The sequence below is a fragment of the Erinaceus europaeus genome, chromosome 13 (genome assembly GCF_950295315.1).
Source record: "Erinaceus europaeus chromosome 13, mEriEur2.1, whole genome shotgun sequence".
Lineage (NCBI taxonomy): Eukaryota > Metazoa > Chordata > Mammalia > Eulipotyphla > Erinaceidae > Erinaceus > Erinaceus europaeus.
This window is the reverse complement of record NC_080174.1, coordinates 67,130,040-67,272,496: the sequence shown is the minus strand read 5'-3', so window position 1 is coordinate 67,272,496 and position 142,457 is coordinate 67,130,040. Positions and strand designations below refer to the sequence as shown.

General features: G+C 46.1%; 3 protein-coding genes and 1 pseudogene across 11 annotated transcripts; all 4 read right to left on the bottom strand.

Moving 5' to 3' along the window:
- Nucleotides 1-13,764: 13,764 nt before the first annotated feature.
- On the bottom strand, nucleotides 13,765-16,418 carry LOC132542897 (small ribosomal subunit protein uS14-like; annotated as a pseudogene).
- Nucleotides 16,419-16,544: 126 nt separating this feature from the next.
- On the bottom strand, nucleotides 16,545-37,488 carry HEYL (hes related family bHLH transcription factor with YRPW motif like). Of its 7 annotated transcripts, none has more exons than XM_060206150.1 (5): nucleotides 37,466-37,488; nucleotides 26,510-26,576; nucleotides 25,437-25,520; nucleotides 20,935-21,016; nucleotides 16,545-19,880 (listed from the first exon to the last, which is right to left on the bottom strand). In XM_060206150.1, the coding sequence occupies exons 2-5, from the start codon at nucleotides 26,570-26,572 to the stop codon at nucleotides 19,210-19,212; spliced, it is 900 nt and encodes a 299-aa protein (XP_060062133.1). In that variant the 5' UTR covers nucleotides 26,573-26,576; nucleotides 37,466-37,488; the 3' UTR covers nucleotides 16,545-19,209. The 7 variants fall into 7 exon arrangements, with proteins under 7 accessions (XP_060062133.1, XP_016045489.1, XP_007527154.1 ...); XM_016190003.2 differs by lacking the exon at nucleotides 37,466-37,488 and adding an exon at nucleotides 36,896-37,289; XM_007527092.3 differs by lacking the exon at nucleotides 37,466-37,488 and adding an exon at nucleotides 36,602-36,845.
- Nucleotides 37,489-61,164: 23,676 nt separating this feature from the next.
- NT5C1A (5'-nucleotidase, cytosolic IA) lies at nucleotides 61,165-85,671 on the bottom strand. 2 transcript variants are annotated; one of them, XM_007527091.3, is made up of 6 exons: nucleotides 85,426-85,671; nucleotides 71,139-71,306; nucleotides 70,256-70,385; nucleotides 67,256-67,378; nucleotides 65,851-66,035; nucleotides 61,165-63,871 (listed from the first exon to the last, which is right to left on the bottom strand). In XM_007527091.3, the coding sequence occupies exons 1-6, from the start codon at nucleotides 85,549-85,551 to the stop codon at nucleotides 63,509-63,511; spliced, it is 1,095 nt and encodes a 364-aa protein (XP_007527153.1). In that variant the 5' UTR covers nucleotides 85,552-85,671; the 3' UTR covers nucleotides 61,165-63,508. The 2 variants fall into 2 exon arrangements, with proteins under 2 accessions (XP_007527153.1, XP_060062146.1); XM_060206163.1 differs by lacking the exon at nucleotides 85,426-85,671 and adding an exon at nucleotides 84,983-85,148.
- Nucleotides 85,672-94,267: 8,596 nt separating this feature from the next.
- On the bottom strand, nucleotides 94,268-108,844 carry HPCAL4 (hippocalcin like 4). Of its 2 annotated transcripts, XM_060206174.1 has the most exons (5): nucleotides 108,710-108,844; nucleotides 108,520-108,607; nucleotides 101,371-101,540; nucleotides 100,992-101,207; nucleotides 94,268-98,332 (listed from the first exon to the last, which is right to left on the bottom strand). In XM_060206174.1, exons 3-5 carry the CDS (start codon nucleotides 101,530-101,532, stop codon nucleotides 98,135-98,137), a joined length of 576 nt encoding a protein of 191 aa, XP_060062157.1. In that variant the 5' UTR covers nucleotides 101,533-101,540; nucleotides 108,520-108,607; nucleotides 108,710-108,844; the 3' UTR covers nucleotides 94,268-98,134. The 2 variants fall into 2 exon arrangements, with proteins under 2 accessions (XP_060062157.1, XP_007527151.1); XM_007527089.3 differs by lacking the exon at nucleotides 108,520-108,607 and having other exon boundaries at nucleotides 108,710-108,827.
- Between the last annotated feature and the right edge of the window lie 33,613 nt (nucleotides 108,845-142,457).

Here is a 142,457-nt window from a genome sequence, read left to right as displayed (position 1 = left end):
CACAGGCAGTGAAGCAGGTCTGCAGGTGTCTATCTTTCTCTCCCCCTCTCTGTCTTCCCCTCCTCTCTCTATTTCTCTCTGTCCTATCCAACAACAACAACAACCTCAATAACAACAACAATAATAACTACAACAATAAAACAAGGGCAACAAAAGGGAATAAATATTTTTTTAAAAAGCTAAAAAAAAAGAGACCCAGTGGTCTGAGAGTTGGTGCAATGGATGAAATATGTGCATTATTTGTGCCAGAGTGAAGCTCTGACTTCTCTCTCAAGTTAGTTATCACTTGTGGAATAAATGATTTTAAAAGAATGATCCTTGGGCTTAGGGAAGCACAAGTTCAGTTTCTGAGACTCGTGGGCTTGAATGGCAGTGCTACTTTCCACCCCACTCCTATGTGAAGCAAAAGATTGCATCCAGAGAGCCAGATGTAAGACTTAAGAGATCTAATACAGGGCACCCTTTCACCTGCCACTATAAAATAATTAATGGGGGCCCTAGTAGCCTTGTTCACAAAATGAGATTCTGACAGCAGAACCTTCAAGCCTGTAAGACCTGGCCTTACACCAGAACCTGGGCTGTATGTGTTCCAGGCAGTCAGTCAAACAAGTCTTGGCAGATCTCAAACTGGGGAGTCAGTGCCTCCTCCCCAGGTAGGGGCTGGCATGGTGGAAGGAGAGCCTCATGCGTGGCCCCACATTGCTCCAGGTGACAATGATTTCAGCTGGCCTGGGGCCAACGGCCATTGCAGAGCTGCAAATCCTGCTTATCTGATGCTATGTTTTCTGAAGGGGTTTTCTTAGGAGGCCCCAAAGCAGAGGAGACTCACTGGGAGGTATCTAGTCTACCCCTGGGTGCCTCCCTCAATCTTTTTATTCTTTCTTTTCTTTTAAAAATATTATTTATCAATAGAGAGAGGGGGGAGAGAGTGAGAATGAGAGAAAGAACAAGAGTGAAAAAGAGTGACTGTTAGTGAAAGATAGCACATGAGATGCTAGGGCTTGAACTCTAGACCTCACGTGTGAGAGTTCAGTGCTTTATCCACTGCACCTCCTACCAGCCTACATATCATTTATTGTAGTGAGAGGGAGGAAGAGATGAGAAGAGAGAGGAGAAACAGGCAGAGAGGAAGGGGAGAGAGGCAAAGACATTTCAACACTGCCTTGTGGAACTCTGCTAGTGCCTTCCATAATGCTCTAATGGTGCCAGGACCCTGGGCGTTGTTAAGGCATGTCCTCTGTGTTCCCTCAGCAGACTCCTTCCTCCACTTTCATAAAACCAGACACCTAGGTCCTCCTCATCTCCAGCTCAACTACTCCTGGCCTGGCACAGAGTAGACCTCTATGAATGTTTGGGTTTATTTGGAGCCTCGCCGAGAGAGAACAATGCCTGCTGGCAGGGATGGCCTGCCTGCTATTAGCTGTCAGTGTGCCCTGGACTGAACACACTAGTACTTTTCTTTGGCTTGAGGCTCCACGTCCTTTGCCAGAACTTCCTGTTCTTTACTCCTGCTGTTCACTTTGCTTTCCAGTCTTGATGCCCTCAAAGCCAACCAGGAGGGGGTTTATCCCTAGAAGAGCCTGTGCCATCCAGCCGCATGAAACTGACAGCTTCCTCACTTCCACACATATTTACTGAACACTCATAATGTGCAGGCGCTGTGCTTAGCACTGGATGCAGGGTGCGAGCAACCTGGGTAACCCTTGGCTTTTCTGGTTATAGAGCTTCATAGAGCTCAGAATGCAGGGAGGAAAGAGGAGGCTGCCAGCAAGTCAACACACAAATGGAGGTGTCCGAGGTATTCCCTTATGGAGGGAAAGAAGAGGGCACTTTGAATTGACAGATGATTGGCTGAAGCAGGTGTAGGATATATACTCCAAGCAATACTAGTCTACAATCAAACAAGATGATACTGTCTTCTTTCGGGAAAAAATTGATGGGACTGGAAGTAATTATGCTTAGTGAAATAAGTAAAAAGATGAAAGACAACTACCAGATGGATGGTTTCCATTCATTTGTGGAAACTAGAAACTGATAATACATGCATTTGCAAAATCAAACACAAAACAAAACAGAAGCTGTTTCTTTCTTTCTTCTTTTTTTTTTTTAATTTAAGAAAGGATAATTTAACAAAACCATAGGGTAGGAGGGGTACAACTCCACACAATTCCCACCACCCATTCTCCATATCCCACCCCCTCCCATGATAGCTTTCCCCTTCTCTATCCCTCTGGGAGCATGGACCCAGGGTCATTGTGGGTTGCAGAAGGTGGAAGGTCTGGCTTTTGTAATTGCTTCCCCGCTGAACACGGGCGTTGACTGGTCGGTCCATACTCCCAGTCTGCCTCTCTCTTTCCCTATTAGGGTGGGTCTCTGGGGAAGCGGAGCTCCAGGACACATTGGTGGGGTCTTCAGTCCAGGGAAGCCTGGCTGGCATCCTGATGGCATCTGGAACCTGGTGACTGAGTAATGAAGCTGAAGGGTTGTCATTCTACACCTGAAGTCTCTGGACACAGTCTGAGGTGAAGCATGTTGAGGTGGCAATTGTTGTGTTGATTAGGTTGCGATCGGCAGATGCAATATTATTTGATATGGATTGGGAGAGGCATACGGGAAAGTGGGCCCTATCCTAAGGTTCCAGGACTGTTGTTAAAATTTCGGGAAGGCTCTGGCTGGCCGGGCTAGCTTCACGGGCGGGTAACAGAGACGACCAGACACACGGCTGGGCAGGGAAGCTGTATTTCTTTATTCAGGAACAACGATTCATAAACTAAATCAAACTAATCACCAAACAGAACTCTGCTGTCTCTTTTCGGCGGCGCAAGCACTCTCTCTTACTCTGCAACTCAGGAACCCCTCTCACAAGCACTCTCTCTAACTCTCGAACTCTCGCACTCTCGAACTCCGGAACTCAGGAACTCTGTCACTGGGGAACTCAGGAACTCTCTTTTCTCTCGAACTCAGGAACTCTCGGACTCCGGAACCCTCTCCCAGGGTCCCTTGGGGCGGGGCCAAGCAGGCCCGCGAAATTAACAGGACTCATCCAATTCTCTTGGAGGGGGAGGGCTAGAACAAGCCAATGTAAAGCACACGACAATTCCCCCTTTTCTTTTTAACTAAATGACTATAGTATCAAGGGTGTGGGGTGAACAGAAACATATATAACCAAAACCAGCATGTTGCCAAGGGAAGGCCTGAGGGGGCCATATCTGAAAAAAAAAACATTTCTTGCCTCTGGGGGGCTACTTGCCTCGACGGGCATTTGCATGGGGGCGGGGAACGGCCTAGGGTCCCAAAGGCAGCTGGCTGCAACTTACTTACTATGAAACAAAACTTGTTATTAGCATATCTACTGCACGATCTAACATTTCTAATAGAGAAGGAATTTGAGACTTTTACATATCAACAACGTCTTTTAACCTTTTGTTACACCCATTCAAGATGGAGACACACCCTAGGTGTGGGCCGGAGAGGAAACCTCAGGCATGAGAATAATTAGCATAGCCATTGTGCGATCTACCATTTCTAATAGAGAAGGTAGTGTTTTACATATCAACAAGTCTATTTAACCTTTTGTTTAGACCAACTTAGTTGAAATATATTGATTGTTAACTAATTTTTACCTCAGACTTTAAATGTAAGTTAATTTTTATCTTTATGAGAATTACGTTGAAAACCTTTTTCATTTATCTTTGACTAGTAAGAATTTAGCCTTAAAGCTACTGTTTACCAAACTTTAAACATACACATAAACATAGTCATTAATACACGAGGAGAGAAACCTTTGTTACGAAGACATGTCATTTTAAACACGAATTTAAATCTATATTGTCTTAGTTGTTGGGGGGGGGGTTCACCATCCGGAGGTGGCTTCCCGCGCAGCTCCACTTCTAGGAATTGCAGGTTGCGATCTCTGCACAAATCTCTGCGTACTCCAGCTTGTCTGTCTTCAGACCGGACCGGCGGCTGGAGATCTTGTGTGCCCAGTTTTGGCAGGGAGCCCGGGAGTCCGGGAGGCCCGGGATGGTTCCAGAATTCATAGAAAGAGGGCAGGCAGGCCATCTTTGTAGAAGGCGTGAGCCTAGGTGCCCAGGGGTGGCGGCCATGATAGAACGCCGCGGCCCTGCCCCATGGCCCTGCCATGTCTGCTGCCCTGTTCGCAGTGGCCGAGCAGCGTGGAGGGATCAAGCGTCCAGTGCTCTGCACCACGCGGTGGAGAGCCGGCTCCTGTGGGCTGGCCTCAGGCTCCAGCATGTTGGCCTCAGGCTCCAGCATGTTGGCACCGGGCTCCAGCATGTTGGCCTCAGGCTCCAGCATGTTGGCATCGGGCTCCAGCATGTTGGCATCGGGCTCTAGCGTGCTGGCATCGGGCTCTTGCATGGTGGCGTAGGCCTCCTGCGGGCTGCGGGGCTGCGGGGCTGCGGGCGCAGTGCGCGGGGTTGTCTGGGCGCAGCCGGCTGGCTGGCTGTTCCACCAGGTGGAAACAGCAGCTCTGCGCCTCGCCTCCCGCCCGCTGGCTATTCCCGCTGGCTGTTCTGAGTTCGCCCGAGCGAGTGGAAACCACAGAGTGGTCCAGACATAAATGTTCCAGAAACAGCAAAACAGTCTAGTGAAGAAAGAGCAGAGGCCTTTGGAGATCTCTCCACAAGCAGAAGAGAAGGCCATAGTGCATAGGTAGCCAAATTGTCTTTACTTATCTGAGAGATGCGCAGGTCAGGTCCACGTGGGCGCCATTTGTTGTTAAAATTCGGAAGGCTCTGGTCGGGCTGGCTTGCTTCACGGCGGGTAACAGAGACGCGGAGACAACGGCTGGGCAGGGAAGCTGTATTTCTTTATTCAGGAGGAACTATTCATAAACTAAGACAAACTAATCACCAAACAGAACTCTGCTGTCTCTTTGCGGCGGCGCAAGCACTCTCTCTTACTCTGCAACTCAGGAACCCCTCTCACAAGCACTCTCTCTAACTCTCGAACTCTCGCACTCTCGAACTCCGGAACTCAGGAACTCTGTCACTGGGGAACTCAGGAACTCTCTTTTCTCTCGAACTCAGGAACTCTCGGACTCCGGAACCCTCTCCCAGGGTCCCTTGGGGCGGGGCCAAGCAGGCCCGCGAAATTAACAGGACTCATCCAATTCTCTTGGAGGGGGAGGGCTAGAACAAGCCAATGTAAAGCATACGACACAGGACTGGGGGAAGTAGAGGCTCTATAGTGGGGATGTGAGGTTCCTGCTGTCTTAGGGTTCAAAAAGACAATGGATACTTAATGTTATCATCACATTATTTGGTAATTGGGTTAACTTTGAAAAGTCCTTTTGTTAGGGTTTGCTGTACAGTACCCAGTATCTTGTATATAGCTGTGCCACTGGTTGCTTCTGATCTACTTGGTCTAGGCTTTTGAGAGAGTCCACATATCAAATACACAGCCTATATATTAAAAAGACTCAGTCTGTGTTTTAAAAACTTTGAGACATACAATTAATTTTCCCCCTCATATTAATTAACTAGTGATTGATATGACTACATTTTATTAGGAGTGTACATAAACACCATTCCCACCACCAAAAGACTGTGACCCATCCCTCCCACCCATTGCCACCCCCCACTGGCCCAGGAAGCTGCATGTCTACCTCTCACCACAGGGTTTTTACTTTGGTGCCCTACTTACAATTTGGTCAGGTCCTGCTTTTAGTTTCCCTTTCAGATCTTCTTACTTAACTTCTGTTGATGAGTGGGGTCATCCCATACTCATCTTTATCTTTCTGACTTAGCTCACTTAACATAATTCCTTCTAGCTCTGTCCAAGATGGGTCAGAGAAGGTGGGTTCATTGTTCTTGATAGCTGCATAGTATTCCATTGTGTATATATACCACAGCTTTCTCAGCCACTCATCTGTTGTTGGGCACCTGGGTTGCTTCCAGGTTTTAGCTATTATGAATTGTGCTGCTATGAACATAGGAGTACACACCTCTTTTTGGTTGGGTGTTATGGAGTCCTTGGGGTATAATCCCAGGAGAGGAATTACTGGATCATATGGAAGGTCCATGTCTAGCCTTGTGAGAGTTTTCCAGACTGCTCTCCACAGAGGCTGGACCAATTTACATTCCCACCAGCAATGCAAAAGGCTTCCTCTGTCCCCACAGCCTCTCCAGCATTTGTTGCTGCTGTCCTTTTTGATGTATGCCATTCTTACAGGAGTGAGGTGGTATCTTAGTGTTGTCTTAATTTGCATTTCTCTGACAATCAGTGACCTAGAGCAGTTTTTCATATGTTTGTTAGCCTTTTGGATCTCCTCTGAGGTGAATGTTTTGTTCATATCCTCTGCCCATTTTTGGATGGGGTCATTTGCTTTTTTGGTGCTAAGTTTGCTGAGCTCTTTATATATTTTGGTGATTAGTTTCTTGTCTGATGTATGGCATGTGAAGATCTTCTCCCATTCTGTGAGGGGTCTCTTTGTTTGTTTAATAGTTTCTTTGGATGTGCAGAAGCTTTTCAATTTGATGTAGTCCCATTGGTTTGTTTCTGCTTTAGTCTTCCTTGCAATTGGGTTTGATTCATCAAAGATGTCCTTGAGGTGTAGGTGAGAAACTGTTTTACCAATGTTTTCCTCTAAGTATTTGTTTCTGGTCTGACATCCAGTTCTTTAATCCATTTGGAGTTGATTTTTGTTTCTGGTGAGATAAAGTGGTTCAATTTCATTCTTCTGCATGTTACAACCCAGTTTTCCCAGCACCATTTATTGAAGAGAGCCTCCTTCTTCCATTTAATCCTTTGGGCCCCCTTATCAAAGATTAGATGTCCATAGGTGTGGGGAGCTAACTGTTTGTAAGACTTTGTGAGAGAGGGGCTGGGGGGTGGAGCACCTGGTAGAGCACACACGTTACCTTCCTCATAGACCCTGTTCAAGCCCCTGGTCCCTACCTGTAGGGGGGAAGTGTCAGTGGTGAAGCAGGACTGCAGGTCTCTCTCTTTACCTTCTCTTTTAATCTTCCCCTTTCTCTCTCTAGCTCCCCCTTCTCTCTCAATGTCTCTATTCCCACCCCCTAGAAATAAAAGAAGAAAAAAGACTTTGTGAGAACTGTGGTGGTTATCCTTGAGAGGTTGGGGACACAGAACTTTGGTGGTGGGTACAGTGTGGAACTATACACTGTATTCTTGTGATGTTGTAACCCACTGTTGATCACAAATGAAAAGAAAAGGGGGTCAGGCAGTAGTGCACTGGGTTAAGCACACATAATGTGAAGTGCAAAGGTCTGGTTTGAGCCCCTGGCTCTCCACTTGCAGGAAAGTCTCTGCACATGTGGTGAAGCAGGTCTGCAGGTGTCTTTTTTTTTTTTTTTTCTTTTTCCCACTCTCTATCCCTCTGGGAGTATGGACGCAGGGTCATTGAGGGTTGCAGAAGGTAGAAGGTCTGGCTTCTGTAATTGCTTCCTCGCTGAACATGGGCGTTGACTGGTCGGTCCATACTCCCAGTCTGCCTCTCTCTTTCCCTAGTAGGATGGGTCTCTGGGGAAGCTGAGCTCCAGGACACATTGGTGGTGTCTTCAATCCAGGGAAGTCTGGCCGGCATCCTGATGACACCTGGAACCTGGTGACTGAAAAGAGAGTTAACATACAAAGCCAAACAAATTGTTGAGCAATCATGGACCCAAAGCTTGGAAAAGTGGAGAGGAAGTATTAGGGAGGTACTCACTGCTAACTCTAGTATACTTCTGCTTTCTTACTTTGGTGCCATACTCCAAACTCAGTCAATTTCTGCTTTGCGTTTCTACTTCTTTTTTTTTTTTTTTTTACATGCATAACATTCCCCAGATTCCCATTTAGCAATACAACCCCCACTATTTCATTCATCATTTTTCATGGAACTGTATTCTCCCCACCCACCCACCCACCCCAGAGTCTTTTACTTTGGTGTAATACTCCAATTCCATTTCAGGTTCGACTTGTGTTTTCTTTTCTAATCTTGTTTTTCAACTTCGGCCTGAGAGTGAGATCATCCCATATTCATCCTTCTGTTTCTGACTTATTTCACTCAACATGATTTTTTCAAGGTCCATCCAAGATCGGCTGAAAATGGTGAAGTCACCATTTTTTACAGCTGAGTAGTATTCCATTGTGTATATATACCACAACTTGCTCAGCAACTCATCTGCTGTTGGACACCTGGGTTGCTTCCAGGTTTTGGCTATTACAAATTGTGCTGCCAAGAACATATGTGTACACAGATCTTTTTGGATGGATGTGTTGGGTTCCTTAGGATATATCCCCAGGAGGGGAATTGCAGGGTCATAGGGTAGGTCCATTTCTAGCCTTCTGAGAGTTCTCCAGACTGTTCTCCACAGAGGTTGGACCAATTGACATTCCCACCAGCAGTGCAGGAGGGTTCCTTTGACCCCACATCCTCTCCAGCATTTGCTGCTGTTACCTTTTCTGATGTGTGACATTCTCACAGGAGTGAAGTGATATCTCATTGTTGTCTTGATTTGCATTTCTCTGACAATCAGAGACTTGGAGCATTTTTTCATGTGTTTCTTGGCCTTTTGGATCTCTTCTGTGGTGAATATTCTGTCCAATTCCTCCCCCCATTTTTGGATGGGGTTATTTGTTGTCTTGTTGTTGAGTCTGGTAAGCTCTTTATATATGTTGGTTATTAAACTCTTATCTGATGTATGGCATGTAAAGATCTTCTCCCATTCTGTGAGGGGTCTCTTGATTTGGGTAGTGGTTTCTTTTGCTGTGAAGAAGCTTTTTAATTTGATGTAGTCCCATAGGTTTATACTTGCCTTAGTCTTCCTTGTAATTGGATTCGTTTCATTGAAAATGTCTTTAAAATTTATGCGGAAAAAAGTTCTTCCAATATTTTCCTCTAAGTATCTGATAGTTTCTGGTCTAACACCCAAGTCCTTGATCCACTTGGAATTTACTTTTGTATTTGGTGAAATACAGTGATTCAGCTTCATTCTTCTGCATGTTTCAACCCATTGTTTCCAACACCATTTGTTGAAGAGACTCTGCTTTCCCCATGTAATAGTCTGGGCCCCTTTGTCAAAGATTAGATGTCCATAGGTGTGGGGCCTCATTTCTGGGCTCTCAATTCTATTCCACTGGTCAGTGTGTCTGTTCATGTTCCAGTACCAAGCAGTTTTTATGACAATGGCCCTATAATATAGTTTGAGATCTGGCAGTGTGATGCCTCCGGTTCTGTTCTTTTTTCTCAAGATTGTTTTGGCAATTCTAGGTCTTTTCTGGTTCCAGATAAACATTTGTAGCATTTGTTCTATTCTCCTAAAAAATGTGCTTGGGATCTTGATGGGGATAGCATTAAATTTGTAGATGGCTCTGGGTAATATATTCATTTTGATGATGTTAATTCTTCCAACCCATGAGCATGGAATATCTTTCCACTTCTTTGTGTCTTTTTCAATTTCTTTGAGTAGTGACTCATAATTTTCAGTATACAAGTCTTTCACTTCTTTGGTTAGGTTTATTCCTAGATATTTTATTGTTTTTTTTTTTTTTTTTTTTTTAATTTTTTTTTTATTAAAGAAAGGATTAATTAACAAAACCATAGGGTAGGAGGGGTACAACTCCACACAATTCCCACCGCCCAATCTCCATATCCCACCCCCTCCCCCGATAGCTTTCCCATTCTCTATCCCTCTGGGAGCATGGACCCAGGGTCATTGAGGGTTGCAGAAGGTAGAAGGTCTGGCTTCTGTAATTGCTTCCTCGCTGAACATGGGCGTTGACTGGTCGGTCCATACTCCCAGTCTGCCTCTCTCTTTCCCTAGTAGGATGGGTCTCTGGGGAAGCTGAGCTCCAGGACACATTGGTGGTGTCTTCAATCCAGGGTATTGTTTTTGTTGCTATAGAAAAAGGAACTGATTTCTGGATTTCAATTTCTTCTAACTTAGTGTTTGCATAGAGGAATGCCACTGACTTTTGAATGTTAATTTTATAGCCTGACACATTACTGTATTGCCTGATGATTTCCAAAAGCTTCTTGCTAGATTCTTTAGGTTTTTCCATGTATACTATCATGTCATCTGCAAATAAGGAGAGTTTGACTTCTTCTCTTCCAATCTGTATTCCTTTAATTCCTTGCTCCTGCCTGATTGCTATGGCAAGAACTTCCAACACTATGTTGAATAGTAATGGTGATAGTGGGCAGCCCTGTCTAGTACCTGATCTGAGGGGAAATGCTTCCAGTTTTTCACTGTTGAGTATGATGTTGGCTGTAGGTTTGCTATATATAGACTCCACTATCTTCAGGAATTTTCCATATATTCCTATTTTTTGTAGTGTTTTGATCATAAAGGGATGTTGTATTTTGTCAAAGGCTTTCTCTGCATCTATTGATATGACCATGTGGTTTTTGGTTTGCTTTTGTTGATGTGGTGGATCACATTGATTGATTTACGTATATTAAACCAACCTTGCATGCCTGGGATAAACCCCACTTGGTCATGATGAACAATCTTTTTGATATACTGCTGTATCCAATTGGCTAGAATTTTGTTCAATATTTTCGCATCTATGTTCATCAGAGATATTGGTCTGTAGTTTTCTTTTTTGGTTGTGTCCCTGTCTGCTTTTGGTATCAGGGTGATGTTGGCTTCATAGAAGCTGGCAGGGAGTATTCCAGTGTCTTCAATCTTCTGGAAGCCTTTTAAAAGTAGAGGTATTAGTTCTTCTTTGAAAGTTTTGTAGAATTCATTTGTAAAACCATCTGGTCCGGGACTTTTATTTTTGGGAAGATTTTTGATAACTGTTTCAATTTCATTAGCTGTGATGGGCCTGTTCATGTTATCCACTTCCTCTTTACTTAGTTTTGGAAGTTGGTAGGTATCTAGGAAATCATTCATTTCTTCCAGGTTCTCTAGCTTGGTGGCATGTAGTTGTTCATAGAAGCCTCGCATGATATGTTGAATTTCTGCAGTGTCTGTTGTGATATCTCCTCTTTCATTTACTATCCGATTTATTTGGGTCTTCTCCCTTTTTTGTTTTGTGAGTCTGGCTAAAGGTTTGTCAATTTTGTTTACTCTTTCGAAGAACCAACATTTACTTTCATTGATCTTTTGTATGGTTTTCCTATTCTCAATGTTATTTATTTCTGCCCTAACTTTAGTAATTTCTGTCCTTCTGGTTGCTTTAGGGTTCCTTTGTTGTTCTTCTTCTAGGTCTTTAAGATGTGCAATCAGGCTGTTTATTTGTGCCTTTTCTTGTTTCCTAATGTGTGCTTGTATAGCTATGAACTTCCCTCTTAGGACTGCTTTAGCTGTGTCCCAAATATTTTGATAGCTTGTGTCTTCATTTTCATTGAACTCTCGAAACATTTTGATTTCTTCCTTGATTTCCTCTTTGACCCAGAAGTTGTTAAGAAGTGTACTGTTTAGCTTCCACATTTTGGCACTGTTACTAATCTTTTGTTGATTGTTAAGTGTTAGTTTAATTCCACTGTGGTCTGAGAAGATGCTTGGGATGATTTCAGTGCTCTTGAATAAGCTGATGCTGTCTTTGTGGCCTAACATATGGTCTATCCTTGAGAATGATCCATGTGGATTTGAGTAAAATGTGTATTCCAGTTTCTTGGGATGAATGACTCTGAAAATGTCCAATAGTTCTAGTTTATCTATCTCCTCATTTAGCTCCCTTATGTCTTTACTGATTTTCTTCCTGGATGATCTGTCAAGTTGAGATAGTGGGGTGTTGAAGTCCCCTACTATGATTGTGTTACTGTTAATATATTGCTGTAGCTCTTTCAGTAGAAGTTTGATGTATTTAGATGGCTTCTCATTGGGTGCATAGATATTAATAATTGTTAAGTCCTCTTGATTGACTGATCCTCTGAGCATTAAGTAGTGTCCATTCCTATCTTTTTTAATCTTATGTATTTTAAAGTCTATCATGTCAGATATGAGAATAGCTGTTCCTGCCCTTTTTTGTGGGCCATTGGCTTGTATGATAGTTTTCCATCCTTTCACTTTAAGTCTGTGTTTGTCTTGTTGCGTTAGGTGAGTTTCCTGTAGACAACATATTGTTGGGTTGTGTTTTCTGATCCATCTTCCTACTCTGTGTCTTTTAATAGGTGAATTCAGGCCATTCACATTTATTGATATCAAAGATTGAAGATATTTTAACGCCATTCTTGTAGCGTTTTAGAGTGTTTTGATATATGTTCTATTTGTGGTGGTCTGGTTGTTTATAGGAAACCTTTCAGAACTTCTTTCAAGGCAGGCTTGGTGATGGTTGCTTCCTTCAACTGTTGCTTGTCTGAGAAGGTTTTGATGCTTCCATGTAGTCTGAATGACAATCTAGCAGGATATAGTATTCTTGGCTGAAAGCCTTTCTCATTGAGCACTCGATAGATATCTTGCCATTCTCTTCTGGCCTGTAGTGTTTGTATGGAGAAGTCTGCTGCTAATCTTATGGGTTTTCCTTTGTAGGTGACTCTTTGTTTTTCTCTTGCAGCCTTGAGGATCCTTTCTTTATCCTTATTCCTTTCCAATCTAAGTATGACATGTCTTGGTGTCTTTAGGTCTGGGTTAATTCTATTTGGGACCCTCTGGGCTTCTTGAATCTTTATGTCTTTGGTGTTGTCTAGACTAGAGAAATTTTCAGCTATTATGGCCTGGAGAACGCTTTCTTCCTCCCCTTCTCTTTCTTCCTCTGGTAAGCCAATAATGCGTATATTGTTTCTTTTGAAGTCATCCCATAGAACTCTGTTGTTGTTTTCAGCATCTCTTAATCTCTTTTTGAGGTCTCTTACTTCTTCTTTAGTTGTCTCTAATACATCCTCAATCTTGCTAATTCTGTCTTCAGCCTCATTGATTCTATTCTCTCTGCCCTCTACTGCTTTCTGGAGTTCATCTATTTTGTTGCCCTGCTCTGATACTGTTTTAGCTTGTTCAGCTAGTTGCCTTCTTAGCTCAGCGATTTCAGCTTTCAGCTCTCTAATAACCATCAGATTATTAGAATTTTCTTCCATATTCTCATTTGTTGTTCCTGCAGTTCTGATTACAATTTTTTCAAATTCTTTACTCACTCCTGTTATTATTTCCTTAGCTAATGTTTGGATGTTGAACTCGTTGTTTTGTGCTTCGCCCTCTGGAGGACTTTTAGCTGGACTCTTATCCTGGTTCGAGTCTCCATTATTTTTTCTTGTTGTTTTAACCATTTTATATAAGTTAACAGTTTTTTCAATCCCTGAGTTGGAGTTCAGTGGTGTAAAAGCCTTTTTTTTTTTTTTCCCCCTGTAGGCTATGGTAGCCTGAGGGCTTTTAAGCTATCAATAGGCTTCTTGGCTTAATCAATGACTCCTGACCAAGAGACAATGCAGGGTGTGGCAGAGATAATCCAGTGGTTATGCAAAGAGACTTTCACAGCCCTTCAGCTATGCCACCGAGGTATTGGTCTTCTCCTGAGTTTCCCGGTTAGATCTCTATGTCCTCCCTGTTGCTGCTCCAGATTCTGAGGGTAGTAGCAATGGAGACTCAGAGTTGTACTTGGTGAGTCTCTGGGGAGTCCTTTCCTCCCTTCAGCTGTCCCCTTGTTGGTGGAGCAGACTGGAGGTGGTGTCTCCACTGACAAACTGTCGAACTGTTAGCAGTCACTTAATCTCTCCTTAGGCCCCTCTCTCCTCTCTGTCATCAGCCACGCGTGTTTGTACTCACGGGTGATTTACTGGGTTTCTGTGGTCATTCTAGTCCTGTCGTGTTTCGGTCCGGGTGGTCTCCTTTGGTATTCCTAGTTGATCCCTTTTTTTTAATTTTTAAAAATTCCCTTTTGTTGCTCTTGTTTTATTGTTGTTGTTATTGATGCCATTGTTGTTGGATAGGACAGAAAGAAATGGAGAGAGGAGGGGAAGACAGAGGGGGAGAGAAAGATAGACACCTGTAGACCTACTTCACCGCTTGTGAAGTGACTCCCCTGCAGGTGGGGAGCCGGGGGCTTGATCCAGGATCCTTACACCGGTCCTTGCACTTCGTGCAATGTGCGCTTAACCTGCTGTGCTACTGCCCAACTCCCCCAAACAACTATTTAAAAAATTTTTGTCTTGTATTTAATATTATTATTTTTAACTGAATATCTTTTTATTTTATGTACAGAGATGTCATTTCTACTGTAAATGTCTTGAATGGCCAATTCTAGGAAGTACACTCAGTCCAACTTAATGAATCCAATGTCCTTCGTACTGGAGCAAACACTGCCGGCACATGTTGAGGCTGTATTTCCAGATGAGACCGTGCCAGTTTGAGCAGACTCAGCAAAAGTGAAAACCCTTTCAAATTTTCTCGGGTGGCTCCAGTAGAGCTGCTGATGACCCATCTTGCTTTGTCGAGCGCAACAGGGCGGAAGGACTAATATCAGTTTTTAATTTAATTTATTATTGGATAGAGTCAGAGAGAAATTGAGAAGAGCAGGGGGAGATAGAGAGGGAAAGAGACAGAGAGACACCTGCAGCCCTGCTTCACTTGTGAAGTTTTCCCCATATAGGTTGGGACCTGGGGTGTGAACTTGGGTCCTTGTGTACTGTAGTGTGTGTGCTTAACCAGGTGTGCCACCGCCTGGCCCCAACAAGTAAATCTTTAAACAAATGAATAGGTGGACTTCTGGAGGTGTATCTGTGGAGTAGCAATAGCTGCGTTTTGCTCTCCCTGGTCAACTAGGAATAGCAAAGAGGATCACCTGAGAGCACTAGATAGGACTAGGATCACTTCTGGAACCCACTAAGCCATGGGAGCATCTTTTTTTTAAAAAAAATATGTATGTATTAATTTGTTTTTTTTTCCTCTTTCTTTCTTTTTTTTTTTTTTTTGCCTCTAGGGTTATCACGGGGCTCAGTGCCTGCACTATGAATCCACTGTGCCTGGAGGCCATTTTTTCTCATTTTTGTTGCCCTTCTTGTTGTTATTATTGTTAGACAGGACAGAGAGAAATGGAGAGAGGAGGGGGAAGGCAGAGAGGGGTAGAGAAAGATAGACACCTGCAGACCTGCTTCAACACCTGTGAAGCGACTCCCCTGCAGGTGGGAAGCCAGGGGCTCGAAGTGGGATCGTTACTGCTTTGCGCCATGTGCACTTAACCAGCTGCACTACAGCTAGTTCCCTATATTAATGCTTTTTTATAAAGAATTTATTTATTAATGAGAAAGATAGGAGAGAAAAAGAACCAGACATCACTTTCGTACATGTGCTGCTGGGGATTGAACTCCGGACCTCATGCTTAGGAATCCAATGCTTTATCCACTGTGCCAACTCCTAGATCACCCCCCCCCCCCATATTCACTTGTTATCTTTATCTGATAGAAACAGCCAGAAATCAACAGGGAAAGGGGAGATAAAGAGAGACAGAGAAACAGAGGGACACCTACAGCCTGGCTTCACCAACTCATGAAGCTTTCCCCCTGCAGGTGGGAACCAAAGGCTTGAACCTCGGTCCTTGCTTATTATAATGTGTGCACTTCACCAGCTGCACCACCGCCTCAGTCACGGGAACTTCCATCAAGATATTACAAAGTGAGATTTCTGAAATATCTTTTTTCTTATAAATTTATGAAAGCTTATCTCACTTGAAATATTGAAAAACATTTGTCTAGAGCAATGCTCTTGAAAGTCTTTCAAAAGTCTCTTTTCTCACTAAAAAGAATTTGAGCAAACACTATGTGTATGTATTTTTAACAAATTATGTTCGATCTTGTTTGTATATAAGCATTTGTAAAATAGAAAACAAAAAGATTAAAAACCAGAGAATGGTTAAATATCCCCCCCCTCAAAAAAACACCTCAAATAAAATAAACAAAAAAAGAGAAAAGGTCTGAAAACAGAGTTCTTCTGATACATTGTAAAGCTCTCTGGTTGCTGTGACACTGACTGAAAGGGGCAGGTGGTGACGTACCTGGTAAAGTGTACACACTACAGTGCACAAAGATGCAGGTTCAAGCCCCTGGTCCCCATCTGCAGGGGGAATGCTTCATGAGTGGTGAAGTAGAGCTGCAGGTATCTCTCTGTCTCTCTCCCTCTCTATATCCCCCTTCTCTCTCAATTTCTTTCTGTCTTTATCCAAATATATATATATACTGGTAGACAAAGATAGATGGGACCCTAAGGAGAACTATTGTAGATGAAAGCAGTGAGATGGAGAGAGGCAGTGGCTGTGGGCTTAGAGGCAAGCGGACCGATTTCAGAGTTACTTAAGAAATAGAATTACAGGAGTCCGGCAGTAGCGAAGCGGGTTAAGCGCAGGTCGTGCAAAGCGCAAGGACTAGTGTAAGGATCCCTGTTGGAGCCCTCAGATCCCCGTTGAGCTGATCCCCGTTGAGCTCCTGGCTCCCCACCTGCAGGGAAGTCGCTTCACAAGTCTATCTTTCTCTCCCCCTCTCTGTCTTCCCCTCCTTTCCCCTTTTCTCTCTGTCCTATCCAACAACCACCGACGACAACAATGGTAACTACAACAATAAAACAACAAGGGCAACAAAAGGGAATAAGTAAATATAAATATTTTTTAAAAAAGAAATAGAATTACTTGAAGGTTTCCACAAGAGCTAGAAAAACCAAATTTTTATTGGCTGTCTGAGACAACCCCAGCAATAGTGTGGGAGCAGGGGGCACCAGAAAGGCTTAGGGGTATAAACAAATGCTTTTCAGTCATGAAAACAAACACAAACAGTACCTTTCCCTAAACATCTCTCAGGGAGGATAAACCCAAGATCATGGAGGAGCCTAAAGGCTCCGGGCCAATTTCCTCTTCATTCAGTGGTGTCAACAGGCCATTTTGGAACTGGGTACTTGAAGCACAGACAAGTGCCCCCTATCCCACTATGAGCCAGCGCAGGATTTTCTGGCTAGTCACGTTACTGCAGCATTGACTTGGCATCCTGGGAATGGTGAGTCACCAGTTTTGAGTGACCAGGGGATGAAGGGGGGAGAAGGGACAGGAAGAATGAGGAGAGGAAGAGGAGATGGAGAACTTCTTGTTCTATGTGAGAAAAATAAGGCTGGGGACTGGGAAGATAGCATAATGGTTATGTAAAAAGATTTTCATGTCCAAGGCACCAAAGGTTCAAAGCCCTACACTACCAGAAGCCACAGCTGAGCAGTGCTCTGGAAGGAGGAGGAGGAGGAGTTGGGCTTAGCCTTCTGCTACATCCCTTGTCTCCTTTCCCTACACCCTGGGAGCCTACTGACTGCTCTGACCAGCCACCCTTTTTTGTCTCCCTCAGGGGCACTCTCAGCCAATGTCCCAGTCCATGAAATGAGATTCTGTCAGCCAATGTCCCAGTCCATGAAATGAGATTCTTTCTTTCTCTTCTCGTCACCAACAACTTAAGATGGTCGAGAGGAAAACCTGATAGTTAACCTGATGCCAGAATTGCTTGAATGTTTTATGCCTCCTTGAGGAGTCTGCCTTTTTGAAAGAGCTTTCTGGGTTATGTAGACACCATCTCATCCACCTCTCTGTCTTCATTTCAACCTCTAGGGAGGGTCATTCCATCGAAGGGCGGAAGGTGGGAGAAACTTCCCATAGGTGACATTAGAAATATCTAATAACAGGTGTGGAGGGCAGGCAAAATAGCTGACTTGGATAGTGTGCTGCTTGGCTCTGTGCATGATCCAGGTTCGAGTCCAGTCCCCACTGCACTGAAGGAAGCCTAGGTACTGTGGTACCTTCACTCTCTGCCTGAACACTAGATCTGTTGTCTAGAACAGTTAGTCTGAGTGGTGAAGCTTTGGAGATGAAGGGAAAAAAAAAACTGGTGTGTAGTAAGCACCATTACACTGATAGCTGGGGAGGCCCAGGTGGCCTGGGGTCTGCTGGGAATTATCAGATCACTAGGGAGGTGGGAGGCTGAGGGGTGGGTACTGTGTGTGTTTGTGTAGGCATTCAGAAGAGGCAGATGTTTACCAATAAGCATAGAAGTGTTTCTACATTGTTAACAACTGATTTGGTAACACCAGTCCAGCTGTATGTCTGTCCCAGACAGCCCCTTTTGTCCAATCTCTTCTGTGCCATTGGGAACAGTCACTGGGTCATTTGTTCCTTCTTTTAAGGCAAAATTGGTCTGGGATGGAACTGGGTGATGAAATAGTCTCTGAGTTGAGCCAGCTGTCTGGAATCCCGGGTGAACAGGATCTCAGGCCCTTAACCTACTGTGTGACCTTGAAGGGCCGAGCTGCCTCTGACCGGTCTTCCTCTCGCCCCTCCTCGCAGTTATTTTTGTCCAGCCTGACAGCCCTTGGCTGTCCCAGCAGTCTGGGCTCTGAGAGCCGGATGCAGACCAGGCAGCAAAACGTCTGGTGCTGAATCCCAAGAGGGATCCCTCTCTGGGCTCCATCACATGGGAACAGGGCGCTGCACGTTGTGCACCCAGTGGGGCCTCTGGCCTAGGGGGCAAGGACAGCGCTAAAAGCAGGAGCTGGGTTCTCTGGCACACAATTCTGGCTGCTGGCTGAGACTTCTTGGCGAGGGTATCCCATCATGGAGCCTCACTGCTGCCTGGAAGCCACCCAGCTCTGTGCAGGGAACTGTCAGTCAGCTGGGGGGTGGGTGTCTGCAACTGGGAAGGAAACAGGAGCAGGACCTGCTGAACCACCAGGCACCATACCGTGGCCCTGGTGGATTGTGGTCCTGTGCTGTGATGGGGTGGGCTGAAGATGAGTGGGCAGGGCTCCAAACAGACCTCTTTGTGGCCTCTGCTCAGCCACCATCTCCAGGAAGCGGGGAGGCACTTTAAGGCCTGGGAATGGATCTCCTAGTTAGTCATTGCTACTTGCTGGGGTGACCTCTCTATGAAAGCAGCCTGTCTCAGGCTACCATGCCTTTCAGCTTAAAGCTTTGTTTCCAGACCTGTGATTTATGCCTGTTCCCCCTTGTCAACCGGGACTGGACAGGACTGGACAGGACAGGGGTCTGGGCGTGACTCTTAGTGGCTCTCCTTGGATTTGTCTGTCCAGATAAGAAGGACACCAAACCTTTACCATGAGAACAGATCCAGGAGGGCTGGGTGGATAAACTGGGGTGAGCAGGAAGGAGGGGTGATGGGCTGAAGGCGGAGGGGGTCTCTGATGGGGGGAAACTTCGTCATCTAGGAGCCAGTCCAGCAAACAGAGCAGAAGAGGCAGTGCCATTTTTAGAGCTCCTGGAAAAAGAACTCTCCTTACTTCTGGAGTGGGTGTAAGGTAGGGGGGGAGGTGAGGGCGAGGGGCCAGCTCAGAACGCCCCAATTTCGGTGATTTCTGAGGCCCAGGCATGGCAGTGCACAGCTCCCACCGACCTCCCAGCTGGCCCTGGGGAAGAGGTCCTGGGAGCAGGAAAGGCATAAGCAGGAGACCTCACCACCCCAGAGGACAGGGGGGATGGGGATCGCAGGAGGGGTGTGACATGGCTGCTCCTGGCAGCTCTTCCACTGGAGGCCTCAGGCAGAGGGGCAGCTGGTCTCTCCATGGGCCGTGCCCTCCGGATAGAAGCTGCCCCTCGACCAGGTAGCAAATTCCTCCGGGTTGGCAAGATGGTGCCAGTGGCTCTGCGAAGGGGGGTGGTTCGGAAGGCCGGGATGGGGTACACAAGAGAGGAGGTGCTGGGGAGGATGGGGCCAGGCACTCTTCCGAGGATGGCGAGCTGGTTGCTTGGGGTTGACAGCCCAGGACAGCTAGGGAGGAAAGACCAGGGCCAGGCAGGGAAGGCCAGGGGGCTGGCATGTGTGGGTGAAGGCTCCATTTCTGCTGCATAGCTATTGAGGTGCGAGAGAAGGCGAATCCGGACAGGGTCTGCTCGGCTGCTGGGCCCTTCCAGGACCCCCAGGTATCTGATAACTTCAGTGAGGCACTCCCGAAAACCAATGCTCCTGAAGTCCACTGCCAGGGCTCGGGCATCAAAGAACCCTGCAAAGTCCAAGGTGAAATGAAGGCAGATGAGGCAGGGAGACACATGCCTAGACTGGAGTGAGGCTTGGAAGTCTGGGTAGGATTGCCTCCCTTCCCTAACTCCCTCCCTATGAAGGAAGGCATATGCTCTGGGCATGCTGCCTCACATTTCTGAGCCCCAATCTCCCCATCTGCAAAATGGAAATAGTTGGTGGGCAGGCGGTGGCAAACTCAGTTAAGTGCACACATTACCAAGTGCAAGGACTTGGGTTCAAGCCCCTGTTCTTCACCTATAAGGAAGATGCTTCATGGATGGTGAAGCAGGTCTGCAGATGTCTTTCTCACTCTCCCTCCCCTCTCAATTTCTCTTTGTCTTGTCAAATACAATAGAAAGAAAACAAAAACAAACAAACAAAAGGCAACTGGAAGCAGTGGACTCATAGTGCCCACACCAAACTCCAGTAATAACCCTGGTGACAACTGAAAAAAAAAATAGTGGGAATTGTCAGCTCTATCTAGGGGAGGGGAAAATGGACCACGGAGCTCCAGTGAGTTCATTAAATATGATGAAGCATTATAAACTGCTTTGTTTCCATCACTATAATTATATCCATGACTAAGTAAATGTAAACAAATCACCACCAGTGGTCTGGGAAGTAGTGCAGTGGATAAAATGTTAGACTCTCAGGCATGAGGTCCTCAGTTCAATCCTGGGCAGCACATGTACCAGAGTGATGTCTGGTTCTTTCTCTCTCTCTCCTCCTCTCTCACAAATAAATAAACAAACATAGAACAAATCACCACCAAAAAAAATATAAATAAATGCAGCTCTTGCCAGTGTGCAAAAGACTGTGCACATGGAGGTGTACCATATCCCTGCCAACTGAGGGGCCAGGGTGGGAGGCCCTTGGGAGAAGGTGCACAGTGTAGCAGTGAAGCTTCAGCTCCTCCACGGACACCGAGCTCTAAGGAGGCATGGACCACGTCTACTTTGCTCACCAGTTACCCCCCAGGGACCACTCCCCAAATACTTGTTGCCTGAATCATTTCCAGCAGAGGCAAGCACGAGTACCTGTCCCACCAGTGGCGTGGAGCATCTTCAAGTGATCTACCGTCATCTGCAGGACCTCAGCTTTCTCTAGCTTGGAGGAACCCTGTTGTGGAGAAGACACAAGAGTGAAGGCTGCAGCTCCCCTCTGCCTCTCACCTTCCAGCTCTGAGTCATCACTTCTCATTGTTTCAATTTTCTCATCTTCTCTCAGCTCCACTGTTGTGTGATCTGAAATCAGGTTCCTGCTTTGGACAATGTGTCCAGACCTAGTAGATGCTCATCAGTTCTCATTTAATTCAGTCATGCTTTGCATAGCTAGTCATCCTCCCTAAATCCTCCTCTTTTGACTTACAACTCACCCCCTCACTTTTTTTTTTTCTAGAGCGCTGGAACCTCAGGAATGAGAACCACATGTTATCTACCCCCCTCTCACCACTTAAAACTTTTTCCTTATTATCTTTATTTGAATTTTGGATAGAGACAACCAGAAATAGAGAGAGGAGGGGGGAGGTAGAGAGGGATAGAGACAGAGACACTTGCAACACTGCTTTACCACTTGCAAAGCTTTCTGCCTGCAGGTGGGGACCTGGGGTTTGAACCCAGATCCTTGCCCACTATAACGTGTGCACATAACCAGGTGCGCAACCTGGCCCCAGTTTACATTTTTTTTTTCCCTCCAGGGTTATCACTGAAGCTTGGTGCCTGCACTACAAATCCACTGCTCTTATAGGTTATTTCTTCCAATTTATTATTTTTTTAAGTAGGATAGGACACAGAGAAATTGAGAGTGGAGGAGAAGAGAAAGAGGGGGAGAGAGACACCTGTAGACTTGCTTCATTGTGAAGCGACTCTCCTGCAGGTGGAGAACTGGGGGGCTCAAACTGGGATCTTTGTGCGGGTCCTTATGCTTCATACTATGTGTGCTTAACCCCGTGTGCCACTGCCTGGCCCACTAAAAATTTTTTTAAATTTATTTCTTAATAAAAATGCCCTCACCTGCAGGGGAGAAATCCTCAGGACCAGAGAAACAAGTCATGCAGGTTTCTCTCTCCCACTTCTTCTTCTTCTTTTTTTTTAAGTTTTTATTTATAAAATGGAAACACAGACAAGAAGGGTATAATTCCACACAATTCCCGCCACCAGAACTCTCTATCCCATCCCCTCCCCTGACAGCTTCCCTATTCTTTAACCCTCTGGGAGCATGGACCCAGGATCGTTATGGGGTGCAGAAGGTGGAAGGTCTGGCTTCTGCAATTGCTTCCCCACTGAATATGGGCATTGGCAGGTCAATCCATACCCCCAGCCTGTCTCTCTCTTTCTCTAGATTCTCTAGGATCTGGGGAGGTGGGGCTTTAGGACACATGGTGGGGTCGTCTGCCCTGGGAAGTCCTCTCTCTCACTTCTATCTCAATTTCCCTCTGTCCTGTCAAATAAAAAATGAAAACAAAAATAAAATAAAGACACACACATGAGCTGGGGAGACCGCATAATGGTTATGCAAAGAGACTTTCATGCCTAAGGCTCCAAGGTCACAAGTTCAATCTTCCACACTACCATGAGCCAGAGGTGAACAGTGCTCTGATCTCTCCCCCTCTTTCTGTATCTCTTTCATTAAAATAAATAAATAAAATACTAGGGGGGTGGGAGGTGGCACAACTGGTTGAGCTCACATGTTACAATCCTCAAGGACCCTGGCTCAAGCCCCCAGTCCTCACCTGCAGGGGGAAAGCTTTGCAAGTGGTGAAGCAGTGCTTCAGGTGTCTGTCTCTCTCCCTCTTTATCACCCCATCCCCTTGATTTCTAGATGTCTAGCCAATAACTATAGTTAAAAAGTTTAAAAATAAATAAAATATGAAAAAAGAAACATACACAATTATTTTTAATGTCAGAAAGACACACAAAGAGAGCTACTAGAGCACTGATCAGCTCTGGTTTATGGTGGTGCTGGGGACTGAACCTGAGACTTTGGAGCCTCAGACATAATATATATATATGAATTTATTTTCCTTTTTGTTGCCCTTGTTTTTTTATTGTTGTAGTAGTTATTATTGTTGTTGTTATTGATGTCGTTGTTAGGACAGAGAGAAATGGAGAGAGGAGGGGAAGACAGAGAGGGGGAGAGAAAGATAGACGCCTGCAGACCTGCTTCACTGCCTGTGAAGCGACTCCCCTGCTGGGGAGCCAGGGGCTCAAACTGGGATCCTTACAAAGGTCCTTGCATTTTGTGCCACATACGCTTAACCCTTTGCACTACCGCCAGACTCCCTAGGCATTACCTTTATGCTGTCTCCTCAGCCCACCATTTTTTTTTTTTAAGTTCTCCTCACCTAACCTTTGAGCAATGTGAAGAAAAGCTCTACCTTTCTTAAAACTGGTGTTCCCCAGAGGATACTGGCCTACTTTTTTCTCCCCTGGAAGGCCTCGGCTACCTTCCTGGCTTCATGTGTCAACCACAGGAATTCTGTTCCTGCATCGACACCCAGTTCTGTTAACACAACATCAGACTGACCATGTCCAAGGTCTAGTCCATCATTTTAGCTTCAAAGCACTTGCTCTTCCTCTACTGTCTCTCTTTTAATTTCTTTTTTCCCATCAGAACAATGGTCTGCTCTGGCTTATGGTGATGCTGGGGATTGAACCTGGGACCTCAGAGCTTCAAGCATGAAGGTACCCTCTATCTATTGGCTCTCTTGGGAAATGGATCCTAAATGTCCAGCACCACCTGGTCTTCCAGGAGAAACCTGGAGGCCAGACTCTGTGTGAGTCTCTCGAGGGCAGATGCTAGACATCTTTCCTGGGAATATGTTAATGAGTATTTGTGGAGTGACTGACTTGTTCTCACCAATGTCAGGGGACATAATCTGTGGTCTCCACTTTGACGCAAAGGGTGAGTGTCTGAGGCTGTCTGGATAATTCAGCTGACTTTTCACTGTAGTCTTGGCATCCCGACATATTCAATGGCAGGATGCTTACCCCTTGTGAAGCCTGTTCAATTTTCATTTGAACACTGATTTTTAAAAAATATTTACTTCCCCAGAGACTTACCCTACTAGGGAAAGAGAGAGGCAGACTGGGAGTATGGATCGACCAGTGAACGCCCATGGTCAGCGGGGAAGCAATTACAGAGGCCAGACCTTCCACCTTCTGCAACCCACAATGACCCTGGGTCCATGCTCCCAGAGGGACAGAGAATGGGAAATCTATTGGGGAGGGGATGGGATATGGAGATTGGGTGGTGGGAATTGTGTGGAGTTGTATCCCCCTATCCTATGATTTTGCTAATGTCTCCTTTCTTAAGTAAAAAAATATTTAATTTATTTGCCTCCAGGGTTATCGCTGGGGCGTCGTGCCTGCACTATGAATCCACTGCTTCTGGAGGCCATTTTCCCCATTTTGTTGCCCTTGTTGTTGTTGGATAGGACAGAGAGAAATTGAAAGAGGAGGGGAAGACAGAGAGGGGGAGAGAAAGATAGACACCTGTACACCTGCTTCACCACCTGTGAAGTGATCCCCTGCAGGTGGGAAGCTGGGGGGCTTGAAACCAGATCTCTATGCCAATTCTTGTGCTTTGTGCCATGTACACTTAACCTACTGTGCTATCACGCAGCCCCCAATATTTAATTAATTAATTTATTATCAGTTATATATAAAGAAAAATTGAGAGGGGAGGAGGAGATAGGGAGAGAAACAAGGAGGCACCTGCAGCCCTGCCACTTGTGAAACTTCCTTTCTGCAGGTGGGGACCAGGGGCTTGAACTTGGGTCCTTGTGTACTGTAATGTGTGCACTTAACCAGATGTGCCACCACCTGGCCCCTGAACACTGATTTTAAAAAAGTATATATTATTATTGAGATAAAGATCAGAACACTACTCTACCATTTTCTGCAGTGCTGGGAATATACCCAGGACCTCACACAAGCAAGTCATGCATTCTACTGCTAAACCACCTCCCCAGTTCCTGCTCTACTTTTAAATAACATCAGTTGTACAGGGGAACAAGGGGTTTAGAATCACTCGACTGTGTGTTTTAATTTTTTTTTAAAGCTTAATTTATTTTGGGGAGACAGGGAAAGAGCACTGCTCAGCTCTGGCAGAAGGTGATGTGATGCTGGGGATTGAGCCTGTGGCTTCTGAGGTCTCAGGCATCCAAGTCTGTGCTCAGGCAGGGTATCTCCTGCCCCTGGGTTCTAATTCTGTTCTGTTATTTAGCAGCTTTGTGATCTGGCATAAGTCATTTTACCTCTCTGTGTTTCAGCATCCTTACTGGCAGCTGGGTATAATAACCCCTATCTCATAGGATGAGTTTGAGGACTCAGCTGAGTGGGACAGTGGCCATACAGCCATAATACCTGAGCTACTTCAGTAAATACACATTTCCATTCTCCTCCCCCAAGGCTGATAACGGGTAAAGGAGGCCACAGCACTTCAGGCAGCTCCTACCAATCTTGCAGCGATGCCATTAGAAACAGAACGAATATGTGTGGGTAGTATATGCTCTAGCCCCATCAGCAATGTCACAAACCTGCTTCTCAAAGGCAGTGGGGACCAAGCGCCGCAGTTCTGAAAGGCTGCTGTTGATACGGTCCCGGCGCCGCTTCTCTATGATCTGGAAGACAATGCAGATGGTCACTTCATCACGCTTTCCAGTGTGCCTTGAGGGGTACTGACTTCATGTCTGCTCTCACAGTATCTTTAATCTAGTTGTGTGGAGGAGGACACCAAAGCTCAGAGAAGGGCAGTAGTTGGCTTAGGGTCACCCAGCAAGTAAGTGTAAACTGGCAGCAGAACTCAGATCACTTGTCCTGGCCTATAGTACTGTTATTCAAAACACGGAGCCACTGGTACATTAGGGCGCCAACCAAACAGAACAGGGCCAGCAGTCAGAGCCTGCTAGCAGGGCCCAGCGGCCCCTGTTGGTTCGGGGTTACCCCTCAGTTGCAGTCATGAGGAGATCTAAGGAGTCCTGGGCATATCTCTCTCCAGCCGTGAGGACCTTTCCTTCACACCATCCCACTCCCACCTTACAGTAGCAGTGCTGGAATACCAAGAGCAGGGCAGAAACCATGATCTCCACTTTACAGATAAAGACAACGAGAGCTGATCACAGTGGACACTCATGGTTACTGAGTGTCAGACCCAGGTCTCTGAATTCCTGCTTCAGAAGCAAACTTGATCTTCAGACGAGAGCTGGGGCTGGATGAGATGGCCAACAGTAAGAGGTGGGAAGCCCTCTGTCCTGGCCTCTCCTTCCACCCTCCGCACCCTGAGAGGGAATGAAAGTTCTGAGTTCAAGTGGGAATGAATGGGTGGGATGGCTGGGCTAAATAACAAAAGCTAATTATACGTCAGGATTTGTTCTAGGTGTGTTATGCCCTCCATCTTCAAAAAGCCCTTTGAGGTAGGTATTATCAGTATTTAACTTACAGAGACAGGGAAAGAGAGGCTAAGTGGTTGACTTAAAGGCACCCTGCTAGCTACTTGGCACAGCAAGGACTCGAACCCAGGCAGTGTAGCTTTGGGGTGATGTTTCCCACCCGCCTTTCTGTCAGGCCCTGGAGACAACTTGGTTGAGCAATTCTGCTAAAACAGACTCACCCCTCGGCGTTTCTTCCTGGCTTGCATCTGGGAGGGGCTGGGGGTGGACAGCGGCCTGGCCATCTGGCTGGAGAGAAAAGAAAGACGGATTTTTCAGAGCTCGGGGGCCATATCCCTGGCGGGGGCTGACCTCTGGCGGTCAGTCTGCGGGCTGGCACAGCGCCCTCCAAGGCCAGGGAGAGACACACAGGGCAGGGAGGGGGAAGCTTTCTTCTCCCCCTCCACCTCCCACCCCCCGCCACCGGGTGGGGCGGGGGCATTTCCCCTTTGGGTAAGTCCTCCCTTGAACTCAGTTTCCTGCACTGGCAGCTGGGGGTGCGCTTGCTGGGCGGCTAGGGGTGGGGTGAGCCCTCCACCCGGACTTCCCTGGGCTTCCCTGCCCCTGGCCCTCGCTGCTGCGGTAGCTCCTTCTCCTGCAACCCGATCCCAGGTCCCCGGGCGGGCGGGGCGGGCGAGGGCAGGGGCTGCCGGCGGTGGGGCCGGGCCGGCGGGTTGGGTTTCAGAGAGAGCCGCTGGGAACAAGCGTGGAAAGAGCAGATGCCGCCGCTTCCCACGGGCCCGGCGCGCCGGCCGCCCGCCCTCCGCCCGCGCTGCAGCTGCCGCCTCCTCCCACGCAGCGCGGCCCGGGCCGAGGGGGCGGCGGCGTCTGGGTCACAGGACCCTTGGGGGCTCTGGCACCAGGCACCGCAGGTCTCCCGCCCCTCTGCGGCCTGCACCGCAGGAATTTCCACCAAGGGGAAGGGGCTCTTCACCCTTGGGCTCTTCTCCTGCCCAGACTTTGACCGAAATTATCCTCAGTGTAACTGCTGACCTTAACGGTTCCTGCGTTCAGGGGCTCTCAAAAGACAGAGCACTGAGCTGCACTGAGCAGCAACTTGGCCAACACTCAGAGGCCAATTCAGGCCCCGGGGTGGTCAGCCAAGCCCCAACTCCCTTGGGAGAAAACACTGCCGAGTAACTTCATACAAGAATACTACCTGCCACTTAAGCATGCAAAACACTGCCTCTGCCTCACATGCCCACCGCCCACCTGGGCTCCCCTTATCTTAGTTAAGGCACCCATCTCTCAGCTTTGCAAGGCAGGACACCTGATCGTTTTTTACCTATCGCGACAATATTTATTTATTTATTCAGCCTCCAGGGTTATTGCTGGGGATCGATGACTGCACTTCGAACCCACTGCTCCTGGAGGTTATTTTTCCCATTTTGTTGTTATTGTTATTATTGCTGTTGTTGGATAGGACAGAGAGGAATTGAGAGAGGAGAGTAAGACAGAAAGAGGGAGAGAGGGGGCTGGACAGTAGCACAGCAGGTTAATTGCACATAGCGCAAATTGCAAGGACTGGCCGAAGGATCCCGGTTCGAGCCCCCGGCTCCCCACCTGCAGCGGGGTCCCTTCACAGGCAGCGAAGTAGGTCTGCAGGTGTCTGTCTTTCTCTCCCCCTCTCTGTCTTCCCCCTCTCTCTTGATTTTTTCTGACCAATCCAACAACAACAGCACCAATAACAACAATAACAATAATAACAACAATAACAACAAGGGCAACAAAAATGGGAAAAATGACCTCCAGAAGCAGTGGATTTGTAGTGCAGGCACACAGCCCCAACGATAACCCTGGAGACAATAAATAAATAAAGAGGGAGAGAAAGATACTTCTTCACCGCTTGTGAAGCGACCCCCCTTGCAGGCGGGAGCCGGGGACTCGAACCCGGATCCTCGAACCCAGATCCTTGAGTTTTAAGCCATGTGCACTTAACCGGCTGCACTACTGCCCACCCCCCCTTTTTTTTTTTTATCAGATAGAACAGAGAGAAATTGAGAAGGAAGGGGGAGATAAGGAGAGAGAGAAAGCTAGACACCTGCAGATAGGCTTTACCGGTTGCGAAGTGTCCCAGCTGCAGGTGTGGAGCGGGAGTTCAAACTCTGGTCCTTGAGGGGGTCTTGAGCATGTTACTATGTGTGCTTAACTGGGTGTGCCACCGCCGGGCTCCCACAACAATATATATACATTATATATATATGTGTGTGTATATTCATATATATATATATCTTTATTTATTTATTGGATAGAGACAGCCAGAAATTGAGAGGGAAGGGGGTGGTAGAGATGGGAGAGAGACAGAGAGACACCTTCAACACTGCTTCACCACTTGCAAAGCTTTCCCCCTGCAGGTGGGGACTGGGGGCTTGAACCCGGGTCCTTCTGCATCGCAACATGTGCACTCAACCAGGTTTGTCACCACCCAGCCCAACAATATATATAATTTAAATTATTTGTTTATTTTCAACTAGATACACACACACACACACACACACACACACACACACACAGTACTGCCCTGGTTTATGGTGGTACTGAGGATTGAACTTCATGCCTCAGACATGAAAGTCTTTTGCATAACCATTATGCTATCTCCCCAGCCCAACTTTTTCTTTTAACTGAAAAAAACTGATGGTCTTTCTTTTAGGCACTGACAGGGATTGAACTCGTGGAATTACATATGCAAGCCATGCATTCTATATTCACACCTCCTTGGACCTGCCTGATCATCTTTGACTCCTTCTTTATCCTCACCCCACCTCATAAAACTCTAAGATCTACCACACATCTGTACTTTTCATCTCTATTGACATTTTCAGGACCAACCTTCTATCATCTTTCACCTGGCCCAGTATAAGAGTCTATTGCTCTGACCCTCTGCACCCTTTTTACTGCCACCAAGCTTGTCTTCACATGTGCAGGCAAAATGATCATTTAGATACAAATCTGACTGGGAACGGGTGGGTGATAGTGCACCTGGTTAAAAGCATATAGTATCATGCACAAGGACCTGGGTTCAAGCCCTTGCTTCCCACCTGCAGGGCGTCCGCTTCATGAAGCAAGTCTGCAGGTGTCTATCTTTCTTTCCCTCTTCTTAGCTCCCCTCCCTAATGCCAGCACCAAACCCCAGTGATAACCCTGGTAGCAATAAAAATTAAACAACAGTGATCCGGGAGGTGGAGCAATGATAAGGCTTTGGACTCTCAAGCATGAGGTCTGGAGTTCGATCCCCAGCAGCATATGTGCCAGAGTGATGTCTGGTTCTTTCTCTCTCCTCCTATCTTTCTCATTAATAAATAAATAAAATCTTTAAAAAAATTAAACAACAACCAACAACAACAACAAACAAATTTGATGCTGTCTTTCTCTTAAAACTTGGGGGCGGGGGAGAGACAGTATGATGATTATGCAAAGACTTTAATGCTTGAGGTTCCAAAGTCCCAGATTCAGTCCTCCACGCCACAATAAGCTAGAGTTGAGCAATGTTCTGGGAAAAACAAACAAACAACCCCCCCCCCATCAATACACCATTTTGTATATTGCACCAAAGTAAGGGACTCTAGGGTATAGGGAGGGTTTGGGCCCTGGAACATGATGGCAGAGGGGGGTTGAATTGTTATGTGGCAAACTGAGAAATGTTATACATGTACAAATGATTACATTTTACTGTTGACTGTAAACCATTAATCCCCCCAATAAAGAAAAAAAAAACAAACCCCAAAATAAACCACTGGGGAAAAAAAAGAACTTAAAGTAAATAAACAACAGAAACTCCTTAATGGCTTTTAGGATCAAGATCACCATCCTCTGTGTGGCTTAGCTTGTGCCCGACATCTCCTAGACTCAAATCTCTTTTCTGTGTGCTCCAGCCTGTGAATGCACTAGGTCCTTCCTTCCTGTGAGTGTACATAGAGTTCTGTCAGCCTACAGCTCTCTGGTCTACTTCGTTCTCCACCCCACACCTCAGCCCCACTTATTTAAGTCCTATTATGCTTCAGATTTCAACTCAAATGGCACCTTCCTGGGGGAGTCTCTTGTGATATCTCCCCTCTAACCAAGTAACTATCCCCTGCTCTACACTTTCCTAGTACCCTGCATTCACAGATTTATGCCTATTTTTGGTTTATATGTACATGATTATTTGATTAATGCCTATTTTTCTAGGTTCATAAGCTGCATGAAGTCCTGAAACACGTCTGTTTATTCACTCCTGTAGCCCCAGTTCTCAGAGCTCTAACCTCCTGCACTCATCTCTGGCATCACGGGGGTGGGAGAAGGTGGGGGCAGAGAGGAGAGCGCTGTAAAGTCTACATGTATGTGATGGGGGTATGTGTGTGTCTTTACCAGGAGGGTTTTCAGTCCATGTAACTTCTCCTCTTGGCATTCAAGGTTGGGGATCTTTTTATCAACTCCTCAAAGAAAGAAGGTTGTAAGGTGAGAACAGATTAATTCCTCCAGTTATGCCCAGCCACATCTGGAAAAAGCTCTCTCCCAACCTAACACCTGGACAAAAATGACTGGTCAGAGGCCTGTGAAAGCTTCTGGGAGGAATGGTTCAGCAAGCTGGGTCCAGGATTCAGATGGTTAGATATGGTGATCTGTAGGGCAGCTTGTTTACAAAGTTTCGCTCAGGACAAGCCCCAAGAGCCAAGGTATACTAAGAAACACATCCTTTGTCATCCCACCCCTCAGGCTGGATAAGGTCTCTCTAGGGGTATTGAGTTAGCATCGTGTACGTCACTGCCTCTCAGCTCAGTCCCTCCTCAGGGACCATTTGGTGCAGGCTGACAACACCCTATCCAGGGCAGGGCACTCTGCAATCCCCTTTTCCAGCCTCCTGCTCAGTTGTTCTCTGCAGTATGATCCAACTCCTGCACCTACTAGGCAAATCTTACTTCTGTGTTTTCTTGGCATCACTATGTCCATTTCCTTCCTGGAAACCTCAAAAGGCTTGGAGCCTCATCCCTGTTTTACAGATGGTGCTGCTGAGCCTTGGGGAGCTAGAGGGGCTTGTCCAACCTACACAGCTGCTGAGAAACAAAGCCAGCTTGGGAATCCATGTCTTCTGGCTCCACATTCAGCATTGTTTTCCTTACTAATTCCAATTTCCTGTCTGTCTGAATAGCCCTCCAGTCCCTTATCCTTAAAGCTCCTATGAGCTCAGCCAGAGTTTGCGTCCAGGCTGTGATCTGGCCCTGACAGTGAGAGGAAGTATAGGAGCTTCTTGTCTGAGTCTGAAAACTGGGCATATTTGCGTGGGCACAGAGAGATACGCTGATCGCCAAGACCTGCTGCAGCAGTCAGGGGGGTGGCGCAGTGGATAAAGTGTTGGACTCTCAAACATGAGGCACCAAGTTTGGTCCCTGAAAAAAAAAAAGTACCAGAGTGATACCTGGTTCTCTTTTTCTCTCTCCTTTTTTTTTTAAATTTAATATTTTTGGGGAGCCAGGCGGTGGCGCAGTGGGTTAAGCGCACATGGCGCGAAGCACAAGGGCTGGTGTAAAGATCTTGGTTCAAGCCCCTCGGCTCCCCACCTGCATGGGAGTCGCTTCACAGGCAGTGAAGCAGGTGTCTATCTTTCTCTTCCCCTCTGTCTTCCCCTCCTCTCTCCATTTCTCTCTGTCCTATCCAACAACAATGACAGCAATAACAATAATAACTACTACAATGACGAGATAAACAAGGGCAACAAAAGGGGAAAAATAAATATAAATTAAAAAATTTAAATATTTATTTATTTATTTATTTATTTATGAGACGGATAGGAGGAGAGAAAGAACAAGATATCACTTTGGTACATGTGCTGCCGGGAATTGATCTCAAGACCTCATGCTTGAGAGTCCAACACTTTATTCACTGCGCCACCTCCCAGGCCACTTTCTCTCTCCTCTTATCTCTCTTGTTAATAAATAAAATTTAAGATAAATAAATAAAATCTTTTAAAAATATTTATTTTATTTATTTATTCCCTTTTGTTGCCCTTGTTGTTTTATTGTTGTGTAGTTATTATTGTTGCTGTGATTGATGTCGTCATTTTTAGATAGGACAGAGAGAAATGGAGAGAGGAGGGGAAGACAGAGAGGGGGCAAGAATGACATCTGCAGACCTGCTTCACTGCCTGTGAAGTTACTCCCCTGCAGGTGGGGAGCCGGGGGCTTGAACCGGGATCCTTATGCTGGTCCTTGCTCTTCGCACCATGTGCGCTTAACCGGCTGTGCTACCACCCAACTCCCAAATAAATAAAATCTTAAAAAAAAAAAAAAAAACAACCAAAACCTGTTCCATGGGCCTAGATGGTCTCTAGTGGAGAGGGAACTTTCTCAATGGCCTATCCTCAAAGCTCCCCCTTAGTTACCCCTTAACAACTTCTCCCTGGGGCCCTTGCAGATGACCCCATTCATTCTCCATCAACCAAAGGCAGAATGTCCCCAGTGAAGGAATCCCAGAGAACACTGAGCTTACTTGTAAAATGAGTAAATTTAGAGAGGGGAAGATATCTTCTCCAAGACACATAATAAATTAGAGGCAATCCCAGAACTTTAATCAAAACCACTGGATTTTAATCCAATGTTTTTTTTTTTTTTCAGAGTATGTCAGATATTCATCATTCCTTTATGTGTATCTCAGAGCCTATACTTTTTGTTATAGAGAAATTAACCACATTTACTTTCTCATTTATCGCACAATAGCGCTGTGGTTTAAGCATTATTGGGGCTAGTTCATATTTAGGGTGCTAGTTGTTGGATAGAAGCAATACAGGTATACAGGAGTTAAAAATTATGCCCAATAAGTCCAGTCCTCAAACTCCCAGTCTTGAATTCCTCTCCTCTCCTTTTCTTTTCTTCTTTATATATACTTTAATGCTACCAGGGTTATTACTGGGTCTTGGTACCTACCTGACTCCAACATTTGCCTGTGACCACTTTTCTTTCTTTCTTTTTCTCTTTCTTCTTCTTAAAAAATTTTTTATTATCTTTATTTATTTATCAGATAGAGATAGCCAGAAATTGAGAGGGAAGGGGGTTGTTGGGAAAGAGAGAGAGAGAGAGAGAGAGAGAGAGAGAGAGAGAGACCAGCATCACTGCTTCATCTTTTGTGAAGCTTTCCTCCTGCAAGTGGGGGCCAGGGGCTTGAACCTGGGTCCTTGAGCACTGTAATGTGTGTGCTAAACTAGGTGTGCCACTACCCAGCACCCTCTTTCTTCTTTTTCTTTTCTTTTTTTTGATAGAGGGTAAGAGACAGAGATAGAGAGAGAAAAGGAGAGAGATTGCAGCACTGCTTCACCACTCCTGAAGCTTCACCCCTGCAGGCGGGGAGCAGGGCCTTGAAGCTGGGTCTTCATGTATGGTAAAGTGTGCACTCTACAGGGTGTGCCACCACTGGGCCCCTCAGACTTCCAGCCTTTTTATTGGACCATGCTGTCTCATAAACATGCCACCACCACTCCTATCACCACCCCACCCCCAACTGAATGGTGACCCCTTAGGGAACAGAGTTAATTGGAAGTTACCTTGTGTCAAAGCAGGTTACTATGTGCTCTAGGTAGATTACCTCATGAAAACCTCACCCTGTGAGGTAAGTACTTACATTCCCATTTTGTACAGGCAGGTGAAAACTGTGGTTCAGAAACAGGTAGAGTCACTTGCCCAAGTTAATGGTGGTGAGAGTTAAACAGAGAGCTATCTGACTTCAAAGGCTACCATATGCCTTAAATCATGGAGGAATGACCCACAGACCCTAATCCAGTAAGTGACAGGGACAGATGCTCATTAAGTATGAGAGAGAGAGAGAGAGAGAGAGAGAGAGAGACAGACAGACAGACAGAAGAGGCTATATTTTCAATCTGGATCCAGCATGTGTCAGAGGGCTGGGTTTAGATAGGAGCTCTGTGGGTGATTTGCCTTGCACAGTGCAGGCTACCACCAGCAGGCAGAGGTCTGCAAAGACAATAGCACACACTCTGTTCTTTATCCTCATATCTGAGTGTGGGGGCTTTGCACCCTGCCACTGACCCTGGGGCGGGCATTGGTGGCTGACTGCCCCAGTCCCATGCCCCTTGTCACTGTTTATCTGGCTTTCTTTGTACAAGAAGCTCTTCTTCTCTGAGAGTTCCCTAAGGGCACAGGCTGAGCAGGATACATCTGGGCCCCCCATGCCCAGCCTGGAGTCTGGGCCACAGCAGGCAATGCTCAGTGGTCCCTGAATTGAAGCATTGATGCCTGTCTGGGGGAGGGCTTTTTGGTGAAGGCTACAAAGAGGGGTCTATAAGTCAGCTTCTGCCAGATGTCCAACTGCTTTCTTTCCTCTGAGGGAGACTGCTCAATCTAGATAGAATCTAGATAGTCTCTCAAAATGGGTGCTGTCTGAAAGGGAAAAATGCTGCATAGGAAAAACTGTCCATTGATTCTGTATGTCATAACGTGTTGCCACCACCTTCAGGAAGCCTCCTTTGCTTCCTGGTTGAGCGACCTCTCCCTGCTAGGGTACCCCCACAGCCTGCAGTCTGTCTTTTCTTCCACTTTCCCTTCTGTCTGTGTTCTTTGTGTGACCTGGAAGGTCACTGACCAGGCTGCAGGTTCTTGGAGGTCAGAAGCCAGCTCTGGTCAGCCTAGCTCACTGGCATCAGCTCTATGTCGCTGATTCATGAAGACTTAATGACACTGAATTTGAGACTACCCTCCACCCATCTTCTACCATATGGTTCTGAGACTTCCCTTGCTACTAGCAGGTACACACTCAGAGAACTGCTTCTTTATCTAGAAATTTCTGCTAAACAATAATAACAATAATAAAACTCATAATAAGTTGTGTGAGAAGTTTTATTATACACTCTATGACCTAGTATACAGGAGGACCTAAGGGAAATTATTTATTGCATTGTTACCTCCTACTACAAGCTATAAATAATTGGAAGCTGGTGGCATTTTTGTGGATTACAACTGAGGTTTTGTGATTGGGAAATGATTCCCTGGTCTCAGAAAACTGGGGATGACCAAAATTATGAAATATCCTCAAAAGCATCCTAAGAATGAACTACTCCCCGCCCCCCCCCCCGGGGTCTCATGGCTCCCTTCCAAATCTATTCTAGAGGAGGCAGATTTGGATGAACCAGAGAAGTCAACTAGCTCTTCCTTTCCCACTCCCTGCCCTTTCTCCTACTGGAGAGGAAACAGGCTGAGAAAGGGAAAACAATGATCCAAGATCTCATGGTGAGTTAGTGCCAGATTTTGGGGCACAGAGTTCTAGGCCTGCAGATTCCTACTCATTCCCTGCTATTCTTCAGGGTTCTGAATATTGCATGTTTTGGTATCTGATACTAAGCATTTATGATGCTTAGGCTCTGTACTAAAGTCAGACATATATCACCTCCTTTAATTTTCCCAGTAATCTTATCAGATTGGTTCTATCACTTACATCTATTTTATAGATGAGGAAGCTGAAGCTTATGCTGCTCACAGTATCGGGAAGCAGCAAAACTATACAAGTACAGTTTGTTCTACAGGCTTAAAGGAAGGAAGGCTATTTGTGAAGAATGAAAGAGCAGCAGGGTGGTGTAGACAAGAGCACTGGAATTAGAGTCTAGACCTTTGCACCGGCCACAGGCAAGCCAGTCGTTATTTTGACATCAAAACTCTAATTTCAAAGTCCAGTGTGCTCAAGGAAGAGGAGTTTTTTTTTCTTGGAAGCTTTTCATGCACTAATATGAACAGTGCACCCAAACAAGAGTAAAATTGGGAAAGTATGGTTATTCTGCATAGTCAGCAGATTCAGGACAGGGGGTGTGGTACCAGCAGACTGATGGTTTCTTCATATAGTCAGAGAAAACTTACAGAATCTCATCAGGGAACTTAGACACAGGAGACCACCAGCTGGACATCAGACCCCCAACCAGAACTCTACCTCTTCCCCAACCCAGCACTTGTTTGCTTTTGTTGTTGGCAGCGCTTAATTGCTTCGACCGCCCATTTCAAATAGAAAGAGACAGAGAAAAAGGAAAGAAACCACAGGACCGAAATTTACTGCAGTGCCACAGAGCCTAGGCTCAAACCCGGGCCACACACCTGACAAAGCAGCGCACTCTCCAGCTGAGCTGTCTCGCCAGCCCCCTCTCAACAGGTTGCGCCCCAAAGAACCGAGAATGCACAGGACCCCAGGCGGTGCAGCGGCACCCCCAGCACACGCCCCCACCCCACCCTAGTTCTGTGGGTCGTCTAAGCTTGCGCCCCCCCACCCCGCCTGGGCTTGCTCAGTCCCCGCATCGCGTCCCTTACCTCAGCTCACCCTCTCTGCCCACGTCGATGGGTCCGTCGGACTCGCTGTCCGAGCCACTGGGCTCCCTGGGTCGCTTCATGACCAGCGTGGGCTCCCGGGTCGCAGCGTCCGCGGGCTCCCAGCTGGGGCTCCAGGCCCCGCCCCTGCCTGCCGCCCCGCCCCGGGAGCGCCGCCGCCGCCCTTTCCCAGGGCCCTTTCCTGCGCCGCAGCCCCCGGCGCCCCGGCGCCCCCTCGCCCCCGCGGTGACGCGCAGGCCGAGTCGTGGGAAGGCCCCGGGCGGTCGCCGCCCCCACCGTAGCCTGGGAGGTCGCCTCTGCTCCGCCTCCTCCGCCGGGCGCTCTGGGTGGCCTTGGGCAGGTGCCTTGGAAGCTCCGGGGGTGGGGGGTGGAAAGAAGCCGAGGGTCGCCGTCTGCCCCAGATGCAGGGCAGCGCCTGTCTGTGCAGGAGCCGCTCTGTTCTGCGGACCCCGCCAGCGCCTGCCGTCTGGGTGCTGGGTGCTGGGTGCTGGGTGCAGGGCGCTGCACACGGGTCCTGTTTGGTGGGGGTGGCTGTGTCCTACTCCTCCCCACGCGGCTCAGCACCTTCCCCTGCAGGGTGTCCAGAGCAAGTGGAATCTGTGTGTGGGAGACCCAGACCTGGGAGTTGCGGCCGTCGTTCCCCCAAGGGACACCCGAACAGGACCGGCTGTGGGGTGCTGGGGATGGGGTGTGTGTCCCCGGGAATCAGTTCCTAGTTCACTAGAGGCAGATCTGTCCTGGGTGGGTGGGGGGGGGGGGTCAAGAGCACTAGGGCAAGCCTCCTTCCAGAAGCAATGTCAGCTCCTGGAATATGGGGAGGGCAGGCACCCTCCAGCCAATACTCACAACAGGCTTAACTGTTCAGTCCCTGGGGGCTCGAGCTGAGGAGAAAATTCTTGGAGCTTCCCAGACCATCTTCATGGCTCGTACCTCAAAGAAGTGCCCATGACTGAAAAGGAAGTGGAATGAGAATATACAGGCAGGTGCATTTCCTGGACAGAGGGGAGGAGGGGAATGGAGGCTTTTTTTTTTTTTTTTTTTTTTTTTTTTTAAACAGAGCACACTGCACAGCTCTTCTTTATGTGGCGGTGCTGGAAATTGAAATTTAACCCGAGGCCTCAGAGCCTCAGGTATGTACACCTTCTGGCTCTACCTAACCCAGGATGGAGGTCTTGATGTGGTGGGTCAGACACCAGAGAAATCCTTCCTGATGACTGAACTCACCAGGATACAGAGGAAGGAAAGCCACTCCTTGGCTTGGGTGAGTGGGGCTGGTCATCTGAGAACAACTGCACTTTCACTCCCACAGGTAGACCTGCTTGGGGACAGTTGATTATAGAGGTGAGAAAGAACACACAGATCCAGAGACATGGATGTCTGACCAAGTGCACAAATGCATGTATACAGGCACAGACTGACACACAGTCGGCCTGAGCAATCAGTCCTGCATCCTGTGCTTTATTTATTTATTTATTTATTTTCCCTTTTGTTGCCCTTGTTTTTCATTGTTGTAGTTATTATTGCTGTTGTTATTGATGTCGTCGTTGTTAGATAAGACAGAGAGGAGGGGAAGACAGAGAGGGGGAGAGAAAGATAGACACCTGCAGACCTGCTTCACAGCTTGTGAAGCGACTAACCTGCAGGTGGGGAGCCGGGGGCTTGATCCAGGATCCTTACGCGGGTACTTGCGCTTCGGGCCACCTGTGGACTCCCTTTTTAAAAAATTATTTAAAATTTACTATTATTATTTATTTTCCCTTTTGTTGCCCTTGTTGTTTTGTTGTTGTTGTTATTGTTGCCGATGTCATCGTTGTTGGTTAGGACAGAGAGAAATCGAGAGAGGAGGGGAAGACAGTGACGGGGAGAGAAAGAGAGACACCTGCAGCGACTCCCCTGCAGGTGGGGATCCAGGACTTGAACCGGGATTTTCTTGCTGGTCCTTGCGCTTCGTGCCATGTGCGATTAACTACTCTACCACCCAACCCCCCACCTCCCCATCCTGTGCTTTTTCAGGAGGTAGTCACCCCATTTGCACCCAGGCTGCACAGCAGAGAGGTCTGGAGCTCCGAAAAGAGGCCTGAGTTGGATATTGTTAGGAAGCTAATTTGGCAGTCATTAGGCAATAGATGATATTTATGTATAAGTGCCAATTGCGCCACTGGAGCTCCAATAGATGATATTTAAAGCTACAGGAGTAGGTGAATTACCCAATGAGTGTGGATGGATGGAGTCCTGGCCCCACTAAATAGTTAACATTTGGTAAGCACTTTTTATTACATCTGAAAGTACTTTTTAAAATGTAGTTATTTTAAAATATTTATTTATTCCCTTTTGTTGCCCTTGTTGCTTTATTGTTGTTGTTGGATAGGACGAGAGAAATGGAGAGAGGAGGGGAAGACAGAGAGGGGGAGAGAAAGATAGACACCTGCAGACCTGCTTCACCGCCTGTGAAGCGACTTCCCTGCAGGTGGGGAGTCCGGGGCTCGAACCTGGATCCTTATGCGGGTCCTTGCGCTTTACACCACATGCGCTTAACCCGCTGCACTACCACCCAACTCCCAAATGTAGTTATTTTTATTTGTATTGTTATTGTTCCTATCCTTTTAGGTAGATTCAGAGAAGGTAGAGAGAGAGAGAGAGAGAGAGAGAGAGAGAGAGAGAGAGGAGAGACTGAAAGGGTCCATCCACAGCGCCAAAGCTTCCTTCCATACTGTGGGGGCCAGGCTCTAACCTGGGCAAAGCAGCACACTATCCAAGTGAAACTGTTTTGTAGATTTAACTCATTTAATCCCTGACCACTCTATAAAATGTTGTTGTTATTGTTATTGCTACCAAGGTTGTCATTGGGGCTTACTATGTGCACAGCTCTACCTCTTTCAGTGGCCTTTTCCTGCTATAGACATAGGCAAGAGACAGAGATAGAGGGAGAGAGGGGTGGAGAGAGGAGAGACACCAAAGCATGGCTCTACTGCTCATGAAACGTCCCCCCTGCAGCTGCTTCTGTGTGGGTGACTTAAGACTCAAACATGGGTCCTTGCACATGGCAGCATGTGTGCTCTACTGGGGGAGCCACTTGCCAGGCCCCCAAATATTAACATTCCACTTGACAAATAAAAAAGGGGACAGGAAGTGGGATGACTGTACTTAAGATGAACAGATAGTAAATGGAAAGACTGAATTTCAACAATGTAATTTGGTTTCAGAGCCAAATTGTTAGGCTTTATTAGCTAATATTGTTCTTAAATATTAGGTAGTATTATCTAGTGCTGACCCTAGATCTCTGCTGGAGGCACAAAACTCACATAGCTTCTAAGCACCTGAAATGTGGCTGTGCTGAGTTACTCTGTGTAGTAAGTGTGAAATGCACAATAGAACACAAAGAAATAAACTAAAAGTATCTCATTCGTATTTTAATATTGACAGTGTGTTGAAATGATATTTAATACATATTGAATCAAATAAAATATACTATTAAATTTATTTGTTTTCTTTTTATTTATTATTTATTTTAATTGACTAATTTTTTTTTGCCTCCAGGGTTATTGGTGGGGCTTGGTGCCTGCACTATAAATCCACTGCTCCTGGTGGCCATCTTTCTTCCCTTGTTGTATTTGTTGCTGTTATTGTTGGATAGGACAGAGAGAAACAGAGAGAGGAGGAGAAGACAGAGTAGGGGGAGAGAAGGGTAGACACCTGCAGACCTACTTCACTGCCTGCGTGGTGACACCCTGCAGGTGGGGAGCCAGGGGCTCAAGCTGGCATCCTTACCCTGTCCCTGCGCTTTGCCCCATGTAAGCTTAACTAGCTGTGCTACCACCCGGCCCCCTCCCCCTAAATATTTTTAAAGATAGAGACAAGCAGAGAGAAAGGGAGAAAGAGACAGAGAGACCAGAGCACTGATCAGCTCTGGTTTGGAGTGGTGTGGGGAATTGAACTTAGGGTTTTAGAGCCTTAGGCAGGAAATTTATTTTGCATAGCTATTAAGCTATCTCCCCCTCCCTAGTTTTCATTTTAGGTTTATTAAATGTGGCTACTAGAAATCTTTTTTTAAAAAAATTTTTTAAAAATATTTATTTATTTTCCCTTTTGTTGCCCTTGTTGTTTTTCATTGTTGTAGTAGTTATTATTGTTGTTATTGCTGTCATCGTTGTTGGATAGGACAGAGAGAAATGGAAAGAGGAGGGGAAGACAGAGAGGGGGAGAGAAAGATAGACACCTGCAGACCTGCTTCACCACTTGTGAAGTGACTCCTCTGCAGGTGGGGAGCCAGGGGCTTGGACCTGCATCCTTCTGCCGTTCCTTGCGGGCTACTAGAAATCTTTTCATTGTGTATATGCAGCTTACATAATATTTCATCTGGAAGTGCTCACCTAGTTTAGAGTTTCTTAATCTCATCACGATTGACATTTTGAACTGGAAAATTCTTCATTGGGTGGAGGTTTTTTGTACATTGTCAGATGTTTAGCAGAATCCCTGGCCTCTTCCCACTAAATGCCAGTAATACACGCCCCAGTTGTGATGATTAGAAATGCTTCCGGACAGTATTGATTATCCCTGATGGAGAAAATGTCCCCCAGTTTAAAGTCACTGATCTAGAGAAATTCTTTGAGAAGAGAAAGAACCATCATAGGAAAATAAAAAGGAACAGGCAGAGAAGAAGAAGACCAAGATGTGTGTGTGGGGGGTGGGTGGATGGGAGATTATATGAGTCAAGTGATTCAAGTACTTGGGTCATCATCCTTTAAAATGTCAAAGGGGGGTGGTGGCAGGCAGTGGCAGGCTATGATACCCTGTTTAAGCGCACGTATTGCCATGAGCAAGGACCAGGTTGGAGCTCCTACTCTCCACCTGCAGGGGGGACGCTTCACGAGCAGTAAAGCTGGCCTGCAGGTGTCTGCCTTTCTCTCTCCCTCTCTAACTTCCCCTCTCCATTCAGTTTCTCTCTGTCCTGTCAAATAAAAATGGAAAAACAACAACATGGAAAAAACAATGGCCACTGGGAGTGGTGTATTCGTAGTGCTGACACTGAGTCCCAGAGATAACCCTGGTGGCATTTAAAAAAAATGTCAATCAGATCATGTTACTTCCTTGTCCAAGTTCATATATGGATATATTCCTGCCAAACTGAGAATATAATGTAAACTGCTTATCATGGGTATGATAGGGTGACTATATAATTGAGCATCTAAACCTAGACTTTCTTTGAAAGTGAAGGAGACAGTACTAATCATGGCAGGCCAGTTCAGGACATCTGGAAATATGGTCACCCTCAGCCCTGGTCCCTGCCCATCTCTCCAACTTCATCCTTAACTGCCTTCTGCCTTGGTGACTCACTAGAACCTTCTGGCCATTCCTTCAACATTCCTGCTGTGCCTGCCACAGGCATTATGCAGCTAGTTCTTTCTACCTGGAACCCTCTTCCCCCAGATCTTCTCCGCTAACAGCCATTCAGGTCTTTGTTCGAACCAATAACTCCATTCCACCCCCCAATCTATCTTCCATTAGCACATGTATTAAAATCACTGGTGTTATGCTATGTATGCTCATGCAGTTGTTTATTCTCTGTGTCCTAAACCGCAAACTCATTTTCAACTCATGACTGACCCTTAACACCTATCTCAGTGCCTGGCTGTATCAGTTATATGGTAAATAATTTTTTTATGGTGGTGCAGTCATAGACCTGGGACTTTAGAGTCTCAGGCAAGGAAGTCTTAGCATAACCATTATACTAACTCTCCCACCCTGTGGCAAATACTTGCTGGCAGAGTAAAGGTATTTGTGAAACCCATGATGGGGAACTCAGGGTTGTTTCTGCTTTTGTTCTAATATGAGAAAGAGTAGACTTATCAAGCAGCAGGAAGCTGTCACTCCAAGGAACTTTATTATTTTTAATTTTTTAATATTTATTTATTTTCCCTTTATTTGTTGCCCTTGTTTTTTTTTATTGTTGTTGTAGTTATTATTGTCGTCGTTAGATAGGACAGAGAGAAATGGAGAGAGAAAAGGGAGACAGAGCGGGAAAGAGAAAGATAGACACCTGCAGACCTGCTTCACCACCTGTGAAGCGACTCCCCTTCAGGTGGGGAGCCAGGGACTGGAACCAGGATCCTTCCTCCCGTTCTTGCGCTTTGTGTCACCTGCGCTTAACCCGCTGTGCTACTGCCTGACTCCCTCCAAGAAACTTTTATGAAAAGGTTTATATCATACCCATACTTTGACTATGAAGCTCTTGGGAGCAGGTATCATTTTTGTTGTTTATTATCATGTCTCTTAGTGTTCATTATAATATCTAACACCTACTTAGTATGCCTTGAAATTTTTTGTGAAGCTGGAGAGGTGGCTGAGTGGTAGAGCACATGCCTTTCATGCACAAAGCCCTTGGTTTGAATCTCAGCACCCCAGTATTCTCTCTCTTAATAAAGAAAAAAACAATTGGGGGTAGGGAGATGGCAAAAACAGTTTATACATTTCTCAGAACAAGTACTAGTGCTAAGGAAGCCCAGAGATTTCTTAAAGTAATAAAGGCAACCAAGTTAGGAAACCACAGTGATAAGATAGAAATGTATGTGTGATGGGGGGTTGGGCGGTAATGCAGTGGGTTAAGCACACATAGCACCAAGCAAAAGGACCGGCATAAGGATCCCAGTTCTAGCCCCCGGCTCCCCACCTGCAGGGGAAGCAAGTCTACATATGTCTATCTTTCCCCATCTGTCTTCCCCTCCTCTCTCTGTCCTATCCAACAACGATGACACCAATAACAACCAATAACTACAACAACAATAAGACAAGGGCAACAAAAGGGAAAATAATTTTAAAAAGAAAGAAATGTATGTGTGATGAAGGAAATGGCACAAGACTGAACTATCAGAAAAAGAAAAATAACTACCCAGCTTGTGAGGTCTTTGTATAGTACCAAATAAATATCTTCTCTTATGACTTCCACATAGTATTAATAGCTGCTATCAATTAGTTCAGACAACCACATTTGAACAACTAATCACGTGATACAATTTCATAAAAAAATACAATAGCGGGGGCAGACGGTAGCATGCTGGGTTAAGTGCTCATAGTAGAAAACACAAGGACCCACACAAGGATCCTGGTTGGTGCCTCTGTTTCCTCACCTGTAGGGGCATCACTTCGAAAGTGGTGAAGGTCTGCAGGTGTCTTATCTTTCTCTCCCCTTCTGTCTCCCCCTCCTCTCTCAATTTCTCTCTGTTCTATCCAACAATAGCAATGGAAAAGATGGCCTCCAGGAGCAGTGGATTCCTGGTGAAGGCACCAAGCCCCAGCAATAACCCTGGAGTCAATAAATAAATAAATAAATAAGAAAAATACTGTAGTCTCTCAATCTACACTCAGTGAAGCTAAGGTTCCAGCTAAATTATCAGAATCTCTTAGTTAACTAATAACTGAGTCAAACCCTAAAAACTGGTCTTGCCTGATGCTAACACTTGAACTTCTGGTCACTAAACTTCATATTATTGTGAGAGCAAGTCTTCCTGGAATTGTGGGTCCAGTATAAAGCAGTCTGCCTTGAATTTAACACACTTTTGAAATTTTCAGCTTTATTACCCAAGTTTCTGTGAATGCTGCTTTTACTCAAAGAGGCAACATCAATTAAAAACAAACAGGGAGTTGGGCGGTAGCGCAGCAGGTTAAGCGCAGGTGGTGCCAAGCACAAGGACCGGAGTAAGGATCCTGGTTCGAGCTCCCGGCTCCCCACCTGCAGGGGAGTCGATTCACAGACGGTGAAGTAGGTCTGCAGGTGTCTGTCTTTCTCTCCCCCTCCCTGTCTTCCCTATCTCTCTCCATTTCTCTCTGTCCTATCTAACAATGACAACAACAATAATAACTACAACAACAATAATACAACAAGGGCAACAAAAGGGAAAATAAATAAATAATTAAAAAACAACAGCAAGCAAACGGGCCAGGTTGTGGCACACCTGGTTGAGTGCACATGTTATAATGCATAAGGACCCAGGTTCGAGCCCTTGGTCCCCACATGCTTTGTGAGTGTTGAAGTAGTGTTGCAGGTCTCTCTCTCTCTCTTCCTCTCTATCACCCTTTCCCTCTTGATTTCTGGCTGTCTCTATCTAGTAAATAAAATAAAGATAATTAAACAAATAAAAACAAATTGTGAACATGTTATTTAAAAAAACGGTTTATACAACAAACTTTCGACTTGGAGGTTTCAGTTTCAATCCTTGGCACCACCATATACCAGAGCTCAGCAGTGCTCTGGTAAATTAAAAGACAATAAGAAAACATAAAAGAAAGTCCTTATGGAATATATAAGGAACAACAGTATAATAATGAAATGTTATTGCACTTATGTATCAAGTATTGTATTATTCTGACACACATGGAGTCCTTTAAAACCTCACAATAACCCTATAGTAAAACTACTATTTTTATCAATTATAATTCCATTGTGTTGAGACATAAATCATTCAATTACTTCCCCAAGATCACACAGCTACTTGGGTAGATTCTAACCCTGCAGGCCAGACAGGACTCAGGAAGCTGGTGACCACTGTGTGTGCATCCAAGTGAGGGAGGATCTATCAGGAGGGTCCTGCAATAGGCCAGGCAGTAGGGACTGGCTTAGAGGGGAAGGAAAAAGGAAGAGACCCAAGTGACGCTGGTTTCATTTCTGGGTGACTGAGTGGGTGAAAGTGACAGGCATCAAAATGGAACCTAGGGAAAAGGGAGGGGTCCAGTGTGGCCCTGCTGTTTTTAAGGCTGTGGGACACTCAGAAGAACCTGGAGAGAGGTCTGGGCAGGAGTAGAGACTTGAACCAGATAGCTGAAGCTTCAGGGTATGGGGCCATCTGAGGGAGTTTGTGTAGGGAACAGCAGGAAGGAATCTTAGGATAGAATGCTGGGTTTCATCAACCAGAGGAGCACTGGGAGGGGAGAGGAGACATGGGGCAATGGCCAGAGAGGGCAGAGCAGCGGCTCAGTCACCAGTCTAGTGGGGCTAAGAGGAAGAAGAACTATGAGAGGAGACTGGGAGGGTTGGGGAGGGTGCGCCCAGTAGAAAGCACACATTCCCATGCACAAGGACCAGGGTTCAAGCACCTGGTCCCACCTGCAAGGGAAAAACTTCACAAGAGGTGAAGCAGTTCTGCAGGTGTCTCTTTCTCACACTCTATTTTCCCCTTCTCTCTCTCTCTTTTTTTGAATCATTTTTTCTTGCCTGCAGTCTTTTTTTATTAAAATTTTTTTCTTTATTATATTTATTTATTTATTTATTTCCCCTTTTGTTGCCCTTGTTTTTATTGTTGCTGTTGTTATTGATGGATAGGACAGAGAGAAATGGAGAGAGGAGGGGAAGACAGAGGGGGAGAGAAAGACAGACACCTGCAGACCTGCTTCACTGCCTGTGAAGCGACTCCCCTGCGGGTGGGGAGCTGGTGGCTTGAACCGGGATCCTTACCTGGTCCTTGCGCTTCACGCCACGTGCGCTTAACCACTGTGCTACCGCCCAACTCCCACCTACAGTCTTTTAAAAAAATATTTATTTATTGGATAGAGACAGCCAGAAATCAAGAAGGAAGGAGGTGATAGAGAGGGAGAAAAAATACAAAGAGACACCAGCAACACTGCTTTATCACTTGCAAAGCTTTCTCCCTGCAGGTGGGGACCAGGGACTTGAACCTGGGTCCTTGTACATTGTACCATATGCAGTCAATGGGTATGCTACTACCCAGTCCCTCTCTCAATTTCATTATCTCTATTAAGAAAGAAAGATAAAAGGAAAAGAAATGAAAGAAAGGTAAGGCAAGGGGAAACAATGGCTTCCTTGTGTGGCACTGAGCTCTGTCAATAACCCTTGTGGCTGGCTCTAGGAATCCTAGGAATAGCAGAGAGCCCTGTCCAAAGGGAGGGACTGCCCTGTCCCCTGCTTGGAGCTAGACCAGCAAGAAGAGACTTTCTGGTTTCAGCTCCAGTCATCCTTTCTCAGTCCCTGACCCCATACTCAGTCAGCACCTGTCTTCTCTCAGGACTGGTATTCTGATTACTAAGCTGACATAGTCCAGGCTCTGAATGGTTGGGCTGCATATGGGCCAGATGCTGGGACAGGGTTCCAGAAAGCTCTGTTGGCTCTGAACTGAGCCACTAGCTGCTGGGTGGTGGAATTGACCTAGGAGATCCAGAGGAGAGAGTGGTTGGCACAGAGATGCTCAGGGTGCAGATGGGTGTGATGATTCATGACAGAAAGAAAGAACCAGGTTGAATTTCTCACCGGCGCCCCCCTGTGCCTAATAGTGCCTGACATGTGGCAAATGCTTGGTAAATCCCATAGGGAGGGAGCTGGAGACCTCCTGAAGGTTTCGGCCTTTTCTGTGGAGGGGGTAGTTTGTAGCCACTGGGGAAAGAACAGTTCTTCGGGCCAACATCCTGACCCTGGGTCTGGGAGAGTTGGCAGGAGGTGTGTTGGGGCACCTGGACATCTGTCAGCCCTCTCTCTGCATGATATTGTCCCTCCTTTTGTGTCTGGGGACACTAAGACCCAAAGAGGGGCAGACACATCCCCAGGACCACATAATGGAGCAGGATGAGAGACCTTTCTGTGCCTCAGTATTCTCCTCTGTGAAGTGGGGTGAACAAAGCAACCCCTCCATGGGCTTGTTGTGAGGATTGAATGAAATCAGACCCATAGAATTATGTCTGGGGTTTTGATTGAGCTCTTGGTAATGTTGGCCTCTATCTTCTTGGATTTTCTCTCTAGATGATTCATATACACTCATGGTGCTACATTCTCTAAGTCCCAGATAAAAAAAAAAACACCTTTTTACATTTTTATTTTTATTAGTGATTTGACAGTATTTTACAAAATTACAAGATTTCAGGAGTATAATATCATACTCACACATGGTATATGTATAAGTCACAGGACCTTCCAGCAAAGTTCTGTTAATCCTCCTCCCCCAACACCATAGTTATCACAAAGTGCAAGAAACGGTTTGGCTACCATTAATTTTTTTTCCTTACCTCTGTATCTTCATCATTCTGGACCTTCACCGCCCCCCCTCCCCCCAGATCACTAGAGATGAAGAGGGAGAGCAGGGGGTGGGGTGGGGAGAGGGAATGAAGGGAGGGGAATGAGAGGGAGGGGACAGAGCACTGATGCTTCCTCCAGTGTGGTAGGGGCTGAGCTCAAATCTGGATTGTGCATAAGACAGAGAAGGTACACTATCCAAGTGAGCAAATGCTTTTCATATGAGACAGAAAGAGAGTTGATAAAAGAGAGAGAGAGAGAGAGAGAGAGAGAGAGAGAAATTGAGATCTTCAACATGCTTCATGGCTTGTGAAGCTTCTCCCTTGCAGTTGGAGACTGGGGACTTGAACCAAGGTCCTTCTGTATGGTAACTCATGTACTTTACTGATTGAGCTTCCACCTGACCCTTGATTCCAGACATTTATCTATAGTGCAGACCTTTTTTTTAATTTTTATTTTCAGACACATGCCTTCATCTTCCCAGAGTCTTCTGCTGACACTCATGCTGGTCTGTCTGTGCTCTGAGACTTAGCTGGGTCTGCTCTGCTCCCCCATGTCTCTCTGTGCCAAAGCCCACAGCCACAGATGCTCAGCTTCCCTATCATTTTCCTGTTCTGCCTTCCATCCTGAGAACAATCTGAATCTTCTAGCCTTACCCCCTTCCTGACCCCTGCTCTTCCCAGGCCCTTCCTGTCCTCCTCTCACCCTCCTCCCAGGCTCCCCTGGGACCCATCAGGACTCACTCTCCACCTCCACAGCTGCTGCCACAGCTGGTCGCTGATGGAATGTGCAGCTGCCCATAGCCACATGTGGGGAACAGGCGGTGTGCAGCCACCCCTGGGGCTGACAGGGGTGTGGAGGGGACCATCTGTCTGTGTCTGTTTGTCTGTCTATTACACACCCACCCCACACACTCCTGAGCTCCTCCAGGGAAGGTGGTAAGTGCTTTGCTTTCCTTCTCCATCCCTGGGCTGCAGAGTTCTTGAGGGTCGTGCTCTATTTGTTGGGGTTCAGAGGCCCAACTTGGGGTCCCTGAGAGCTGATGACCAGGCTGCCTAGCTGTCTTTATTCCTCCACACTCTATTCTTGGGTCCAAGTAGCACAAAGCCACCAAAGAGGCTGTCCAGGGCAGGACCAGCAGGCTGGTTGCAGAGTCTCCTTGGCTTTCTCAGGCCCTGGGGGTGGGGAGAGGGGGGTGACTTGCTGTGGGGGGAGCCAGAGGCCTCAGACACATTCCAGGCCTCCCTTGGCAGAGCCCAGAGGCTCTGAGGGAGTCTCAGCCCTGGGGCAGTGTCAGCAGCATCTGTGCTGGTTCCCACACTCTGGCCTCTCTGGAATCTCCACAGATTCTCCTCCATGTGTACATGATGTCAGCAGGACAAGAACACAGGGCATGGAGGGGGAGGAACCGAGGGAACCTTGCTCCCTGAAGTCAGATGACTGTGGGGGGAGGGCCTGGTTCTGGCCATTGCCCACCTCAAAATGAGAAAGGGGATTGCCCTGTGGCCCCAGCTGACCAGGTCCTGGCATCACACAGTATATTCCCATCAGAGCACTTCTCTATGGCTTGCTTGGTAGGCTCCACTTGCTTATCTGAGAATTGAACACAAGACCAACATCCTCCTCTTCAGTGCAATTGAGAAGGCTGTACTTCTTGGTCTCTACTGGAGACCCTTCACGGTCTGGGCACTTCTCACTCTCATCTTTTTCTTGACCTCTGTCTCAGCCACATATGTAATATAGACTCATGCTAACCTCCCCCAAGACTGATTTATTGTGGCCTGGGAGGTGACAAAGTAGATAAAATACTGAACTTCAGATCTGAGGTCCCGAGTTCAGTCTCCAGAACTGTGAGCACCAGACAGATTTATCCTCTGGCTTCTCTCTCTTTCCCACTTTCTTTGTTTCTCCCTCACTTGTAAACTTCTCCTTCCTTCCTTCCTTCCTTCCTTCCTTCCTTCCTTCCTTCCTTCCTTCCTTCCTTTCTCCTCCTCCTCCTTATTCCCAGAGCACTAGTGAGCTCTGACTTATGGTGGTGCTGGGGAATGAACTTGGGACTTTGGAGCCTCAGGCATGAGTCTTTTTGCATAACCACTATGCTATCTCCCCAGCAACCCCCTCTTATTTAAGAGAGTGAGATAGACCAAAAAAGAGCATAGAGCTCCACCATCCATGATGTTCTGCTTGCTTTTATCTTTGTTGCTGTTTTGTAATATTAGGGATTGGACTCGGGGCCTTAGGCATGCAAAGGCCCTTGCTCCACCCCACCCCCACCACAATGATGGATAATTTAATTTTTAATATTCAATTAAAATATCATTATTTGATAGAGACAGCCATAAGGGAAAGGGGGAGAGAAAGAGAGAGAGAAAGAGACACCTGCAGCACTACTTCTTGGCTCAAGAAGCTTCCCCCCTGCAGGCATGAACCCAGTTCCTTGTGCACTGTAACATGTGCATTCAACCAGGTGTATCAACACCCAGCCCCATAATGGAGAACTTTAAGACAACCAGGCATGAGCTATCCTAAAGGGCAGATGGGTGTGGCCTCTGTGACCCAGAGAACTGTCAATTCAGGTCTTCTAGGATACAGGTGCTGAAGCAAATTCGGGAGCAAGAACCAACTGCAAAGACAGATGCCTGCTCACTCTCCTTCACAAGTGTCAGACGTTCACCATGGTCAGAAGGCTCTTCTTTCTCCTATTCCCTTTTGTCTTTGCAGATAGCTCTCTCTCTCTCTCGTAAATCTATGTTTGTTTTTAAAATAAAGAGAACATGTCTCAGGCTTTGGATGAATTCTACCAGTTGGAAACAAGAGGTGTCCACAGTTTTTTTTACCCCATCTCTCCAAGCCACAGTCACATGACTACCATGTTGTGGAGTTTGTGCTCCTAGATCCTGTCCAAAATCACACTAGAATGCAGAGGATTTAGTTATGGCATTGGATGAGACTGTTCATCCAAGGTCTGGGAAGGAGAGGGTATTAGAGTGCTCCCCACCCCACACACACCTTAGACATGGCCCATTATCATTGTATAAATATCTCTAGACCACTGACCTTAAAGGCATTAGAAAAACTTCACAGTGAGACCAACATATGCTATAACACAAATTTTCTGTGGTCCAGGACGTGGTGCAGTGATAAAGCTTTGGGCTCTCAAGCATGAGGTCCCAAGTTCTATCCCTGGCAGCACATGTGCCAGAGTGATAGAACTTTCTCTCTTCTCCTATCTTTCTCATAAATAAATAAAATCTAAAACAGAACAAAACAAAATTTTCTTGATGTTCCCAAATAAATGACCTCAGGCCCACTGAAGGAATCTGCTGTGTAGAAGGAGTGAGGAAGCGGGGCCCTGTGGTAATGCACCCAGTTAAGTGCACATAGTATGAAGCACAAGGAACCACACAAGGACCCTGGTTCAAGTCCTGGCTCCCCACCTGCATGGGGGTTTGCTTCACAAGCAGTGAAGCAGGTCTGCAGATTTCTTTCTCTCCCCCTCTCTATCTCCCCCTCCTCTCTCAACTTCTCTCTGTCCTATCCAATAAAAAAAAAAAAAGGAAAAAGTGGTTTCTAGGAGCAGTGGATTCATAGTGCCAGCACCAAGTCCGAGTGATAACCCTGGAGGAAAAAAGAAAATGGTTTGAGGAAGGAGGTTGGCAAAGAATCACGGTTTTCCTTATTCCTATCAAAAGGTGGGGAGGTAGGGGCCTCAGGTTGAGGAATCAAGGGCTTAGTCTTGCTTCAAGACAGGGGAGTTGTTAATAAAGTTAGAGGTCCCTGGCTAACCAGGTCCATGGGATTATAAAAATATGTGGGAGCCAGCCTCCAATCTTTCCTTCCTGGTGTTCATGCTTTGTGTTGTGCCTTCCCTTACAGGGTCAGGTCAGTCTCTGTGATCAGTAAAATATGGTAGAAGTGATGCTATTTCACTGCTGAAGATAGATCATGATTTTCTTTTTGCGCCGGGACTCTGCACCTGGAATCCCACAATTACTGGTGGACTCTTTTTTCTTTTTTTCTAGACAGATGGTAAAAGACAGAGAGCGGGAGAGATACAGAGAGTGACAGACACCACAGCACTATTCCAGCACTTGTGAAGCTTCCTCCTGCGTATGGTGCTCCCATATGGTGCTGAGGGCTCCAACCTGGGTTCCTGTACATGGTGAAGTGTGCACTGTATTGGGTGAGATATTTGCCAGCCTCTCATTCATTTATTTATTTATTTTAAAGATGGTGCTGCTGAGGAGACAGAGTAATGGTTATGTAAAAAGATTTTCGTGCCTGAGGCTCCTCAGTATCAGGCTCAGTCCCCAGCACCATCAGAAGCCAGAGATGAGCAGAGCTCTGGAAAACAAAATGGTGCTAAGGAACAAACCCAGGGGCTTACACATGTGCAATACCACTGCTAAACACTCACCTTGGGCTAATTTTTAAAATACTTGAGGGGAGGGGGTCAGGCGGTAGCACAGCGGGTTAAGTGCAAGTGGCACAAAGTGCAAGGACCCATCTAAGAATCCTGGTTTGAGCCCCTGGTCCCCCACCTTCGGGGGGGTCACTTCACAAGCGGTGAAGCAGGTCTGCGGGTGTCTATCTTTCTCTCTCTGTCTCCCCTCCTCTCTCCACTTCTCTCTGTCCTGTCCAACAACAACAACAACAACATCAATGGCAACAATAGCAATAACGACAATAAGGGCAAGAACAAGGACAACAAAATGGGACAAATGGCCTCCGGGAGCAGTGGATTTGTGGTGCAGGCACTGAGCCCCAGCAACCCTGGAGGCAAAAAAGAAAAAAAAAAACAAAAGACTTGGGGGTGGGGGAGAGAAGAGAGAGATGGAAAGGCAGAAAAGGAGGGGGAAGGACACTGCAGCGCTGCTCTACCATCCAGGGAGCTCTCCCAGCGCCACCCATGAAATTTTCATGTGGTGCGGGAACTTGAGTCTAAGGCCTCTCCCTCATGGTATAAGGCAAGTCCTCTGCTGTGTGACCTGTCTCCTTATTCACTTTTAAAAGGACATTCTATTAAGAGTAAGTTTGCCTTGTTCTCTTTTGGAATTCTCTGGAGGCAGCCAGGAGCAATCAATGTCATGAGGTTGCCCAGGCAACCCTGAGGCAAGGAACTGTGGCTGCATGCTAACAGGCCCGCAAATATTATGCCCTTTAGAAACAGACCCTCCAACTCCAGTCAAGTCTTCAGATGACCTGAGCCCCACTGACAGCTTTACCCCAACCATACAAGCCAGAACTACTCAGCTAAGCAGCTCGATTCCCAGAGACCATGAGAAAATAAATGTTGTTTTAAGCTGCTAAATGTTTCGGGGTAGATAACTAATATTCACTGAGATTCCCATACCTTTGGCTTCTTACTCAAACACATCACTGGTGATAAGTTGTTCATTAAAAAAAATATCTTATTTATTATTGGATAGAGGCAGAGAGAAATTGAGAGGGGAGGGGGGAGACAGAGGAGAGAGACAGAGAGACATCTGCAGCCCTGCTTCACCACTCGTGAAGCTTTTCCCCGTAGGTGGGGACTAGGGCCTTAAACCCAGTTCCTTGTGTACTATAATGTGTGCACTTAACTAGGTGTGCCACTGCCTGGCCCCCATTGGTGATCTTTTAAGGAGAGAAATTAAAAGTATTTTATAACAAGTTCAGGAATAACACGGGCCACAAATAACTATCAGCCTTGAGTCCAGTCACTCAGTTACTGGGGTGTTTGTTAGCACCTAGTTAGGGCTGGGAGACACCAAAATGAACTTTTTGGCTATGTGAGAAAAAGCCAAGAACTTAAATCTTGTTTAAGGAAGTGATCTGGGGCCAGGCAGTGATGTAACTGATAGAGCACACAAGATACAGTGTGCGAGGACCCTAGTTGAAGCCCTCAGTCCCCACTTGCAGGGGGGAAGCTTCACCAACAGTGAAGCAGTGCTGCAGGTGTCTTTCTTTTTCTTTATTTCTGTTTTTCAAAAGTCCAGTCTTTAAAAAAATATTTATTTATCTATTTATTCCCTTTTACTGTCCTTGTTGTTTTATTGTTGTAGTTATTATTGTTGTTATTGATGTCATCGTTGTTGGGTAGGACAGAGAGAAATGGAGAGAGGAGGGGAAGACAGAGGGGGAGAGAAAGAGAGACACCTGCAGACCTGCTTCACCGCCTGTGAAGCGACTCCCCTGCAGGTAGGGAGATGGGGGCTCAAACTGGGATCCTTACGCTGGTCCTTGTGCTTTGCGCCATGTGTGCTTAACCCACTGCACTGTCGCCCGACTCCCTGGAGGTGTCTTTCTTTCTCTCTCCCTCTCTATCCTCCTCTTCCCTTCAATAAATAAGTAAAAGTAACAAGGAACAGTGGATTCATTGTGTAGCCATTTAGGCCCAGCAAAAACCCTGATGGTAATAAAAGCAAAACAAAACAAAATAGGAAGTGATCTGTTCTTCAGCATAGAGTCTTAATGGAGACTGGCTAAGCTGGTTGTGTTTGAGTTGAATAAGCTTTGGCAGAATCCCAGTGGGTAGAAGGGAAGGGGGTAGCAGGAGAAACAAGGGTACTAGACAGACTGATTTAGAGATACTAGACATAGGTTGGGAGTGCTGTGGGGGAGCTGAGATGCAGGAGGAAAGATTCTGTGAGGGCTGAGACTGGAATCTGCCCCTCCCTTCCTCCTCTATCTGATATCCTTTCTTTTTTAAAATTTTTTTAAAAAATATTTATTTATTCCCTTTTGTTGCCCTTGTTGTTTTATTGTTGTAGTTATTATTGATGTCATTGTTGTTGGATAGGATAGAGAGAAATGGAGAGAGGAGGGAAAGAGAGAGGGGGAGAGAAAGACAGACACCTGCAGACCTGCTTCACCACCTGTGAAGCGATTTCCTGCAGGTGGGGAGCCGGGGGCTCGAACTGGGATCCTTACACCAGTTCTTGTGCTTTGTGCCACCTGCACTTAACCCACTGCGCTGCCGCCTGACTCCCCTCATATCCTTTCTTATCTCTTCTTCTTCCCACTCCTCCCCCCATCCTTGGAGCTCTAATGTGAACACTGACTGAGTCCAGGCTAAGTGATGTTGGAGAAGCTAGTCTTCCCATAAGCCTAGTTTGGTGACTATCAGGAATCTGCAGAGTGGTCTTCATTTGAGTGTGATCTACGGAGGGAACTGACCACAGGCTTGTTCTTGCATGAATCCCCATGACCATTTCTAAAGGGACCATAAGCTGGTTTGTAAATACAGACGTGAAGAAAGAAGTCAAGACAACATGACACATGTTTACCTTTAAAAGTCCTCTATTTAAATGGCTTTTAATATGCAGAAGCTCATGTTGGAAAATGAGGGTCTAAGACAAGCAGGAATGAGAGGAATACACACTCACAAGTCTGTAACACCTCTTATCATGTGACTGAGTAAATGCTGCAGAGCCAGATAGAGCTGGGGGAGACTGGGGAGTGGTGATAACAGATCATGGAGGGGCAGAGCTGGGAGAAGAGGTGCAGATTGATCCCCCAGACAAGGAAAGTCACAGAGATGAAGAAATGTGTGCTCCAGACATTCAAGGAGGCACTTAGGAGGGTGACCATAAAAAAGCAAATCAGAGATGTTAGCCTTTACAGAAGACAGGGCTAACTCATGTTTGCAAGATACAGAAGTAGTGCTATCACAAAGCAAATGGTTTAAACCAGGGCTTCTGACAGGTAGACACGAACACAGTGTGTGTGTGTGCGCGCGCGCGCGGGAAGGGGAGGAGGTCATTGTAAATCTTGCTCTAATTTATGGGTACTGAGATGCTTTTACATAGAAACCAACAGTGCAGGATATGTGTGCTGTTAAATTAAAAGTCTCATGGACATACATATACTAGTATAAAACACACAAGAGGGAGTCGGGCAGTAGCGCAGCGGATTAAGTGCAGGTGGCGCAAAGCACAAGAACCAGCGGAAGGAACGCGGTTCGAGCCCCCGGCTCCCCACCTGCAGGTAAGTCGCTTCACAGGCGGTGAAGCAGGTCTGCAGGTGTCTGTCTTTCTCCCTCTCTGTCTCCCTCTCCTCTCTCCATTTCTCACTGTTCTATCCAACAACAAATGACATCAATAACAACAATAACTACAACAACAATGAAAAACAAGGGCAACAAAAGGGAAAATAAATAAATATTTAAAAACACACACACACAAGTGACATCTCTGATGTGTCCTTAAGAACCAAAACCCTGTGAGTCTGAGTATAAGGCCCTTGCATACTAAGTTACTCAGATCTGACTTTACTTTCATATGTGTGTGTGTGTGTATTATAGAGACAGGGAAATTGAGAGGAAATGAGAAGATAGATAGATAAATAGATAGAGATCTATAACACTGTTTTACCACCTCCAAAGCCCCCTGCAGGTAGGGACTGGGGGCTTGAACCCAGGTCCTTGTGCATTGTAACATGTTCACTCAATAATGTGCATCATTACTCAGCTTCATATGATCTTATTTTCTTTTTTTTAAAATATTTATTTTATTTATTTATTCCCTTTTGTTGCCCTTGTTGTTTTTTTTATTGTTGTAGTTATTATTGTTGTTGTCATTGTTGGATAGGACAGAGAGAAATGGAGAGAGGAGGGGAAGACAGAGAGGAGGAGAGAAAGATAGATACCTGCAGACCTGCTTCACCGCCTGTGAAGGGACTCCCCTGCAGGTGGGGAGCCGGGGTTCGAACCTGGATCCTTATGATGATCTTATTTTCTAAGTTACTCAGTTCTGGAAAACCCAGCTCTTAGGTCTAAGACAGAGGGTGCAAACTGGAGATTCAAGGGCTAAAGTTAACATACAAAGTGTATTTTATTTGGCTCTCACCGTGTTTTCTAAATTCAGAATAAATTGCCAACATTCAAAGGTCCAGTTTTCTCTAGGACAATGGGGTGGAATATCTGGCAACATCAGCTCATATTTCCACTTTCAGATAATACTCTGTGCTTTCTATTTTGCTAAAAACTCTACCTAGAACTGAGGAGTTGACTTAACTGTAAAGCACATGCATAGGCTTTCTGGGTTCAATCCCAAGCACTGCAAAAAGGGGAAAGGAAGAAAGAAAGATAGGAAAAGAAACGAAGAAAGAGACAAAGAAAAGAACCCTACCTAATTGTCTTGGCTCATTTATGCTTCCTGTCTGGCCCTAGCAGACATCTGAGTATGAATCTGTGACCTGGCCCCAGGCACCCAGTCTGTGGTGGCCTCATGACCTTTTTCTTGGTAGCAGCTATAAATCTAGTCTGAGAACTATAATTCATGGCAGTGCCATACTAACTGTTAGGCCATGAAGGCACATATGTCAGCAGAGTAGACGTGTGGGGTCTGCTGAGTTTTGGGCTTGCCCTACACAAGGATGTCTCATTTTGCAAAGATGAGTAACTGAAAAGTTGCCAGCCATATTTCCCTTTCATAAACTGAATCTCAAATGCCTCTGGCTTACTAGGGAGATATTTCTCTATCAAGGCCAAGGATAAGTCACTTGTGGGTCAGACTAGAACACACAAGCAGTGGAAAGAATCCCAGCCTAGGCTGGGCCAGGCCAGTAGGGCAGAGAAGAAGGCAGCCTTCTTTGTCAAGGCCATGAGATGACTAGGGCAGCTGTCTACAGTTGGCTGGTTCTGCAAGTGCTTGGTAGGAGTGTTACTCATGTTATTTTGTAAACAAGTTCCATTGGGATTTGTGCTGTAGACAGTCTTCCCACCTGTCCATCTGGGCTCTGGAGCTATGGGGGGGGGTAGAAAACACCAGAGTTGATGAGAAAACAGGTCTAACCAAAAAAGATGTCCTAACACAAACATTCCTACTTGGGGGGCAGGGGGTTAGGAACCATATATTATTGTTCAGAGATTAGAAGTTGGAAAGAAACATGGACCTGGCTTCAGCAAGGTCCATGATGCACAGATGCAAATATCCATGATCTGATGGGAATAGCCAGAAACAATCCCCAGCAGCAGGTGGCCATCAGTGTGCAGGGCCCAAATCTCTTGAGTGCCAGAGAAAGCTCTCTCTCTCTCTCTTTCTCTCTCTCTCACACACACACACCAGTACCAATGTGCAACCTACTATACACACCCACACAAACATTTTTATCCTGCTGCACACATTTGAGTTTGTCCATACACATGATCACAGTGGTTTCTGATAAGAGAAGTTATCTCATCATACAGGTGTTCAGCAAACATTTTCAGAGCACCTAAAGTCTTTTATGGCAAAACTACCTGCAGGAATCCATTACAGCATCAAGTAACATGGAAGGAGAGAAAAGTAAATCTGAATGAAGCCACTAACTAGAATCAGCAACTGAGCGCTAGCCTGCAGTGCCACCTACTGGCAGAAAGGGTATTTGTATTTTGATGGCAAGACTGGGCTCTCAGGTATCTACCTACCCCTTCCAGGGGAAGCTCCCATCAAAAGATGCTATTCTTTTATTTTCTGTTCGCTCAAGTGGGATACGACCCTGTATCCTCAGAGATGCACAGGGCATTAGAACACACACATTGGGGGGGGTAGGGTCCGGCGGTAGCGCAGCAGGTTAAGCGCACATGGCACAAAACGCAAGGACCTGCATAAGGACCCCGGTTCGAGCCCCTGGCTCCCCATCCACAAGGTGTTCGCTTCACAGGCGGTGAAGCAGGTCTGCAGGTGTCTATCTTTCTCGCCCCATCTCTGTCTTCCTTCATCTCCATTTCTCTCTGTCCTAATCAACAACAACAACAACAACAATCATAACAACAATAAAACAACAAGGGCAACAAAAGGGAAAAAAGAGCCTCGAGGAGCAGTGGATTCATGGTGCAGGCACCAAGCCCCAGCAATAGTCCTAGAGGCAAAAGAAAGAAAGAAAGAAAGGAAGGAAGAAAGAACACACATTAGAGAGTCATGGGACCCTGGAAAGCATTACCAAGAGTTTCACCTATTTACCAACTCCAGCCCGTGGACTGGTAAAGGCTTCCTGGAATTCTGGCTTGAGAAGGAGCCTGAGGCCAACACTGGGCTGAGTGGAGAAAGGAATCCTGATGAACAGCAATAGCAAATATGACTACTCCACATTGCCATTCTTGCAGTGGACCCTGAAACTTTGATACCCCCCTTAAATCTGCAACTCTCTCTCTCCACAGTTTCACTAGGTACGTGAGTTTGCTACACACACACACACACACACACACACACACACCACAAAACAAACTAATCAAAAAACCCTGCCACTACAACTTCCACTAGATCTCTCAGCAATTTCTGAATCAGCTAAGACCCTCCTGGGAACTCTGAGAAGAGCTCATTCTTGCTATAGAGCACATGGATGACAGGTTAGATATGAGCCCTTCAGTCAATTTTGGGCACTTAATTTTATCTAAGACTAATGTTTAGCTAAGGATCATTCATCGATTCAGAGGCCCCATGAGAACAATGATGAGCTGAGAATAGCAAACTATGCTGGGTAGTGCTGGTCAGCCAGCTGGGCTCAGCCTTAGCCAGGGGTCCGGCTTCTTGCCCTCTCACCATCTGCTTTGGAGGGTGAACTCAAATCAACTTTGAGCATCAAGAATATTTCAAATTACAACAGGCCATGGGTCACAAGAAAATAATCAAAACTTGACATCTCAGATGCCAAAGGTCTTTTGTGCTCAACATCAAGGTACATTAGCTAGTGCCTGCAATTATCAGCAACTTGAGATGCTTGCAGAGGGTCTTAGAGTCCACGGTGCCATCTCTTGGGCAGTGGAGCCACCTCTGCCTGCCCAGGTTTAGGTGGGTATGAGATGGTCTCTGTTCCTGACAAGGTGGCCAGGGACCCTATGTTCGTCCAGCAATCTGCAAACTCTGTAAAGAGTTATTTAAATGTTTTCAGCTCTTCTGCCATTTTTTTTTTTTTTTAAACAATTCAAGTCTCCTGTTACTGGGCCAAAGTAGTCATGGGCATATAAGGCAGTGGGTATTAGCATAATATAGGCATCTCCAAGCTAGGTTGCAGAGAACTTGGTGGTGGGCGGAGGGGGGATTTAGAGGTGCTTTAGGGACTCTGCAAGTGTTTGGCTTTAACTTAATCTCATGCTAATTACTGAAAAAGCTAGAGTCAAAAATGTAGCCACTCAAGTGTGTCATAGTATTTTAACATACAGGAGGTCAATATACTAACTTCCAATTGAACTCCTTTGATAGGAAGATGCTCTTGTCAATTCCAGGCCTATGCAGCAAAATGGTTAAGAGCCTGGGTGCCAGCATTGGGCCTGAGCTTGAGTTCTGTACTGCCACTTACTAGCTGTGATTCTACCTTTCTAAACCATGAGGCGAGGCACCACAACACAGTGATGGACACTTTGGATGATGGCCATCATCCTGGTGCAGCTTTCTGGAAGTCCCTTTTGCTGGATCAAAGGAAGAGAGCGCACACTTTACTGTAAGTACGCACCCTGGTTTGAGTCCCTGGCCATCATATTGGAGCATTATGAAAAGGAGACGTTTCACTGGTGGAATAGTGCTGTGTTGTCTCTTCTTCTCTTTGTGTCTTTCATCCTCTATCAGAAAAAAGAAAAAAGTCTGCCAGAAGTAGTAGACTCATGCAGTCATAAAATCCCCGGCAACAACCTGGCAGGGAAAAAAGAAAAAAAGAAGAAAGAAAAGAAAGAGGAAGATGGGAAGATGAAGGGCATAGAAAAAGCCATACGGGCCTTCAGCAGCTCAGGTCAAAGATTATGGAGGAATTTTAGTATTTCATTTATTTATTAAAAATTTAAAAATTATCTTTATTTGATAGAGGCAGCCAGAAATTTAGAGGAAGGGGGGCAGAGAGAGGAAGTGGGAGAGAGACAGAGAGACAGAGACACCTGCAGTACTGCTTCACCCCTGGTGAAACTTTCCCCTTGCAGGTGGGACCAGGGGCTTGAACTGTGGTCCTTGCGCATTCATTGTAACATGTGCGTTCAACCAGGTGCGCCATCACCCGACCCCCATCTTATTTATTTGGTCACCAAGGTTTTAGCTGTGACTTTGTGTTTGCATAATTCCACTATTCCTGGCAGACTCTTCTCACGCCCCATAACCTCTCACCTCCTGACAGACAATCAGAGACAGAGATATTTCTTCACTGCTTGTGAAGCTTCCCCTGTGCACAGTGCTCCTGAGTAGTGACTAGGGACTTGAACCCTGGTCTTTGTCATGGTAAAGTAAGCCATCTCCTGTCCTTGTTTTATTTTTTAGCCATCAGCTTGGCTGTTCTGCTACCAGCTGAATATTTCTGGAATGCTTGATTTAGCTTAGGTGTAGGCCTCTGGCTGACTTTGATTTCCTTGGCTGCTCTGTTGCATTCCCACCACCCAGACTGAACTCTCAGCAGGCGAGGAGATTGTTTTGTAACTATCTTAGCAGTCTCAGCCTAAGAACAGGGCTCCTGTTTTTCTGCTAAGTTTCAGTTTCCACTGGACCTGGACGTGGGGTTTTGTTGGTAAGCAGTTCCTGGGGTACATTCTGCAGGACTAGGGGAGCACTGCTTTTGGCTAGAGGGATACAGCATTTCCACCTGAACATGGGCCTTTGGTGCTCAGTTGTTCATTTTAGTGGTGAGACAATAAACAGTGTTACTCCCCCCAGGATTCCCCCTCACCACTTGAAGCAATCAGAAGATGTATCTGGCTATTGCCTGCAACCCCCTCCCCCAGGACGTCTGGTCTTTTCATTCCAGTCCTTGAAAGCTCTTTTCCAGACCCAATTAGCTTATTGATAGTCTGAATAATAGAATTTGAACACTCATGTTTCTGGCTGCCCAGGCCTGTCACTATCTCTTAGTGGTGACAACCAGTGAAATCCTTGGCTTTCCTGTACCTTGTCTACATCTTTCTGCTTCTGACATCATTTGTTTTCCTGCTTCCTGAGAGGCCTGGAAGCATGGGGGGAGGGGCTATCAGTAGACCCTGGAACAATAGGCAGAACAATGGGCAGTAGCTTTGGGATCCATCTTCAGTGACATCTTTCTTTCTGGGTCTGCTGTCAGTGTGTCTACACCACGCACAAGATGTGGCTCTTCTATGAGCTTGAGGCCCTTCTAGGGCCACTTGCTGGTTCACTCAAGGGGTGACTATGGGAAGATAGCATAATGATTATGCAAAAACTTTCATGCCTGTGACTCTGAAGTCCCAGGTTTCATCCCCCACACCACCATAAGTCAAAGCTAATCAGTGCTCTGGTTAAAGGAAAAAGCGTAGTGGTGGTTATGCGGTTCGGTGGGCAAAGAACTTCCTGTGGTTCACCAAGATCAAAGGTTACTGGGGTTGAGTGCCACCTTTCACTTTTTGTTTGTCTGTTTCCTTGAGGCCATGCTTAGGTCTTACAGTACGTCTGGCTGGGTGTGGGGCACTGGTAAAGGAAGCAGCTCAACACTGGGCTGCTGCCCTGAGCTGCCCTCTGCTGCCTTGACCGATCTCACTGGGGAAGAATCCCTACATGGAAATGAGCTTGTGCAAATACATCTTCATCACTGGCCCTTGCCCAGTGATTGCCTAACCATCTCTTTCTTCTCTTTCTTTTTTCCTTCCTGGATTATCTGTCCTATACCACCCAGAACCTGTGCCCATTCACATCCTGGGCTGAGTCCTCAAAAAGGCAAAGGTGGGGCCACAGGTTGTCCTCACCCCCTTTTCCTACTCCCACAAGCACCCCAGCTCTCCAATGCTATCTTCAGCTTCCTTCACAAAGTGCTTGCTAATAGTGAGACTCCCCTGGGGAGGGCAGGCAAGGGGGCCTATAAGCAGTGTCTGCTCACCCTTTCTGGGTCTTCCTGAGAGACCAGCCAAAGGGGATTTTATTCACCCTTTGTTGCCCTGGAAGGAGTCAGGGCTGCTCAGCACAGGAAGAGACTGACTGGGCTCCTACAAGGGCAGGAGATTGACAGTGTACTTGGGGGGTGGGGTGGGGTGGGATGGTCACCCCATCCTGGAGTCCCCTGTATAGTATCTCAGTGACAAAGAGCTCACTGCCTCTCTTTACAGGCTCATGGATGGAAAATCTTGTTAGTGGAGCTGTCGTCTCCTGCCTATAACCAGACCTCACATATTTCACACTTTCCCCCAGCTCAGCCTGGATGGCCTCCCACTGGAGCCACTGGGTATTTCCTGCTGCATATGGGATTATACCAGTGAAAACCAAGATTTTTTTCCTCATCCCTCCCCACACTTTGTCCATTTGACAAAGACCTCTGTGATGAGGAGTCAGTGGAGGTTGAGATCCAGCCTCTATCCTGCAAAACAAGCTGGACATCCCAGTATGGGTCTGGGCCAGTCCAGAGGGAAAGTGTCTTTTCATAATCCATTTGCCTAAAGACAGCACACTCTCATAACTTGCACAAAGTCTCCCTATAAACTGGCAGCAGGCCTGACAGAGAAGATTTTTTTCCAAGAGGACAATCTTACTGTTTTTCTTTGGCTAAGGGAGAGTTTGAAAATCACCTAAAAGATAGGAAAACTGGAGCATAAGGAGGAATAGGAACTAGACAAAGTTATGCAGTTACTGCCAGGATAGCTTTGAAGCTAGAGACCTTCTTTCTCAAATCAGTGTTCTTTTAGAGAGGATGAGCTAGCATCCTACCCAGCCCCTTTGAGGCATCCTGGTGCCTTCTTGTTCTCAGTCCCATCAACCTTTTTCTGAAAGGCAGTTTCTCTGCAGCCTTCCTATATTTTCCTATCCAGGATTACGGCACAATGTTTACCCAAAAAGGAAGGCTGGTGAGAAGGTCGCCACTGCCTGCACAGTATCTTATCGGTACCTCACTTGGGATGAGGGCAGACATGCAGAGGGGCAGAGCAGAGAGAAACTAGAAGGATCCACTAAACCACATGCATTAGGCCTGGAATAATGCAGGTGGTGAAGCTGGTGACTCAGTTACTATGCAGAGGGAGCCTGCTTCACTGATGTGATCTGTCGGGGGGTCTGGGACACGCCGTAAGGCACATGGGCAGCCACGGTGCCCATCTCCTGAGCCCCAGCCACATGGAACATCTGGTCATCAAAGAAGATGTGTGGGCGGATCTTCTCAAGAAGGGGGCCCTTAGGGGCTCCAGCCAGGAAGAGGGCCTCATCTGTCTCCAGGCCCCAGCTTCTCAGGGTCTTGAGAGCCCGGGCTCCAGAGCTGGCCGCACTGCGTGCTGTCACCAAGTAGGTGCGGATTGGACACTCCAGCCGAAGGCCCTTGGAGTAGAACTTCTTCTGCAGCCGACCCAGCACCTCCAGAAAGCCCTTCAGGGGGCCCTGTGGGAGGACACAGAGACACTGTGAACTCATCCCTCTAAACATATGCCTCCCATCCAACTGGGTTCCTTCCCAAAGCACCAGCTTCTTGCTGTTGGGGCAGAAAAAGTGCTCAGAGTCTCTCAGTCTCTCAGTTATGCTCTGCCCGCTTGGGCTTCTGTGTGCATCAGTGGAAATGTATTTATGTCAGTCTAGGTGTCCACACAGTGGTGACTGAGGGCTCAGTGCCAGCATAACATACCAGGGCATCTGTCTCTACTTACTCCATCCATGTGCCCCCTGCAGGTACATGCATGTGTGTCTATCCCGTAGTTCTCTAAGTGTGGCCTTCTGTGCTCCTCAGCAGGGAGCACAGTAACTATATCCACTAACCACAGCATGGAATCCTCCAATCAGAATGAATCCAGCTGGGACAGAGGGACCAGTCTAACTGCTGAGTAGCAATATTGACCATCGGACACATGGTGGGGGTTGCACACTGGCATGTCTAGTCAGGGAAAGGGCTTGCTCTCCAAAGTGCTCGTGACAGTGTAGACATAGATATAGACATAGCAGTGTCTAGTGAGGATATGGGAATAAAGAACCAGGTGGTGATGGAGAAGGAAACTGCAATAGCGGCTGGAAACAAGAGAAGGCAGGTTTCTAGTGCTGGAGATGCCTCACATGTGGGTGAGCTGGAGAAAACAGTGGTCCACTGGGCCTCCTTCTGTCACTTTGTCTCCTGCCCTGGATTCCCATGAGTCTCAGAGAAGGAAGTAATGAGAATTGAAGGGAAAGGAAAACTCAGGGGGCCACAACTGAAGTCTACTCTGCTCCTGAGAGGCCCTGGGAATACTGAGCACCCAGATTTTTTTTTTTTAAGAACACAAACAGGCATTTCCAGAAGATTAGAAATCCAAAAGGGTTTGATTTTAGGGAATTTCCACCAGATTCTAAGGTCCAGTCTGTTCTCAGTGAGACTCCAAACAGCCTAAGGGTGAATATAGTCTCCTGAGGCCCCTGGCAGGAAGTAGAAAGGGTTAGGGTAGCCCAAAAGCAGAGGCTGACCCAGGTCCCACATGTGGCTGGAGCTAGTCAGCTAGCTCTTTTCTTCCTCCAGAGAGAAAAACAGAGGCCATGTGTGGGGGTGGGGAGTGGAGTGGGACTTAATCAGAGTAAAGGGAAAGTCTCAGAGAAGGCACAAAAGTTCCAGAAAGAGGGTGAGGATATGTGTGTGTGTGTGTGTGTGTGTGTGTGTGTGTTGGGGGGGAGGTACAGTATTTAAAGAAGGGGCAGAGACCTCCAAAAAGAATGTGAAGGTGTATGTGTGTGTAGGGGTCGGGGGGAGCAGGTGGTGGTGCACTCAGTTGAGTTACAGTGCACAAGGACCATGGCTTAAGCCCCCAGTCCCCACCTGCAAGGGGGAAAGCTTCATAAGTGGTGAAGCAGGCCTGCAGGTGTCTTTCTCTGGCTCTCTTCCTCTCTATCTTCTCCTTCCCTCTCAACTTATCTCTATCCCTATCATTTTTTAAAAAAAAGAATAATAAAAGGAGCTTTGGAGGGGGTAGAGAGAATCGGAGCTTCAAAGGGGGGAATGAGATAGCCACAAGGGGAATAGGAACTTGATGAAGGGGCTAAGCTTCATCAAGGGGATGCATTGGATCGACCTTCTCGTGGTGCATCCCGTGAGTACCCATTCATTGGGGAAACTGATGATCTTTCCTAGCCGACTGAATCCACATGGATCCCAGTCACTTTCAAAGCCAGCAACAAGCAGCTCCCGACAGCTTTCAACCTGATGCTGTTGACTGGCTACGGAAGAAGGGCAAACGCTAGAAGAAGAAGAAGCTCCCTGAGGGGATCCAAGGGTCAGGTGAGGCTTGGGGTGGGGACTGGGCTCAGCTTGGGGTTTGGCTCCAGGCTGGGCATTCAAGTCAAGGGTACATGCAGGGAAGTCTTTCTCCACTAGGGGCTTCTGGGCAGTGTGTGTGCAGCAGCACCTGGGCTAAAGGTTTGTTCTCGTGGGTTTTTTCATGCTCGAAGAATCTGTCCAGCCCATGAGCCTTGACGATGCGCTCTGATTCATCTGAGAAAAGCACTGCATCCCCATCGAAGGCCACACGCAGCTGATTGTGGGATACAGCGACATCCCTGCTGGGGCTGAAGATGGTGGCAGCTGCGATCCCTGGACAGAGAGGCAATGCTATGTCTTCATCCTGACAGCATCTTTCGAAACCCCTAAGCCACACATCCCCCACCTCCACTCCAAAGTACCACAGTTGCCTGGGGCCAGGACAAGCCTACTTCAGGCTATTACTTCCCCACCCACCTTACCCAGGACTCAGAGAAAGGGAAATGAGGGCTAATCTTCAAAATATTTCTCAAGGGCAAGGGAGATTGTATAATGATTATGCAAAAGACTTTTATGCTTGGGGGTCAGGTGGAGGCACAGTAGCTTAAGTTCACATAGTGCTAAGCACAAGGACCCAAGCAAGGATTCCGGTTCGAGCCCCTGACTCCCCACCTGCGTGTATGGGGGGGGGGTCACTTTACAAATGGTGACGGTCTGCAGGTCTCTCTCTTTCTCTCTTTATCTATCTCTGTCACCCCCTCCTCTCTCAATTTATCTCTGTCCTATCCAATAAAATGGGAAAAATGGGTGCCAGGAGCAGTGGATTTATAATGCCAGTGCCAGTATAACCATGGAGGCACATACGCACACAACAAAAAAAGACTTTCATGCTTGAGACCCTGAGGTCTCAGGTTCAACCCCCAGCACCACCTTAAGCCAGATATGAATACTGCTCTGGTGAGAGAAAGTAAAGGGGGGGGGGAGGAGAGAAAGTTAATGGCTAGGGCTGCAGAGACAGCTTGCTGTGTAGGATGCATGTCTTGTCACATACCACAGAATGCCAATGGGGTGTCCCAGTAACAACAGAGGAAGCTCTGGTGCTACGAAGTCTCTCTTCTCATTCTCTTTTAAGATTTTATTTATTTATTAATGAGAAAGATAGGAGGAGAGAGAGAGAAAGAACCAGACATCACTCTGGTACATGTGCTGCTTGGGGATTGAATTTAGGATGCCGTGCTTGAGAGTCCAATGCTTTATCCACTACACCATCTCCCAGACCACTCTCCTCTCACTCTCTCTTTGTGAATGAAAAAATCAGCCCAAATCATGCACATACAAGCACTTGGCTCCACAGTAACAGAAATCAAGGGGCTGGGTTGTGGCGCACTCAGTTGAATACAAACTATACAAGGGACCTAAGTTTGAGCCCCTGCTCCCCACCTTGAACCGGGATCCTTACACTGGTCCTTGTGCTTTGTGCCACCTGTGCTTAACCTGCTGCACTACCGCCCGACTCCCCAGACTTACTATAATCTTTACCCAATATAACTCACCTTCACCAATGGCTTCCCGTACTTTTTCTGAGTCAGCTGACAAGTAGAGGTTGGTGTGATAGGCCTTGAGGTAGCAGATGGGGCTATTTCCGCCTGTCATGCAGAACCTCTCAATGAACAGGTCTGGGGAAGAGGAAGAGATCAAGAGAGGCCATGGTCAGCCCTTAGTACTTCAGAAAGGTCTTTCTCTCTTCAGTAGGCACCATCTTGCTCTGAGTGGTGACAGGGCAGGAGTAGTAGTTTCTTGAGTGATTTCAGACCAGAGTTTTCCCTTTCTGAATCCCTCTATTCTTATCATATATTCCAGGGAAGGGGGTGACCACATCTCTGAAGACTAATTGCCTGGTTCACAGTAACATCCTTTTGGTGTCAAGGAGTCACAATTGCATAAGAAGTGATTCTTTATGCTCGCAGCTGGTGGTCCCTCATGCTAACTAACAGCTGGTTGAGTGGTGCACACTCTCCCCCAGCCTGCCCTGATAGTCATGGCTCATGTCTGTGCAGGTTGTGAAATGTTTGTTGGTTTGAAAATGGCTGTTGCTCTGAGCCCACTGAATTATCCCCTCACTACCTCAGTCCCTAAGGTAGAACAATCCACACTGGGAGGCAGAACAGCTGACATAACAAGGGTTCTTCACTACCTCAGTACAGTAAAATGGTGTTTGTCTTGATTACTCAATGCCTGTATCACTAGTAGGTTAATGTTTTTCCCCTCTGGGTTAAATATTTTGCTGTGTGTGTGTGTGTGTGTGTGTGTGTGTGTGTGTATGTGTGCGTGCGTGCTGCGATACTGGGGTGTGAATCCTGGACCTCATACATGCAAAGCATAAACTCTGCCACTGAGTTATATCCACAGCCCTGCAGTTAAATATTTTAAATAACACCCTTGTTCCCAGCAGATTGAAATAAGGAATTAAAATATTCCAACTTTGGGGCCAGCAAGGTAGTTTAGTGTTAGAGTAAATGTCTTGTATACATGAATCCTTGGGTTCAATCCTCTGAACTGCCTTAAAAACAAACAAACAAACAAACAAACAAACAAACAAAATAACAGGTGTGGTCTGGGAGGTGGAGCAGTGGATAAAGCATTGGACTCTCAAGCATGAGGTCCTGAGTTTGATCCCTGGCAGCACATGTACCAGAGTGATGTCTGATGCTTTCTCTCTCTCCTCCTATCTTTCTCATTAATAAATCAATCAAATCTTTTTTTTAAAAAAATAGAACATTGTAAATAGCAGGGTGGTGCTCTGGTCTCTCTTTTTCTTACAAAAACTGTCAACCAAACTTTTTTAGTTCAGTTTGTAAACTTTAAAAGGACTTAAAAAATTTTTTTTAATTTAGTTTATTTTAATAAGAAATAGTAGATATAGAGGGAAAGATATCGAAAGAGAAAGAGAGCAGAATACTACTGGGAATTGAACCTGGGACCTCAGAGCCTCAGGCTTGAAAGGCTTTTGCATAACCATTATGCTATTTCCTCAGCCCAAAGGACTTTGTAAACTTAAAAAATTGACCATATTCAGGAAACGCAGAAAAACTTAATTTGTATGTGTGTGTGTGTGTGTGTGTGTGTGTGAGAGAGAGAGAGAGAGAGAGAGAGAGAGAGAGAGACAGGTGACAAAAGAAGCAGACTTGCTGAGAGGAGTGGAAATACAGCTGTTGTAGCTTAGAGAGGAAAAGGCCCCCTAGGCAATTATAGAACCAAGTCCTTCCACCTTCTGCAATCCAAAAAGAATTTTGGTCCATACTCCAGAGAGAGAAAGAATAGAGAAGCTTACAATGGAGGAAATGGGGCATGGAACTCTGGTTGTGGGAATTGTATAGAATTGTACCCCCGCTATCTTACAGTCTTGTTAATCATTATTAAATCACTAATGAAAAAGTAAGAAAAATGACCCCCTAAGACTAGGAACTAGGCAAGGTTGTCCACTCTCACCACTTCTATTCAACATAGTCCTAGAAGTCTCTGCCATCACAATCAAGCAAGAAAGAGATATTAAAGGAATTCAGATAGGAAAGGATGAAGTTAAATTATGATTATTTGCAGATGATATGCTGTTATATCTAGAGGACCCCCAAAACTCTGCCAAAAAAACTACTGGAAATCATCAATAAATTCAGTAAGGTTACAAAATCAGTACTCATAAATCTGTGACATTTCTTTATACAAAAGATGGGCTAGAAGAAAGGGAAACATTTCAGGACCTTAACATTAAAGACATATTTGTAGACTCCACCCCATGGGCAAAGGAAACAAAAACCAAAATAAAAAAATGGGACTGTATCAAACCAAAAACTTCTACACATTAAAAGAAAATTCCGTAAGGATAAACAGGAAACCCAGCAAGTGGGAAAAGATATTTGCACACACTTCAGACAAGTGGTTGATATCAAACATCTATAAAGCACCAATACAGCTCAACAAAAAGAAAAAGAGTCCAGTTAAAAAGTGGCAGGAGATATGAATACATGGTTCTCCAAAGAAGAGATACAGGGGACAATGTGAAGCAGGTCTGCAGTTGTTTCTCTCTCCCCTTCCACTCTCAATTTCTCTCTGTCCTATCAAATAAAAAATAACAAAAGGAAAAAATGGCCACTGGGAGTGGTGGAAAAAGAAAGAGAAACTGGGGCAGAGAGGCAGAAAGTGCCTCACCCAATCATAAAGCAAATAGATCTGTGCAGTGTTGTGCCAGAGCTTGCTTGTATTAGTTCACAAAAACTGAATGTTACGCCTCCAGGGCTATTTTGACTAGACTGTTAAAACTATTAGCCTGAAATCAGCAATGGTGGGGATATTGATACCCTAAAAACAGCAATGCTACAATCAGGGTGGTTTCATTTGTTTTTGTTTTTGCAAGAACCCATTTACTGGCACTATTACTATTTTTACTATTGCTGGGTTTGGGGTTCCAGTCCTACATCTCCTCTAGCAGAGAGGTGGCCGCATCCCCAGTAGATGTCCTGGTAGGCACAGCCTGTGGCCAAACCCCTCATGCTCACCATAGTGGTTGATACTGTTGATGAGACGGACACCCACTTGAGCGTGGTTGTTGGTCATGAGGACGATGTCGAAAACATCCTCACTGTCAGGGTACAGCTCCCGCAGCCGCTTGTTCACAGCCTCCAGAGCCTGGATGGAAGAGAGGAGCTGGTAGCCAGGGGTGTGTGTGTGTGTGGGGGGGTAGGTAGAGGCAAAGTGGGTGGAATCCAATAGCAGGAGAGGGGAGGGGAGGGGAGAACAGTAATGGAGCATGTGCTTTCTCCTCCTAGTGCCATCCTCTGCTATTGTATGAGCTGATTATTGCTCAATGGGGCCTCACTGAAAGGGTAAGTGGGACAACAAGGGCAATAAAAAGGGGAAAAAAATGGCCTCCAGAAGCAGTGGATTCATGGTGCAGGAACCGAGCTCCAGCAATAACCCTGGAGGCAAAATAAATAAATAAATAAAGGGTAAATGGGAGGTTGAAGTCCAACCCATGTTCCATTCTCCATACTTGTGGTCACCTAGCTACATTTGTCCAGACACCAGGGAAGCATCTTCTTCCCACAATGATTGTTCTTTGGCCAAGCTGGGTATGTATCTGCCCAGAGGGGGTGGCCTATTTATTTTATTATATATTTATTTATTGAGTAGAGACAGAAATCAAGAGGGAAGGGCGAAATAGAGAGGGAGAGGTGAGAGACACCTGAAGACCTCCTTCACCCTTATGAAGCTTCAGCCATGCAGGTGGGGACCAGGGGCTTGAACCCGAGTATGTGTGCACTGTAATGCGTGTACTCAACCAGGTGCACCTCTGCCTGGCCCCATGGGTGGCCCATTTTTACTCAAGCACCCACTTTCCTCCCATCCCCACAGAGGCTTGCGGCGGGGCTGCCTGCTCACCTTTACAAAGGGGAAGGCTGGCCCAGGGCTGAAGGGCTCATTTTCATGTTCCAGCTGGTAGCGCACGTACTCCTCCACACCCTGCTCCGTGTAGATCCGCTGCTCTTCGTCCATGCGGAACAAGGCTCGGGAGGACACTGCAATGGTGACCGCATTCTGTGGCTTGGGCTGTGGGGTGGGGGAGGACGGTTGTCATTCCCTGAGTTGGGTCTCTTCTGCAAGCCCCTGTGGATACTGGAGCTAGGAAGACCACGCAGGCCCAGCCTCTGCCATGAAGAGGCTCAGCCTTGGGCAGGGGCAGACCTAGGTCAGGATGCCCAGTGCAGGGCCCAGCAGGGTACTGAGGGACATGTTGAATCCCCGCCAAAAAGCTTGATCTGAGAGAAGAACATACCCTCAGGAAGACTGCATCTAGTGGGCCATCTGGACATGACAGAAAAACAAATATGGTGTATGTAGCCAAAGTAAAACTGATGCTCAATATGATGTCCAGATGGTTTTCATTTACAAAAGGGAAAGAGATACATGTCCTCAGGAAGAAATGGTGCCCAGAAACATGACAATTGTATAAGAAAATTTACCTCCAGCCTAGATCTTCTGAATTCCAGACTCATATATCTAACTGTCCCAGTTGACTCATAGACACTGGACTCAGTGTGCCCAAAGCTGAATTCCTGTCTCTCTCTCCACCTCTTGACCTGGTTGCTTTCCCCGACTCTCCTCATCTCAATGCTCAGCCTGATGCACTCTCATCATCTGAGCCAGAAACCCAGGAGGCAACCTCTGTGGGTCTATGTGAAAGCCTGGTAGAGCTTAGGGGAGCTCTCCTATCCTTGTGATGGAGGTCTGGAAAGATACCCCACATGTCAGTCTCTCCCCTTTAGGGATGGAGCTAAGAGGGAAATGCTTTCTGTGACTCCCTTGTCTCCCCTTGTTAGACTCTCAAAGCTTCACAAGAGCCTGCAGCCTCCCACACTTAGTTCACTCCCCTGCTAGCAGACCAAATGGCTGACTGCTTGTAAGTTCATTTAAAGTTCACTATAAGTTCCCCACCCTTTGATCACATACATAAGCATACTCCATCACCAGCCTTGCCAGTACCCTGGCAGTGAGACCCCCACACCTTACTTCCTTGTCCTTGATATCTGTGATTTACATCAAGCTTTGCCCTTCTCTGCTTTATCTCACCTTACTGGTTTAACCTCTATGTTTTCCTTAATACCTTTAGATAATTCACATGTCTTGCATCATGGAAACTAATTGCTTTGACCTTTCTGTATCTCATCAATTCTTGTCATTCCTACCCTTCCCCACCATAGGGGTATCTGACCTTTAGAACCCCTCAATTTCTGACATATTTGAGAAATGTCCTTTGTTCTGTTTGCTATAAAACCTTGTGCTTACCCCAAATAAAGTGAAAGTTCATACCTGAGTTGCCCCTGGCATTTCTGTTTCACGTTGTCACTAGAACCAGTGACAGGAAGTCCAGTGGCTTACCTCTGTTGAGAGGCCACCCACACAAGTGCCAGCAAACCTCCAGTCTTCCCTCTTCCTCAGCTCCAGCCAACCATAAATCACTAAACCTGTCAACTCCACCAGACTCTAGACAATTCCTTCCGCCTTCTCTACCACAGTCCAGTCCATCACCCTCCCTCACCCTTCCAATCTGTCATCTATGACAGTGTCACTTTCAAACTGCCCCCTGCCCCTTCAGTTGTGCTCTCACTCTTTTCAGTCTCTGGTTGGCAGTCTTGAGTTTGGAGAAAGGAAGCCCTTCCTGCCAGCCTCCTTCTCCTCTCTGTTTTCACCTTATTATTATTCAGTTTTGTTCATTCTCGCCTTTCTTGTTACTGGGTATACCTTCCTTCTCTTTCTCTAAATCTTTTTTTAAATTATCTTTGTTTATTGGATAGAGACAGTCAGAAGCTAAGGGGGGAGATAGAGAGGGAGAGAGACAGAGAGACACAGCTACAGCCCTGTTTCACCACTTGCAAAGCTTTTCCCCTGCAGATGGGGACTGGGGGCTTGAACCTGAGTCCTTGCACATTGGAATGTGTGCATTCAACTAGATATGCCAATACTTGGCCCTATTTCTCTAAATCTTTGCATGGGATGTTTCTCCTATCTTTTCTGTTCTTTCCCTAGCTCTGAAAACTTGAGGTTTCAAACAACATTCCTCAGTCCAAGTTATGGTCTTGCTACTTCTTCTATGTATTTCTTTTCAGTAGGATCTAATGCTAAATTATATTTGCTGGCTATTTCTAGACAGAGTTGTAAGGAGGAAGTAGGAACTATGCTTAATTTCTTTCTTTCTTTTTTTTCCTTTTCTTTTTGCTTCCAGGTTTATTGCTGGGGCTTGGTGCCAGCACAATGAATCCACTGCTCCTGGAGGCTATTTTTCCCAATTTGTTGCCCTTGTTGTATTGTTTCTGTTGTTATAGCTGTTGTTGTTGTTGGATAGGACAAAGACAAATCGAGAGAGGAGGGGAAGGCGGGGGGGGGGAGAGAAAGATAGACACCCACCTGCAGACCTGCTTCACTGTTTGGGAAGCAACCCCCTGCAGGTGGGGAGCTGGGCCTCGAACCAGGATCCTTGCACTTTGTGCTATGTGCGCTTAACCTGCTGCACTACCACCCAGACCCACTATGCTTAATTTCTGAGGGAACAGAAATTATGACTTTTGTTCATTATTATTATTATGTTTCTAGTGATTATAACTGTGTCTGGTCCATACTAGGTGCTGAGTACATTTTTAAGACTTTTTTTTTTTTCACCAGAGCACTGCTCAACTTTGGCTTATGCTGGTACTAGAGATTGAACCTGAGGCTTCAAAGTCTCAGGCACAAAAGCCTTTTGCATATCCATTATGTTGTCTCCCCAGCCCTAGTTTCTGAACTTTTAGGTAACGTATTTCAGTGAGAAGCAGTGCTTATAATGAAAAATGAAAATTCTTCATCTCAGTGCTCAGCCCTACTGTGCACTCAGCACCTGAGTCAGGAACTCAGAAGCCAACCTCAAGTCTTTCCTCTTCCTCAACTTGTGTCAATGAGAAACTCCAGTGCAGTGCCCAAATCTGTTAAGATTCTCTTTCTCCCCTACCATCCCGTGCCACCCCTCACATACACAAACACATTTTTGGTGCCTTGAGAATATTTTCTGGGCCATACAACTTTGGCACTTATTGGTTCCTTGTGCTGGGGCACCTGGGCTGTGCTGGGAGTGGTTCTGGTAGATACTTGGATCCTTCCCAGAGAGCCCAGGCTGGTAAGAAAGAAAGATGCAAAGGGACCTGTGGTGGTAGAACACAGGTGAGAGCAAGATGATGATGCTAGTAGGTTCAGAGGAAGCTGAGATGGGGAAAGAGACATTTGAGTGCATCCCTGAAGGAGGGATAAAGTGACACAACACATGAGCATGTGAGCACATGCACAGTGAACTCACAAAGCTGGAGAGAAACCAGAGTATGGGGACATGAGCCCAGAGTTTAAGTAGGTGCTAGATCACAGAAGGCCTGCTTTCCGGAGCTAAGTCTCAGAACTCCTACCCCACCTATAGCAGAAATGAGAGAAGGCATGCCACCAGAGATAACAGGTAGACTGTGATCAGAATATGGGTGCCTAAGAATCAAGACACCCAAAGAGCCCCACCACACATTTGTGACCTGAGCAGTTCTGGGACTATGATTCCCACTTTACAGATAAGGAAAAAGGGGCTCAACTTGAGAACAAGACTCGTAAATGTACTTTGTTTTCTGGTCTGCTCCTGAGAGCCTTAAGAGCCAGGAACTCAACCCATACTTCTCTCTGGGCCAACTCCAGTTTTCTTTTCCTTTCTTTTCCTTTCCTTTCCTTTCCTTTCCTTTCCTTTCCTTTCCTTTCCTTTCCTTTCCTTTCCTTTCCTTTTCTCTTTATTTACTGTCTTTCTCTCTCTCTCTTTCTCTTGCCACCAGATTTATTGCTGAGGCTCAGTGCCTGCATGACAAATCCACTGCTCCTAGAGGCTTTTAAAAAATATTTATTTATTTATTCCCTTTTGTTGCCCTTGTTTTTTCTTATTGTTGTAGTTATTGATGCCGTCGTTGTTGGATAGGACAGAGAGAAATGGAGAAAGGAGGGAAAGACAGAAAAGGAGAGAGAAAGAGAGACATCTTCAGACCAGCTTCACTGCTTGTGAAGTGACTCCCCTGCAGATGGGGAGCCGGGGGCTCGAACCGGGATCCTTATGCCGGTCCTTGCGCTTTGTGCCACATGTGCTTAACCGACTGCACTACTACCCGACTCCCTCTCAGAGGTTTATTATTATTGTTGTTGTTATTTTTATTGGGTAGAGACAGAGAAAAATTGAGGCAGGAGGGGGAGACAGAGAGGGAAAGAGACAGAGAGACACCTGCAGCCCTGCTTCACCACTTGTGAAGTTTCTCCCCTGCAGGTGGGGACCAGGGGCTTGAATCCAGGTCCTTGCTCACTGTAATGTGAGCATTTAACTAGATGTGCTAATGCAAGCCCCTCCCTTTATTTTTCTTTTATAGAGACAGAAAGAGATTGAGAGGGAAGGAGGGGTAAAGGGGAAAGAAATACACCTGCAGCACTGTTTCACCTTTCATCATGAAGCTTTCCCCCTGCAGATGGGACCACAGGCTTGAACATGGGTCTTGTACTTGGTAACGTGTGCTCCACCAGGTGTGCCACAGCCTGCTCCCAACTCTGGATTTTAAGTTGTTGGTAGTGTTATGACGGGGCGTGGTAAGAGACAATATAGGTAGGAACCCAGTCCCTACGGACCTTATGATCAATCCCCCAGGTCATCTTTTTGAGGAATACTGTCTATTAGCACTTTACATGATAACAGAGATGCCCAGCTGGTGTCCATGAGCATCTGTGGCTGTGGAGCAACTTGGAATATGGTTAGTGAGATTGTGGAAGCACATTTCCTAAAAAAATTATTTATTTTCCCTTTTTATTTTCCTTGTTGGTTTTTGTTGTTGTTGTAGTTATTGTTGCTGTTGCTGTTGTTGTTGTTGGATAGGACAGACAGAAATAGAGAGGGGAGGGGAAGACAGAGAGGAGGAGAGAAAGAGAGACACCTGCAGACCTGCTTCACTCCCTGTGAAGCGACTCCCCTGCAGGTGAAGAGCTGGGGTTCGAACTGGGATCCTTGAGCCGGTCCTTGCACTTCACGCCACGTGCGCTTAACCCACTGTGCTACCACCTGACCCTCGGAAGTACATTTTTAATTGTAATTTTAGTTACTTTAAGTATCTGTGTGTGACTCTTGGCTAGTGAAGCTTTAAACCTCAATGTAGGAATGGAAGATTAGAGAGTTTCCCAAGCCCAGGATGTAGACTTAAGTTTGCACTTGACTTTTACCCCAACCAAGATGGTGTGTGTAGCTGCCAGGGTCAATGTGCTTCTCCTCTGAGGTTCCACCTACATCTCTCACCCAGTGACTGTCATCCTGTGTGTCTGTGTCTCCTTGGACTGGGGAATCTCTCACTACCCACCCACCCCCACCCTGGGAGAGTGTGAGCCTTCAAGGAAAGAAGGTAAAGTTAAAAGACTAAACAGGGAGGGAGTCAGGCGGTAGCGCAGCGGGTTAAGCACATGTGACGCAAAGTGCAAGGACCAGCGTAAGGATCCTGGTTTGAGCCCTTGGCTCCCCACCTGAGGGGAGTCGCTTCACAGGTGGTGAAGCAGGTCTGCAGGTGTCTATCTTTCTCTTTGTCTCCCCCTCCTCTCTCTATTTCTCTCTGTCCTATCCAACAACGAAGACAGACAACAATAATAACTACAACAATAAAAACAAGGGCAACAAAAAATTAATTAATTAATTAATTAAAAAAGACTAAACAGTGGGGGGTGATAAGTGGGTGGTGAGACATGAGCACCTACTTTCATAAGCCTAGAGAGCCTACTGACCTTCAGGACAGAGGCTGAGCTTGCCCAGGCCCCCAGATTTACTGCCCAGGGACAGGCCTGTCACTCTCAAGGACAGAGAGCCAGTTGTCCTCCCAGCCTCTTCAGGCAGGCCACCAAGCTGCTACTCTAGCCCAGGCAGCGAGCCAACAGCTCACTCCTGATTATCTGTCCCACAGTCCCTGCCAGAAGTCGGTGGTTCTGAATCCCTTCTAGCTGAACTCCCCAGACGTCATTTCAGTTCATCCCTGGTCATCTCCTTAAAATATCTGGACTACCTTAGCCCCAGAAATATTTAGATAAATTGTTTTGTTGATGGAAAAATAGGCCCAGAGAGGGGCATATTATACTCTAGGTCACACAGCAAACCAGGGCAGAACCAAGATAAGTTCTCACATGTCTAGCCTTTGTCCACACAGCAGTCCTCTTGACAGAGGCTTCCCTGACAGCTTTCAACAGACCCCATGTCCTGTCATCTCCTGCTACTTCAGCTGCTTCTTGTGAGCTCTTCCCATCACCTAGAACTCCCTTTTTAGATCTGACAGGAGGACATTGTGCCCTCAGATCAAAATTTCTGAGGCCATCAAGGTAGAATTTTGCCTCTTCACTTACATTGCTCTGACACTTTACACATGGGGAGGCAACTAAGGATCTAGAGGGAATGAGTTTGGTAGGAGAGCAGGCCCCAGCTGTGGTAGACAAGTGGTCAGTTTGGGCTCCATGTTCCTGAAGGAATAGGTAGATGGGCCTATCCAAAGCTGGGGAGAAAGCAAGCACTTAGACTCTTCTGGACCTCACAGCAGAGGGAAGCCACCCCATCATGTGTTGTCAGAGCAACCAAGGACAGTCTCTCTTCCAATCAGAAAGAAACTGGTAGGTAGGCCACCCCATCACCTGGGGCCCTAGTCAGGGAGTCCTGGGATTCCCACACAGACATGATAGCCTAGACCTCTAACAGATCCATTTTAAAAATTAAAAAAAAAAGAGGGGGTCAGGCAGTAGCGCAGCGGGTTAAGCACACATGGCACAAAGTGCAAGGACCGGCATAAGGATCCCGGTTCGAGCCCCCGGCTCCCCACCTGCAGGGGAGTCACTTCACAGGCGGTGAAGCAGGTCTGCAGGTGTCTATCTTTCTCTCCCTCTCTCTGTCTTCCCCTCCTCTCTCCATTTCTCTCTGTCCTATCCAACAATGATGACATCAGTAACAACAGTAATAATAACTACAACAATAATAAAACAAGGGCAACAAAAGGAAAAAAAAAAAGAAAAATTAAAGAAATTAAAAAAATTCAAAAAAGAAAAGAAACGAAACTGATAGGTGTGGCCTGGAAGGTGACACAGTTCATAAAGAGCTGGACTCTTAAGCATGAGGTCCTGAGTTCAATTACCTATACCATATATGCCAGAAGGATGCCCTGGCTCTCGCTCTCTCTCTCTCTCTCCTCTTCCTTTGCTCAAAAATAAATAAAGAAATATTAAATTAAAAAAAAAAAGGAATTTGTGGATGGTGGAAAGGGAAAGTAGCTCAGTTGGGAGAGCAAAGTACTTAGTTCCCTGAGGGTACCATTTCAATTTCTGGCATAGAAGAGTACCAGAGTGGGGAATCGGGCGGTAGCACAGTGGTTAAGTGCAGGTGGAACAAAGCACAAGGATCCTGGTTCGAGCCCCCAGTTCTCCACCTGCAGGGGAGTCACTTCACTAGCAGTGAAGCAGGTCTGCAGGTGTCTCTCTTTCTCACCCCCTCTGTCTTTCCCTCCTCTCTCCATTTCTCTCTGTCCAATCCAACAATGAAGACATCAATAACAACAACAGCAACAAAAAGGGAAAATGAATAAATATTTCTTTAAAAGTACCAGAGTGGTGCTCTGGCTTCTTTCTCTTATATGAAATACACACACTCTTTCACATATGTAAAATAAATAAATCTTAAAAAAAAAAAGAAGCCGGGAGTTAGGTGGTAGTGCAGTATGTTAAACACAGCAAGTTAAGTGCAGGTGGCACAAAGCACAAGGACTGGCATAAGGATCCTGGTTCGAGCTCCTAGCTCCCCAACTGCAGGGGAGTCACTTCACAGTCGGTGAAGCAGGTCTGCAGGTGTCTATCTTTCTCTCCCCCTCTCTGTCATCCCCTCCTCTCTCCATTTCTCTCTGTCCTATCCAACAACAATGACATCAATAACAAAAACAATAATAACTACAACAATAAAAAAACAAGGGCACCAAAAGGCAATAAATAAATAAGTAAATAACTAAATAAAAGCCCAGGGGCCAGGCAGTAGCACACCGGGTTAAGCCCACACATGACAGTGTGCAAAGACCTAGGTTCAAGCCCCTGGTCCCCAACTTCAGAGGGAAAGCTTCACAAGGGCTGCAGGTGTCTGTCTCTTTCCCTATCTCCCCCCTCCCTTATCAATTTCTCTCTGTCTCTATTCAATAATAACTAAACAAATAAAAATTAAGAATAAAATAAAAACATTAAAAAAGAAAGAAAGAAGTCCAGAATATAGGCTGAGAGTTTGGTCAGAAAGATCCTTCTCCCCCCACACACACACCTATGGACATCTAATCTTTGACTAAGGGGCCCAGACTATTAAATGGGGAAAGCAGAGTCTCTTCAGCAAATGGTGTTGGAAACAATGGGTTGAAACATTCAGAAGAATGAAACTGAACCACTGTATTTCACCAAATACAAAAGTAAATTCCAAGTGGATCAAGGATTTGGATGTTAGACCACAAACTATCAGATACTTAGAAGAAAATATTGGCAGAACTCTTTTACGCATAAATTTTTAAAGACATCTTCAATGAAAAGAATCCAATTACAAAGAAGACTAAGACAAGTATAAACCTATGGGACTACATCAAATTAAAAAGCTTCTTCACAGCAAAAGAAACCACTACCCAAACCAAGAGACCCCTCACAGAATGGGAGAAGATCTTTACATGCCATACATCAGACAAAAGTTTAATAACCAACATGTATAAAGAGCTTGCCAAACTCAACAAGACAACAGATAACCCCATCCAAAAATGGAGGGAGGACATGGACAGAATATTCACCACAGAAGAGATCTAAAAGGCTAAGAAACACATGAAAAAATGTTCCAAGTCTCTGATTGTCAGAGAAATGCAAATAAAGACAACATTGAGATACCACTTCACTCCTGTGAGAATGTCATACATCAGAAAAGGTAATAGCAGCAAATGCTGGAGAGGGTGTAGGGTCAAAGGAACCCTCCTACACTGCTGGTGGGGATGTCAATGGGTCCAACCTCTGTGGAGAACTCTCCGAAGGCTAGAAATGGACCTACCCTATGATCCTGCAATTCCTCTCCTGGGGATATATCCTAAGGAACCAAACACATCCATCCAAAAAGATCTGTGTACACATATGTTCTTGGCATCACAATTTGTAATAGCCAAAACCTGGAAGCAACCCAGGTGTCCAACAACAAATGAGTGGCTGAGCAAGTTGTGGTATATATACACAATGGAATACTACTCAGCTGTAAAAAATGGTGACTTCACTGTTTTCAGCCGATCTTGGATGGCCCTTGAAAAATTCATGTTGAGTGAAATAAGTCAGAAACAGAAGGCTGAATATGGGATGATCTCACTCTCAGGAAGAAGTTGAAAAACAAGATCAGAAAAGAAAACACAAGTAGAACCTGAAATGAAATTGGTGTATTGCACCAAAGTAAAAGATTCTGGGGTGGGTGGGTGGGTGGGAAGAATACAGGTCCAAGAAGGATGACAGAGGACCTGGTGAGGGCTGTATTTCTATATGGGAAACTGGGGAATGTTATGCATGTATAAACTATTGTATTTACTGTTGAATGTAAAACATTAATTCCCCAATAAAGAAATTAAAAAAAAAAGAGAGATCCTTCTCCCAGTTGAGGGACTCAGCCTGCACTGGGTTCTAGGGGGCCTGGGTCTGACTCACTCTCTTTGTTTTCCACTGGAGCTGGTGGACAAGTTGGTTACTCTGACTTTGTGGATAAGGGTTTAACAGAGAGATGCCCAACCCTGAGGAGCCTGCCTGACCTCTCATTTAGTCTGATGTGATTCTCTTCAATGGACCCAAGATAGGAATGTAACTAAAGAGCTGTTGTCTCCTGGTCTGGGAGGTGCTGCAGTAGATAAGGCATCAGACTCTCAAGCATGAGGTCCAGAGTTCAGTCCCTGGCAGCACATGTACCAGAGTGATGTCTGGCTCTTTCTCCTCCTATGTTTCTTATTAATAAATAAATAAGATCTTTTTTTTAAAAAAAGAGCTGTTGTTTCTAGAAGGACTCAGAGAAAGAAAGACTGCTAGAGGAGAGAGAGACAGCATCAGTCTGGTCTGAGGAATGCTGGTTCCATGAGATGAGGGCCTCCTATGGGCTTTTTGAATTTAAACATTTTATTCAGACTCCTGGGAATGAACATAAGCTCAGGTCAAGCCCTGATAGGGCCCACGAGGCACATAGTTCTCAAAATAGCCTGTGGGAAGAGGGGCTACTGCAAGAGGGAATAGGGGGCTGAGATGCTGCCAGACTTCTGGCCTTCTGATGAACTGTGGGGGTTAGAGGTTGACCAAAAGGTCAAGATTGACAGCCAGGCCTGAGTTCCTTGCCTCCTTGGAGCTTGGGGAGGAAATGGACTGGTGAGCTTCACTCACCACCCCAGTCCCCAATGTCTACTTCTCCGCCCCCCAGGGCATGAGCCCAGCTCCTTCCTCAGGCAGAGTCCAGCCTCCTCACTAGCCTGGCTGCTTCTTCTCCAGATCCATCACCACACTGCTCCAGAGTGTGTTTTCTACAGTGAAAATGAGCCCAAGTTAATCCCCTGCTGAAAAGCCCTGCACTCGCTCCATCATTGTTGCTATGCTTTCTGAAAAAATAGATTGACATTTTTATTCAAATGAACTCTTTTTAAAAATGTTTTGTTTATTTTATTTATTTATTTTTTATCTCCAGGGTTATTGCTGGAGCTTGGTGCCAGCACTACGAATCCACTGCTCCTGGAAGCCATTTTATTTCCTTTTTATTCAGTGTAACAGACAGACATTGAGAGGGGTGGACTGGAAAGAGAGAGGGAGAAGGACAGACACCTGCAGATCTGCTTCACCACTTGCAAAGCATCCCCACTGGAGGTGGGGAGCAGGGGGCTCCATCCTGTGTCCTTCCACATAGTATGTGCATTTAACCAGATGTGCCACCACCATACCCCCTCAAATGAACTCTTGAACAGAAGCCCAATATACTCACTGGGTACTATCTTATTTATTACTGTAGATTAATTTTTTAAATATTCATTTATATTAAAGATTTATTTACTTACTAATGAGAAAGAAGGGGGTGGGGAGGGAAGAGAAAACCAGAGCATTATTCAGGCAATGCTGGGAATCAGACTTAGTACCTCATGCTTGAGAGATCCAAGAACTTATCCACTACTCTACATTCTGGGTCATGATGCAAATTTATTTTACACATCCAAATGTATAACATGTAGATGATGATGTATGTATTTATTATAAGTCAACCCATGAGAATAGCACAGTTGTTTAGATGACAAATTTGAATGTCAGAGGTACGATGCCTATAGGGACTTAAGCTTCACCAGCTAGTCAGTTTGTGAGTGACAAAAGTTTCCCCATGTTTGGTTTTAAACTACAAGCCTCAAGTTATTTAGCAACAATTATCAGCATCCTCAAGACAACCTATTAAACAGTTCAAAGGAAAACTCTTTATTCTGCAATTGGCTTTTACAAATCAACCTGCAGCACAAGTTAATATGTAGGTGTGGGAAGTCAGGCAGTAGCACAGCGGGTTAAGTGCACGTGGCACAAAGCGCAAGGACTGCTGTGAGGATCCCAGTTTGAGCCCCCAGTGCCCCAACTGCAGGGGAGTCACTTCACAGGCGGTGAGCAGGTCTGCGAGTGTCTATCTTTCTCTCCCCCTCTCTGTCTTCCCCTCATCTCTCCATTTCTCTCTGTCCTATCCAACAATGACAACATCAATAACAGCAACAATAATAACTACAACAATAAAACAACAAGGGCAACAAAAAGGAATAAATAAGTATTTAAAAAATATATGTAGGTGTCCTCCAAGGTGCTAGCATGACCTCATAACACATTTGAATGAGTTGGGATTTGTTACATTTTAGCTGTTTAAAATAGTTTGGAGGCCATGGTAGAGTACATGGCTTACCATGTGTGAAGCTCCAGGTTCAAAACCTAACCTGGAGAACCACAAATGGTGGACTGGTGCTGCAATCTCTCTCTTTCATTTTCTCTATCTGAAATTTTACAAAAGAATGAAAACAAATTTATCCTGAGGGCAGTAGAATTGCACATGCATGAGGTCCAGGCTCAGGAGGGGTGGGGGGAGAAGGTGGAGGAAGAGTTTCAAGAAGAACATAAATTTGATCCACATGTGTGCAAACCCCTTGAAATATGGAGCCCCACTGAATAAGGTTCCGGCTTCTTCACTGGACACTCAAGGCCTTGGGGGCTCTCTGGCATTCCTTCAGTTCTCTCCCCACAGACCTTGCCTGTACCCGTTTCAAAGACATTCCCGCGCTTATAACCCATCCTGTTTCCTCCTCTCTGCCTGAGAAACCAACTGCTCAGACCACAACGCTGGCAAATCTGCAGAGCCAATTTCTAAATAAACTGTCACCTGGATCATTCTAGCTCAAAGAGCATTAGATACGATGTGGCCTCCCCCTCTGCTGCATCTTCTCCTTATCACTGTGTCATGAAGTGAAGAAGGTAGTGCAGATCTTGACATTTCAAAGTTTACCCAGACTGACCAATGAAGCTGATCCTTACGGGATAAAATGTACACCTGAGGGGCCTGACAGGTGCCTCAGCAGTAGAGTGCAGGCCTTGCAAGAGTGAAGTCTGGCACTTGGTCTAGCACTTGGAAGACAAGGAAGAAAACAATATGCTTCTTGGTGGACAAGGATGATGTATTGGTGGAGGGTGAAATGTACTGACATTAATTTTGGAGAAATGTAGAAATATCTTCTCAAGGCAACTGTAATCCTGTAAATCAGCTTTCGTTCCATAAAGTGATACTGAACTTAAAAAAAAATAGTCTAAAGAACAGGGTGGGGAAGATAGCATAATGGTTGTACAAAAGACTTTCATTCCTGAGGCTCTAAAGTGCCAGGTTCAATTCCCAGTAGCACCATAAGCCAGAATTGAGTGGTGCCCTGGTTAAAAAAAGAAAGAAAAGAAAAAGAAAAAGAAAAAGAAAAGTCTAAGACCAACACAAATGGTTCTACTAGTGAGAAGCCACTTCCTCCCTCTTATGCCACTGCACCAAGAAGTGTCTCTCCCCAGCGCTCGCCAAGCCCAGGCTCTCCCTCAGTACACTTTGGGCTCCTAAGGCAGGACCCCACAGGTGACTTGATGTCTTAATTCCCACTGCTGAGCAGAGCCTGGAGCAATGCAAAGAATATCTGCTGACAGAGGACAGAGCAGGCCTGATGGGAAAGGGTCTTAGGAGGGATAGAGCTCTTTGGAGGCTGCCTCTGGGCCAACCTCTATGCACAATCTTCTCCCCCTCTCTGTAAGATCAGTGAAGCTGGACAGAACAAGGCCAGTGGCCCGCCAGGACACTGTGAACTTGTCACATGAAGAAAGTAGATCTGTCCTTCGTGGGTGGTGGTGGTGGTGGTGAAACCATCCTGGAGGATCTGGAGAATGTTGACTCCTACTGCTAGGATGTCATGTGCATGCATGAGGGCTCAGAGTGCATGCAGCTTTGGGAGGTGGGAAAGGAGCAGGGGAGCAGATAGCCCACCGCAGTTCCCTCCTCTTAAGAGGCCAGGAGAGCAACGCCCAGAGTCCAGCATGCAGGGCCCGGGGCCCAGAGCCAAACGCTGAGGCTTGGGTCCGGAGCTCGGTGCCCAAATGGCAGAGAAAGGAGTCTGCACCGCAAGAAGCCTGGTTTCCAGAGTCGAGTTACCCGGCCCGGGGCGCTTCCGCAGGCGTGGTTGACAGGCTCTGCCAACAAGTGCTGTGCGCGCCCCAAGCTGCCCACGCTCGGATGGGGGTGCGGTGCTGGCCGAGGGTTCCGAGCATAGCCCTGAGGACTGCATGGGGGAGGGGGATCCTGGCATGGAACCCGAGCCCGGAGGGGGTGAAAAACGTTATAGCAGTGCTCCCAAAATAAACTGGAGCCCGTGCCAAGCGACCAGTGTGTTCTAGGGCTGAGCAGCGAGGTCCCCCCTCGTCGCGGGGCGCTTCGGGTCCTTCTCCAGGGGGCTGACAGCCCCTCTCCCGGGTGACCCTTCCCCTGCCTACCCCCGCCTCCACTCCCACCCCCGCACTCGTACAGAAACCCCCTCCTGCAGCCATCCCCAAGCTCTGCAGTTACCGATTTGGGTTTCTTCTTGGGCGCGAGGTTATCGTACAAATTCTTGGCTTCCTCCCAGTGCAGGGCGGTGGCGGTCTCTGCCCCAGGCCCGGGCTCGCGCGGCTGCCGGGGCTCCCCCGGCTCCATGCTCCGGTCAGACCCCGCCGGCCTGGCGGGAGAGGCGGCTGCAGCGGCGGCTGGGAGCTTGCGGGGCCCCGCTGCAGAGGAGACGCGTCCGGAGTGTGAGAAGGGGCGGGAGCAGTGGCCGGTGTGCACGCGCTGGGAGGCGGGAGCGCGGGGGTGTGTGTGGGCGGGGGTGGGCGCTCAGCCGCTTTCCAGGTTGCCGGTGTGCTGTGGTTGTTGTTTATGGACTGTGGGTGGGGGAGCAGGGGAGAGCTCCTTCTGTGGCCTCCCCACACGCGAAGTGAGTCAGGCGCTCAAGCTGCTGCGGGATTTGAGACATTGACAGTCTCCTTCACTCAAGGATACCCGAACTGGGGACTCCTGATAACTTCTAGCCCAAGGTGGTAAATCTCCCTAATGGAGAACATGAAAAGATACCCTCCCCCCCCCGTAAAATAAATAAATAAGTATGGGGGAGAGAGCACGGACCGGTCATGCCATCAGACTCTCATGCCTGAGGCCCTGAGGTCCCAGGTTCAATGCCCTCAACACCATAAGCCAGAGCTGATGTGCTCTGGTAAACACACACACACACACACACACACACACACACACACACACACACACACACACACACACACCCTAATCCAACTAGATTAAAGCCAGCACCCTGAGCTCTGTCCCTAGTCCTTTCTGATAACAGACAGGTGGTGGTGGGTGGACAGCTCCATCCCCTCTCCTAGCAGGGACCCCGTGGCGCACCCACTCAGGCACTTTTTCCTCAACCAGGTGAAGGGGCCCTTGACGTCCGTGACAAGACCAGATTCCCCTGGGGTGTGCATGTGTTTGGGGAAGGGGGTGACCCAAACCAGAGACTCACAGGGACTTTGACCCTGGATTCTTTTTTTAATTTTTATTTACTTATTTATTAATTAATGAGAGAGAGAGAGAAGGCTGGAATATGTGGATCTTGCACAAGTCAAACACTACCCACTAAGCAACCACCTGCATTCTTGATGGCTTTTAGCTAACCTTAAGGGGCGCTCTCTCACATGTCCCATCTGCTTGGGGTGCTGAGTTACAGGCTAGAAGCTAAAAAGAAGGGTAGAAAAGGCACAGCAGAAACAAAGGATCTTGGATGACCATCCTGGAGCTCCAGATTTTTGTCTGTGTTGGTGCAGAGCTCAAGATGTAGAGACTCAAGAAAGATGTCATCCATCAAGGCACAGGCCAGGAACAGACAACGAACAATTCTGTGTGAGCCTAGATGTGTGCACAGGTGGTTGAGAGTAGCAGGAGAAAATACTGGTTTAGCCCAGATATCTAACTGGAAGGAGATGCAGAATGGAGTCTCCACCCAGTCTCCACCATGTCCCAGAAGGAACCAATCAAACCCTGTTTGGGAGGAAGGCAGAAATAAAAACAAACAAAAAATATTTTAGGTGGCTGGGCAAACCGCTCAGCAGATAGAGAACAGGACTTCCATGCATGATGCTCCTGGTTTGATCTTTAGCACCACATGCACTGGACAGGTGCTCTGTTCTCTCCCCCACATATGATTTCTCTCTGTCATATGAAAGAAATAAAACAAAACCCTACTCCTTGGGCCAATAAAATAGCTCAGTTGGACAGTGTGCTACTATGCCATGTGCATGGCCCAAGCTTGAGACTGGCCCCCTCACCACACTGAAGAGCTTTGGTGTTGTGGTCTTTTACTCTCTCTCTCTGCCTTAAGAGAGAAACACACACACATATACGATCCTATTCCTTAGCTATCTTCAATGTTATTATAGTTTTAAAAAATATTTTATTTATTTACTAATGAGAGGGATATGAGGAGGTGGGGAGAGAAACAGACATCACTGGTACATGTGCTGCTGGGGATCAAACTCAAGAACCTCATGCTTGAGAGACCAATGCTTTATCCACTGTGCCACCTCCTGGACCATAATGTTATTATAGTTTTATAAAACATTTCAAAGCAGGAAGTATACTAAGACTTGGTCTTCTCTAGACTTGATAAGAATCTCTCCCATCCTGCCTCCACTGTGGCAACATGACTTTAACACACCCTCCCATCCAGAGTGGAGTTGATGCTAAGTTGGCCCAGCGATTAGTTTTGACTCATTTTGATGAACAGGATGCAATAGAAGTGAGTGCTGTGCAGTTCCCAAGCTTAAGCTTTAAGAAACCTTACAGATTCCATATCTGTCCTCTTGGAGACCAGCTACTGTTAAGGCAGTGTGAACTATCACTTTGGAAGGGACACATTGTAAGACAGAGCACTTTGGAAGATCGGAGGCACTGGAGAAGAACTGTGGTTCTCTAGATGACTATCAGTGCCAGTTGCCAGACTTAGATGTGAAAGGATCTTGGCTGTTTCATCCCCAACCCAGCTCTTATTGGAATGCAGCTTAGTGAATGACCTCAATCAACAGCATTTGAAGCAGTAAAACCTCTCATTTGAACTCAGCCAACCCAGAGAATCATACAAAGTAGCAACTTGTTGTTGAAGCACTATTTGGGGGTTGTACATTATACAGCAAGATATAATAGAACTCTAAGAAGGGATCTTATTCCAGGGTACCTCTTGGAGGAGCTGGAGGGGGTCACTTGGGAAGGACATACAGAGTAGATATTTGGGTGGGGGTGGTGAGTACCTGATGCAAAGATGACCTATTCTCATGTTGTCCAGTGACTTTGGACTTGCGTGGCTTAGGTTGAAAAAATGATTTGGACCAATCAGACTCGTCATTTCAGGAATTTGGAACTTGGACTAGGAAGAGAGGCTGAATAGTCAATTGCAGAAAAAGAAGCCGAGAATGCTATGAAATAGTTGGCTTCCAAAAAACATTGATGAGCCTTAGCAAGCTGCAATTATCTGCAATGTAAGCTAAGAAGGGACAAGCATTGTTTGAGTCGGATGAGTTGATCAGTAGATAAAGATGTGAAAAGAGGGCAACAGAGACTCCACAAAGGAGAAGCTACGTTGCCCAGAGATAGAGCTACTTCTGGTGGTTATAGCTTCCCAACCAGTCTTTCTCTAAATTTCAGTACAATTCTCCATATTGTTTAACAAATGCCTCAAAGAAAGTTGGTGATTATTGGTTTTGCTCCATAAAAATTTCCCCCACTTTTTTATTTTTGAATTTTTTATTTATAAAATGGAAATATTGACAAGACTATAGGATGAGAGGGGTGCATTTCCACACAATGCCCACCCCCAGAGCTCCATATCCAATCCCTTCCCTTGATAGCTTCCCTATTCTTTATCCCTCTGGGAGTATGGACCCAGGATCATTATGGGATGCAGAAGGTGGAAAGTCTGGCTTCTGTAATTGCTTCCCCGCTAAACATGGGCTTTGGCAGGTTAACCCATACTTTCAGCCTGTCTCTTTCCCTGGGGGGGGGCAGGGATCTGGGGCCCCACCTTTTCCCAATAACCGGCCATACCTCTCTATTTCCCTGGTCACAATAGACATGTCATGGCATAGGTGATAGCACAGTGGTTAGACCATTGAACGCTCAAGCATGAGGTCCTGAGTCCTATCCCTGGCAATGCATGTGCCAGAGTGATGCTCTGGCTCTATCTTTCATGTTGGTGAGTAAATATTTTAAAAGAGTAGGTATGTCACTGAGACCAGACCAATTATAGAATTCCATTTCCCTGGATACAGTGACTGAACTAGGGATGAGATGGATTGTTGTTCTCCCTCATTCTTAGTGGGTATACGGGGAATTTGTTTTTCTTTTCTGAGGCTGTTACTTTGGGACAGTGAGAACTGGGAACTCATCTTTCCTTGAGGTCTGTGAAAGAACCTGAGAGAAGCCCATCTGGAAAGGACAATGAGGTCACAGAGAGAAGTGAAGCAGAGAGAGGTATAGCATAGAACCTCTGGAATCAGCAGTGGCCAAATTAAACAAGCCAACATGCCTCTCTTTCTTTCTTTTTTCAGCGCGGGGCCCTCATATATGCATGATTTCACTGCTTTCAGGTGGACATTTTCATTTTTGTTTTTTAATTTCAGAGAGACAGAATACCAAATGTCTCAGTGCCACAGCACTACCATGTGGAGCTCAGGCTTAGCCCTCTGACATATGCCTTATCAACTGAGCTATCTTCTTGTCAAGTGTTCCTTTTTGCTGAAGCTTGTTTGAATTGGGTTTTTGCTTGCTTGTAATAATAATAATAATAAAAATCTCTACTAACCCAACCCCTTTACTCACATATGTGGTTTGGTCTCTGTTCTTCACCAAGGAAGGACCCGGTTTACATTCTTTGCTGTCTCCTGAAGAACTTTTCTTAGGAGCTTATTTGGAAGGGCCAGGGAACCTGATCCTGTACTGTTCTTTCACTCTCTTAGGCTCTTGGCAATTGTTTCTTCCTTCCATGTTATTCCATGTGAGACCTGATGGCTGGCCAGATGCAGGAACCCCTGGGCTCTCTGTACTCCTACAGAATGCAACACATTCTTTCTCCTTCTTCATCTTTTGTTTGTGTATTGGATAGAGACAGAAATTGACGGGGAAGGAGGAGACAAAAATTGAAAGAGAAGGGAAGAAAAAGTGAGAAACCTGTAGTACAGCTTCACCATTTGTTAAGCTTTCCCACTGCAGGTAGGGGCTGGGGACTTGAACCCTGTTCTTTGTGCACCATCACATGAATGCCCTGGGGCCAGGCAGTGGCACACCTGGTTAAGTGCTCACATTACAGTGTGCAAGGACCCAGGTTCAAGCCCCTGGTCCCTACCTGCAGAGAGAAAGCTTCACAAGTGGTGAAGCAGGGCTGCAGGTGTTTCTCTTTCTCTCTCCCTATCTTCCCCTCTCCTCTCAATTTCTGTCTCTATCCAATAATAAATAAATAAAAATATTTTTAAAAATAACAGCTCTGTCGGGTATGCCACCTCTAGGGCCCCCAGCACATTGCTTCTTGGTTCAATAAGACAAGCTGGGTAAGCTGAAAACAAGGTTCTTTGAGTACAACTCAGGGGCTCACATACCTATACTTCTTCCTGGGGCCGGTTTGACCCAGCATTTCTGACTCCATTGGAACCTGGGCAGATGCCACTTCCTCCGTCAAGCCATATCTCTTCCTTCACTCTTTACCTGCCCCCCCCCCCAATTCCTTCCTCTCCCCATCTTGCCTCTCATCAGCTGAGACCCTTCCTCAGAAGTCTTGTACCTCAGGGTTTGCTGTGTCCTCTTTCACACTCTGACTTAAATCAAGGAAGTGAGAGCACAGTAAATGGTGGCCTTGATGTGAGACCCGAGTTCAAGTCTTAGTTTACCATTCTCTGAGCTCTCCTTACCTTTTCTTTTCGTTTCTGTTTTAAATTTCTTTATTGGGGAATTAATGTTTTACATTCAACATTTTATTTTTTTTAAAAAAGCAAAAAACCTTATATTTCGGTAGTCGGACGGTAGCACAGCGGGTTAAGCACACATGGCACAAAGTGCAAGGACTAGCTCAAGGATCCTGGTTCGAACCATTGGCTCCCCACCTGCAGGGGGTTGATTCACTGTCGGTGAAGCAGGTCTGCAGGTGTCTATCTTTCTCTCCCCCTCTGTCTTCCCCTCCTCTCTCCATTTCTCTCTGTCCTATCTAACAACAATGACATCAATAACAGTAATAACTACAAGAACAATAAAAAACAAGGGCAACAAAAGGGAAAATAAATATTAAAAAATTAAAAACCTTATATTTCAAACTGTTTAAAGAATTTATTTTGGGACTGGGTGTTGGTGCACCTGGTTGAGCACACATGTGACAATGCGAAGGACCCAGATTCCAGCCCCCGGTTCCCACCTGCAGGAGGAAAACTTTGTGAGTGGTGAAACAATGTTACAGGTGTCTCTCTGTCTCTTCCTCTCTATCACCCCCATCCCTCTAGATTTCTGGCTGTCTCTATCCAATAAATAAAATAAAGATAATAAAAAATTTTTTAATTTCTTTTTTTTCTTGTTTTTAACGGGGGCTTAAATATGTGTTGTGCTCAACTGACAGGCTATGACATGGAGACGTTTGGTATGAAGGATTATGGGCCCATGAAGGATGAATTGTTTTATGTATGGGAGGGTTTTATGGGGTAGATGACTAAGACAGGGAATGGGGAGAGGCAGGCAGTGGTGCACTTGGTTAATCATACATTTTACCATATTCACGGATCCAAGTTCTCATCCCTGCTCCCCACCTGCAGGTGAAGTAGGCCTGCAGGCTTCTTTCTCTCTCCTTTTCTATCTCCCTCTCTTCTCTCAATTTCTCTGTCCTATCCAATTAAAAAATAATAAGAGAAAAGAAAATGGAAAAATGGCTATCAGGAGAGGTGGATTTGTAATGCTGGCACTGAGCCTCTGTGATAACCCTGGTGGTGGTGGGGAGGGGAGGACGAATAAGTGACCCAGGCAAAGGCAATAATTTCTTATGAATAAGCCCAGAACCCCAAGAGACCCCCTTAGGGTGGCATTCAGTGTGGTCATAGGTGGTAGTTGAAACAGGGCCTTGAGGGCCTTTCAAGAGCTTATCATATCTAGAAGAGGGGAGACTGAAGGGCTGGCATGGTCAGCTTAGGACTGTAGGCAGATCCCTCTGGCTCCTTGGCAGCTGGATGGGGTGGAAGATAAACAATTTGGGAGCTGGAGGTGGACTCACCTGGCCAGGCTATTGATGATGAGGGCCTGAGTGGGGAGATTTCAGGAGATGGGAGCCCAAGACCTGTGTGTCTCAAGGCAAATCGACAGGACTTTTCACCCTCATTCCACCCTCAGTGTGGCTTCTGCTGGATGTTGCAGCCCTGAGTTCTTATCCTTCTGAGTCACCTCCTTAGGTTCATGTTTGCCCTGAGGCCAGGTCAGCCTCCTTCCTCTGTCCTAATTGCTTCCTGCCAAGGGAGCTGGTTCCCTCCTAGTGTCCTTGAGAAAACTCTTTGTAAAAGCAATGGAGCATTTCAGGAGGAAGCAAGCACCACCAGCTGCCACTGCCCCCAGCCCCCTCCAGCAAGTGGAGTCCTTTTGGTTTTTGGGGTGTGTTCTGAGAGGAACACTTTTCCACAAAGCTCCCACCTTATTCAAGTCAGTGTAGGGGGTGTTGGGACTCTGGGCAGGGTTCCTGTGTTTGATGTAGTCAAGTTATTCACAATAAGCCTTGAGTAGCAAGGCAGATGGGGGCTGTCAAGTTGTACCCTCTGGCATGACAGGGACCATACGGGCTAAGAGCAGTCCTGGTTCTCAGTTTCTCCAACTGCCCAGAACCACTCATTTAGACTCTTAGGATGCCTTCACTGGACAGAGGGAGAAACTAAGTTCACCCCGAATGCTCCCTTCTGGGGGAGCTGCTCTGCTCACCAGTCTCACATATCAGCATGTGGTCTGATAAGAGATGAATGGAACATGGCTGGAGAAATAGTTCAACTGGTAGAGCATCAGACTTGCATACCTAAGGTCTCCAGTTTGATCCCTGTATGTAATGAAGTGGTGTTCTGGCTTGTCTCCCTCCTCTCTCCTTCATGTGAAACACTCATATGTAATTAAAAAAAAAACAAACTCAAGCGCACGTGGCGCAAAGCACAGGGACCGGCGTAAGGATCCCGGTTCAAACCCCGGCTCCCCACCTGCAGGGGAGTCGCTTCACGGGCGGTGAAGCAGGTCTGCAGGTGTCTATCTTTCTCTCCCCTCTCTTTCTGTCTTCCCCTCCTCTCTCCATCTCTCTCTGTCCTATCCAACAACAAAGCAACGTCAACAATGGCAATAATAACCGCAACGAGGCTGCAACAACTAGGGCAACAAAAAGGAGGAAAAATGGCCTCCAGGAGCGGTGGATTCATGGTGCAGGCACCGAGCCCAGCAATAACCCTGGAGGAAAAAAAACAAACAAAAAACTCTTGGGTTGGGGAAGATAGTATAATGGTTAATCAAAACAAACAAACAAAAATCTTTTATGACTGAGACACTAGGTTCTCCTCAGCACCACCATATGCCAGAGCTGAACAGGCTGGATGGTGTTCTGGCTCAAAGAAATAATAAACAAATCTCTTAAAAAGAAAAAAGATGAATGGACCAAGGGCTCCCATCAAAAGTTAAGATGAACTAATCAGACTCTTGCTTGTGAGCTGGACCTAAGAGATACAGAGGGAAGTTGTCAGTTTCTTAGAGGGTCAACACAAAGTTGAGGATATAGCTACTTTGTGCAAGGAAACCATGAAACTCAGGGGTCAAGAGTGCAGATACAAACACTGTCCAAAGGATGATAGTCTGTGAGGTCAGAGAGGAGAAGAGAGACTTGGCTGTGAGCTCTAGTTCTCGGGTGGTCCAGCTTTCCTGTTCTCCATCTTTAGTGTATTTTATGGGATGCATTGGATCGACCTTCCCGTGGTGCATCCCGTGAGTACCCATTCATTGGGGAAACTGATGATCCTTCCTAGCCGACTGAATCCACATGGACCCCAGTCACTTTCAAAGCCAGCAACAAGCAGCTCCTGACAGCTTTCAACCTGACCTGTTGACTGGCTATGGAAGAAGGGCAAACGCTAGAAGAAGAAGAAGAAGTGTATTTTATCTGATTATCCTTTCTCTGCACTAGCTTGAGTAGGGCTCTGTTCCATGTAGCCAGCCTGGGCTTGGACAAGGATGTTACTCCCAGGAATGCTCCTGGGGTCTCCCCACTGAGTGAGCTCACCCAGGTGTCTTCTCCCTCCTGCTCCCCCACACTTTGGCCCAGTCTCAGGTTAGGGAAGAGTAGAAGTCCTAGGCAGTCACACTTTTTTTATTCACCGTCAGTGAAGAAAAACACACTGCACAGCACAGGGTTGAACAGTGAGGACAGTCACTCTGGGCACAGCCAGGAACAGCACATCTGGAGGGACAGGGGTCGGTGCTAGAGAATGAGTTGGGAGAATCTCTTCTGCCCCTCTAACCTGTCCCCACTTCCTGGGACTTCACACTCCCCCAACCTCCACTTGGCAGGAAAAGCCACTCATCTTGAGAGGCCCAGACCTGCCCCTACATATTGGCAAAGGGAGAAGAAAATCCTGAAAATTTCAGGATTCAAAAAAAAAAATACCTCATCTTTTTTTTTTTCCTGAGTCCCCTCAATTATAGGATTTGAATCATTATTTTTTTTAAAAAAAAGGTGAACACAATACCTAAGAAATGTATTCTTGCCTCCACAGTGATCTGCACAGAGTCAGTAAGCACAAAGCCTCACTAAGGGTCGATCTTCAGGAAATACTTGTTTTAATACATTTCTGTGGGTTTGTGTAAAAGTATTTACAGTGTCATTTACTCTCCTGCCTATAAACCCAAGTATCTTCTCCCTCTTCTGCTTTCCTTCTATCTGTAGTAGGATGAATTTCTACCTTAGGGACTTTATCAGTGTCAGGAAAAAAAAAAGCCTTTGCCTCTAGTGTCCTTTTTCTTAATTTTTTGATTAAAAGGTTCATTATATAATTCTGACTATATTGGGGGGGGACTGAAATGGCCATATGAAGTAGCCCTTGCTGAAGATTTTTGCAGATAAGAAATAAAGGACTCATCAATTATCACAAAAGAGTCAGTAAGAAGGCAAGATTCTGGGATCTTGGAATTTACAGAGTTACTGCAGGAAGATAGAGAACTTCACAGGGAGGCTCAGATGTATCAGTGTTTTCACTGCCTTGTGTTAGAGTCTCTGCACTGCTAGCCTCGTGTTCTGTGGGAAGCCCTGCTTAGCTGGGGCAGGAACGTGAAGCCTGCCTCTCTTCCCAAGGCAGTTCTGGCGCTCTACCACAGAGGCTCCGGAATACACAGGCCTGGGACACCCAGGAGCATGCGGGAGCAAAGCCCTGCCTGTCTGTGGTTTCTCCTAGCCTTGAGATAGTGATCCCAGTTCCTTTCTAGGTAGTTTGTGTTTACACTGCTGGGCTGGCTGAGAATCCTTGACCTGACCAGCAAATATCACCCACGGGTATGTCTCCAGAAACCTGAAGTTACCAAAGATGCCCTCATGGATAGAACATACCTACCATCAAGGAGAAAACAAAATGTTTTCTTAGGAAGGAGAGTGGTGACTAAGACAGTGCAAGTTGCTTCTGGGTTTCTGAGTCTGAGGTGTGCCAAGACAGTACTGATTGATTAGCAGAAATATCCAGGAGCAGAAGACAGGATGCTCAAACTGTGAGGACTTCAACCAAGCTCCTATTTTTTTTTTTAAGACCACAGCCTTAGAAACTTCTTAGTAGGAAGCTCGTAAAAGGCTAAAACCAACTTAGTTTGCCCCACAGTCAACCTATGCACAATTCTGCATCAGAGAAATGAGCAGGGAAGAGACTGAGGGAAATAATCCTGCTTCAAACTCTGGGTTTAAGCCTCAGCACTGTGCCACCTCCTGAGACTGTTCTGGCACAAGAGACTCACCCTCTCAATGACTCAGTTCCCAGGTCTGGAGAAAGGGATAAGAAGCTCTCTTTCCATAGCTTATGAGAAGAGAATGGGACAGGGTAGATGATATGCCTTTGAAAGTCATGAAGTTCTGTGTGTTGTATATTAGGTTAGATTCAGTATTTAGGGGAAAGGAGCCCCACTGTGTAAAAAACCTTCCCCCAGAAAACTCAGGTCTCAGTTGACCCAGGCTACTGAGTATCTGTGTGTCTGTGATGTTGACTGACAGCACAAGACACATGTAGTGGCCAGCTCCTGAGAGCAAGGGAGCACCCCTTGAGGTTTAATTGGATAAAACCCTGCTGGCTACAGCCTGACAATGTGAATCTCGCAGGCTTTTCATGTGGCTGGTCAAAGCCAGAAAGACAGAAAGAGGGCGGCAGCCTAGTAGCCTTGCTACCTCTCAGGGCAGCAAGAAGGAAGGCCTAACAGAGTTTGGGGTAAAAATCCAGCATTCTGAAGAGTTTCTACTTTTAGAGAGGGAGGACAGGTAAACACTCAGAAGTAAGAGGCATGCTGCATCTCTTCCCTGCAGATATGATCCTGTACCCCCGGACTCAGCAACCATTCCCTGCTCCCACCCTGGAAGGACAGCACCTGTGGACTAGATTATTTTCACCAGCAGTTCAAGAGGAAACCAACTGTCACTGTACAGCAAAGCTAATTTCTGATCACAGGTAGAGAAGAAAGGAGACTGAAAAAAATTTGATAAAGAAACAAGATGGATTTTTCTGGCAGTCAAAGCATGCAACTGTATATAGCTCATGGATCCAAAATTTGAAAGTAGACATGGGGAAGTAAAGCCAGTGCAGCTGGAAGAAGACAGATTGAATTACTTGGCAGATTTAGGATTGGGGGTATATATGTCAAAAAGATCTTTCAAATGGAACCTGCCTAATACAGTTTTAGACATTTGGTCCACAAACACAGCCTGGCAGCCTAAACAGTGGCCAGGTGGTCCTCTTCTTCTAGCTCCTTCTGCTTCTGGAGCAGTGAATGAACAAGTCCATCCTTGAGACTCAGTCAAACCCAGAGCTGAGCTACCATGATGTGGGAAATACATTCGTCTCACTCTTGGCAGACCCTGTTTTTTTTTTGTCTCTGAGGTCCGTACCCAACCAGAATAAGTGTACAATAGAGAGTTGCTCGCTGAGTTGGGAAAAAAAAAAATCATTAGAAAGGAAGCAGCAGAAGCAGCAGAAACTGCTGATGGTAACAGCTTAGGACTTAGCCTGCTAAGAAAAAGTGTCATCTGGCAAGTTTGATGATATTGTCCCTCTATTTCTCAGCTCCTTCCACTCCCTGCAAGTTAGCATTTTCTATATTCATGTAATCATCTGACAAGAAGCCAAGAAATATAAACTATGTTTTCATATTTGAAACTAAGAAAATGACTTTAGCTCTTTTAAAGGGTACTAAAAAAATAACTATGACATAATTTCAACTCTTCTTAAGACTTCTATTTGCAAGGTCCCTAGATGTCTAAATACTTTTTATTTCGCACTTCTTCAGCTCTGTGGGGAGCTGACTTGAAACACTGAACAGTTATTAACCACCCTGACTTCACCCTCTGCTGAGCTGTGCCCAACAGCCCTTCTAAGACCTTGATACGGAAGTCTGCCTCGCTACCCTGCGAGCTTCCAGAGCACACAAATGTGTCCTGTAAACTACCATATCCCTAGCACCTAGAGGTGCCTGGCATTGGACAGGTGCTCAATAAACAGTAGCTGAAGAAAGGACTGAATGAACACTCCAAAGACTGGGGCCAGAGAGACCAGGTAGAATCAAGGGGGCAGGGCAGAGACCTGGATCCTCAACAAAAGGACAGACCCAATTTGGCCCTTGAACTTGGGCCTGTGGGACCATATCCTAGAAAGCAGCATCCCAGGACAACAGAATTTCAAAGCAGAACCCCTTCTTAACTCTGCCTCTTGGGGCAAAAATCAACTCTCCTATACCCAGTGGATGTTGAATCCTGGGCTGAGACTGGGGATGAGGCAAGATGACAGGATACCTAAGGATCTGTCTTTTCCAGGGTTAGGTGGTCCCTCAAGGGTCTTGACTGAGGAGAGCAAGAACTTGGGCAGAGGGATGGGTGAGCCAGAGGGTAAGACTGGAGTATCCCTCCCCCTGGGAGGTCATGGGGTGGGAAGTGACCACACCCCTCCTGGCCAGGGGCCCTGCCCCTCACCAGCCTCTACTTCTGCATGTCACACTGCAGCAGCAGCACAATGGATGGGTCGCTTTTGGCCGCCTCCTTGAACTCCTCCAGCGTGATCTGGTCATCCTTATCTTGGTCCATCTTCTTGAAGATCTTGTCCACACGCTGCTGGGGTGTGAGCCCATCTTGGTTCATGCGCATCATGATCACAGTGCCCACCATCTTGTAGATAGCCTGGCAGGGCAAGGAGGGAGGATAAACACTCATGCAGTGTAGGGATATTGGGGTCGATGGAGATTGGGGGTGAGCAGGGAAACCACTGGAAGATGATGATCCTGGAAAGGGACCTACGGCCACTAAAACTAGATATTTAAAGAGCACCTCACACTAAAAACCAACTCTTCAAAACAAAAAACAAACAAACAAAAAATACAACCCAACTCTTTACCCCAGCCTGCTCCCCCAACCCAGCATTCCCTGTCAGTAAATAATCTTTATTCTAGTTGCTCAGACCACAACCTCTATGCCATTCTTGAGTCCTCTCTTCTCACATCCCACATCCAATTCTTCAGCAATTCATGTCAGTTCTAATTTGCAACCAGCCTCATCTCTGTTTTGCTACCAGTCCCATATCTAATTTGCAATCAGCCTCATATACAAGCATTCCTGCTACTTCCACTGTCCCTCCATCTGTTCCCCACCCCCTCCCTGGCAGAGCACTACCAGCTTTGGTTAATGTTGGTGCAGTGAGTCTTTTTGCATAACCATTATGCTATCTTCCCTGCCTCCCCCCCACCCCCAAGAACTGCTCAGTTCTGGCTTATGGTGATGCTAGGGACTGAACCTAGGACTTCAGAGCCTCAGGAACTCCATTAGCTTTTGAAGAGGCTACTGTGGAAATTTCCTAATGGGTCTCTCCACTTCTGCTTGTCTTTTTCTACCTTTTAGTTTGTCTCCACACAGAGCAGAGAGAGCCCTCTAGTGGCTGTCCATCTCCCCCAGCACAGGCAAGTTTCTATCCCTGCTTATCAGATGCTAAATGATCCTGGCTACCAATCTGACTACCTCCCACAACTCTGCCTTTAATCACTCTCTTCTAAGGTCTTGGCCTCATCTCAGACACTAAAAACAATCCCACCTCAAGATCTGTGCAGTCATTGCACAGAACACCATTTCTCCGAGCATCTGTGCTGTCAGCCCTTTTACTTTGTCCAGGTTGCTACTCACATTTCATCTTATATAAAATAACTGCTTTTGTGGACTACAGAGATAGCATAGTATTTATGCAAAAGGGCTTTCATGTCTGAGGCACCAAAGGTCTCAGGTTCAATCCCCGATACCACCGTAGCCCAAAGCTAAGCAGTGTTCTGGAAAAATAAAATAGATTAAAATACAACAAATGATTGCTTTTTTTCAATCACTCTCCCTTTATTTGCTTATTTTCTTCATAACATGACATACATATTTGTTTCTTTTTTTTTTTTGCCACCAGAATTATCGCTGAGGCTTGGTGCCTGCACTACAAAGACAAATCTACTGCCTATTAGTGGCTATTTCTGCTATTCCCCCACCCCTTCTTTCTATTTTATTTAATTTTTTATTTTTTTATTTGGGAAAATTGAGAATATTCACGTTGGGATGAGAGAGAGAGAGATAGGAATTGAGCTTGTACTCACATGATGACTCAGACAGCTACCACTTATTTTCTATTCTCTCTCTCTCTCTCTCTTTTGCCTCCAGGGTTATTGCTGGGGTCTGTACGAATCCATTGCTCCTGGAGGTCACTGTTCTCATTTTGTTGCCTTTGTGGTTGTTATTGTTGGATAGGACAGATAGAAATAGAGAGAGGAGGAGGAGGAGGAGACAGAGAGGGGGAGAGAAAGACAGACACCTGCAGACCTGCTTCACCGCCTGTGAAGCGACTCCCCTGCAGGTGGGGGAAGCTGGGAACTTGAACTGGGATCCTTACTCGGGTCCTTGCGCTTTGTGCCATGTGCGCTTAATCTGCTGCACCCCAGCCCCCCACCTTTGTTTCTATTTTATTTGATAAGACAGAGAAATTGAGAGGGGAAGAGGCAGAAAAGAGGGAGAAAGAGATACCTGTAGACCTGCTTCACTGCTTGTGCATGAAGCTCCCTGTAGAGGGCTCAAACGTAGGTCCTTGTGTGTGCTCAACTGGTGTGCCATTATCGGGCACCCCCTGTTGCTGCTGTTTTAATTTTTTTTTTCCTAGAAGGAATGGTTTTGTGACTGGTTACTTTGTCCTTTTATTTATTTATTTATTTATTTTTTTACTAGAGCACTGCTCAGCTCTGGCTTATGGTGGTGGTGGTGGGGGATGGGATTGAACCTGGAACTTTGGAGCCTCAGGCATGAGTCTCTTTGCATAACCACTATAGTATCTACCCCTGCATGTGAGTAGTTACTTTAAACTTGGCATGTGGCAAGTGCTCAGTCAATACTTTTTTTTTTTTTTTTTTTCCTCCAGAGCACTGCTCAGCTTTGGTTTATGGTGGTGCTGAAGATTGAACCTGGAACTTTTAGTGCCTCAAGCATGAAAGTCTTTATATAATCTTTATACTATCTCCCCAGTCCACAATCAGTACACATGTGCTGAAAGAAGAAACAAATTAAGAACTTGAACTCCTTGTCTTTGAATGTAAAATGACCGTATCCACCCCTAGAGTGTTGGGCTAAAAGCTCCTCGGACGAGATTGCCCTACAATGAGAATGCAACCTGTATCGAGGGAGCCCGGGTGCAGGGAGGGATGCATGCAGCTAGGAGTCCCTGAGGTCAGAGTAGGGTGGCTGGAGTAGGTGGGGTCAGAGCCACCCCCATCCTCACCCCCGCAGGGGTCCCCATCATCACCCTCTGGGCTCCACCCCAGCGCACCTCGATGATCTCCAACATCTCGAGGCGCGTGATGCGCCCGTCGCCGTCCAGGTCGTACATCTCAAAGGCCCAGTTGAGTTTCTGCTCGAAGCTGCCGCGGGAGGTGACCGACAGGGCGCAGATGAACTCCCGGAAGTCGATGGTGCCATCGCCGTTCTTGTCAAAGGTGCGGAAAGCGTGTTGCGCGAATTTGGAGGCATCGCCGTAGGGAAAGAACTGAGGGAGTGAGGGTGGGTGAGGAGGTGGGTGGCCTAGGGCGCTGCCGCAGCAATCCTCCCCCCCACCCCCAGCCGCTGCCCCAGGAACCCTGCTCCGCCCAGCCACACACACCTCCCACCGCCCCAGGAGCCCGGTCCTGCTCCGCCCCCGCCCCGCCCACCTTGATGTAGAGCTGCTGGAACTCCTCCAGGTTCAGGATGCCACTGGGGCAGTCCTTCAGGAAGCCCTTGTACCACTGCTTCAGCTCCTGCTCGCTGAACTCGGTGTTCTGAACCAGGTCCTCCAGCACCTCTGGGGCCAGCTTGCTGTTGGTCTTCCCCATGGCAGGGCCTGGGGGACAGTGGACTCCCTCGACTTCGTCCAGAGCAAGATCCCCATCTCAGTGATGGCTCCTTAGCACCCCATAGACCAGGGTTTCCTGTCTCCACTACAGCTGCTACCCAGAGCATACCCCCTCGCTCCCAGGGTCAGGACCCCCCTTTCCACAGCAGGGTGTCTCTCCCCTAGGGACCAACCCTAACACCTTACATTTCTTTCTCTCTTCCTCCTCCTTTTTCCTCTTCCCCTCCTTCTCCCACTCCTCCTCTCCCTCCTTTTTGTAGATGGAAACAGAGAAGGCAGAGAGGCAAAGAGAGTGAAAGAGACAAGCGCTGAAGCGTCCTTCCATGTGGTGAGGGCTGGGCTCAAACCTGCGTGATGTGCACGATAAAGCAGCGCACTATCCAAGTGAGCTAGTTTGCCAGCCTTATACACTATTTAAAGAATATTTTTCAAATTTATTTTGTATAGAGACAGAAGGATGTTGAAAAGGGAAGATAGGAGAGATACCTGCAACACTGCTTCACTACTTGTGAAGCTTCACCCCTGCAAGTGAGAACTGGTGGCTTGAACCCAGGCCCTTGCACACTGTAATGCATGTTCAACCAGGTGTGCCACCACATGGGGCCCCATGCACCACTTTCCAAGCTTGGCTCTCTGCTCCCACTGTTCCCCATTCCCATAGAAGTTTTATCTTCCTTTAACACAATCCTTCCCTCCACCCCACTCCTCACACAAAGGAGGGCCTGCCCCTCATTACACTCTCCCAGAACAGGGTCTTCCCACTTCCAGTAGTCTTCCTTTCCCTTCCAACACCCCACAACTACAACAGGAAACTCCCTTGTCTTTACAGCAGGGTTTCTTTCACCCATGACCTCTAGCTTTCCAGTTTAGCTCTCTCCTCACTGACCAATGCTGCTCACCCTAATTTTCATCCTCTCCTCTCCTAGTTATAACTTCTGGGACTCTCAACATACACAGTAGAGTTTTTTTTTTAATTAGGTTTTTGCTGGGGTTCAGTGTCTGCACAACAAATCCACTGCTCCTAGTGGACATTTTTCATATGCATATGAAAAACACGTATACATACTATATATATATATATGCTTGCTTTTTTTTTGGTCACCAGGGTTATTGCTGGGGCTCATTGCTGGCACTATGAATTCACCACTCTTGGCAGCCATTTTTTTCCTTTCTTTCTATTTTATTATTTATTTATTTGCCTCCAAGATTCCCATTGGGGTTTGGTGCCTGCACTAATCCACTGCTCCTTTGGACATTTTATTTATTTATTTATTTATTTATTTATTTATTTATTTTTGGATAGGATAGAGAGAAATTGAGAGAGGAGGGGAATATAGAGGGGGAGAGAGAAAGATAGACACCTGAAGACCTTCTTCATCACTTATGAAGTGACACCCCCCCCCCAGGTGGGGAGCCAGAGGCTTGAACCAGTATCCTTAAGCAAGCCTTTATGCTTTGTACTATGTGCACTTAATGTGGTGCACCACTGCCTGCCCCCTTTCTATTTTATTGGGTAGGACAGAAAGAAATTGAGAGAGGAAGAAGATAGGGAGGGAAAGAGAAAGAGAAACACCTGCAAACCTGCTTTGTCACTTGTGAAAAAGCTCCCCCTGCAGGTGGAGACTGGAGACTCGAACCTGGGTCCTTGCACATGGTAAAATGTGTGTGCTTAAGCCAGTGTGCCACTGCCTGGCCCCCATAGGAAAGTATTAATCCTCTCCTTGTTCTTAGAAGCTTTCTGCATCCAACTCTTGCTTGTCTCTACAGTCTCCTCTCCTACCAGGGACCCCAGGCGGGTTCCTCATGTGTCCCTTCCTCTCCCTCCATATCTTTTTAAATTCCACCCCCTAGGACCTCAGGAACACCTCACTAGAAGCTAATGTCCCTCCTCCCTCTGCACAAATTGATATCCCTGGCTATATTCTGTTATCCATTCATTTATTCATCCCCTGAGTATTTTTGAGACTGGCTGTGTGCCCTATGCAAGTGATGAGGATAAAGTAGACACAGGTCTATCTTTAGTAGCTCATAACTAGGTGAAAAGAGTAGACAGTAGAATCTTTAATTCATGCCAAGGAGTTTGGCATTTACGGGTAGAGGGCAGAAACTCCTGGAGCTTCAAAGAAAGGACCAGAAAGAGAACATTCAGCCCTTCCTGAACTAGGGAGCTGGCATGACGGAGACAGAGACCTTGCACAGACACTCAGATTTGGGCCTGGAGGCTCAGCTCAGAAGTAGTGTTGCTGAGAAACGGGTTTAGAGAGGATTGAGTCAGTCCCCAGTTTGAATATGAGCCTTTCAAGCACCTGTCCCAGGGGAAGTATTTTCAGAGGCCGATACAGGTTTTTCCTCTCCAAGAAACCCAGCCAAAGTGAGGCCCTACCAGGTTCTGAAGGCTGGGTGGACACTCACTCCTGTCTGACCTCTATGGGAGGACTGTCTCTCCAGAGTCTGAATTTCCCAGGAGTTAGGCTGGGAAGTGACTTTGACCTGCTTGGAATCTATTTGGAGGAATGCCAGACTCTAACCCTAGGGTATCCTGTCATGAAGACACTCTGGAAAAGGGACCCCTTAGCCTGGCAGAGGGGGATCCACTTCATAACTCCCTATCACAGTGGCTTCCAGTCCTTACTGCTGGAAATGCCTTACACAACCAGGCCTGAGGCTGCCCTGTTCCACCCCCTCCCTTGTTGTTTGAACTCAGGCTAGTTATGGGCTATATCTCTGGACCTTAGCTTCCTCCACTGGGCAATGAGGATGCTCATAGGATCCTCTCCTTCCTACCACTCTCAGAGGATCTGGAATCCTTTATGTCCTTTGGAGATGCCTGGGAAGGGGAGGCATGCCTTTTTAGAAATCTGGAACTGTGAGACTCAATGCCGTGACACACCAGAGCCAGAGTCAAGGATGCTCCCAGAATTCCTATAGGCAGAAAGGGGCGGGCTTTGTTGACTGCAGCCCCCCTCCCCAAAGCTAAGGGAGCTAGAGGTGTTTCATGGGAAATACAGAGGCCCTCCCTCTGTCTCCTGTGGGATGTGCCTGTATGGCTGTGTAAGCGGTTGGTGGTATGTGGGAGCATGCCAGTGTATGGGACTGCAAATCTGTCAAAGCACACACATGGTGTCTGTGTGGCTCTCACCTCCTGCCCCTTTTATTCCTACTCTATGCTGCCTTTCTACAATTCTTTGTCTTTTGGAGCCATATCTGTTCCTGGCTTCCATTTGGCTCCAGGTTCACTGGAGACTACGTCTCCTTTATTTTTTCTCATTTCCTCTACAACTGTTAGATTGACAGGTTAAAGCTGTCAGTGCCCTTTAAGACCATTTCCTTATTTTAGTGAAGACTGAAAACCCAGAGAGAGGAAAAAACCAGCCCAGGATTATATAGCATATCAGTGGAAGTGTTAAGGTCAAACTGAGTCCATGCCACCTTCCCAGGCTACCTTCTCCAAATCATGGTTACTTTTGTCCAGATCACACCTTCCTCATCTCCACCTGCCTTCTAGGAACACCATAGTCCTGGTCTCCCTCTTCCCTCTAGTGGGATCTTTGGGTCTGAACCCCAGGCCAGGATATACTTCTTGGAGTAGCCCACCAGCACCTCTGATTGAGCATATCTACAATCAGACCCACCCTTGACCAGTGGTAGTCCTTCTCTCTTCATTGTTTCTTTCTCCCCTACCTCATGTGTGTGTGTGGGGGGGCGGGTAATGATGTCATTATTTTCAGTTTTACCCTTTCCCTTTCCCCTAGGTTCAACTTGTCACTCAGTCTTGTTGCCCCTTCTTTTGATGTTTTCCTGGAACCTTAGCCATCGTGTCTGTCTCTCTCTGTCTCTGTCTCTCTATTCTCTCTCTTCATCCATAGTAAGGACCAAGAATATGGTCAGGGGCTGAAATCCAGTTGGGACACTGTTTACCAAGCCATGTCCCAGGGCTCAATTGCCTCACAGAAAGGGCCTTCTAATTCCTCTGTTTCCAGGGAATGTCTTTCCTGGTTTCTTCCAGAAATATAATATAACCTACAGGTAGTCATGTGTATGGGTGCCTTCAAACTCCAGAATCCTCTAGAATCTGGTGTCAACATGCATAACAATGTAGTCTTACCTCCCACCTCTCCTTTCCAGTTAGTCACCTCACCTATTTGCTTAGCAAGTTTCCTCTCCCCTAATATCGTTTCTTCTCTTCTGGGCTGACGCAGTTATAATCAGCCTTTGGGCCTGGTTGAAGTCCACTTCCTTATGACCCGCCTCTCCCAGCCTCAACAGTTGACAGTTAGTAGCATGAACTCGGCATTTTGGGCATGAATTCACCCTGTAAGGTCATGAACTTAAGCCTTCACAAATGTGTAGACTTGAGAACTCTCTAACCCTCACTGGGCAGTCTGGAGTTCCAGAATGGGAGAAGCCTTTGCATTTATCCCTGCTTGAGCCAGAAAGAGTTCTCCAGGCTGCACAGAACAATCCTGCAGAAACACAAAGGTCATGGCAGGAACACAGTGCTGTTCAATGAATGCCTTTTGGTAAATCCCATGAGAAGAACAGAGCCTCCTCCTTCCTTATCAGAACAATGTCAGGCTGTTTTGTTTATCTGTGTTTTCCTGCCATTGCACCCACTTCAGAGATGATGGAACACAAGGAAAGAAAGGATTCACTCAAGATCAGCAAGACCCCATCAGCAACAAAGTGAAGTCTGGAACCCATTAGAACATGTTCTGTTGGAGCTGTGTCCTGTTGGGCATGATTAGATTCCTCTGCTTACTCTTTTTTTAAAGGTTTTTTTCTTATTTATTTTTATTTATTTACTTATTTTTGCCTCCAGGGTTATCACTGGGTCTTGGTGCCTGTACCAAAAATCCACTGCTCCTGGAGGCTATTTTCCCCCCTTTTTGTTGTCCTTTTTTTTTTTAATTACTGTTGTGGTTACTATTATTCTTGTTATTGATGTCATTGTTGGATAGGACAGAGAGAAATGGAGAGAGGAGGGGAAGACAGAGAGGGGGAGAGAAAGACAGACACCTGCAGGCCTGCTTCACCACTTGTGAGGTGACCCCCCTGTAGGTGGGGAGCCGGGGGATCAAACTGGGATCCCTACATCCCTTCACCGGTCCTTGTTTACTCTTTTTTTGCCTCCAGGGTTATTGCTGGGGCTCAGTGCCTGCACTATGAATCCACTGCTCCTGGAGGCCATTTTTCCCATTTTGTTGCCGTTGTTGTTTATTGTTGTTGTATAGTACAGACAGAAATCAAGAGAAGAGGGGAAGAGAGAAAGATAGACACCTACAGACCTACTTCACCACTTGTGAAGTGACTCCTCTGCAGGTGGGGAGCCGGGGGGCTTGAACCAGGGTCCTTATGCTGGTCCTTGTGCTTTGCACCATGTGCACTTAACCCACTGCACTACTGCTGGCCCCCTTTTTTTCTTTTTTACCAGAGCACTGTTCAGCTTTGGCATATAGTGGTCCTGAGGATTGAGTCTGGAACCTCTGAGTCTCAGACATGAAAATCTATTGTGTAAACTGCTACGCTATCTCTCCAGCCCTTACCTATAGTTGTGAAGGAACTGGCATTACCTCCTACACAAGGCTGCCCCCTCTCTATGTCCAGGAACTTCTTCCAGAAGGAGGGCTCATGTTTGTGGGCTTCATGTGGGGGTAGTGGTGGCAATAAGGGTGGGAGAGACCGTGGGAGCAATAATCCCACACCCTCACCCAGCTTCAGAGGCGCTGGTGCTGAGGCAGTTGCCATGGTGACAACAGCTCCCTGGTCAGGAGATTTTCTCTTTTTCCTCTCCTCCCTTTGCTTTTCTCCAAGCAGCAGCCATAGCAGCAGGTCTTTCTCCCACAAAGGGTGGGACCTGTTGACTGCCTCTAACTTGGTGCCCTTGCCATAGTGGGTAGGTGGCCTAGGAGGGGCTCCTAACAACTGAGAAGGACCTGAGCTTGTATCTAGGCACAGGCAAGATGCAATGTCTCTTTGGTTAGGACTAAACTTCCCCAGACATCCTCTCTCAAATTTCCCTAATGATCTAGGGGAAAAGTGAAAGGGTCCTGTTTTCATAACCAGTCACAGAGCCAGAACATGTCATCATTAGAAGGTTGTTCAGGATGACCTCATTCATCAAGTCCACCCTCTGACTTCCCCCCTTCCCTGTTGCATGAAGGATCTGAGAGGGAAGTGACTTGGACAAAGTCAAACAGCAAGTGAGGCATAGGCAAGATTCAAACCCAGCTCTGCTGCCCTCCCTCTGGTTCAAGTCACCTTAAGGGAAGGAGTGGCACATTCCACAGGGTCCCTTAGCATGGCTTCCATGGAACAGCAGGAAAATGGAAGAGAGGGAGTGACACGGAGTAAGGAGCCAGAGAGGGCATGAATTAGAAAGACATTGGGGGGTGGGGGTGAGAGGACACAGTGCTTTTTGGCTGTGAAAGGTGAGGGAAATGGAGAAAGCATGGGGGCCTTGCAACAGCAACTAACAAGTTATGGGTAGTCAGCGAGGGGTAGTGTTCTGGCTTTATCCTCCAGTCAGGATGAAAGAATCCAAACCTGAGTCTCTGCCCAGCTCTGGGACTGACCTTGTGTGTGGTGGGTGCTGTGGAGAGAGGCGGAGTGAGGGTGGAAGTTCTTCCCTCCCCCAGTTATGTTGTGAGCTCTGCCAGTTTGAGGGGTGGGGAGTGAAGACAGGCTGGGGGCAGGGTGAAAGGAGGGTGGGTTCTCTGTGGAAGGGGAGGCTGTCTTTGGGGCAGGTGCATTATAGTGTGAAGTGCCCTGGCCTCTGGATGGTGTGGGTGGGGGGCTTACTAAGGAGTTGGGAGCTGGGAGCTCGGAGGAATAGCCAGCCTTAAAGGCAGGAGGGTGATCCTTACCTCCCTTTGAACTTGCAGCTGTGTGTGTGTGTGTGTGTGTGTGTGTGTGTGTGTGTGTGTAGGCGCGCGCACGCGCTAGCGGCTGGGGCAGTAGTGGCTCTTACCTGACCTGGGGGTACCGAAGTGTCTCCGCCTTCTTTTCTGAGACCGTGGGGCCGGTACAGTGGGTCCCCTGTCTAGGGGCGAGCTCTCCTTGGGTCAGGGAGATGAATCAGAGAGGCCAGGAGACAAGGATGGGAAAGGAGAGTGGAGGGGGAGGGGACCAGGGCCTCCGCCCGGCCCTGCCCACGTTACCTGAGGCCGCTGGCTGGATCGCTGGGTGGCTCGGAGCCTCGGCGGGCCGCGGGGACAGAGGCGGGCTGGCTGGCTGGCTTTGCAAGGTCCGCGCCCCAGCCGCCTCCCAGCTCTTGTATCACTATGTGTCTCTCGGAGGCGACCTGATTTGCATAAGCCACGCCCCATCCATGGCAACTTGGGCGTGGATTGGCTCCAGGGGGGCGGAGTGGCAGGCGGGGTTTCAGGTGGGGACCCGGTGGCCAGTGAGGGCCAGCTGCAGGAGCGCGCCCCACCCGCCCACCCGGGCTGACCTTTCCGGAGCCACTAGGAAAAGGGTGGGTGTGGGGTAGGGCTGCACCCCTAGCTGTATCCAGCCCCGGGACTCAGATCCCAAAAGGCTAAAGTCTGGGGGTGAGACGCATCGACGATTGCAGCGGATTCGCACAAACAACCTCACGGTCGCTATGGAAACGGGAGAGCCACCACCAGCTTCCCTTCCAGGGCCCCCAGCGGGGGTGGGGATGGAAGAGGAGATGAGTCACTAAATATGACCACCCCCTTCCATATCCCACCCCAACTGGAAGAGGGCGAAGAGGGGCCGCTGAGTAGTGGGGGGCGGGGGAATGGGGAGGAAAAGATAGCGTGGTCCGCAGCCCACGCCTTCACACTACCCGCCCCCCCAACCAGACCACTCCCCTCACACAGTGCAATAGAGGGGGTGGGGGTGTGTGGGGAGAGCTCAGTGCCGAGGGCGAGGCCCCTGCGCGCTCTCACTGCGAACCCTCTCATACGGACCCCAGGAGGCCTCCAGGGATCTCTCCCAGAACGATGCCTTTGCACACCCGGTGGAGACCTCGTTCCCCACCCTCGCGTCTGCCCGTCCCGTAGACGGAGCCAGTCCCCGGCCGCCGCCAGTCTCCGGCCTCGGATGTTGACACAAGCCAGGGCGGTTTACACAGCGCGAGTCTGGAAGGTTTCAGGGCCCCGGGAGCACCTCCTCCCCGCACTTGGGGGTCTCTCCCAAGTCCTGCCTGGCCGCCCCGGTTGCACTGACCTGCAGCTGGGAAACGCGAGGCAGAAGGAACCCTGTGACTCCAAGTGGGGGGCAAAAGGTAAAAAAAAAAAACTCAGCCTCTGGCTGGACCACGTGCGAAGAAAGGACATGTCAAAAGTGGGGCTGAAGGGACTGAGCAGTGGCGCACGCGGTTGAGAACACAGGTTATCATGCGCAAGGACCCGTGTTTAAGCCCGGAGTCCCTACCTAGGGAAGGTTCTGGAGCGGTGAAGCGGTGTTGCAAGTGTCTTTTATCTCGCTATCACCCTTTACCGTGTCGATTTTTCTGTCTCCATCCAATAAATTATTTCATTTTATTTGAGATGGTGGGGGGGGGGGAGGAGTAAATGTTGGGATGATAGCGACGTAGATCTGCCAGACAAGGATGAAGGTGAGGCTTCTGCTGCAGGTCTTAGAATCTCCGGTATCAGACTCCAGATTTGTCAGGAAGGAACCAGTGATACTTTGTAAAAATATCATATCCCCCCCCCCCCACACACACACCACCTGTTTTGCTGTTTCTCCTTCTGGGTCAGGCTTTGTCTTCTCTGTGTCATCCTCTCCGGAGAGCAGTACTGGAGCTCCCGTTAGCAAACACACCCCTGATCCCTTTGGTTGATGACTTGCCAGGGACAGGTGTTTAAAAGCACTGACACTATCATTTCCCCAGCACCTTCTCTGCTCTGGGTCTCAGGGATCCAAATTTGAGTGGAAAATCATCTCTGACCACAGATAACCACAATCCAAGGATAAGGAATTAGAGACTATGTAAAATGCTAGGAATGATATCTGAAACTCTAAAATGAAACTCACTATATATAACCATGGCCAAGACCATTCACTCTTTGGACTTCCTAGTCTGTAGAGTGTGGGAGGTGGCACAGGAGGCCCAAGGAATCAAGGGAAGAGCTTCAACTAGGAAAGAAAAAAGACTGTTACTGTAGACCCAGGGAGATGGCACAGTGGTAGTTCACTAAGTTTTTATGCCTGAGGTCCCAGAGATCACAGACTCAGTATCCAGTACCACTGTATGCTAGAGCTATTTCCTTTTCCCTTAATAAGTAAAATAAATCTTTTTAAAAATGCTATCACTCTTAGGCAGGGGAAATAGCATAGTGGTTATGCAAAAAGACTTTCATGCCTCAAAGTCTTTTTGCAGGTTCAATCCTTCGCACCACCATAAACCAGAGCTGAGCAGTGCTCTTGAAAAAAACAAAACCAAAAAGAAAGAAAGAAACAAGAAAACAGGCACAAACTACCACTCTAGACAGAATTATGTGGACATGAACCTGACCACTCTTACACACCTGTGAGCTCCTTAGAAATAGCTAACATTGAGAGCCTACTTTGTGCCTGGCACTATCCTAACACTTTCTATGTCTCACCTAATTTAATCCTTGTAAGAGCTCTTGAGATATGAGACCATACAGGGAAAGAAATGCAGGTACTCTTATTACTTCCTTTCACAGATGAGAAAATTGAAGTATAGAGAAGTTAACTGATTCCAAGTTCCATAACTAATCAAGTTGCAGAGCTGGGATTTGTACCTAAATGACATGACCATTGGGTCCACACTCCTAGCCAGGTCACAACATTCTCTCTCTTTTTATCTTTCTTTTTTTAATCTTTATTTATTTATTGGACAGAGCTAGAAATTTAGAGGGCAGGGGGAGACAGAGAGGGAGAGAGAGAGAGAGAGAGAGAGAGAGATACCAGCAGCCCTGGTTCACTACTCGCAAAGCTTTCGCCCTGCAGGTGGGGACCAGGGGCTCAAACCTGGGTCTTTGTGCACTGTGATGTGTGCACTCAACCAGGTGCGCCACCACCCAGCCCCACAACATTGTTTCTCTTTAAGACTTTTCAAGTTTTTGGTCTAGGTGATGACACACTCAGTTGATTACACATGTTAATCATGCACAAGGACCCAGGTTCAAGCCTCAGGTCCTCACCTACAGGAGGGAAGCTTCACAAGTGGTAACACATTGCTGCAAGTCAGTCCCTCCTCTCTCCCCTCTGTCTTTCTCCCTTCATTCAATTAATTTCTCTTCATCTCTATTCCATAAATGAATGAATAAGTAAGTAAATAAATAAAATATTTAAAAATGTTTTTTTAATTTTTATATATATTTATTTTCCCTTTTGTTGCCCTTGTTTTTATTGTTGTTGTAGTTATTGTTGATGTCATTGTTGTTAGATAGGACAGAGAGAAATGGAGAGAGGAGGGGAAGACAGAGAGGGGGAGAGAAAGATAGACACCGCTTGTGAAGCAACTCCCCTGCAAGTGAGGAGCCGAGGGCTCCAACCAGGATCCTTGAGCCGGTCCTTGTGCTTCAAGCCACGTGCACTCAACCCACTGTGCTACCGCCCAACTCCCTAGAAATATATTTGAATTATCTTTAGTTATTGGATAGAGGCAGTCAGAAATTAAGAGGGAAGGAGGAGATAGAGACAAAGAGAGACAGAGATAACTACAACACTGCTTCACCATTTGTAAAGCTTTTCCCCTGCAGGGGAGGACTGAAGGCTCCAATGTATGTCCTTGTGCATTATAACGTTGTGCAACCAAGTGCACCACCACCTGGCCCCTTAAGAAATATTCTTCAGGTCCTTAAAGGAGAAAAGTCACAAATTGGACCATTCATTTCTAATTCCCCAAGCCATCAGAAAGCCAGTTTCCTGGGAGAAGCTTTTCTATCTCTGAGCTAAACAAGGTGTAGGATTCCAACAGCAGCTCTAGAGCTGGTGGAGTGAAAGCAGAGAAAAACCTTTACAGTCTCCCTGGACTGTTAGGGGGCCAGTGTGTGACTTTTGACTTCATCTTTGGCTCTGGAATCAAACATAGGATCCAGGGAATCCCAGGAAAGCAGAAAATAGAAGGCAATAGGTACTCTGGTACTTTAAGTCACTCAGGCATGACTGACCACCCATGCTGCATGCATGAGCCAACCTACCCATGAATCTTCTTGGGGCCCTCTGACTGTTCCTGAACTGCCCGAAGTACTTGAGCCCTGTCTTGATCCCACCACCATCCACTTTAGGTTTGATGTTTCAAGCAACAACAGCTGCCATTGACTGAGTTGCTTCACTATGTACCAAACCCTCTGCCAAGTCCTTTATCTGTATCATACCACTTAATCCCAGAGATAACTACCTCCAGGAGTGATAGTAAAAATATCTAACAACCTGTTCAGACATGAACATTACCAGTCAGCACATGACCTGTAAGAGTGGATACTGGCCTTAGTGCTTAGTAGGTCTCTATCTGAGCTAAGAATCAACACTTTGATTACTGTAGAGCCAATAGGAGAAAAAGTAGGAAGATGGGGGGAGGGAAGGGGACACACAACAGCTGCTGCCATCAATATCAATCAATCTGGAAGTCTTTGGATATTTTAACAGCTCATTCAGTTGACTAGAGCATAGGTAGTGGACATTATCCCTGGTGTCATTACTTTATTTCATAGCAGTGACTGGAGGCTCACAGTGGTGAGACGACTTGCCCATTATAGCACAGTTCATTAGTGACGGAGCTGGGATTTGATCCTTCTTATAATTTCAGAACCTTAACACTCTTTACCATGGGTTTAGCTGCATTCCCAGGCAGGGAAGAGTCCAGGAATAAGCTGGGGGTTCCATTTTTCTGTTGCTGAAGACTGAGCCAGTGGCTATTGTGGTCTTGGTGTTCTCAGACTTGGAGCCTTAGAAACACCTACTCTACTTGTTCAAAAAGTGTGTCCTGAAGAATGAGGAAGGCAGAGGAGGATGCATGGAAGAAGAGACAGTGGATTTGTGCTGGAGGTCCCCAGGGGGGTAGAGAGGGAATTAAGCCCAGTTGCATTCTAGGGAGGTCTGAGATCTGCAGGTCTTGGCCACTAGAATTTGCCATACAGACGTGTTAGCATTCTCTCCTTGTGGTGTCTTTGTGTCTTTGTGATGGATAATGCCTTCATGACTCCCTGGGTTTCCTCAGCCTTGGCTAGTGCAGCCTGGTGACAGCTGGAATTCTCCTGGGTCCTAGGATTTCAGTCTCCTGAGAAAGTGAGATCACCAACACTGAACTCTTTCCCTTCCCCCTACTGGCTAAACAGGACTTTCTTCTTATTCTTTTTAATTTTTATTAATAAAATGGAAATATTGACAAAATCATAGTATAAGAAGGGTAAAATTCTACACAATTCCCACCACCAGAACTCCGAATCCCATTCCTTCCCTTGAAAGCTTTCCTATTCTTTATCCCCCTGGGAGCATGGACCCAGGATCATCATGAGATGTAGACAGTGGAAGGTCTGGCTTCTGTAATTGCTTCCCCGCTGAACATGGGTGTTGGCAGGTCAATCCATACTCCCAGCTTGTCTCTCTCTTTCCCTAGTGAGGTAGGGCTCTGGGGAGGCAGGGCTCCAGGACACATTGGTGGGGTCAGTCGTCTAGCAGGGAAGTCAGGTTGGCATCATTGTAGCATCTGGAACCTGGTGGCTGAAAAAGAGTTAATATATAAAGCAGAACAAATTGTTGACTAATCACGAACCTAAAGTCAAAAATATTGCAGATGAAGATCTGGGGTCTCCATTTTGGAAAAAGCTTGTAGGTTTATTTTAAGTATATTCCAAGGGGCCCATAATTTTACTAGTTTTTGCCAGAGCCTGACATCTAACAGAACCCTGCTCAGCTCTGACTGATGGTGGTGTTGGGGATTGAACTTGGGACCTATGGCATGAAAGTTTTTTTTTGTTTTTTTTTGCCTCCAGGAATATCGCTGCAGCTCAGCTCGGTGCCTGCCCTACGAATCCACTGCTCCTGGAGGCCATTTTTTCTCCCCATTTTGTTGCCCTTGTTGTTATTGTTGCCATTGATGTTGTTGTTGGTTAGGACAGAGAGAAATCGAGAGAGGAGGGGAAGATGGGGAGAGAAAGAGACACTTGCAGACCTGCTTCACCACTTGTGAAGCAACCCCCTGCAGGTGAAGAACCAGAGGCTCGAACCAGGATTCTTATGCCAGTCCTTGCGCTTCATGCCATGTACGCTTAACCCACTGCGCTACCTCCTGACCCCCTCTTTTTTTTTGTATAGCCATTATACTATCTCCCTAGCCCCTGTATTTATTTATTTATTTATTTATTTTTTTTTTTTTTTTTTTTGCCCCTGTATTTATTTTTAATTTTAATTTTTATTTCCCTAAATAAAAATCTATTATCTTTTTGCTTGCTACAAAGAAATGATACAGAGAAAATGGAAATGCTCTCCACCCTATTCCCACCCCTCATGATCTCTGCTGAGCATTTGAAATGTGACTAGTGTGTATGAAAACTTGGGTTAAAATTACTTATTTATTCTTGAATGTTATATTTTAGTGAGTGAGATACAGAGAGAAAGTTACAGTGATAGAGAGACCATAGCACTGCTAAACTCTGGCTTATGATGATGCTTGGAATTGAACCTTAAATATTTAATTTTAACTAGAGCAATCACATATAAGGACCAGGTGGTGTCACACCCAGCTGAGTGTGCATTTTACCATGTTCAGTGACCCTGGTTCAAGCCCTTGCTTACTATTTGCAGAGGGAGAGCTTCATGAACAATGAAGCAGTGCTACAGGTGCCTCTCTTTCTCTCTCTTTGCTCAGTTCCTCTATTTCTATCAAATAAAGGAGGAGAAGGAGGGAGAGGAGAAGGAGGATGAGAAGAAAGAGAAATAAAGAGAGGGAGAAAGGAAGGAAGGAAGGAAGAAATAAAGGAAGGAAGGGAGGGAGGGAGAAAGAAAGAAAGAGAAAAAGAAAGAAAGAGCAGGCCACTGGAGTGGTGAATTCATTACAGGCTCCAAACCCCAGTGATAATGCTGGTGGAATAGAGTACAATTTTTAAAACTGGAGCAATCCCATATAGATTATGTTCATTAGACTGGACATCACTTTGAATACTCTAAAGTTGGGAATGAGGAAGTTAGAAGATACTGGGATCTGGACACTTCCTGGGATCAGTACAAGGAAACACCACACAATGCTAACTGGGATTAGCATTAGAAAAATGTAGTTGTGTTTGAAGAGACCATTGATATTGGGGCCAGGTGGTGATACACCTGGTTGAGTGCACACATTACAGTTCACAAGGACCCAGATTCAAGCCCCTGGTCCCCACCTGCAGAGGGAAAGTTTCACAAGTGGTGAAACAAGGCTGCAAGTATCTCTTTGTTTTTCTCCCTATCTTTTGTTTTCCTCTCAATTTCTCTCTGCCTCTATCTAATAATAAATAGACCATTGATATCCAAGAGATATGAAGATGACTTGCCACCTGCACAACCTGTAGGAATCTCACTACTGGCTCTGAGTCAACAGACAACGAGAGGATTTGTGATGACCAAAGCTGACATTCAACCACAATAGCCACACTGATAATTCAAATATTGAAACTTTACCATGCCAGTGTGTAAATAACCACTCCCCCAAATGTCTCTTGCCTACCCCAGCTCCTCTGTCCCCATTTCTAGGGTTTTCGAACTTTTGAACCAAGTGGAGCCACCACAATTGCCCACCTCTGACCTGGCACAGAAGGAAGCTTTCTGGGCCCTGCTTCACGGATTGGCTGGCAATTTTTCTGTTGGGCTGGTGCCTGTGTCATCCTGGTTGTTAAATATTTGGAACATCATTGCAGTTGTTGGACACTGAAAACACAACTGCTATTGCCACTCATGCAAGGGAGTTATGGCCCATAGAGAGAGGTCTGCACCAGCTCATCGTGGCCAGTCCCATCAGAGATATCCCCCCGCCTTTCTCCCTCTCAAGCCCACATCACTGGAAGCAATCACAAGGGGGGGGGTGCGTGTTTAAGAGTTCTCTCCTGTACTTGGCCCTGAAGTCTTTTTTTTTTTTTTTTTTTTCTATCCCCAGGGTTACTGCTGGGGCTGTGTCTGCACTACAAATCCTCTGCTCCTGGAGGCCATTTTCTCCATTTTGTTGTTGTCATTATTGCTGTTGTTGTTGGATAGGACAGAGAGAAATCGAGAAAGGAAGGGAGACAGGGGGAGAAAAAGATAGACACCTGTAGACCTACTTCACCACCTGTGAAGTGACCCCCCGTTACAGGTGGAAGCCAGGGGCTTAAACAGGGATCTGTTGGTCCTTGCACTCGAGCCATGTGCGCTTAACCCACTGCACTACAGTCTGACCCCCAGCCCTGTAATCTTAAGCCTGCCCTACAGGGGGGCTGAGAAACATATCTGAGTCAAATGTAAAACTTAAGCTTTATTTATTTTTATTTATTATTAGATAGAGACAGAAATTTACTGGGGAGGGGAAGATAGAGAGGGAAGGAGACAGAGAGGCACACCGGCCTCTACTACTCGGAAATCTACTCGGGAAGCTTTCCCCTGAAGGTGGGGAAAAGGGACTTGAATCTGGTTCTTTGTGCACTGTGATATGTGCACTTAACCAGGTATGCCACCACCTGACCCCAGAAGTTAAAACTTTAATGAGCTGAGTTTCAGTAACTAAAAGCTATTAAAGTGATAGACATGGCTGAGGTAGAGATGGATGACAAGAACTATCTACATGCTAACCTCCTTCTCTTGACTTTTACTGCCAATTCCTGGCACAGTTTCTCCTTCATCCTGGCCCTGGGATCCTGCCACTGGGACCAGAGTATGCCCTGTCTTTCTCTGCCCACCTCCTCACTGGCATGCAAGGCCTGCTGAGTTTTAAAACTTCCAAGGGCCTTTGGGGATACAGGTGCAGATCAAAGCATCCAGTCTGGCCATGAGCAGAAGAGGAATCCCCACAGCCTCAGTCTGTACTTGTGGAAAATGCCTGGCTCAAGCTGGGCTAATCTGACTGTGTCTCTTAGGAATTCTAAATGCAGAAGGTGCACTGATGACAGTGCTCTAGAAGAGAAAGTCCTATGGCCTCTTGCTGGGAGGCCAGGGTGTGTGTGGGGGGGGGGGAGAAGGTCTATCCCTGCTCTCTTGTTACAATTTCTCAGCTGTCCAGCCCTGTCTTAGTATCCTTGATCTATCCCATGATCCTTCTGATGTCCATTTCCTGCTTTCTTTTTTTTTCCCTTAAGTTAGCCAGAGCTAATTTCTATGGTTTGCAGCCAAAAGATTCAACTAAGGCCATTTAAGGTCAGACAGGAGGTGCAGTGAAACGCAGATGCCAGGAGAGGGCATAGTAGATTTGCATTGAAGGGGTCTTTGAATGATTTTAAAGGGTCTGGAAACCTATCAAGGGAGTACAAGTGGAGTAGTTAGGCATGCTGGGAAAAGACTCTTCCTTGCATATTTTATGCTTGCAAGGACAGAAAGGGCACACTAAAAGGTAGTGCAGTGGAAAGTCGAGGCTTTCCCAGTCATGGCTATGTTGTTCACTCATGCATGACCTTGGTTAAGGCACTTAACCTCTCAGGTTTCCTCATTAAAACTGGATAAAACCAAGTAAAACTAGAAGACTAGAATCTGTCCTACAAGGTTGTTGTGAGAATTAACTAAAGAACATTGTTGGGTGCATACACTTACTACACTTTAAATATCATTATCACTCTCATTTCACCGAGTTCAGGATGGCAGGACCAGAGGTAGAGCCAGGAAATGACAAATGATCACTGACAGACAACAGAGATGCTATTGGAAGAGGCTTGGATCAGAGAAGGGGGTGGGATAAATATCTAAGGGCAAAGGCTGGTTGGACAGTCCAGAAAAGGGAAATGAGGACATTTTCTCCTTTGGGATGAGAGGAAAGAAAATTAGGACAAACACTGGCAAATTGCAGGGGGTAGAGGGTGGGGGTGGAAGTAAGGAGGCCTCCTCCTCCTCCTCCTCCTCCTCCTCCTCCTCCTCCTCCTCCTCCATCCTGTGCACAGGCCTCTAGTCTTCATGAACTAGGGCATCTACCTGGTGAGGGGGTGGATCAAGAGAATTCAGCTCTTGTAATTTTTTCAACACTGGGCCTCCATTTTTTAAAAAAGGCATGGATCCCAAGAGATAATCTTGGTGGCAACACAAACAAATAAACAAACAACAAACAAACAAAGAATCAACAATGGCACTCCTGTCATTGAGCTTATGGTCACTCAAGATCAGGTATGTGCAGGGTTGTAGAACCATTGATGACTTTATGATCAAGTAGGAGCCATATGTGTACACAGATCGTTTTGGATGGATGTGTTGGGTTCCTTAGGATATATCCCCAGGAGAGGAATTGCAGGGTCATAGGGTAGGTCCATTTCTAGCCTTCGGAGAGTTCTCCAGACTGTTCTCCACAGAGGTTGAACCAATTGGCATTCCCACCAGCAGTGCAGGAGGGTTCCTTTGACCCCACACCCTCTCCAGAATTTGCTGCTGTTACCTTTTCTGATGTATGACATTCTCACAGGAGTGAAGTGGTATCTCATTGTTGTCTTGATTTGCATTTCTCTGACAATCAGAGACTTGGAGCATTTTTTCACGTGTTTCTCGGCCTTCTGGATCTCTTCTGTGGTGAATATTCTGTCCAAGTCCTCCCCCCATTTTTGGATGGGGTTATTTGTTGTCTTGTTGTTGTGTCTAGCAAGCTCTTTATATATGTTGGTTATTAAACTCTTGTCTGATGTATGGCATGCAAAGATCTTCTCCCATTCTGTGAGGGGTCTTTTGGTTTGGGTAGTGGTTTCTTTTGCTGTGAAGAAACTTTTTAATTGGATGTAGTCCCATAGGTTTATACTTGCTTTAGTCTTCTTTGTTATTGGATTCGTTTCATTGAAAATGTCTTTAAAATTTATGCGGAAAAGAGTTCTGCCAATATTTTCCTCTAAGTATTTGATAGTTTGTGGTCTAACATCCAAGTCCTTGATCCACTTGGAATTTACTTTTGTATTTGGTGAAATACAGTGATTCAGTTTCATTCTTCTGCATGTTTCAACCCATTGTTTCCAACACCATTTGTTGAAGAGACTCTGCTTTCCCCATTGAATAGTCTGGGCCCCTTTGTTAAAGATTAGATGTCCATAGGTGTGGGGCCTCATTTCTGGGCTCTCAATTCTATTCCACTGGTCATGTTCCAGTACCAAGCAGTTTTGATGACAATGGCCCTATAATACAGTTTGAGATCTGGGAGTGTGATGCCTCCGGTTCTGTTCTTTTTCTCAAGATTGTTTTGGCAATTCTAGGTCTTTTCTGGTTCCAGATAAACATTTGTAGTTTTTGTTCTATTCTCCTAAAAAATGTGCTTGGGATTTTGATGGGAATAGCATTAAATTTGTAGATGGCTCTGGGTAATATATTCATTTTGATGATGTTAATTCTTCCAACTCATGAACATGGAATATCTTTCCACTTCTTTGTGTCTTTTTCAATTTCTTTGAGTAGTGACTCATAATTTTCAATATATAAGTCTTTCACTTCCTTGGTTAGATTTACTCCTAGATATTTTATTGTTTTTGTTGCTATAGTAAAAGGAATTGATTTCTGGATTTCAATTTCTTCTAACTTAGTGTTTGCATAGAGGAATGCCACTGACTTTTGAATGTTAATTTTGTAGCCTGATACCTTACTGTATTTCCAAAAGCTTCTTGCTGGAGTCCTTAGGTTTTTCCATGTATACTATCATGTCATCTGCAAATAAGGAGAGTTTGACTTCTTCTCTTCCAATTTGTATCCCTTTAATTCCTTGCTCCTGCCTGATTGCTATGGCAAGAACTTCCAACACTATGTTGAATAGTAATGGTGATAGTGGGCAGCCCTGTCTAGTACCTGATCTGAGTGGAAATGCTTCCAGTTTTTCACCATTGAGTATGATGTTGGCTGTAGGTTTGCTATATATAGACTCCACTATCTTCAGGAATTTTCCATCTATTCCCATTTTTTTGTAGTGTTTTGATCATAAAGGGATGTTGTATTTTGTCAAAAGCTTTCTCTGCATCTATTGATATGACCATGTGGTTTTTGGAAGTAGGAGCCATAGATACAAAAAGTAAACTGAAGATGTTTTAAATTATACATTACTATCATGATATGCTATGAGGGAAATTAACAGGGTGCTGTGACCAGGTAAAAGGATGCTGAACTCAGTGTCAGATTGGTGATACCCAAGAAAAGGGCATCTGAAAGATTGGAAGTGGTCAGCCAGGTGAGAGATGAGAGGCATGTTCTGGGTTAAAGGAACAGTGTGGGTAGAGGTCCCGAGGCAAGGAAGAGTGGCTGATCACATGAGCTCAGAAAAGATTTGGGGCCCAAATGGTGTCACACCTGATAGGGTGCACATCATACTGTGCACAAGGACCTGGGTTCAAACCTTTGGTCCCCACCTGTAGGAGAGAAGCTTCATGAGTGATGGAGCAGTGCTGTAGGTGTCTCTCTTTCCCTCTCCATTTCCTTTCTCAATAGCTCTCTGTCTCTATCCAAAAAATACATAAATAAATAAAATAAAAAATAATTTAGGGAGTCGGGCGGTAACACAGTGGGTTAAGCGCAGGTTGTGCAAAGCTCAAGGACCGGCATAAGGATCCTGGCTCGAGCCTCTGTCTCCCAGCCTGCAGGGGAGTTACTTCACAGGTGGTGAAGCAAGTCTGCAGGTGTCTTATCTTTCTCTCCCCCTCTCTGTCTTCCCCTTCTCTCTCCATTTCTCTCTGTCCTATCCAACAATGACAACAACAATAACAACAACAACATAAAAAACAACAAGGACAACAAAAGGGAATAAATAAAATAAATTAAAAAATTTAAAAACTGATAAAATAAGTATAAAGAAAGAAAAAGACTTATATGGATGGAAAGAAGCAGGTATTCTGAGAGATGGTTGTGACCAGGAGTTTGGGTTTTATCCCAAAGGCCATCAGACTGTTTGTGTCTGGGATGGGCACCACCAGCAGCCTGAATCACATCAAGATTAGCCAGGCTTCTTGGTAGAGAGTGGGTTGGAGGTAGCTGAAACTGAAGTGGCCACTGGGATAGAAAGGAATGAACAGGTAAAAGTCGTTGGGTGAAGGAGGCCAGGCGGTGGGTTAAGTGCCGAAGCGCAAGGACTGGTGTAAGGATCTGGGTTCGAGTCCCCAGCTCCCCATGCTTCACAGGCAGTGAAGCAGATCTGCAGGTGTTTTTCTCTCCCCATCTCTGTCTTCCTGTCCTCTCTCGATTTCTCTTCTTCTTCTTCTTCTAGCATTTGCCCTTCTTCCGTAGCCAGTCAACAGCGTCAGGTTGAGCCTGATGTAAAGTTTCGAGACCTCCTTTGAATCTGGAGAGGTGGCAGTCGTTGACTATGTGGGTCATAGTCTGTCTGTAGCCGCAGGGGCAGTTCGGGTCGTCTCTGGCTCCCCAGCGATGGAACATAGCGGCGCACCAGCCATGGCCTGTTCGATAGCGATTGAGGAGGACCCAATCATAACGTGCTAGGTCAAAGCCGGGTTGATGCTTGCAGGGGTCTGTGATGAGGTGTTTGTTCTTTACCTCAGCTGACTGCCAACTCTGTTTCCAAGAGTCTGGAACAGAGAAGTTCAGTGTAGGCATAGGGGACCAGATTGGGTGACGAGACGTCAAGCATTGGACAGGGTGGGCGAAGATATCCGCGTATATTGGCAGGTCCGGTCGAGTGTAGACGTGGGAAATGAACTTAGATGATGCCGCATCCTGACAAATATCTGGCGGGGCGATGTTGCTAAGAACTGGCAGCCATGGAACCGGGGTGGAACGGATGGTTCCAGAAATTATCCTCATGGAGGAATATAATTTGGAATCGACCAAGTGGATATGGGGGCTACGGAACCATACTGGGGCACAGTATTCTGCAGTGGAATAGCATAATGCCAGAGATGATGATCGTAGTGTGGAAGCGCTCGCGCCCCATGAGGAGCTGGCCAGTCTTGCAATGATGTTATTCCTTGCGCCCACCTTTGCTGCAGTTTTTATGAGATGTTCGTGAAATGATAGGGTGCGATTGAGAGTAACGCCAAGATAGACTGGCTGGGCTTCATGCCGGATTCTCGTATCGCCAAGCTGCACATTAAGCTCATGCGAGGCCGAGGCATGGTGTAGATGGAAAACAGATGATACCGTTTTTGCAGTGCTAGGGATTAGTCGCCATTTTTTACAGTAATCAGATATCAGAGACATGTCTTTCGTGAGTGTTTCCTCGAGGATGTCGAACTTGGATGCCTGAGTTGCACAGCAGATGTCATCGGCGTAGATGAACTTCGTTGAAGAAGTTTCTGGGAGGTCATTGATGTAAATATTAAATAGCGTAGGAGCCAGAACAGAGCCCTGGGGGAGGCCACTTGAGACAAGTCTCCATCTGCTAGACTTGTCACCCAGATGCACCCGGAATCTTCTGTTTTGGAGAAGAAACGATATAGTGTGGGCCACCCATGGAGGCAGGCGTCTTGAGATCTTGACTAGGAGACCACAGTGCCAGACCGTGTCATAGGCTGCTGTGAGATCAACAAAGACAGCACCTGTCTTTAAATTCTTCTAGAATCCATTTTCAGTGTAAGTTGAGAGGGCCAGGGCTTGTTCGCAGGTAGATCTTCCTGGGTGGAAACCAGCTTGGGCGGGTGATAGGAATTTCTCTGTAAGATGAGAAATACGTGACAGAAGCAGCCTCTCAAGGAGTTTGTAACACACGGAGAGGAGAGAAATTGGTCTATAGCTGGCGGCCAGTGTTGGGTCTTTCTTTGGTTTAAAAACCGCTATAATCTTCGCACGACGCCAAACTTTGGGCATAGACTCAGATTCCAAGATGTGGGACAGGAATGAAGCGAGCCACTTCTTTGCCGCAGGACCCAGGTTAAGAATGAGTTCTGGGGTGATGTTATCATAGCCAGCAGCTGTTCCCGGTTTAACCCTCTTCCAGTTCAGACAGTGTAAAGGGAGAGAGTTTTGGAGATGGACAAGATAACCGGAAGTGGGATGACCACTCATGGGAAATTTCTCTTTTCCAGACTGGGTCGATCTTAGCACGTCCAACTTGAGTTAGGTGACTGGCCACTGAGTTTGGAGATACGGGAGGATGGGAGACGGGAGGGGGTTGGCTACCGGCACCCAGTCTGTGAAGAAGCTTCCAGGCCTTCCTACTTGAGTGGGTGAAGTTCAGACTTTCTCTGTGTCCTATCAACAACAATAATAACAACAACAATGATAAACAGCAAGGGCAATGAAAGGGGAAAAAAATGGCCTTCAGGAGCAGTGGATTTGTAGTGCAGGCACCAAGTCCCAGCAATAACCCTGGAGGCAAAATAAATAAATAAACATTGTTGGGGAAAATAGTTGTGGGGAAAAGTCTACAGTCCTGTCCCCACCGCTCCCTCCCCTTGTTCCAGGAACCTGGAAGGTAGCTGGGATCTTGAGCCCATTTAACATATTGGGACATCTGGGTGCTTTGTGTGAAGGTGCTTGTGCACTGGGATTCTGGGAAAAGGGAGTCCTACAGTAGCCCATTCAAGGAGAGGAGAATGAGGTTTGTTCCCATCTTTCTGGTAGATTAAGCGTAGCTGGACTGAGTTTGGGGCCAATTCTAGATCTAAGTTCCAGCTCTGGCTCTCAAGTGAGCATGTAGGAAAGGAAAGAGCTGGAATAGGCCAGGTCTGATTCAAACTGCAGCCCTGCCCTACACTCCCCGCTGGCAGTTCACATCATGGAAGCTCGCTCCCCTCCTCTCTGAGCAGAGTTAATAATGGTCCAGAACTCATAGGATTTGTGGTCAGGGTTAAATGAGGCAATGCATAAAGAAATACATAATATGATGTTGGGAATGGAGCAGGCGCTCAACAGATGAAATGCCTAGAGGAAGTTCCAGTTTCTGGTTGAAACTAGGGAGAGTTCTAGGGTCTGCAACCTGAACTGGGTCTGAAACCTCACTCAGTAAAATCTATTTATTTTCAATAGGTTTATCTCTAGGGTTCAATACCTACATGACTAATATATCACTCTTAGCAGCCATGTGACCCCCCCCCCATTTATTTCTTTTTAGGATAAAGATAGAGAGAAATTGTGAAGGAAGGAAACTTGAACCCTGGCCCTTGCAAATGTTAATTGGTACACTCTACTGGGTGTACCAATCCCTAGCACCCCTCCCCCCCCCCACACACACACTTGGAAGCAGAGCCTGGTTGCTTTGGGTGGAGGGGCTGGAGAACAGGATCTAGGATCTGGAAGGTGAAGGTGGATCCTGGGGCCAGAAAAAGGAGGAGCTTAAAATGACCTGGAGAATATCACATTGTCTCAAAATCAAAACTCCAGGTGATCCCTGGGAATCTGCATTTTCTGTTGCACACACTTTTGAGTACTTCTGTCTCATTCATCTGGCTTAAGTTCAGGGAAACCAGAATCCAAAGAAGATGTAAAATCAGGGTAGTAAACAGCATGGGTGTAGAGCACGAAACTGGGGAGAGTGAGGATGGGAGAAAAAAATCCCTAGAATGAGTTAGATGTGGAAATGATGAGGACACAAGGTTTGGCTGCTTTAAGAAAATGGTTTTCCTATTCAAGAAGAACAAACAAAACACGTCTATAATGTTAATTCTGCAGATGGGGAGAGACCTCAGATTATACCACCCCATTCTGTCCTTTGTTCCACCCCTGCCTGGCACTGTGCTAAACAGGACTGTGCTGAGCTGGCCCCAAGCAGGACGACTAAGCAAGTAAACACCTTAGGTTGGTGATTGTTGATGAAGGCTAACATGCTCGAGGGCAACTGGTATGTAGTAACTGCAATAAACTCTACAGTTAATTATCTACAAATATAAATTATCATGTAAGCCCATTCGTCCTTCGGATACTGTCATGACGGTTGATAAATGGGCCTCTGAAAATAGCGACTTCTGAAAATCGCTGTCGGCACTCTGTGCAGCTCCGCCCACGGCTCCACAGACAGCATGCACTGCATTGCTCATTCTTATGAAGGCTTGCACTGCTCCAGGGGAATCATCAGTTTATCTTTATCCTCGAATTACTCACTTGTTAGTGCTTCTAAATAGTTTACCCTTTCCTTTGGTTTTATTGCTGGTGCATTGTTAGCCTTGTATAAGTGAGCCATGAACAGGGTTTTATTTTCTTAGAAGATCCAGAGCTTAGAGAAAAACACTAGAGTCAAAACTCAGGATGAAGTGCTAATGACGTTTGCATATTTCTTGTGAATATTATAATAAAGTTTCTGAATTTAGGGAAGATGAACTTTTTTTAAAAAAAGAAAGAAATTAGTGGTGTCTGGGTGATAGCTCAGGGTGTTAGTGCACCAGCTTTGCATTCTGAGCTCTCAGAGGTTCCAGGTTCAATCCCCACATACCATATGCCAAGACTAAGTGGTGCTCTGGTTTCTCTCTCCTACATAAAATTAAATAAATAAATCTTGAAGAATATACTTTAGTGACCTGGAAGGTGGTGCAGTGGATAGAGCATTGGACTCTCAAGCATGAGGTCTAGAGTTTGATCCCCGGCATTGAATGTGCCAAAGTGATGCTGTGATTCTCTCTCTCAAGTTGCTCGCTCTCTCTCCCTCTCTCTTTTATTAATTAATAACTAGATCTTTCAAAAATTAAGTTATGGGTCCAGGCAGTGGCTCACCTGGTAGAGTGCTTATGTTGTAATGCTCAAGGACCTGAGTTTAAGCATTCAGTCCTCACCTGCAGGGGGAAATTTCACAAGTAGTAGAGAAGTACTGAAGTCTCTCTCCATATCTATCTATCTATCTATCTATCTCTCTCTCTCTCTCTCTCTCTCTATCTCTCCCCCTCACCTCTCTATTTCTTTGTCTGTATCCAAAACAAATAATAAATAAATAAATTTAAGTGAACCCTTTTAAGAAAAAAATTAGTGGACAGGAAAGAGCTCATCTCGTATGGAGTTCAACTAATTATGCAAAAGCCCCAGCACCACGCGGAAGCACAACACTGCCAGGGGAAACTCCATGTTTGGTGGAGTGATGCTGTGGTTACTCTCTCAACAGCTCTTTCTCTCCATCTCTGTCTCTATGTCAATAAAAAGAATGAGAAAGTCAGCCTAGGAACAGTGGAATGTACATGCACTAGTACCTGGTCATACAAAAAAGAAAGAGACAAGAAGACGGGGTGGGGGGGGCCACTTGCATAGTGGCTAGAGCATTAGACACTCAAGCATGAGGTCCTGTGTTTAGTCTCCAGTAGTACATATACAGGAAGGGTGTTCTGTTTTTTTTTCTCTCTCTCTCTCTCTCTCTCTTTCCCTCTCACTATCATTAGTTGACATAAATACTTTTTTTTTTTAAGAAGGAGAGAGTAATTGCTAGAGAAATAAATGTGGGATGGATCAAATAGCGACGATGTTCATTAAAATTTAAAGGTGCTGGGAGTCCGGCAGTAGTGCAGCGGGTTAAGCACACGTGGCACAAAGCGCAAGGACTGGCTTAAGGATCTTGATTCGAACCCCGGCTCGCCATCTGCAGGGGAGTCGCTTCACAGGCGGTGAAGCAGGTCTGCAGGTGTCTGTCTTTCTCTCCCCCTCTCTGTCTTCCCCTCCTCTCTCCATTTCTCTCTGTCCTATCTAACAATGAGGACATCAACAATAATAACTATAACAACAATGAAAAATCAAGGGCAACAAAAAGGGAAAAATAATTTTAAAAAATTTAAAGGTGCTCAACTGGTGTGCTACCTGTAACATTCAGAATGGCAATTATGTTCTATTAAAGTTTGTGGCTTGTCTTAGTCAGGGCTGGCTCAGACAAGCAGGGATACTGTAAATCGTACGGAAAAAAGAAAATTGTCAAAGAATTTGAGTTTATACAATAGTATAGCATATGCAATTTAGGGAATGGTGGGAGTGGCTTGTCTCTGCTTCCCCTACCAGGGGCCTTATCTGGAGAAATTTGACAGCTGATATTGGGAGACATCTTCACACTTCTCAGGTGTTTTGTGCTGGCTCTTAGGCCCACAGCTGGGACTGTTGGGGTGTGGCCATAGCTAAGGTCTGGCCAACAGACTATGAGTGGAAGTGATGTGTATGTGTGTGTGTCTTACCCAGATGTGTCACACCTGTGCATGATTCTTCTTTCTCTTCTCCATTTTAGATGATAAATAGAAAGAACTTCAGACACTTAGAAGAAAGCATAAATCTTAGGTAAAAGAAGTTTGGGTCTCTGAATGACCATGTAGAGCTCTTGTGTACCCAATTACCAAATTCCAGTGGGTGTAGTGATAATTCCTCACCCATACAATAAGCTATTCTCAGCCACTGGCAGTTTGTCAGAACTTCAGTACTTACTCTGTCTACCTGGAGAGTGCATCTAAGAGTTCATCAGTGAAGGACTCAGTGTCCTGAGACCACTCCCCAGTCACCATCTCATGTGCTAGTCACAAACCCAGGTTGCTAGCCACAGTTCTTGACTGATTGACTAGAAATTAATGGTTCCCATGACGCCCTCCTTGGGTTCTATTAATCAGGACTTGCAGAACTCAGGAGATGTGTTTACTTTCTAGATTACTGATGTATTACAAAGGATTGTTTTGAGAGAGAGAGAGAGAGGGAGGGAGGGAGAGAGAGAGAGAGAGAGAGAGAGAGAGAGAGAGAGAGAAACCACAATACCAAGGCTTCCTTTAAAATAGTAGGTACTGGACTCAAACCTGGCTCATGCAAGTGGCAAAGCAGCACAGTAACCAAGTGAGCTATTTTTCCCCTTACAGAAGGATTTTAAAGGATACACATAGCCAGATGAAGAGCTACATGGGGCAAGGCACAAGGAAAGGGGCCAGAGCTCCCACACCCTGCCCAGGAGCATTCCTGTGCCACCACCTACGTGTGCCCAGCAACCCGGAAGCTCTCTGAACCCTGTACTCTAGAGTTTTTATGGAGGCTTCACAACACAGACACAGTTGATTAAATCATTAACTGTCAGTGACTTATACAATCTCCAGACCCTGTCCCCTGCTAGGAAGTCTGGGGGTGGGATTGGAAGCTCCAACCCTTGGATACTTGGTAGATTCTCCTGACAACTAGCCCATCCTTAGGTAATTTCAGGAGTCACTTCAGTCACATAACAATAGACACTTTCATCATTGTCAACACTCAGAAACACACCAAGTTTACTTAGAACTGTTAAGTCAGGAACATTTGATGATGAAGATCAAATATTTAAGAGAAATACTTTTCAGTCATCTGAATGACCAAATATGGATTTCATCTAGATCATCATGCCACTCAAAAATCACAGGAACAACTGGGTAAGATGCAGGGGCTTTGTAGGCAAGGTGGTGAGAAGCAAGGAAGCTAGTCTAGCTAAGACAGACTGTAGAGCAAATTTCAGAAAGAGGAAGTGAGGGTATGTTTTTCTGCCAAGGATAGTTTGGGTGGCATAAACATATAATAGTCTAAGGGCCAGAGAGACCATTCACCTGGAAGAACATTTGCCTTACCATGCTCATGATCCAGGTTTGAGCTCCAGCACTACAAAGTGTACTACATTACAGGAGGATGCTTCAGTGCTGTGATGTCTCTCCCTCTCTGTCTGAAGAAGCAGGCAAGGAGTGATGAAAGTACACATACACAAGACCATAGTCATGGAAGAAAACAATACACCTGCAGAGGGAAGCTTCATGAGCTGTGATGCCATGCTGCAGGTATTTCTCTCTCCCTTTCTACTTAACCCATCACCTCTCAGTTTCTCTCTGTTCTATCCCATAAAAATAATAGATATTTAAAAAATTTAAAAATACATATATATACATATATATATATGAATTTTTCTGGAGAAACGAGGCATACACACGTTTATGAAGGGAAATGGTGAGCATTAACAGTTGAGAAATATACAATGAACTTGCATGATTACATATGGAGTGTACAAAAGAAGATGAAGAAATATCATAGGATTGAACCTGGGACTTTAGAATTTCAAGTATAGAAGTGGTTTTGCATAACCACTGTGCTTCCGCCCATTTCAGAGTAACTTTTTTTGTGTGTGTGTGTCCAGGGTTACCGCTGGGGCTCAGTGCTGGCACTAGGGATTCACTGCTCCTGGAAGCCATTTTTTGTTTGTTTGTTTCATTAGATAGGACAGAGAAATTGAGAGAAGAGGGGAAGATAGAGAGGGAGAGAGAAAGATAGACATCTGCAGACCTGCTTCACCGCTTGCAGGTGGAAAGCTGAACTGAGATCCTTGAACAGTCCTTGTGCTTTGAACTATTTGTGTTTAACCTGGTGTGCTGCCACCCTCCAACCCCTCCCCACACACCCAAGTAACTTTTTAAAAGCAGAAACTGTTCTTTCAGTTCCCAGACATATTACACTAATTTCTACCTCAGATCTTGGTACTTGCAGGCCTTTTTTTTCCTGACACATCCTTCCTTTGTTCAGTGAATGACTATTTTCTCTTCCTTTCTTTCTGGTTGTTTGTAATGATTTATCTATTCATTTATGAGGGAGAGGAAGAGGGAAAAGGAGAGACAGTGTGTGTTTGTGTTGAGGTGGGGGAGAGAAAGAATTTCACTATGGCACATAGGATATCAGAAGTCAAACTCCAGACCTCAAGCTTGCAGAGTCCAGTGCTCCAATCCACTGTACACCTACCAGGCCCAGAATGGCAATCTCTTGTTCTTCAGGTCCAAATCTCAACATCACATCCCCAGAGAGACACCATGAATCAATCAGTTTCTTTCTCTCTATAAATCTTAAATTTTATTTCTTTAGTTATATTTTTGTGTACTTGTTTATACTGTTTAATTGTCAATCTTCATGAGATTATAATCTCGATGAGGGCAAGTTTTATGGATACCCACCCTCACAAACTCATAAGATGAAGCCTTTGAAAATGCACTTGGTGGGGGCGGGTGGTGGCGCACCTGGTTGAGCGCACGTATTACAGTGTGCAAGGACCCAGGTTCAAGCCCCCGATCTCCATCTGCAGGGGGAAAGCTCTGTGAATGGTGAAGTGGTGATGCCGGTGTCTCTCTGTCTCTCTCTATCACCCTCTTCCCTCTTAATTTCCGGCTGTCTCTGTCCATGAATAAAGATAATAAAAAACTAGAAAGAAAAAGAAATATGCACTTGGGAATAGGAGGTGTTTAATCAAATCCTGGACTGGCAAAATAGCTCACTTAGGTAGTGAGTGACCTTCTTTACCCTGTATTTGACCCATGTTTGAACCTGTCATCCAATGCACTAAAAGGAGTTTCAGTAATTTGGTTTCATTCCTTCTCTTTCTCTGTCTTTCTGTTTCTAACCAAAAAAGAAAAAGAAAAAAGGCAGTTAAATCAAAAGTGGATGTAGTGGGTGAATGGTGGCACACCCAATAGAATGCACATATTACTCTTATGCTCAAGGATCCAGGTTCAAGCCCCCAGTCCCTACCTACAGGGAGGAGAAGCTTTAAGAGTGGTGAAGCAGTGTCGCAGGTTTCCTCCTCTTCCTCTTCTTCCTCTTCCTAGTGCTCTTCCTTCTTCTGTTTCTCCTCTTCTTTTTGTCTTCTCCTTGTTCTTCTCCTTCCTTCCCCAACCTTTTTATCTTTCTCTTCTCTTCTCTTCTCTTCTCTTCTCTTCTCTTCTCTTCTCTTCTCTTCTCTTTTCTTCTGTTCTTTACCAAAGCACTTTATCAGCTCTGCCTTAAGGTGGTGCAGGGATTGAACCTGGAACTTTAGGCCTCAGGTATGAGAGTCTCTTTGCATAACCATTATGCTGTCTATGCCTATTCACCTTTCTTTCTATATCACCATCTATTAAAAAGAAAAAATGGAATCTGATATGCAGGTGGATCCAAGTTATTGTCTGGGGAGATGATGTCATGACTGGAAAAAGGACCAGAAAGCTGGATCAGGGAAGAGAGTAGCTCCCAAATATGGGAAAGGTATATAAATATTGTTGACTGTAAAGCCCATCAATTTGATGTGATCTGGGGTCCATATTCAGCTTAGGAGCCCGTGTAACCTCTGCATCCCTGTAGATCTGAGCTCACATTCTGTGGCCATGAGTAGGAACGTTCCAAGTCTGCCCCAATATCAGGACTCATCTCTCTCAGGTGTAGCATAGAGTATGTTGTCCAGCCTCCCTTCAGAGGATGGAACATTCTCAACTGTTGTTGATCCAAGTTGAAGGCAAGGTCCTATGGGGGCCCACAAGGGGTCTGTTTTGTTGTTCCTGATAGATATGGCCAGTAACAATGGAGAGAGGGATTTATTCGCGGTCTAGGCCCATCCTGTCTGTTTGGGAATCTCAGGACTCCCCGACTAGGGCCCCAGCTGATGGGGTGGCCTGATAGTGACTAAAGAGTCATCATTAAAGTATGCCAGTCTCTTGCCCTTACTCATATTTCAGGCTCAGGGAAAAAAAAAAAAAAAAAACAACTAGTATAGCCACAGGCCCTTTGGAATATAACTAAAATATGCCTACTAGCTATCTACAGAATGGAGACCCTCCAACTCTTCATCTGCACTACTCCAGCCTTTAGGTTCATGATTAGTCAATTTTTTTGGCTTTGTATGTTAACTCTCTTTTCAACCACCAGGTTCCAGATGCTACCTTGATGCCAACCATACTTCCCTGGATAGACAACCCCACCAATGTGTCCTCAAGCTCTGATTCCCCAGAGCCCTGCCCCACTAGGGAAAGAGACAGGCAGGCTGGGATCAACCTGTCAACGCCCATGTTCAGTGGGGAAGCAATTACAGAAGCCAGACCTTCCACCTTCTGCATCCCACAATGACCTTGGGTCCATACTCCCAGAGGGTTAAAGGATAGGAAAGCTATCAGGGGAGGGGATGGGATACGGAGTTCTGGTGGTGGGAATTGTGTGAAGTTGTACCCCTCTTATCCTATAGTTTAGTCAGTGTTTCCTTTTTATAAATAAATTAAAATAAAAGAAAAATAAAAAATGGGGGAGTCAGGTGGTAGAGCATCGGGTTAAGTGTACGTGGCATGAAGCTCAAGGACCAGCGTAAGGATACTGGTTTGAGCCCCCGGCTCCCCACCTGCAGGGAGGTCGCTTCACAAGCAGTGAAGCAGGTCTGCAGGTGTCTATCTTTCTCTCCCTCTCTCTGTCCTCCCGCCTCTCTCCATTTCTCTCTGTCCTATACAGCAACAATGGCATCAATAACAACAACAACAATAACTACAACAATAAAACAACAAGGGCAACAAAAGGGAGTAAAAAAATAAAAATTTAAAAAGAAAAAAAGAAAAAGAAAAATGGGTGGGGGAGGAATGGCCTCCAGGAATAGTGGACTTGTTGTGCCAGCATTGAGCCCCAACAATAACACTGGTGGGAAAAGATGTAGTAAAGGAAGAAAGAAATCTTTTTCTCCCACCCCTGATGCTAAATACCCACAGAGAAGGAAGGTCTTGTATGGACACAGTGAAGAGGTGACTGTTGGCCAGGAGCAAAAATGACCAGCACCTTGGATTTAGACCTCGCCTCCCAACCTCCAGATGTGTGAGAAAATAGAGTTTTGTTGCTTAAAACACCTGATCTCTGGTATTTTGTCACGACTGAGCAAACTGACTAATACAGAAGGCTTACAAACCTGCTTGTTTCCTGTCTCATTCATTGCTCTTCGCATAGCGACCAGCACGTGGAAGGCATGCCAAAATTATCTGCTAAGGGACTCCTCATATGCTTCTCCTGTCTGTGCTGCTGCTTCAGTTGTCTCCACACTGCTTGCCAATCCTAGATTCCCTACTTGGGCTACTTTGAGGGAAGGCCAGAGCTAAGTATCAGCTCTATGGTATAGGTACAGTATTGCAGAGAGCAGCTTCTCTTTTTTCTACATGACTCACAGATTAATAGATCACTTCACTCCTTCCTCATTTTAAACACAGCATTGGCCAGAGCCAAACCTAATAAATTGAGGTTGGCACATGATATGAACTCAGTTTGTCTTCCCTGGACTGACTTTAGCCTACTATGGCAAGAAAGTGAGGCCTGTCTGCTTGTCCCTCATTCAGGCTGGGTTAATGGATAACTAGGTTTGGGGTGCACTCTTGTTTTCTGTGAGTAGCTGGAGTCTGAGTGTGCTGACCAAGTGCAGGGAACAATTCGAGGGAGATTGGGTGTTTCCACCTGCCTGGGGTGCTGAGGCTGGAGCCTCTGCTGGGAAATGGGGGGTGGGGTGGTGTTAGCCCACCTGGAGGTGCCAAAAGCAGAACACAGAGCCCAGACCTGGACAGAGCTCCACTGGTCTTGTGTGGTTATGGGAAATGATGGCTGAAGAGCTGCCACATTTACATCTAGTGATGTACCCTGGGTCCCCAAATCCAACCTGGATTTCCATCTGTCAATGTCTGAGAAGCATCTTTCTGTCCACTACTTAGTCCTGCCTTCAGACCCCTAATCCCTTGCAATGCCCACAACACATACACAAGCCTCCTCTCTGGGGTCTCTCCCTTTAATCCTCACAGCAGCTGGAGGATTTCCCAGTCCTCCTAAAGTATCAAAGCCCTCCCCCACCCACCACTCACTTCTGACCCCATTTCATGGTTTTCACTCATTACTCGTGGGTTTTTTTAAATTTTTTTATTATTTTATTTTATTTATTTATTCCCTTTTGTTGCCCTTGTTGTTTTTTATTGTTGTAGTTATTATTGTTGTTGTCGTTGTTGGATAGGACAGAGAGAAATGGAGAGAGGAGGGGAAGACAGAGAGGAGGAGAGAGAGATAGACACCTGCAGAGATTTTTTTTTCTTTTCAACTTTGACCTATATGAGAGTACTTGGGAGAAGGATTGGCTGGTCTATGTATATGAAGAGAAATTTGAAGGATTTGCTCTTGTGATTTGGGAACAGGCAAATCTGAAGAAGGGCCAGCAGGCTGGCAATTCAGGCAAGGTTTGATTCTGTGGTCTTGAGTCTAAAGGCTGAAAACTCAAGCAGGACTTCTGTGTTGCAGACTGGAGACAGAATTCCTTCTCCCTCAGAGGAACCTTACTCTTTCATCTTAAAGCCTTCAGCTGACTGGATAAAGACCACCCACTTTATAAACGATAATCTGCTTGACTCAAAATCAATAGACACGAATGTGATTATATCCACAAAGTACCATTAGTGATCCGGGAGAAGGCACACAGTAGAACACAGGACTTGGTACCATGAGATCCCAAGTACAAACTCCGTCACTGAATATGCAAGGGTGATGATCTAGTGTTCTCTCTCTAAGAAGTAAATAAATCATCCTCCTCCCCTTTGCTACCCCCCTCCTCTTTCTCCTTTCCTCGACCTCTCCTTTTCCTCCTTCTCTCCTCTACCTCTTCCTCCTTCCTCTTATCTCCAAAGCTGGAGGAAAAAGTTCAACAGGCAGAGCACAGGCGTGGTCCTCCCAGGTATAATTCCCAGTACTACCAGCTAAACAATGCTCTGGTGGAAAAAACAAACATCTAAAATGGTGTTTGTCCAAAGAACTGGACACCGTGACCTAGTCCAGTTGGAAAATTACATAGTCTCTGCACCATCCCTTGAAGGGAGCCTGTCTTACGGTCTGCACTTTCACTCAGTCTCTGCCCAGATATCCTGCTTCCAGATCTCACATAGTTCCTAAATATAGACATATCCCACTCTTTCATTTCTTTTATTTTTATTTATTTATTTTGGATAGAGACAGAAACTGAGAGGGAAGAGAGAGACACAGAGGGAGAGAAACAGAGACACATCTTTAGTACTGCTTCCCCGATTGTGAAGCTTCCTTCCTCAGGTGAGGACTGGGGACTTGAACCTGGGTCCCTGCACTTTGTAACGTGTATACTCAAATCACTTGGCTTTTTTTTTTTTTTTCTTTTTCTTTTTTCTTCAAAGCAGTGCTCAGCTCTGGCTTACAGTGGTGCTGAAGATTGAACCTGGGACCTTTGGTGCCTCAGTCATGAAAGTCTTTTTCCATAACTATTATGCTATCTCCTCAGTCACCCTCTTGCATTTCCCTTAGACTTTGCTCTAAAGTGAAGCCTTCTCTGACACCCTCATTTTAAAGTACAAGCCTGCAGCTAAGGAGGGGGCTTAGGAGACAGAGCAGAATTCTAGAATGGCTGAGGCTCCAGGGTTTGATCCCCAGTGCCACACACTCCAGAGTGGGGCTCTAGTTTCTCATAAAAATAAATATATACATTGGAAAGATAACATAGTACATAGCAAAAATGACTTTCATATCTGAGACTCTGAGGTCCCAGGTTCAACCCCTGGCACCACTATAAGCCAGAGCTGAGAAGTATTCTGGTTATAAAAATATATATATATACATCAATAAATAAAACTTTAATGTATAAACCCTCCTCCACACCCAGCATACCAATGTCTCTCGGCTGAGCTTTCCTGTGTGTTGGTCTCAAGTGAGACTTGTCTCAAAAATACAGTTTTCTATTCTGTTAGAGTCTAGTCATGACCAGAGGCTCATTAATCAAAGGCCCTCATTCACTTGTGCACCAGGCGGAGCTTCAGTTGCTTTCAAACACTCCTTTTTCTTCTCTGCTCTGTGACGCTAGGATGGCACCTTGAAGTTCGCATTTTTGTTCTGCCAGCTAGCTCCAGGCTAGGCTCTATCAAGGAGGGTGTTTTTATGGTGCCTGGTGTTTGTTTAATCAGATGGAGACATGCAGATGTGGAGATGACTGTAGTGAAATAAGTTTAGCCACAGTTCCCAGGAAACAGAAGGCAGAGGCACATGGGGATAGGTTGGGAGGTGGGAAAAATGAACAAGAGATATGGGGAAGTCTTTACTGTGGGGACTGGAGAGGTTGGCTCAGTGTGTCCTTTGAATGAAGGGTTCAATCCCTGGCATCACATAAGACAGTCATGCTCCAGTCTCTTTCTTATTTGTATATGTATATAAATTAGGTCTGGGGTTACAGCATACTGGTTATGCAAATGACTTTCATGTCTGAGTTATCAAAGGTCCCAGGTTCAATACCCAGCCAGAGCAGTGCTCTGATTAAATAAAGAAATACATAAATAACATGGAACATTGTGGTTCTCACTGGAAGGGTTGGGTAAGAAGGCTTAGTGTTGACTAATTTTTGAATACTGTCAGTGAGGGCAGGAGAAATAGCTCACTTGGATAGTGCACTGCTTTGCCATGTGTGCAACCCACATTTGAGCCTGACCCCCATGGCACACAAGAAAGCTCTGGTCTCTTTCACTGCCTCTCTGCATTCTCTTGTCTATACCTAAAATAGTAATAGTAGGGGGCAGGTGGTGGTACACTCAGTTAAGTGCACATGTTATCATGTGCAAGGACCCAGGTTCAAGTCCCTGGTACTCACTCACTTGTGGGGGCTTGTAGGAGGGGGTTGGGCAGAGAGCTTCTTGGATGATGAAGTAGTGCTGTAAGTGTCTCTCTCTTGGCCACTCCCTCTCTGTCATCCCTCTTATCTCAATTTCTCTCTGTCTTAGCAGGTTTAAATGAAAGTAATAGAGGGGTCGGGCGGTAGCACAGCAGGTTAAGCGGACACGGTGCAAAGCGTAAGGACTGGCATAAGGATCCCGGTTCAAGCCCCTGGCTCCCCACTTGCAAGGGTGGTCGCTTCACAAGTGGTGTTGCATGTGTGCAGGTGTCTATCTTTCTCTTCCCCTCTCTGTCTTCCCCTCCTCTTTCAATTTCTCTGTCCTGCCCAGCAACAACGACAGCAATAACAACAATAAACAACAAGGGTAACAAATGGGAAAAAATAGCCTCCAGGAGCAGTGGACTCATAATGCAAGCACTGAGCCCCAACGATAACCCTGGAGGCAAAAAAAAAAAAGTAATAGTAACAACAACAGTAAAGAAAGAAATTAGGGCTGGGGAGTATATGAACTGTCCTTAATTGTCTAGTGTCTGAGTGTTTGGGGTGGATGGATATGGGCCCAGAGTGTGAGGACCCAATACAGGAAGTGAAATGATAGGTTTGCAAATGAATGGTAAGCGCTAGAGCAAATTGGTTGCTGCCCCTAAAAGTGATGTTAGCTAAGGCTCCGAGATGCCAAAGTACCAAATAATAAACTAAAAGTCATAATTAAGACACAAGGAGTCATCTTGTGCAAGGGCAAGGGCAGAAGGAGACACTTCTTGCTCCTTGTGATTATCTCATGGGTTTCCCAGTGGCTCATACTTTCCATATCACTCAAGTCGCATCCCTGTTTCCAGTAAGAGCAGTCCCTTCCTTCCTGTGGCACAGTGGCCCCAGTTTATAGTTTATACTTTCTGTCCCTTACAGAATCTGCACCATTGTGCAGAGACATAAGCACCTGTAAGCCTATGTCTCATACCTAGGAGGTCCAGCTCTCAGCCCCATGGAATCATCTTCCAGGTTCAAAGACACCACCACTACCCAGGTAAATCTCAGTTTCAGCTCTGCAGTGTCCTTCCTCTAAATGTATGTGTGTTTTGTTTGTTTGTTTGTTTGTTGACAATTCATACCTCTTTTTTTAAGTTCTTTTTGTCCTGGGAATGTCATTGCTTCTTGAAATTGCCAGCTTTATGATATACTTTATTGTTTTTAAATATTTACTTAAGCATCACTCTGGAGTACAAAATGATGGAATTTGGGATCTCATGCTTGGAGGTCTAACACTTTATCCACTGTGCCATGTCCTAGGCCACTGTGTCATACATGGAGGAAAAAATACTGCCCTTTTAGTTATATCATTAATGGCTTCATACTTAGCAATTATTTATATTCAGTTCTCTCTTTAAAATAACTAGCAGCATTCTGTCTCATTACTGGATCTTGGATGATTAAAAATTAATACCCAGAGAGAGTTTCTATGGGGCATTGCTTTGTTTGTATTCTTGGAGTTGAATTCCATGCTGAGCCCCTTAACAATGGAAAATAGGGTGCTAGCAGTTCATGCCATGTGGTGGCATCATAATCAAATTATTCCCGGGGTTGACTGTGATAGAGTACTTAATGAAGGCACTGTGGGGACAAAGTGACTGTTTTACTTGGTCATTGTGTCAGTAATGACAACTACAAAAATGATAATATGAGATTTCTATTTTGTCATCACTAGGACTTCACTACTCCTCAGGACACACACACACAGAAAGACAGAGACAGAGAGACAGAGAAAGATGGGGGAAAGACATCATAGCACTGAAACTTCCTTCAGTGTGGCAATCTGGGCTCAAACCTGTGTCATGAGCATGACTGGGATGAATTTTTTTGAATGCACTAGAGTGCTTCTGGAAAGAAAATCACTAAGCAGGGAGGTAGCTCAGCAGGAGAAAACATGGAATTGCATGCATAAGACCCTGGGTTTGATCCCTGGCACCTCATGACAGTAAGAAAGACAGAAACAAATTGAGCATCATAAATGGCAGAGAGATACTCTAGTCTCTCTTTTTCACACATACATACACACACACACTAAAAACAAAGTAAATTGTAAAATCAAGTAAATATCAGTTGAAATTATGACCAAATTTGAGGAATAATCAACTTAGAAACAAGTGATAGGTCTCTTGTACATATCAGGACCAGGCCATGACGTACCTACTTAAGCGCACAAGCCCCTGGTCCCCACCTGCAGGGGGAGAAAGCTTTGCGAGTGGTGAAGCTGGGCTGCAGATGTCTCACTGTCTCTCTCCCACTCTATTTCCCCTTCCCCTTTAAATTTCTGTCTCTATCCAATAATATATAAATAAAATACATTTTAAAAATACATATTTAGTAACCAATGTGATTTTTCATCTCATTTGGAAGAGGATTAGATATCTTTGTATAGAAGACACTTGTATCTTTTTAGAAAAAGAAAGTTGTTTTTATTACCTTGTGGAAATTCAGCTATGTAAAGAAAGGTGTGTAGGGACGCTGAGTATCCAGTGTTATGACACAGGGACAAAGAGGGAATTTCCCCTACTTCTCTAGGTTATTCTTGAACTGGTCAAGTCACCAAATCAACATGATATTAGGAGGAAGAAATAATAAATTTAATTGCATATGTATGGAGAATCTACACAGATACAGATTTTTTTCTTTTTTATTTAAAAAAGGATTAATTAACAAAACCATAGGGTAGGAGGGGTACAATTCCACACAATTCCCACCACCCAATCTCCATATCCCACCCCACCCCACCCCCATAGCTTTCCCATTCTCTATCCCTCTGGGAGCATGGACCCAGGGTCATTGTGGGTTGCAGAAGGTAGAAGGTCTGGCTTCTGTAATTGCTTCCCCGCTGAACATGGGCGTTGACTGGTCGGTCCATACTCCAGTCTGCCTCTCTCTTTCCCTAGTAGGGTGGGTCTCTGGGGAAGCGGAGCTCCAGGACACATTGGTGGGGTCTTCAACAGATTCTTTTTTTATTAAATATTTATTTATTTGTTCCCTTTTGTTGCCCTTGTTGTTTTACTGTTGTAGTTATTATTGTTATTGTTATTGATGTTGTTGTTGGATAGGACAGAGAGAAATGGAGAGGGGAAGAAAAGACAGATGGGGGAGAGAAAGATAGACACCCGCAGACCTGCTTCACTGCTTGTGAAGCAATTCCTCTGCAGGTGGGGAGCCGGGGGCTCGAATCAGGACCCTTACACGGGTCCTTGTGCTTTGCGTTATATGTGCTTAACCCGCTGTGCTACTGCCCGACTCCCATAGATGCAGATTCTAGTGCCAGCAGGAGAAAACGAAGGTATATGTTCCAAGCTAAGGAGTGAAATGGAGCCCAGGGCTTCAAGGAAAGAGAAGGGGATTATCTGAAGGAGACCAGATGCTCTGTAATTAGATGTTTGTCCTACTATATATGACAGATAGGTTTCTCTGATAGACGTATTATTTCTGGCAAACATTCTAATTCTGGAAGGTATCTCCAACTTTTCACTTATCCTAGATAGTTCAAGACAGTGGTAAAAGTTTCTCATGAGTCTCACTTGGCCTCACTTCAAGGTAGTCCAGATGCAGGATTTAAGAAACAAAACCAGGGAAAAGGTAGAATGAAACACTAAGAAATGCTTGGTCTGTCTCAGCAGATCCAAGGACACTAATGGGGAGTAGGGGAAGGTCTGTACTTAGGGGCACTATGCCATGCAGCAGAGGGAGATGGGATTTTGGTGGTTGGTGAGGGGTGCAGGCACAGAATTTGGGGGGTGTAATACTGTCCTTGAGACAATTCTTTTTTCAAACCACATTTTCTCCAATAAAAAACAAAACAATAGACCAGCGAAATAGTTCACTGGGATTGTGCACTGCTTCGCCATGGGCAAGACCCAGGTTCAAACCCAGCATCCACAGCACTGAAAGAAGTTTTAGTGCTGTCATCTCTTTCATTCTCTCTTTGAATCTCAAAAATAAAATAAATAAATATATATATATATATATATATATCAGTAAAAAGTCACATACTAAATTGACACATTTTAAGTCCCCTTTTACTAATTTATTTATTTTTTAAAATATTTTATTTATTTATTTATTATTGAATAAAGACAGAAATTGAGAGGGGAAGATAGAGAGGGAAAGAGACAAAGAGACACCTGCAGCTCTACTTCACCACTTGTGAAGCTTTCCCCTTGTAGGTGGGGACCAAGGGCTTGAACCTGGAACCCTGCACATTGTAATGTGTGCACTTAACCAGGTGCACCACCACCTGGTTCCAACTGACACTGTTTTATAAGGCCTTCCCCTTGGGGAAGTCTATGCTTCACTGCTTTGTGTCATTCACAGGCTACTGCTATTAGCTTCAAGCCACCCCTCCACACTCTGCATTGTTGTGCTGAATTGGGGAACTCTGTAGGCCTCATTTCTGCTTTGTCAAAAATCATCCTACCTTTTAGGATTTTGATGTGAAACTGCAAGATAGGAGGTGGAAGAAGTCCCTTTCTAGAGAGGCTGCTGAATCCAGCTTGCATTTCCCCAGAACTTACCAACTATATTGTGCCTTCCCCAGAAACTCCTGCAACAACAGAATAGCACCCCCTTCTCAGAGAACAGAGCTTCAGCTCAGAAAGGGCCCTGCCACTCAGTTGAGTTTTAATAATTTAAATATCTTGTTCTCTCTGTCCAAGGACTGGTATTTGCTTCCTGTAAGCAGTGCTTCCACGACAAATTACTGTACTTTTCTTGCTTTTTCAGTTACCCAGTGAGTACCTTTATACTCAGGCACTAATTCTTTTTTGGTAGCAGTTCTTTAGATTAAATTCTTCCTGCTCAAATAACTTGTGTGCTGTCTAGTTTTTGGCTCCATCATTCCTGATATACACATCTTGTGTTCTTTAAATATGAATCATGCTTGACCTTGTGTGTGTGTGTGTGTGTGTGTGTGTGTATATATATATGGCACTAATATATATATATATATATATATATATATATATATATACAATTTAGTTGAATTCCATTGAATGAATATAAAATATAATGAATATTATTGAATGTTTAGCACCTTAAACTTTATTCTAAGTGAGATACATGCATTGTCTCATTCATCAAAGTAATCTATGAGAAAGGAACTATTATGTCTAATAAGAGGAAAAACAAACACTGATATCCAGTAAGTGTTAAACTGTATGTACTGGCAGGTAAGACAGTAAAACCTGATCCAATATAGAAGTTAGGCCATGGGTGATTGGGTCTTCAGATTAAATGTTAACAAACAACTCAGGTTGACTAGCTAAAGCTTGAAAGGCTTAATTCTAGGTAGGTGATGAGAACAGGCCACAAGGAGACTGACTACCTGTGCAAAGATAAGGGTGGGGTTATAAGGACAATCAGTAGCCAATAGTTTCATAAGGAGAGATGATTGCTTACTTTAAAGTCTTTAGCCTGTCAGCACAAGGTTGGTTTGTGATAGAGCTGAGTCTCATACCATTTGGGGAGAATCTTACTAACCCACAAGTCCATCAGGTTTAATCCAC

Bases quoted from the DNA above. Each gene is read 5' to 3' on its own strand.
- HPCAL4 (XM_060206174.1), bottom strand. From the start codon at position 101,532: ATGGGGAAGACCAACAGCAAGCTGGCCCCAGAGGTGCTGGAGGACCTG. The intron at 101,208-101,370 runs GTGGGCGGGGCG...TCACTCCCTCAG, and splicing joins TCCAGCAGCTCTACATCAAG to TTCTTTCCCTACGGCGATGC. The intron at 98,333-100,991 runs GTGCGCTGGGGT...TTGCCCTGCCAG, and splicing joins AGATGTTGGAGATCATCGAG to GCTATCTACAAGATGGTGGG.
- HEYL (XM_007527092.3), bottom strand. From the start codon at position 36,681: ATGAAGCGACCCAGGGAGCCCAGTGGCTCGGACAGCGAGTCCGACGGA. The intron at 26,577-36,601 runs GTAAGGGACGCG...TTTTCTCTCCAG, and splicing joins GGCAGAGAGGGTGAGCTGAG to CCAGATGGCCAGGCCGCTGT. The intron at 21,017-25,436 runs GTTTGTGACATT...TCTCCACAACAG, and splicing joins CCACTGCCTTTGAGAAGCAG to GGTTCCTCCAAGCTAGAGAA.
- NT5C1A (XM_060206163.1), bottom strand. From the start codon at position 85,147: ATGCAGTCCTCAGGGCTATGCTCGGAACCCTCGGCCAGCACCGCACCC. The intron at 67,379-70,255 runs GTGAGCATGAGG...CCTCTTCCCCAG, and splicing joins CAACAGTATCAACCACTATG to ACCTGTTCATTGAGAGGTTC. The intron at 66,036-67,255 runs GTGAGTTATATT...CTCTCTGTCCAG, and splicing joins ACGGGAAGCCATTGGTGAAG to GGATCGCAGCTGCCACCATC.